At 37.1% G+C, this 144,179-nt stretch overlaps 2 protein-coding genes across 2 annotated transcripts in view; one reads left to right on the top strand and one right to left on the bottom strand.

The window, feature by feature from the left end:
* Window positions 1-14,764: 14,764 nt before the first annotated feature.
* Window positions 14,765-73,604, top strand: LOC111142242 (solute carrier family 5 member 8). The gene is made up of 15 exons (XM_022495284.1): window positions 14,765-15,115; window positions 20,290-20,355; window positions 21,809-21,860; window positions 28,050-28,117; window positions 29,175-29,329; window positions 31,945-32,085; window positions 35,245-35,374; window positions 38,771-38,859; window positions 39,737-39,849; window positions 45,933-46,000; window positions 60,011-60,097; window positions 63,121-63,326; window positions 69,770-69,873; window positions 73,149-73,228; window positions 73,479-73,604. Exons 1-15 carry the CDS (start codon window positions 14,765-14,767, stop codon window positions 73,602-73,604), a joined length of 1,836 nt encoding a protein of 611 aa, XP_022350992.1.
* Window positions 73,605-114,989: 41,385 nt separating this feature from the next.
* Window positions 114,990-144,179, bottom strand: part of LOC111142315 (anoctamin 4) — a 238,137-nt gene continuing 208,947 nt past the window's right edge. The window contains exons 22-27 of the mRNA XM_022495363.1: window positions 134,987-135,139; window positions 133,873-134,020; window positions 129,555-129,674; window positions 119,627-119,732; window positions 117,989-118,184; window positions 114,990-115,097 (exon numbers count right to left, since the gene is read on the bottom strand). Of these exons, the coding sequence (XP_022351071.1) occupies window positions 117,993-118,184; window positions 119,627-119,732; window positions 129,555-129,674; window positions 133,873-134,020; window positions 134,987-135,139 (719 nt within the window). The 3' untranslated portion in view covers window positions 114,990-115,097; window positions 117,989-117,992. The remainder of the gene's footprint in view (window positions 115,098-117,988; window positions 118,185-119,626; window positions 119,733-129,554; window positions 129,675-133,872; window positions 134,021-134,986; window positions 135,140-144,179) is intronic.

A 144,179-nucleotide genomic window follows, 5' to 3' on the forward strand; every position in this document is an offset into this window, starting at 1 on the left:
GGGAGAGAGAGCAAGCACAGGCAGACAGAATGGCAGGCAGAGGCAGAGGGAGAAGCAGGCTCCCTGATGAGCAAGGAGCCCGATGTGGGACTCGATCCCAGGACGCTGGGATCATGACCTGAGCCAAAGGCAGCTGCTTAACCAACTGAGCCACCTAGGCGTCCCCCAAAGCTAACTTTTATTGAGCACTTACTATATGCCAGGAGCTGCTTTAAGTACTTTACACGTGTTAGCTTATTTAATCCTAAAAATGATTCTTCTAATCACAGATGTCTCACATTGTCTTAAGAAACATCCTGTACTAAAAAACTGGGTTATTTCCTGACTTTACGCAAGCAGACTGGCATACTTTATAATCTTAGTCATCGTGGTACAGTAATACCTGTACCTGTATTAATTTGAAAGACTTCAGGGAAATCATCAATATATTGGCATAAATGTGTGCCTTCACTCCATTGTGAAATTGGGACTTGTACATGTCACAAGTATAAATGCAAACTAACTAAAGAAATTATTTCTAATCATTGGATATTTTGAAACTGATAGTCTACTGGGTCCCTTATCACTGCCTCATGGCATAACAAGAACTTGCTCACTAGATGGCAGTTCTCCAAGTATCACTATGCTTAACTAATTCATCTTAAGGAGCATGGAGTGACCACATGTGCACTTAAAACTATTCTATTTAAAGTGAAGTATAGCCTGTAACATACAGTTTTTGAGGTTGGCCTTCTAGCTGAGGATTCCCCCATCTGATAGTCAGTGGATGCTCCCCGAGATACGCTAATGTTTTGAGAGAAGCAAAAGTCATATGTAATGAAAGTAGAGAAGTTGGTGCTAACCCAAGGACAACACATCACCCTGCCCAAACCAGAAAAGCAGGAGTTTGATGCCATGGAATGTGCTAATACCTCCTGCCAACCACCAGCTGGACTCAGAGCTTCCTGAGGTAGTTCCTGGAACTTTGGGCAAACAAGTCACACCACCACTGTCAGACACTGGAGTAGTCATGGCAAATATAACAGAATCTATCACTTTAAAGGAAATAATAATCATAAAGATTATTAGCAATGAAAACAATCCTGCCTGTTTAGATTGGCCTACTGACATTCTAAAACATTTCTCCACTTTGGCCCAGAGTCAAGAATAGATACTACAGAGGGAAAAAGTAGGAGGAGCTATTGTTGGCAGAAAGGACAATCAGAATTTTAAAGCTGGGAAGTCCCAAGACCTTCCATTTCCCAAAGAGGAAACAAAGGCATAGAGAGATTCAGAGACTTACTTAATATCACACAGCACAGTCAGTACTGGAATCCAGATTTCTGGACTTCCAGTTCAATGTGCTTTATTATTTATTACCTTTTTAAAAAATAAAACAATGTAACATTTCAGAAAATGGAAAGTTTAGCAAAAAAAAAAATACTCATAATCACAACTTTCCAGTAACTATTTCCAGTAACTATTGTCATTTTTATTTTCTTCTAACATGTCATTATTTTTGTCTTTAACATAACTATAATCATTAATCATATTTCTCATTTTTAAAACCAAAAAATACTTTTCTCCCTTAAAATTTAAGTGAATCTTATATGTTCATTCCTGTTTATTTTTTGTTTACTTAAGTTTTTATTTAAATTCCAGTTACCACATAGTGTAATATTAATTTCGAGTGTAGGGTTTAGTAGTTCAACACTTATATACAACCCCCAGTGCTCATCACAAGTGCCATCTTTAATTCCCATCACCCATTTAACAATCCCTGTCTCCCCAGTGGACCTCCCCTCCCGTAATCCTCAGTGTATTCTCTATAGTTAAGAGTCTGTTTTATGGTCTGCCTCTCTTTTTTTCCCTCTATGTTCATCTATTTCGTTTCTTAAATTCCACATATGAGTGAAATCATGTATCTATTATTGAATGCTTACATGCACTAGTGTACTGTTGTTCTAAATAACACAATCCCTGTCCCACAGAACTAACATTCTAGTGTGGTAGACATAGAATACATAAATGAAAAAGTAATGAACAATATTCTCCAACCAATGAGGATAATTTGTTTCTGAATAAAGGCCCTTGTGGGGGAAAATATAGCTCATTCTCCCATAGCTGAAATTGTAACTAGCATTAATTTCAATTGGAAAAAGATTTTTCTCTAAAACCCCTAAATTAATTCCCAGTTATGCTAAAAGCAGAGCCAATCCCATTAACACAGACCCAATTCTATCATAGGAAAATAATTGTCAGAAGACTGTGCTCACAAATCAACTATATGCTACCCAGTGTTTATGTAATTAAATGTTTAAGAAGAAAAGAGCAATAAAGAATAAAGACATGAATGAAGATGATGTACAGGAGGAATATTTCCATGAGTACTTTAAAGGGAGAAACTTAGAGCAATCCACATAATTTTCAAGACTGCAAGGATGACACATAGGTGCTTATGCCAGTGGCTTCCTAGCTGAAGAAGTCCAAATCCATCTTCCTGAGGGTGAAAAATGACTCATAAGCTGAAATGAAGGTATTACTAATTGTAACACCCCCCACCCCCACTGCAAACACAGTTCTATCCAGGACAGTAGGACTGAGTAGAATAATGGCAGGTAGTGATAAATGGCAGGAAACAAAAATAAAAATATAGTTTAATACATTTATATATATATCATACATATAAAATATAAATATATAAATATATACTCATATATTTATATATATCTATCATATATATTTATATATATTTCAATTTATGTGTATATTTTATATATATCTTATATATTTATATATATAAAATAGTTTAATACATTTTTATATATATCATTATATGCATAATGATATATAATGATTATATATAATCAATAGATATATTTAATATGTATATACTATTTTATATATATCATTTATATGTATTTTATGTCATATATATCATGTATATTTTAATATTTATATATATTACATTTATATCTAAATATGTATATATTTAATACATTTATATATCATTATATATATTCATACATATCATAAATATATAATTTATATATATTATATATACGTTTATATATATATATATATATATATATATATCATACATATGACTAAAGTGTCATTCAGGAAGCTACTGAGTGGTGTATGCAGCCAAGACAAAGGAGTGTACCAAAGAAGACACATGAGATTCAGGTAAAGAGAGATCAACTGGAAAAAGACTGGGAAAATCCCTGGAGTATGATAAACTGAGATCTCAGGGCAACAACTCCGTATCAGTTCTAGAGAACAAACAGTTCAGTGAGGACCTGATGTAGTGAGTGGAGATTTACAGTCTTGGGGAAGAGTTTGGGAAAGAGATGACTGGGGGAAAGATGCCAGGGGTCTTCTTTTTTTTTTTTTTTGCATATGTAGATATTCCTTAGTCCCCCAGTTTTCAGTATAACAGCTAGGCTACAGTTGTATCCACTGTGCTCTTTTCTCTGATTTAACCTCTTCTGGAAGTGAAATGAAGTCTTCTGCTGGGGTAGGGAAGGGGCTGTTGCCCAGCTGACCAGGGTAGGTATAAAATTTCCTCATATATAGATTTTCAACCAATTCTATTTTCAGCCACCCCTCCCCAGCACCCTGTCCCCTTCAAGAATTTTTGTTATCTCCAATTCCTGATCTTATTGGGCTTCTGAGGCACAGCTAAGCCTGTTTCCAAGCTTCCTATTCTTTTGGCTTGAATTTCAGCTTCCTCTGGTTTTCTAAGGAAGCTTCTATGTATTCATCTGCTTTTTGGATTCCAAAGTTTTATTCCTCTTCTTTTGTCTTTCACTCTGTTTATATTTTATAGTTTATGCTATTTTTGTTCCACTGCAGTCATGTCAGTGAGGTCAGAGAGGGAGCAAAAAGTGAATATGTGTTCAATCTGTCATGCTGTTTAAAACCTAGCTTTCTTTTAAATTGTAAAATATTTGCATACAGTTTAATGAATAATTATAAAGTGAACAATCATTGACCAATACTAAAATCAAGAGATAAAACATTGCCAGCACGCTGAAAGCTCTCTATGTATCCCTTCCTGGTGGAAACTTGCTACCTCTCCCCAGAGATAACACTGTTCTGCCTTTTATGATTACAGCTTCCTTCTTTTTCCTTATGGTTTTACCACTGTTTACAGTCATTGTGAAACAACATAGTATAGTTTCGTCTGTTTTGGAATTTTATATAAGTAGAGTCATACAGTACATGTCCTTTTGTGTCTGACTTCTTTTAGTTAACTCTATAAAATTGTACCATGTCTTTGCACATATCCATTTTGATTGTGTGAGGATACCACAGAGTATTAATCCATGTTCTTGTGGATGTACTTGTTTCCAGTTTGAACTAAGTCTTATAGCTACAGACATTCTTGTGCATACTCCTTGGTGCACAGACACATAAATTTCATTTGTTACACAATAGGATGTGAAAATTTGGTGTCACAGTGCATGAATAACTTCATCCCTAGATTACCGAAAGCATTTATATCAACATTATATGCATGTTCCCACTGTTCCACATTCCCAGCAACACTTGGTATTAGCTGACTTTAGTTTTTACCAATTTGGTAGCTGTACAACCTAACATACTTAGCAGGAAATACAGTTGACCCTTGAACAACATGGCTTTGAACTGTGCATGTCCACTTACATACATATTTTTTCAATGAATACAGAACAGTGCTGTAAATGTATTTTCTCTTCCTCATGATTTTCTTTTTTAAATTTATTTATTATTATTATTTTTTAGATTTTATTTATTTGACAGACAGAGACCACTAGTAGGCAGAGAGGAAGGCAGATAGAGAGAGAGGAGAAAGCAGGCTCCCCGCCGAGCAGAGAGCCCGATGTGGGACTCGATCCCAGGACTCTGGGATCATGACCTGAGCCAAAGGCAGGGGCTTTAACCCACTGAGCCACCCAGGCGCCCCCTTCATGATTTTCTTAATAACATTTTCTTTTCTCTAGTTTATTGTACAAATACAGTATATAATACATACACCATACAAAATATGTGTTAATCGACTGTTTTTTTTTAATGTTATGTTAGTCACCATACAGTACATCATTAGTTTTTGATGTAGTGTTCCATGATTCACTGTTTGCATATAACACTCAGTGCTCCATGCAATTCGTGCCTTCCTTAATACCCATCACCAGGCTACAGACAAAGGGTTGATATCTAAGACCTATAAAGAACCTCTCAAACTCAACACCCAAAAAACAAATAACCAAGTCAAAAAATGGGCAGAAGACATGAGCATACACTTCTCCAAAGAAGGCATACAAATGGCTAACAGACACATGAAAAAGTGTTCATCATCATTAGCCATCAGGGAAATTCAAATCAAAACCACATTGAGATACCACCTTATACCAGTTAGGATGGCAAAAATTGACAAGGCAAGAAACAACAAATGTTGGAGAAGTTGTGGAGAAAGGGGAACCCTCTTACACTATTAGTAGGAATGTAAGTTGGTGCAGCCACTTTGGAAAACAGTGTAGAGATTCCTCAAAAAATTAAAAATAGAGCTACCCTATGACCCAGCAATTACACTACTGGGTATTTACCCCAAGGATACAGATGTAGTGAAAAGAAGGGCCATTATTGCACCCCAATGTTCATAGCAGCAATGTCCACAATAGCCAAACTCTGGAAAGAACCAAGATGCCCTCACAGATGAATGGATAATTGACTGTTTATATTATTGGTAAGGCTTCATGTCAACAGTAGGCTACTATTCAGGGAGTCAAAAGTTATCTGTGGATTTCCACCGTGCAGTTAGGGTCAGTGCCCCTAACTCCTATATTATTCAAGAGTCAACTGTATTTTGCTTGGTTTTCCATGTACCTGCCATCACTATATCACCCCACTTTTTGAAAGAATTTTTATTTTTATTTTTATTAAGATTTTATTTATTTGACACACACAGAGAGAAATCACAAGTAGGCAGAGAGGCATGTAGATAGAGAGGGGGAAGCAGGCTCTCCACTGAGGAGAGAGCCCAACGTGGGGCTCAATCCCAGGATCCTGAGATCATGACCTGAGCTGAAGGCAGAGGCTTAACCCACTGAGCCACCCAGGCGCCCCCTGAATTTTTAAAATTCCTCTCTCATAAAGGTCAAACTGTAAGGCAATCCATATATCTCATTGTTTTTTGTTTGTTTTGGGGGAGTATGTTCCACATGGAGATTCCTAGTTTCCCCAGATCCCCTGTTTCCTTACTCCCTTGTCTTTCCCTTTCTGTATTTTCTCCCAGTTTTTATGGAGCACTTCTCCAGAAGCTTTATAAGAAATGGTATGTAGAGTACAATTTGGGAGATCTTGCAAATTTGAAAACATCTTTATTTATTCTCCTCTCACATATGCTTGATAGTTTGATTGGGTTAGAATTTTAGGTTGGAAATAATTTTCCAAGATTTTATTTATTTATGTGACAGAGAGAGACACAGTGAGAGAGGGAACACAACAGGGAGAGTGGGAGAGGGAGAGGCAGGCTTCCCGTGGAGCAGGGAGCCCAATGCGGGGTTCGGTCCCAGGACCCTGGGATCATGACCTGAGCCAAAGGCAGACACTTAATGACTGAGCCACCCAGGCACCCCTGGAAATAATTTTCTAAGGAATTTTGAAGGTACTTTATTATCCTCTAGCTTTCAATGTTGCCGTTGGAAAGTCTGATGCCATTCTGATTTCTGATCTTTGTATGTAACGACTTTTTTTAAATTAATTAATTAATTAATTTATTTATTTTTATTTTTTATAAACATATAATGTATTTTTATCCCCAGGGGTACAGGTTTACACACTTCACTCCGCCAGGTTTACACACTTCACAGCACTCACCATAGCACACACCCTCCCCAATGTCCATAACCCCAACCCCCTCTTCCAACCCCCCTTCCCCCAGCAGCACGACTTTTTTTTTTTTTTTTTTAATCTCTGGAAGCATTTAGAATTGTTTATGTATGGGGTTCTGACATTTCAGAATGTTGGGTTTTGATGTGGGTCTTTTCTTTTAAAAGATTGTATTTTTTCATTTGAGAGACAGCAAGCATGCATGTGTCAGCAGGGAGAGGAAGAGGAAGAGAGAGAATCCCAAGCAAAGTTTGAGTTGAGCATGGAGCCCAATGTGGGGCTCAATCCCAGGAGCCTGAGATCATGACCTGAGCTGAAATCAGGAGTCAGTCACTAATCCACTTAGCCACCCAGGAACTCCTTAATGTGGGTCTTTTAAAATTCACTGTCTATACACTTGGTGAACACTTTCAATCTGAAGAATTTACCATAGAACATGCATGAAAGAAATTGAGGAAGACAGAGAAATGGAAAAACATGTCCATGCTCATGGATTGGAAAAAACATTGTTAAAACATCTATGCTACCTAGAGCAATCTATATGTTCAGTGCAATCCCTATTAGAATACCATCAGCTTTTGTCACAGAGCTGGAACAAATAATCCTGAAATTTGTATGGAACCAGAAAAGACCTGAATAGCCAGAGGAATGTTGAAAAAGAAAAGCAAATCTGGTGGCATCACAATTCCGGACTTGAAGCTCTCTTACAAAGCTGTGATCATCAAGACAGTATGGTACTGGCACAAAAACACACATAGATCAGTGGAACAGAACAGAGAGAACACAGAAATGGATCCTCGACTCTATGGTCAACTAAGCTTTGACAAAGCGGGAAAGCATATCCAGTGGAAAACACAGCATCTTCAACAAATGGTGTTGGGAAAATTGGACAACCACATGCAGAAGAATGAAACTAGACCTTTTCTTACACTATACAGAAAGATAAACTAAAAATGGATGAAAGACCTAAATATGAGATGGGAATCCATCAAAATCCTAGAGGAGAACACAGGCAGCAACCTCTGTGCCTCAGCCACAGAGGGCACATCTTCCTGGACACATCTCCGAAGGCAAGGGAAACAAAGGCAAAAATGAACTATTGGGGGGCGCCTGGGTGGCTCAGTGGCTTAAGTCTCTGCCTTCAGCTCAGGTCATGATCTCAGGGTCCTGGGATCGAGTCCCGCATCGGGCTCTCTGCTCAGCAGGGAGCCTGCTTCCCCCTCTCTCTCTGCCTGCCTCCCTGCCTACTTGTGATCTCTCTCTCTCTCTCAAATAAATAAATTAAAAAAAAATGAACTATTGGGACTTCATCAAGATAAAAAGCTTTAGCAGGGCAAAGGAAACAGTTGACAAAACCAAAGATAATTGACAGACTGGGAGGAGATATTTGCAAATGAAATACCAGATCAAAGGCTAGTATCCAAAATCTATAAAGAACTTAACAAACTCAATGCCCAAAGAACAAATAATCCAATTAAGAAAACACTGGTTAGAATGGCCAAAATTAACAAGACAGGAAACAACAAGTTCTGGAGAGGATGTGGAGAAAGGGAAACCTCTTACACTGTTGGTGGGAATGCAAGTTGGTGCAGCCACTTTGGAAAACAGTGTGGAGATTCCTCAAAAAATTAAAAACAAAAAATTAAAAACTGCCCTCTGACCCTGCATTTGCACTGCTGGGTATTTACCCAAAAGATACAGATGTAGGGAAAAGAAGGGCCATCTGTACCCGACTGTTCGTAGCAGCAATGGCCACAATCGCCAAACTGAGGAAAGAGCCAAGATGCCCTCCAACAGACAAATGAATAAAGAAGATATGGCACATATACACAATGGAATATTACACAGCCATCATAAAGGATGAATACCCAACTTTTGTATCAACATGGATGGGACTGGAGGAGATTATGCTGAGTGAAATAAGTCAAGCAGAGAAAGTCAGTTATCGTATGGTTTCACTTACTTGTGGAGCATAGGGAATAACATGGAGGACATTAGAAGAAGAAAAGGAAAAGTAAATTGGGAGAAATTGGGAGAAAAGTGAATTGGGAGGAGATGAAGCATGAGAGACTGTGGACTCTGAGAAGCAAACTGAGCATTTTGGAGGGGAGGGGAGTTGGGGGATAGGTGAGCCTGGTGGTGGGTATTAAGGAGGACATGTATTTCATGGAGCACTGAGTGTGGTACATGAACAATGAATCTTGCAACACTGGAAAAATAAAAAAATAAAAAAAAATGGGCAGAAGATACAAACAAACATTGCTCTAAAGAAGATATACAAATGGCCAACAGACACATGAAAAAATGTTCCACATCACTCAGTATCAAGGAAATACAAGTCAAAACCACAATGAGATACAACCTCATACCAGTCAGAATGGCTAAAATTAACAAGTCAGGAAATGGCAGATGTTGGCAAGGATGCAGAGAAAGGGGAACCCTCCTACACTGTTGGTGGGAATGCAGGCTGGTGCAGCCACTCTGGAAAACAGTATGGAGGTTCCTCAAGAAGTTGTAAATAGAGCTACCCTATGACCCAGCAATTGCACCACTAGATACTTACCCCAAAGAAACAAATGTAATGATCCAAAAGAACACCTGTACCCCAATGTTCATAGCAGCCATGTCCACAATAGCCAAACTATGGAAAGAGCCCAGATGTCCTTTGGCAGAGGAATGGATAAAGAAGATGTGGTATATATACACAATGGAATGCTACTCAGCCATCAAAAAAATGAAATCTTGCCATTTACAACAACGTGGATGGAAGTAGAGGGTATTATGGTAAGTGAAATAATTCAATCAGAGAAAGACAATTACCATATGATCTCCACTCATGTGTGGAATTTAAGAAACAAAACAGGGGATCATAGGGGAAGAGAGGAAAAAATAAAACAAGACAAAATCAGAGAGGGAGACAAACCATAAGACACTCTTAATTACAGAAAACAAACTGAGGGTTACTGGAGGGGAAGGAGGTGGAGGGGGATGGGGTAACTGGGTGATGGACATTAAGGAGGGCATGTGATATTATGAGCACTGGATATTATACAAGAATGATGAATCACTGACCTCTGCCTCGGAAACTAATAATACATTATATGTTAATTAATTGAATTTAAATTTTTAAAAAAGAATCATGTTCTTAAGATGTGGGGAAATTTTCTTGAAATTTCCTTTGATAATTTCCTTTCCTCCATTCTCTCTCTAGAATTCCTTTAGTCATGTTATAGACTCCCAACATTGAACTTCTAAATTTTTCTTTTAGCTCCCATTTTTCATCTCTTTATACTTTTGTTCTGCTTTATAGAGTGTTTCTTCAACTTTATCTTCTGACTTTCTACTAATTCTCAATTCCTGCTTCTATATATTTTGATTTCCAAAAGCACATTTTTATCCTCCATGAAATTAATAACAAACTCTTTGCATTTCACAGCATGAAGAATTTTCCTTGTTTTCTCAGAAAAACTGGATTTTTCTTTGTATTCTCAGAGTAACTCTGGATTTTTAGGGTTTCCCTTTGCTTCCTTCATTGACTCTTTTTTCTAATGTTTCTTTTTTATTTAGAAGATTTTATTTATTTGGGAGAGAGAGAACAATGGAGAGGAGCAGAAGGAGAGGGAGAAGCAGACTTACTGCTGAGCAGGGAGCCTGATTCGGGGCTCCATCCCCAGACTCTGGGATCATGACATAAGCCAAAGGCAGACACTTAACTGACTGAACCACCCAGGCGCCGTGTAATTTTTTTTTTAATGGTTTGTTTTTGTCTCTGTCTTTCCTGCAAAAAGTTATTCCGTGGGGGCACCTGGGTGTCTCAGTCATTAAGCGTCTGCCTTCATCTCAGGTCATGATCCCAGTGTCCTGGGATCAAGCCCTATATCAGGCTCCCTGCTCAGTGGGAAGCCTGCTTCTCCCTCTTCCTCTCCCCTTGCTTGTGTTCCCTCTCTCTGTCAAATAAATAAATAAAATCTCTAAAAAATTTTAAAAAAAAGTTTTTCTGTAAGGGATAGTGATCCCTGACTATCCATTCATATTAAGGAGAGAGACAGTAGAAGCCAGCAGGAAAGTGTGTGTGGAGGTTGAACTCATAGATGGGAGGGCCTCACTTTAGGATGGTCAGGTGGGGCCCTGCTTTTTTATAAAACCCTTAAATGCCAACATTCTCTTGGGCTGCTTGGTTTCTTCAGAAAGAAATCCTCTCCAGTCCTGCTTAAGAACATATACAAAGTCCTCATGCTGGGAGCCTCGTAGGAAAAGGATGGGGAGGGTGTCTTGCCATTCAGTAGACACTTTCTCTAATCCCTGTCTTCTAGGAAAATGCCTCACTCTAGTGGTTAGCTGTGACAGGTGTCCTGAGCCAGAGTTTTTTTGCTTTTACCTCTTCAGAAGGTGTCTGTAGTTTTCCACCAAGGAAGAAGGAGAGGTACTTACTTGACTGCCAGTCCCAAAGCACTCCTTATATGAGTCTTCTGGTTTTCATTTTACCTCATACTTCACCTTTAGAAGTATATGGCCCCTCTGATTTCTGACTTTTCCCAGGAGTATTATTGTACAAATTGCTTTGTCAGCTTCCTCTCCTTCAGGTATTTCACAAGGGGGGAAAACTGAAACCTGTGTCACTTTCCACTTGTCTCTCTGCATTCATTCTTCCCAAATTGTGGCAAACTTTTTATTGGCAATCATCTCATATTGCTTTCTCTCTGTCCTTATGGGCTGACATCTTTTTTACTCCTTTGATGCCATGTTAGTGGTGATTTAGGAGGTACTGCGGTATGCACAAGGAATATATTTTGGTACCTGGTTTTCCTTCTTTGTGTATAACTTTCCATATCCAAAAGAATATTTGAGATTACGTGCAATAAAAGATACATATGCAGGGAATGTTGAGACTTGGTGAAGACAACAAAAATTAAGTAACAAAAGGAGGGAAATATCTGTGCCAGAAAACCAGGCTAAGGGTCTGGGCTATGATAGTAGAAAAGTTGGCCTTACTGAGCTGCTATGGCAGTTTTGCTAGAAGGAGAAATATGATACGTTTCACAGCCCTTATTATTTAGCTGGAAGCATACCAGGACATTAGATAAAACTTCTCCTACTAAATCTATTAGGTTGCTTGTTCCCATTACTTAATAAAAGTACCTAGTACTACAACTCAGCATTGATGACACTGAGTTGGTTAGAGTGGGACCCAGATAAGAAAGAAACAAAAGAAGATATGTGTGTGGGGGTATAGATGCTAGGTACTGATTCATAGACATCTTTCCCAACTTAAGCCAGATGATGACATTTGCCATTGTACTAACCTGAAATTTCCAACTTAACGCAATGTTCCTAGGTGGAAGGATGTTAAGAAAGTACTCTGTAGAGGAAGGCTCCTTGTGCTCTTATCTTCCTTTGCCAATTCAGAAGGATATTCTCTAGTAACTGTGGTTGTGATTTCAAGGTAAAGAATAGGCAGACAGCAGAGAATTATGTTGGTAGTACATTCCTTGACTTTTCCTCTCAAAAACATAAGTAAGCATATGAGTGATCTAGATTCAGGATTCAATAGGATCACTATCAGATTTCCAAATTTCACTTTTAGAAGTTTAGGGGGAAATTCTAGATTCCAATAAGCATTGTAAGGTAGGATCAATACAGTAGGTTTAGCATATTTTTTTAGGCAACAAACTAGGTTCTGGGGGTTTACACAAATAGGCAAGCTCAGTCCCTTTTCCCAAGGAGCTTATCTTCTACCCACAGAAGATAATAAAATGACACGGACATTTAATAGAGGAGACACTTTGCAGACATTACCACCCTCCTATGTGGAGAACTATTCCCCTTTCCCTACTGTCAGGGTGAATCTGTGCAGCCTGCAATGAGAACCCTGCCCTTCTGGCCAGGGATGATTGGATTAGAGGTCTGGGGATGTGTGACCAAAGCTACCCCAGAAGGATTTCTTCTCCCAGGGATTTAGAATTAGAATTCAAAGACGCTAATTGGTCTCTGCATTCCACTGAATTAAGGGCATTTTTGACCATGCGCCTGTGGCAATGCAGAGAACATGTCTGGAGAAACAGGGAAAAAAATGAAGCAGTATGTAGAATGGCTTTCCAGTTCCTGCTTTTGGACTCATGGAATCCATAAAATACTCCTACATTAAGAGCCTTGATCAAAACAACTGCACTACTATACCACCAGGAAGGCCAACAAATGAGTATAAACATACTAAGAGGACTATGGTAGGTGAAAGAGCATAGCTGGTTGTAAAGCAGGTGGGATTAGGAGATGATGTTTCCTGGTGAGTTTGAGTGCCAGGCAGTAAGAACAGGAGAAAATGCTGTCTTTGTCCAAGAGAGTCGTAAGTGCAAAGATAGCAAATTTTACACAGTTGGGACATAATTCCACACCACATATTTGTTTAAATGATTGCATTGCTTGGATTTAGCTTCTGTTTCCTTCTTTAGTTCCCTTTGAAAATGTTATACAAATAATGCCAGCTCACAAAACATAAAATCTGAAATAGCTTTCTTCCTTCACATAGTGGGTTGGGCTAAACGCATTCTGTGGATTGTTTACCAAGAATCACCTGGTAAATTATGCAGATGTATGACAATGAACAAGGTGGCCTGAAATAGACCTATGCCAGGGTGCTTTTGACTGGAGGGTCTATTTTACAGGAAAAACCTGGAGTCATATTGCTTTACAGTCTGACTCATGTATTGTTTGTAATATTTCAAGGCAAGCCAGTTAAAATATGACCCAAGGACTGATACTGGAAATGATCTTGTTTTCCATATGCTTTCAAGTGTCTTCACTTAAATGTACATATTTATATCTACATTTAACATCTACATGAACTGTACAAAATATAGTACTGCGATTTGAAGAACAAATTCTGAGATCAAAACCTTAACTGCCACCATTTCCTTGGGCAAGTGTTTTCATCTTCCTATGCCAGTTCCCTCATTTGAAAAGTGGAGATTATTCCTACCTCAAGGGTAATTGAAAGAATTACACTAGTTAATGTATAAGGTGCCAAGCATGTTCTGTGTCACATAGAACTTCTTAAATAGTAGGTATTATTTTTAAGGTATTATTATTAAAGAGTAAGTCTCCTTAAATAGTAGGTATTATTAATATTATAGAAACTGTCATGTTTAGGAGAGACTACCGGGGATCAGAAATGTTTATTGAATGAAAAAGCAGGCACCAATAGCACAGATTTCTTCCTGTCCTTTGTAAATGCTTACCTGTCTAGGAACTGGACGCTCAACTCACTGTGCACTGTCACCAGAATCGCCCATTAATTTATCAAGTAAGGCAATCTAGTAACTCTAGGTGTATCTTCTCCTAAGGACCCGGACTGTTGAACTGGAAAGCTGAAAGTGCGGACATGACAAATACCTTTCGACCCACACCCCCCATAGGTCGCCAGCTTATTTAAAAGGTGCGTTCCCGCAGGTGCCAGTTGGTAACCTTTAGGCGGTCTCTAGAGACCCCCTGTCAGTTCGCGGCGGAACGCAGCTGAAGACTCAGGTTCTCCCAGGTGTCCGCGGCCACCCCGAGCCCTGCACCAGGTGAGGGTTTAGTGTGGCGGAGGTGCCCCCCCCGCCCCGCCGTCCCACTTGGGGGCCCCCCCCCCCCCCGCCCCGAAGTCCCACTTAGAGTAGCTCCGCTGGCTCCCCTGGGCGCAGAGGCCACTGACAGCGCCTTCCCACCTTCTCCGGGCCGCTCGCGGCCAACTGGTGGACGGATACCTGGAGGACGCCTCCAATCTCCGCGGGCGCCACGCCCGCCGCGCTGGCGGCGGCGCGGGGAATAAGTAGAGAGCGCCGGGCCGCAGAGGTAAAGCGCGGGCCCGGGCAGCGCGTCGCAGGGTCACAGTTTGTACGCAGGGCCTGGGCAGCCTCACGACCGAGCTACCATGGACCCGCCGCGGGGCATCGGCACCTTCGTGGTGTGGGACTACGTGGTGTTCGCCGGGATGCTGCTCATCTCGGCTGCCATTGGCATCTACTACGCCTTCGCCGGGGGTGGCCAGCAGACCTCCAAGGACTTCTTGATGGGCGGCCGCAGAATGACTGCCGTGCCGGTGGCGCTGTCCCTCACCGCCAGCTTCATGTCGGCAGTCACCGTCCTGGGCACCCCCACGGAGGTGTACCGTTTTGGGGCCATATTCAGCATCTTTGCCATCACTTACTTCTTTGTGGTGGCCATCAGCGCGGAGGTTTTCCTGCCGGTGTTCTACAAACTGGGAATTACCAGCACCTACGAGGTAAAAAAGAGGAAGGGGACGCTGGGGAGAAAAAGGGGCAGGGCTTTTCAGGGTCTTGGAGGGATTTTCCTGATGGCCAACTCTGCACCATGTCCAAATCCCTCCCTGTCCAGGTCCGTGACCTCCCCTGAGGTCCCCTTTTGGGGAGAGTTGTCCAGTGAAGGCGACAAAATCTTTGGGGTTACTTGCATGACCTCAGTGAAAAAGAGAAATTTCCAAAGTAAACGGGATGATTTGGACTAGGGCTCACAAAGGCCCTTTCTGCTTTTAGTATCTTTGATTCGGAGTCAAGAGGAAAGATTTTAATACTTTTTATCCTGGGGAGGGCAAGTGTTCAAGTCTCAGCCCCTCCTCCTTGAAAGGAATGGCCTTGTCCCAGGTTCCCAGACACCATTCACTTTTCCAGGAAAGTTGGAGAATTTGCGCTCTCCCCTCCTTGCTTCCGCACAGGCATGTTCCCTGGAGAGACAGATTCCCCAATGGTTAAGGTGCTGTAACTAGTCTCAGTACCTGCATTTGAGACCAGATTCTACATTTACTAGCTGGGTACACTTGGGTGATTTATTTAACCTTTGTGCCCTATTTTATTTTTTCATCTTAAAATGAAAACGATACCAACTATCTTATCCAGTTGTTGGAAGGATTAAATGAGATGATTCAAATATAGCATTCAGAATAGTGTCTGGAGCAGGGTGAGTGCTGGACGAACACTGACCATAAGTATTTGTGGTGGTAGGGGCAGAGGTGGTTGTTTTGGGGTCACTAGGAAGACTTGGCTGCAAGGTTATCAAACAGGCCTACCTTCTCTGTATCTGGAAAGATGATTAAGGAAAACGATCTTTCCTGGTGCACAGCTCCGCTGGTTATAGGTGTTCTTCAGTTGTCTGCAGGAAAGGGCTTTGCAAAAATGGGGAATGTTTGGTTTAGTTTAAAGAGCTGTTGAATGGGAGTGCGGGATTGGGGGTGGGGCATAAAAGCTCTGGGGTGTGGAGGGGACTGTTCAGTGCCCTCACTGGTCTCCTTTTCCCAGGTACTATCCCATGAGCAACATGGATAAACAGGGCAGAGTTTCCTCTTTCATAGGTCATGATCCAAAGGGTGATTACACTCATTCCTCAGTGCTTGAGTTTAGGTACAGAGTGCTCTAATCCAGAGCTACTGGAAAGGTGGTTTCCTAGTGAGGCTGGTTCAACTGGTGCTGGCTAAAGGGCCTCAATGGCACAAGTGTTGGTGACAAACGCCTGGGCTATAGTGACGCCATCCAGGGCGAGGCACCCCTGGGGCAGCATGCCTTCCTCTCACTGGCCATTGTGTTTGGGAGAGTTCAGTCATCATCCCAGAAGTGAGCAGGATAGAATTTCTCTGTTTTGCTCAAAGGTAACAAAGCTGGCTTTCCCAGACCAAACTGTTTTCTTTTTCTTTTCTTTTCTTTTTTTTTTTTTTTGACCCTTATGGTGTTTTGAAAGAAAATTAATTTAGCATTTCTGATGTTGAGAAGTCAAATAAAATTCCAGATTCTAGTTTCTTTTGAAAATTTAGAAGCCTGGGAGTGCCTGGGTGGCTCAGTTGGCTAAGCAGTTAAGTGTCTGCCTTTGGCTTAGGTCATGAACCCAGGGTCCTGGGATTGAGCCCCACATCAGGTTCCCTGCTCAGCAGGGAGCCTGTTTCTCCCTCTCCCTCTGATGTTCCCTCTGCTTATGTGCTCTCACTCTCTCTCTGTCAAAAAAATAAATAAAATCTTTTAAAAAATTTAGAAGAGTGGTGACACTGGGCTCACATTCCCTGTGATGCAGGAACTCGTTTTAAGGCCATTGCTTTCACCTCCTGTCAGTTTCTGTATTGAGGCCTCATTATTGTAGGTGCATGGTTACTTTCTTATGATAGAGAAATCTTTATCTGCATTTTTGTCTTCCTCAAAAATGTGAAAGAGAAAAGGGACAGGGGTGAAGGGAGTACTTGGTTTTGAGAGAGAGATGAGATGACATATTTCTTAGTGGATATGAGGACTATTTCAACATTTTAATATATGAACACCTGGCTGATCCACTGGTGTATGTTACCTGATGAGCCCTTAGGCATTTTGTATCCATGAGCTCTGATGTGTAGTTAACCAACTCTAGAACTCAGAAGGGTTTTCAAGAACCTTGCAAGAGGACTTCAGTCCCCAGAGAGGAATGCTCCTCTAATAAGCACTGACCCATGCCTCCTCAGGGGCAGCAACATTAACTCAACCAGAAACAGATTTCCAACACATTTCCCGTGGTGGATGCTGTTAGCAGGGTTCCAGCCAAAAATGGCAAAAAGTTAACGTTTACCAAATGTTTAATACATGTGTGGCACTGGGCTGCATGTTTTATACACATACATTATCTGAATCAATACTCTAAACAATCCTTATGAGGGGGGTACTATGAGAGCCCCATGTTGGCAGACAAAATTAAGCTACATAAGAGAGTGTGAGGCAAAGTAGACACATGCCTGGGACTATGTAGTGGTGCCTACTGTCTGCTTCTGAAAGCTCTGGTAAGTCTGCTTCTGAAAGCACTGGTAACCCAGGCAGGGCTTAAAAGAGTGCATAGAGAACAAGAGAAGTAGAACCAAACACCAAGGGTTTGGGCATGCTGGGGGTGTTCATGACTCACGGGTGCCCAGCAGTAGGGGTCAGGGAGGTTAGATAACATGCTTTGTCCCTGACAGTTGGCCATAGCAAACACTTTCTTGTATTTTTTGCATGTTTTGTGCTGAGAGGTGGAACCACCTATACAGAATAAGAAGTCCAGCATCGAGGGATACCTTGGCATTCTAGCTCAAATGTGAAATCTCTTCCTGCTTACATTTCTCTACTAGAAAGCATTTTTGTTATCTATTTATCCCTGCCTTCAAAGTATAGGCCTGATAGGTGTTTCACCAATTCCAAACCCACAGACAAGAAGTAAAATGCAGGAATCCAGTTTCATTCCCCACTTTTTCAGGATCTTTCTGGATCCATGTAATCTGTGTGTTGGATCTGAGTTATCCAGAATATGTGTGTGTATGTGTGTATCTGTGTGTGTACATGTGTGTGTGTGTGTGTGTGTGTGTGTAAAATATGTATTTTTGGATTATATTTGTCTTTATTATTCATATATATTTATTTGTGAATAGGTATGTATGCTTATAATTGTGAATTATATTAATCTGTGGATTTAGATCCAACTTCTTAATGTCTTAGTTTTGAATTACAGTTTATAATATTTCCCCATCCATTTATATCATTCAATAGTCTCCAAACTCCTGCAAAGTAAGAGGGAAAAGAATTAATACTGTGATCCTCAATTTCAAGAAGAGGAGCCTAAGATCTCCAGTGACTGCCCCAAGCTTGTGCAGTCACAAGTAGAACTGGGTTGAGGGCTCGAACTCCTCCCTAAAACTATAATATGCTGCATATTTTTTTACCTGTCAGTTGTTTTGGAAGGTTCTACTATGTGTCAGTGCCACCTACTCAAAGCTATGGTCGGTTTCCTTACTTACTTATTTGGAATAATATAGTTGTTCCCTGTCTAGATTTAGGCATTAAATAGTCCTAGACTTGCATTGCGGCTTTGAGAGCTATAAGGTTGCAACTCTGGTATCTCTTAGCACCAGTGCCCTCCCCTCTAATAGGTAGTTCTGGCCTCAGGGAGTTGTTGGGAGGACAGTGTACATAGCAAGTACTCTATAACTGTTACCTGTGATTATGGAGCAAAAATATATGGTGTCATTTCTCCAGACTATTACTTAATGTCAGTTTTTCCTTCCTCCTTTTTTTCTGGTATGAAGACTGTTTTCAGCTTTAAAATTCCCTCTACGTGAGTAATAGTATTCAAGTTAAAGAATGTTTGAGACCCCAGCTTCTTTCCAGCTTTAAAATTCTATGATTCTATCTCTATATTATGACATATAATATAGGAGATGAGCTGACTATATTTCAAGATATAGCAGATACCAAGGAGAGTATGAAAAATTGGCAGGGTTGTTGGCTCTGAACAGAAACTGACTTAGGCCAATTTAAGTAAAAAATAATTTATTTGGGAGGATATAGGGGTAGCCCATAGAACAGAGTGAAAAGCTGGATGAATAAGCTGTGAAAAGGACAGAAGCCAGTGAAGCATCTTCAGGCCACTGTTAGATCAGTCTGCTTCTGCTTCAGTCATTTTCTGTCTTTATGTTATACGTCCAAGAGCCAAATACCCATTGGAGAGAGGAGCTGATTGGCTGAGCTTGGGTCATGTGACCATCCCTTAGTCAAAAGAGGCAGGACACCTTCACGGACAAGTCCATCACAATTGCCTGCAGTGGGAAAGGGCTGATTCCCAAGTGAATCAGGGAAATATCTGAAGTAGATAGCAAGAGAAAGGGGAGAAGAGCACTTCGCTCATTTTGAAGTTGCAGAATATAATCCACTTAGGTGAGATTCTGGGAAAGCCAAAACTAGGGATGGAGAACAGATCAGTGATTGCCAAGGTTTGGGGTTTAGGGAACAGTTTGACCGTAAAGAAACAACATAACAAAGTTCTCTGAGGGTGATGGAACTATCCTGTATATGTGAAAATCCAATGAACTGTACTTTAAAGCAAGAGCCAATTTTGGTATATGTAAAGAAAAATAATAGTAATATAGGAATACAGAATACAAATCACTTATGAAGTTGCTTTAAATTTTTTTAAATTTCAATTTAGTTAACATATAGTGAGTATATTATTAATCGCAGAGGTAGAATTTGGTGATTCATCAGCTGCATATAACACCCAGTGCCCATTACTTCACGTCCCCTCCTTAATGCCCATCATCCAGTTAGCCCATCTCCCCATCAACCTCCCTTCTAGCAACCCTCAGTTTGTTTCCTATAGTTAAAAGTCTCTTACGGTTTGCCTCCCTTTATGTTTTTATCTTATTTTTTCTTCCCTTCCCCTATGTTCATCTGTTTTGTTTCTTAAATTCCACATGAGTGAAATCATGTATTTGTCTTTCTCTGACTGACTTCTTTCACTTTACCCTCTAGTTCCATCCACATTGTTGCAAATGGCAAGATTTCATTCTTTTTGATGACTGAAGTTGTTTTGAATTTCTAACCCCTTTACTTCTTAAGCAGATCATTTTTTTAAAGGAATATAAAGTTTTCACATATTAACCATTTCTTCCTTTTTTGGAAACAGTATTTAGAGCTCCGGTTTAACAAATGTGTCCGTCTCTGTGGAACAGTCCTCTTCATTGTTCAAACAGTAAGTCACTCTCCCTTAGTTTGCTTTACCTTCTGTTGTCTAAAATATTTTCAACCAAGGCACCTGGGCTAAACTTATTTGGTAAGCACATGAAAGATAAAAAAGGTGTTGAAAAGAAGAGTAAACTAAAAAGGGAAAACATTTGTCATTACTTTCCATTCTTCATCCAAGTTGCTGGAGGCTTGTCATGATTATAGTCTCTTCATTTATACCCATCTTCCTCTTGGCAGCTGAGTGCTGTAGGGATGGGTTTGATCATGGAAGTCCAGGAAGGACTTTTCATTTTCATCCTTATTTGTAATTCACTTCTCCAATCACAAGCTACCAAAGCATTTGCAACAGCGTCACAGAGTGCCTTTGTAAATTGTTTAACTTGACTCCATTTTATGTTTCTGTAAATTGCATAACTTAGATTGGTCATTGGTAAAAGAAAGGAGCCCTTTGGGGTCTGGCAGAGATCCTGACAAAGAAAGAACTGAAGCTGGTAGCTTGCATTTGCCAACTGTTCAGACCCTCTTTGTATAATTTTTAGAAATGCCTACAGAAATGAAAAGTGGGGAACGGGTGTTAGGAAGATGGTCCATGGCCTTGTTTTCAAATCTTTAACTTGGTCAGGATAATGACTGTGGAAGTCTGGTTCCTTCTTGCAAAAAAGAGGAAAGCTTTAGCATCTCCCACTTGAAGGACTTATTTCCGTTGATCTACCCATGTAATATAATCAATCATTCAAATACTGTAATATGGCTTCTTTCATAGTATGTTTTTATAGAGTAAACATGGACTCATAGAGGATCCTAGAACCATAATACATTTTTATAGAACAAAATCACATAGAATATATATGATATATTTGAAAGATCAAATGCAGTGGAAATGATGTTCTGAGAAAAAAGACCATATTTATCATACCCTGGATTAATAAATATTTGTTAGGTGTATGAGTGAAAAATAATATATAGAAAAGATGGAATATGATTTTTGTTGGCTTTCAAGATTTTTTTAGTGTAAATATATACTTTTGCTTAATTAGTGAGCATGAAAACTTTTTAAAACCAGTTTACAAAATTTTCACTGTTTTCCCAGTTAATTATGCAGTGATTAATAATAGTTTGAAATCATGTGAATGGGGAACCATCTCCTTTTAAACTTGAGTTTTTTCTTCCTAATTGTTTAGATTGAGGAGAGTTGATTTCAAGCTTGAGGGGATGGATCAGTGACTATCTGCACTAAGCACCATGTGAAAAGTCCATAATTTTAACAAAATGGGTCATATAAGATTTTTGTAAACTATGACCACACCACAAACAGGAGAATCAACTCCACTTAAATAACATTTTCAAGTTACAAACATATTTTATTAAGTATATTGAAACTACTGTTTTAATTCATTGTTGAGGTTATAGAAAAATTGACTATTTATTTTATAATTCATACAGTTTCTTTTTTCTTGTAGATTTTGTATACTGGAATTGTTATTTATGCCCCTGCCCTGGCTTTGAATCAAGGTATATTTTAGAGTTACCAGTTATGTCACTCACATTTTGGGGGTCATTTTTAATAGAACTTATTCTCTCTTTGAGGAGTTGTGGAGTTGGAGGGATGTTTCCAGTAACCTGCATCAGCTTGAGGGGAGCAAGATGGGCTTAGTGTTTAGCAGCTTCTTTGCATTTCTGGATCGATAGCTCCAAAAGATCTATGATTAATAGAAGTGCCAACCCACCATGCTCCACTCCCTCAGAATGAACGCCCCCTATGGTCTAAATCATGAATGGCTGCACTTTCTTCCTTGGTGGAAGCCCATAGTCAAGAGGCTTCTGTGTTACTCAGCTCAGCTCCATCATAAAATGTGGCAGGGAGAGAGCTTTCCTTATTTCCATTTCTATTGTTGTCCAAAATGCAAGAGAAGGAGATCTGTGTGATTTGAAATGTCAGCTCACTCCTAGTGACAAAATGAAAGTGGCTATGGTGTCCTTTTAAACAAATATATGAAGATGGTGCTGATTGACATACTCCTGTACTCTCTGGTTTTGGGCGGATAAAAGCCATGGAACTGGAATAGTTTCCTGAGGCAAAGATGCCTGTTAGTCATATCCTTAAAAGGCTTTGGGAAAACCCCATATCCTTTGGATTCTTATCAATCAGATGTTTGTTTATCTTTTAGGCTTCCTTATGAAATGTACAGGTGTACTCTGATGGGGAAAATGTGATGCAATTCCTGGAGTTAATATAAAATGGAAAGCCTTTCTAAACCCACACTCTAATTTCTGCTTTCATGGCAGATAGATAATAATTATTACCTAAGTTTATAAAGTACAACAGTATCATTATAAAATATTCCATTATATAACATGCTCTTGAATTCTGAATGTCAGGCATGTTCCAAGTCAATATTACCAACATCATGATCGAGTCATTTCATGTGTAAAGAGCTAACTTATAAACTTCATAAGTTACCTATTGGCAGTAAGTATAATTAAAGATGTGGCCTTGGGGTTTTAAAGTGCAGTTCTGGCAGTAAGAGAGTACTGTCTTCCATCTATGAAGAAATCAAGGACTCTGATCTTATCAGTTTATTGGGCTATTCCATAGGAGTTAGGGCCCAAGAAGCTGCTGAATTTTGACCACTTGAATATCAATTGCATATATTACTGTGACCAAAGATAAATATAGAACTTGGTATGCAATAGATGTGCCATAGAAACTTGTTTAACTGAAATGAATCTTAACACTCTCTACATCCAATCGTTTTCATTTTACCTTTTAAAAAATATATATAGAAAACTTTAAATAAGTATATGCTAGAAAAAAGAAAATAGTATATTGAACTCTAATGTATACTTTACACTAAAAATTATCAACTCTTGTTTCAGTTCACTCTGTTTCCCTCGCTAGAGTATTTTGCTGTACATCTGAAGTATTTCATCATTTCATCTGAATTCAGTATCTTTTAAAAATAATGATGTGCTAATTTTTTCACTGGGGTATAATTATAACATTGTATTATATTATAATGATTTAAGATTTGTATATATTGCAAAATGACTATTAAATGTCTAGTTAACATCTGTCTCCATACAAAATTACAAAAGCTCTTTTTCTTGTGATGAGAGCTTTTAATATTTACTCTGTTGGCAACTTTTAAATATGTAATAGAGGATTATTAATTATAGTCATGTACCTTACATCTCTGTGACTTAGGTATTTTATAACTGGAAGTTCATACCAGGATGTGTTTTGTACATACAATTATACCATATTCATATCTAAAATATTAACATTATTTTTGGGATGCCTGTGTGGTTCAGTTGATTAAGTGTCTGCCTTTGGCTCAGGTCATGATCCCAATAGTCCTGGGATTGAATCCCGTATTGGGCTCCCAGCTTAGCGGGGAGCCTGCTTCTCCCTCTGCCTGCCGTTCCCGCTGATTGTACTCTCTCTCTCTCTGACAAATAAATAATCTTGAAAAAATAAATAAATAAAATATTAACATTATTTAAAAAAATCAATATGAAGTCAATGTTCAGCTTTCCTTGATTTTTTTTTCAGTGTTTGTTAGAATCAGGACTCAAATAAGTTTATGCAGTTGCAATTAGTTGATTCGATAAATTTCTCTTTCTCGCTTTTAAAATCTTTTTCTTTATAAATAGGCTCCACACCTAGCATGGAGCCCAGTGCAGGGCTTAAAATCACAACCCTGAGATCGAGACCTGAGCTGAGGTCAAGAGTCAGATGCTTAACTAACTGAGCCATCCAGACGCCCCTCTTGCTTCTTATTTTCTTATTATTTATTTATTTATTTACTTATTTATTTGACAGACAGAGATCACAAGTAGGCAGAGACGCAAGCAGAGAGAGAGAGAGGGGGAAACAGGCTCCCCGCTGAGCAGAGAGCCCGATGTGGGACTTGATCCCAGGACCCTGGTATCATGACCTGAGCCGAAGGCAGAGGCTTTAACCCACTGAGCCACCTAGGTGCCCCCTAAATTTTGCTTCTTAAAATTAAAAACCATTTTTTGTTGAAATATAACTTATACACAATAAATGTACAGAAATTAAGTGTACAGTTGAACTAGTTTTAACAATTGTACATAGTTATGTGACCACCACCCAACTGGATACAGACTATTTTCACCATTTAATCCTAGGAGATTTTCTTGTGCTTCTTTCTAATAAATTCCCCTGCCAACCCAAGCTGCCACTTTCTGATTTTTTTGTCAATCATGAATTAGTTTTCCCTTTTCTTAGATTTTATATAAATGGAATCATGTAGTACCTCTTTTGTAATGGTTTATTTTGCTCAACAAAATATTTCTGAGATTCATTCATGTTGCTACATGTTTCAGGAGTTCATTCCTGTTTATTGCTAATATTTTATCATCTGTATCTCTACAGTCTGTTTATCCATCAACAACGTTGGGCACTTTTAGGCCATTATGAATTAAGACTACTAAGATCATTCTTGTACAGGTTTTGTTTTGTCTCGCTTTGCTTTTTTTAAGTTCATTTGCATTTGTTACAAACTTTTAAAGCAGAATGTGACTTGAACACTGCATTTCCACTCACAGAACTTGCTGAGTTACTTTTTTGAGCAGCTTTACAACACACCTAAATAGGCTTATAATTTTGCTAAACAACGCTCTTCTTTGGAAAACATGCCATATAGATAGTTATTCCCATCAAGTTGGTTCAGTTTCACATATGAGTTTCTAGGTGCCTGGTACATGCAGTTGATAATTATAGGGGATAGAAGATTTAAAAAATAGATCCTAGAAGGTGAAAGTTATTTTAACCAATATTTTTCTTTTAAACATCAAGGTATAGCTCAGAACACTTTAGTGACAAAAAATTTGGTCCTTACTAAGGAATCTGCTTGATTGCTAAATACTTTATTTTTTTTTTTACGATTTTATTTATTTATTTGACAGACAGAGATCACAAGTAGGCAGAGAGACAGGCAGAGAAAGAGGAGGAAGCAGGCTCCCTGCTGAGCAGAGAGCCTGAGAAGGGGCTTGATCCCAGGACCTGGGATTATGACCCGAGCTGAGGGCAGAGGCTTTAACCCACTGAGCCACCCAGGGGCCCCGATTGCTAAACACTTTAGACCACACAGTCAATATTAGTTTGCATACATCTTACAACAAATGTTACCTTGTTCCATTAAAATAAGCCAGTGTGGAACGAGGAATGAAAAAGGAGCTGGGCTTTAGTTCCTAAATATCACAGCATCTCACTCACAAAGAAATCTTATCTTCCCCTTAAATAGTTCTTGCTATGTCATAGAGATTTTTAAAATATTAACAAAAATAAAGAAAAACATCCTTGAAATATATTATCCCCCCCAAAAAAGAAAATATATTACTGGAGGGAATAAAGATAAAGTATTGAATACATGTACAAATAATTCGTGGGGCAGCACTTGGTCTGTTTCTTCCATACATGATATGTTGTCATCTCCTTTGAGGGGCAACATCTCTTTGGTTATGACAACATTGCCAGCATCAGTAGTAGCATCATCTTCATCAATACCAAAACCAGATTTGGTCATCCTGTAGATCCTGGTAGCATGTGTCTGAGGAGTTGCTTTTGACACATGTTTTTATCTCTATTGGTTGAATGCCTGGAAGCAGTGTAGTTAAACATAAACCCATGATAACCTAGTACAGGGCAGGTGCATGTACAAAATTTAAGAGAAACTGGAAAACATTTTTTCTGAATGGTTGTATCATTTTACATGCCCACTCCACAATGTGTGCATGTCCAAGTTACTCCAGTTGTGCTTCTGCCCTGGCTTTGAATCAAGGTACATCTTGTCTTTTTTTTTTTTTTTTTTTTTTTGAAATTAACATATAATGTATTATTTGTTTCAGGGGTACAGGTCTGTGATTCATTAGTCTTACATAATTCACAGCATTCACTATAGCACATATCCTCCCCAATGTCCATCACCCAGTCACCCCATCCCTCTCCAGCAACCCTCAGTTTGTTTCCTGAAATTAAGAGTCTCTTATGGTTTGTCTCCCTCTCTGATTTCATCTTGTTTCACTTTTCCCTTCCCTTCCCCGATGATCCTCTGTCTCATTTCTCAAATTCCTCATATCAGTGAGATCATATGATAATTATCTTTCTCTGAGTGACTTATTTCACTTATCACAATACCCTTTAGTTCCATCCATGTCATTGCAAATTAATCAAGGTACATCTTAACGTTATCAATTATGTCACTCACATTTGAGGGCAATTTATTATATAGGAAAACAATTGACTTTTGTATATTACAACTTTGCTGTAATCACTTACTACTTTCAGTTTTTGTTACATCAATGATCATGTCATCTGTGAAAAAAGAAGAGTTTTATTTCTTCTTTCCCAATATGTATACCTTTTATTGCCTTTCTTGCCTTATTGCACTAGCAAGGACTTCCAGTAACTTCCAGTTAAAAAGGAGCAATGAGAGGGAACATCCTTTCCTTGGACCTGATCTTAGTGGGAAAGCTTTGACTCTCTCAGTCTTAAGTAGGATGTTAGCTGTAGGATTTTTGTACACAGTCTATCAAGTTGAGAAATTTCCCCTCTATTCCTAGTTTACTGAGTTTTTATAATAAATGGATGTTGCATTTTGTCAGATGATTTTTCTGCATCTTTTGATATGATCATGTGATATTTCTTTTTTAGTGTGTTAAGATGATAGATTCCATTAATTGATTTTTAAATTTTGAACCAGCCTTGCATACCTGGAATAAATCCCTCTCAGTCATGGTATATAATTCTTTTTATACTCTTTTGGATTCCACTTGTTAATTTTCAATTTGCTGAAGATTTTTGCTTCTGTGTTCATGAGAAATATTGGTTTGTAGTTTTCTTGTAATGTCTTTATCTGGTTTTGGTATTAGAGCAATCCTGGCTTCTTAGAATGAGTTAGGAAGTATTCCCTCTTCTTCTATTCTGTGAAAGATATAGCAGAGAATTGGTATAATTTCTTCCTTTATAAATTAGTAGAAATTACCAGTTAACCCATCTGGGCCTAGCTTTCTGTTTTGGAAGGTTTTTAATTATTGATTCAATTTCTTTAATAGCTATTGACCTATTTAGATAATGTATTTCTTCTTGCATGAGTGTTTTAGCCTATTGTGTCTTTCAAGGAATTGGCCCATTTTATATAGGTTATCACAGATATGGGCAGAGTTGTTATTCTTCCATTTAGAAAGAATATGCCCCTCCACTTAGATAAATGGTAGCAAATTATATGACTTTTGTCTTTCTTGGTCTCATCTTAGTAACATGCACAACTTGTCTTTCAAGGACTGGTAGAATAGTGTGTTTATTTGAACTATGAAGACACATACTATCTGACCCCATTCAGTCTGGGTAACTACCTCACAGAATCAAGTTGTTTCTTAGCTTCATTACAATATAAATGCTTTTTCATGTGTTTAATTTAGGCAGTGGTGGATCCAGGTATGCTCTCTAAGGGCAGAAACTAGTTCCATTTACTTACCAAGTAAAATTTTACTTCATTTGTTTAGGGGCATTTTATGAGATTTGGATCTAGTTTTAGGCAGGAGTAGAGAAGTAGGTAGAAAGATAGGTGCCCCATAAATAATATCACTACCTATTGATGATTTTTTGAGAAATATTTTTATTATACATGTTTCACAGTTATACATGCATTTTCTTTTCTTTTTTTCTTTTTACAGTCACGGGATTTGATCTGTGGGGTGCAGTAGTGGCAACAGGGGTGGTCTGTACATTCTACTGCACACTGGTATGTCAAGAACCTTATTTCTTCTTTCACTCTACCAACTGTTTTGCAAAGTTGAAAATTCCAATAGTTGTGTTCTGCAGACTAGATTGTTTGTATGTCCGCTCCTACTCCTACCACCCACAGTGTAACTTTTTTATAAGAAAGAGTCCAGCTGGGGAAAAATTTGATTCTTTATAGAGCATTGATTATAACTAAAACTTTTTTCTTTTACCTGATCCATTGCGGTGGTCCTGAGTCTTGTCTCCTACTTCACCCTTACTATTGCTAAATTATTATATTTGTGCTCATACTATCTCAGCTTAGAAACCTAAGATATATTGCATGGAGCACTGGGTATGGTGCATAAACAATGAATCTTGGAACACTGAAAAAATAAATTTAGATTAAAAAAAAAAAAGAAAAGAAACGTAAGATAGTTTCCCATTGCCTAAAGGCGGGAATCGCAGTCAAAATATGTAACAACCAGATAGTATGGACACTGGTATTATAATGGATGCTAGTTTCTAGAAGTGGTGCAACTCTTGTGGTATATCTGACATAATAGGTCTTAAGACTTTAGTGGATTTTTTTAGAAGATGGGGATCTCAGGGAGGGGATAGTTCAGCCAAGGACACAGGGACTGGAGAGAGACACTGGGAAGTTTGTGTCAGTGGCTAGTACAAAACAATTTTAGTATGTCAACAACTGGCATGACATTCTGTGTGCATACTTGATTGAATATCAGCCCTGCTTATAGGATAAAATCTATGACATTGCCTTTTGCAGTTTCACTCTGGCCGCATTCACCATGTCATGTACTTTGAATTCTTTGTGCTTTTGTCCACGCTGTTTTCTCTTCTGGGATGACCTTCCATCTTCACCTCTGCTTCTGTCTGAAAGGTTGGCTTAAATCACACCCTCTTTTGAAGGTTCTCCCAACCTTACTGTCTATTACCTTAAGTGTATTCCTTGGCCAAGATCTGTGTTTTCATTATTCTTGTCCAGCATGATATATAAGCATGTAGATGATAATAATGTCTGATAAGAGCATTAATCCTAATATTTTTTTCCCTCAAAGGGTGGTCTTAAAGCAGTTATCTGGACAGATGTTTTTCAAATTGGGATCATGGTGGCTGGATTTGCATCTGTGATTATACAAGCTGTAGTGATTCAAGGTGGAATCAGCACTATTCTAAATGATAGCTATAATGGTGGAAGATTAAACTTCTGGAAGTAAGTTGCTATTTATCTCCTGGTCAATAGAACACTCCTTTTGTTTTTTTCTTTCCTATAAAAATAATTTCATCATTGAAGTAGTAGATTTACATCAGAAAACAAATAGATGGCTAAGAATGTGGTATGAAAAATTGAGCTGGTATGTTAATATGTGAGGGGTTTCTACCAGGTCTTTAAGGGGTTAAAGCAGTCAGATGGTTGCTTAGTTACATAGAATGTAACTTCCTTCTGAGAAAGGATTGATAGCAAAAGAGCATTTTTCTTCCAGATATTAAAATCTGGAATTGGTCAAAGGGTGGGTTAGTGTAATTAGGGAAGAGGGAGTGGAGAAATAGGAAAAGGAAACCTCTTAAGAGAAAAACACTAAAGGATCATGCTGTCATTCTGACAGTTCTTTGTTTCAAGCAGCCTAGAGAATTTTTCTATTGATATTGCCCTGGCAATATATATTATTATTATATTTCGTAATTATATATGTACAAATATTTTATAATATTATATATTATTTCTAGAGTATTGACTAGAAAATTATTACTAATGCCTCAAGTGTCAGTATATTGTACAATATAGCATATCCTCAACAGCTATTTAGTTTTCCTAGATTGAAAGACCAGTGGAGAAACTAGATATTTCATCACAGATATACCACACAGCTTAGAGGAATATTTAAAACACCTTTTGGTGTGGATCAGTAGTGTCATTCTTGTTATGTTCAATGTGGGGAGGGGCTCATTTTCATATGGACTGGCTTATTTCCTCTTCAAGCAGCCCTACTTTGAGAGAGGCAAGCTGAAATCACTGGCAAGAAGAAAGAAAAAACATTTCTTTCTTGGTGACTCTTTTCTAGTTTTCTGAAAATGGTGCTAATGTTTGAGAAGAGCCTTTTCAGAAACTGGTCAAGGACATTGTGTTAATTGCAGAGATAAGTTGAATTATGATGAGTCAACTTCCACTATTTTCAATAATTGCTTTTTAACCTCAAGACTGAGATTCCAAGGAAGAGCACCTCCAGTTGTCCTAGCCTGGGCATTATTCCATCCCTTAGCTGTGGCAGAACAGGACATATTATTGACAACCATTTAGACTACTTTATGGTAAAATGGTCATTTCCCCAAAGCAGATTGGGTTGCCATTACTAGAGGACAAGAGAATAGATACAGAGAAGCAGAAACAACTAATGGACACTCAGAAGATCTTGCTTACTCCTAAATTTCCTAGTAGGCGAGGCTGAGGGGAGAGGTAGAATCATTAATTTTTCTGCAAGATAACTCTCACTTTGTACAAAGGCAGCCCATATTGCTTCATTGAAGTGACAACTTATACACCAATAAGAGATTATTAAAAGTAAAAGATTAGACACTTTTATGACCTTTACTATGGAGGATGCCAACTATTAAATAATAATGAAAAGCTTTATTGTGTATCTCTTGTGTGTCTGATATGTTTGAGAATATTGGTGGGCAAAATACCTGCTCTGGTGGTGATAAAGCAAGAGAAGGATTTTGTGTTGGTATTGTCTGTATGGTTATAGTTGTCATACTTATTTTGTATGGCCTAAAACCACTAAATTGGGTATTCTAAATCTTGTCTTACTTCCTTCAAGTAGATTCCTGAAACCTTTTGGCTCTTGACTTCCATTAGCTAATATAGTAGCTGTTTTCTCTATGGGTTAAAGGGTCAACACCCTTGAAACACAACTTTGATATGAAGTGTTAGAGAATGGAGTAGAGGCTCTTATATTTCCATAGGAATGCTGGGATATACATGAAATCTGAAAACTCATCTTAAATATAAGATTGAAATGGATTTGCAGAATTTCATAATTTTTAGAAAGTTTCTATGAAAGCCAATTTTGCAGAAATTTGTCAAACTTATATTGTGTTTCATGGATGAACAGAATCATTCCTTCCAAGATAATGCATTAAGAAGAATTAAAACACATATTCAATACAGAAGTTGAGCTTTCTTTGTGACAATATTTTGGACTTAAGTACATGTCGTTTAGTGACTTTTCACTATTAACATTTAGCTTGTGCACACAGCATTTAAGAAAGTATGATTATAATGACATGGTAATTTTAGAAGATGAAAGCCTTTAAACTGCATTAATTGAGTTCTTGAGCTTGAATATAAATTAGAAATATGACTATACATGTGTTAGGAGAGAAATTATATATGCAAAATGTGTCAATTTTGTGTTCATTTTAGTACCCTATCTATTGCTATGGTGCACTTAGGAACCTAACTCTCTTTATTGCTCTCTCTCTTTTTAGTTTCATGCTTTTCTCTGATTATAGCACAGCAGACTTATTTAAATAACAATTTCCTAAGGCCACTGGAGAACAATTTTTATGAAAGCTCAGAATAATTAGAACATTTGTTTTCCTTCAGTCCCATCCAGAATTTCCAATTCTCTGAAAGTATCCATTTTTATTTCATTGAACTTAAGTTAGGAATTTTTTGCCTTTTTTATTATTTAATAAATTTGTATGTGTTTATATCTGTGTGCATATTTATATAGATACACATTGCTTGCTTCCAAAAAATATTCTAGGATTTTCTGTAGTTTTTTGCTTACAGTTAAAATTTGTTTTCTGTTTCTTTTCATTTAGTTTTGATCCCAATCCTTTGCAAAGACATACATTCTGGACAATTATTATAGGAGGGACCTTCACATGGACCAGCATCTATGGTGTCAACCAATCCCAAGTACAGAGATATATTTCCTGTAAAAGCAGGTTCCAGGCAAAAATGTAAGCCAAACTCTGGTATGGAAATCATTAATAACCACCAGTGTCTTTATTGAAACTTGTTAATTAGTCAAGCTTTGCTCAGGTTTAAGCCTTTTGTATCATGAAATTCCAAGAAATAAATTATATACTTAGTTATAAAAGAATCAAGTGTATTTTAAATCAGATATTTAAAATATTTATATGAATTATTAAGTAAAATAAATCCTATTAACTAAGTAGGCATTTATTGTGTATCTATTTGTATAAGGAGTTATGGAGGATAAAAATTAGAATTATATGGCTCTTCTAATAAAGGAACTTAACATCTAGTTATGAAAACATATACAAGTATGCAAAAAGCGAAATAACCCTAGAAAAGTATCACAGTTCTTTGGAACAATATAATGATAGAAGAAATGGTAAAGGCATTATATTGCCAGATATGCTGGTATATTTTATTTTCAGACATAGTCATGGGTTTATAACTCTGCTCTAATACTTGCTATTTGAGTGGCCAGTTACTTAGTCTCCCTGAGTCTCAGTTTCCAAATTTACAAAATGAGCATAAGAAATATTATACAGCTCAGGAGAGGTATTGTAAAATGTGCCTGGCACACACTTGGTAGTCGTCCAGTAAATGTGACCTCAAATCATAGGATATGAAGGCAGAGATTGGTTGAGAGATTCCTGTCAACCAAGCAGATCCTGAATAATGACCATATATGGGCAGGTAGAGACTAGCGGGAGAGCATTCCATATAGACATTTATTTGGACACAGCCCAGAGGTCAGAAGGATGACGTGATCAGGGAATTCTCAGTCCAGTCTTGGTGAGCAAAGAATATAAATGGTGGCTGGTTCTTTCTCAGCAGGTCTCGGATCAGTACGGTGACCCCTGCTCCCCATGCTGATAGATAAAGCTGACTGGCCCACATGCATTTAAGACCTTAAAAGTTATAAATAGATTAAGAGTAACTGGGTGGTTGGAGTAGGACAAGGAATGGCAATTAAATTTCTATTCAAAGAACATGAAAATATTGTGATGTCACATGTCATAACCCAATATATTGAGAGTAAATAGGTTTAGACATTATCTGTGTTTGGAAAATTCAATAGTAAAAGATCTACACAAATATCAGCACAATAACTGGATATAGAATCCCCCAAAAGTGAGCTTAAGTGTTCTGGTATTTTAAGGAACTTTGAAGGAATGTAATTTATACATCCAGTGATCCACTGGACATTAAATCTACACTAGAGCTAATGTGTCTCCAAAATTAATTATGCATATGCTCTTCTGTTTCTTTGGGAACATGAAACTCAAAGGCCTAATTTTATAACTAAGAGACCAGCATTAGAGCTTAGAGCTTTCTTTCTTTTTTTTTTTTTTAAAGATTTTATTTATTTATTTGACAGACAGAGATCACAAGTAGGCAGAGAGGCAGGCAGAGAGAGAGGTGGAGGCAGGCTCCCTGCGGAGCAGAGAGCCGGATGTGGGGCTCGATCCCAGGACCCTGGGATCATGACCTGAGCTGAAGGCAGAGGCTCAACCCACTGAGCCACCCACGCGCCCCGAGCTTAGAGCTTTCTTAATAAGAAAGAATTTCCTTTGGAATGGCCCTCAGCCGACTCCCTGAGCTGATAGGAACCATTTTCTCCTACTTTTTAACTGTGGCTCCATGAGAAGAATGAATCCCAGTCAAAAAGTTAAGTAAGACCTATTGACATTGATCAACTGCGGAGAGTATCAGATATTATTGATAAGTGATCTATTTGAGTGGTATTAAAGTCAAATAAAACTATATAGTAAAGTATTAGACTCCTTTGTGAACAAGGGTATGTGAGCAGGAAAGTGTCTGGATATATTTTCTGGTGATTTGGAGATGAGCTGTAGTTACTTAGGCTATTTTTAGCTAATAGCAAAACATAGAGTAAATTTAGTCAATCAAGGGAAAAGGTTAGCAATCTGTTGTTTGGTACCTGTTGAAGGTGCATTCTCCTGAAACAGACTCTGAAATGGAGGTTGGCATGCCAGAGACTGTGGGGGAATCACCACCTGTAGAAGAAAGAGAAGAGAAGGAAGCAGAATTGGCCAAAGAGAGAAGTTGGATTGTAATGCTGTTTCTCAGCCAAGCCTTAGGGGGAGCCCTAATGCTGAACTGACTCCAGATTTGTCCTAGGTTAGGGTAAGGAGACTGATCCTTTAAAATTCTGAATCTAGTAGTCACTGGACATAGGTACCCCAAGGAAGGAGGCATGACTTTGAGGACAGTACCTCTCTTCCACCTAGGGCAACATTTTGCAGTATTCACTACAGCACTACTGGGGAAAAGAGATGAGGACACCATAGTGAGAACAATGTTTACTATTCACTTGATTATTAAGGCATAGAATTCGGTGCCATTAGCACTCAATGTCAATAATTACTATTTAACAAATGTCGTTCCATGCCAAGCACTGTGCTATGGAATACGTACTATTTCATCTAATGTTAAAACTCTGCAAGGTAGGCATCATTATCTGTAGTTATAAAGGAAGAAGCTGAAGATCAGAGAAGCTAAATGACTTGCCCAGGGTCATATATGGTAGATGGAACCAAGATTTATGTTCAGGTCTGACTCCAGTACTGTTCTCCTGGAGCACGCACCATGTATTATGATGCTGAATGTTGTTGGAGAAGATACCTGTTCAAGGAATGCAGGTTTGCCTCTCATACTTACTAGGTGATATTACAAACCACATTTAAACAAGTTCAATGAGTTTCTATGTAGATGCTAACAGTGGTTAGCAGTTTTAAACTCCATTACTTTAAAAAGGAAAAATGAGTAATAGTTACTGCTCTGTTGACCATTAAAAATCTTTACTTCATGACAGGAAGCCCTGAAATAGTATAACTGGATATCATTATAAAGCTGATAATGCCCGTGGAACTCTGACCAGGATATACACATCTATTCAGTAGAGAAGCCCCCATCTATTCCAAGTATTTTGAAATACATTGTTGATTGACAGCACAAGCAGAAGGTTAGGCTAGAATAAAATAGATAGCATTTTTGATAACCGAAAGATTCTGTGCATTTATTGAGTAATCACGAAGGTCTCTTCTGTGTATGTAACAAGTTTCCTATCTTTGGGATGGAAATTACAAATATCATTTGCTGGTTTGTTTTCATTTCCTTAGGTCTCTCTACATCAATCTTCTGGGACTCTGGGCAATCCTTGTCTGCTCAGTGTTATGTGGGCTTGCCCTATATTCCAGGTACCATGACTGTGATCCTTGGACAGCCAAGAAAGTATCTGCACCAGACCAGGTTTAGTACCATGTCTTTCTTACATGTGTATTAATGTTATCCAGAAAGCTTATTAGTTTGGGAGGAAAGAGTATTCATGTTTTTATAGCGAAAGAGCAAATGAGTACAATATAATCATCTTTAATTTCTAGAAAGCATTTGGCAAAAATTTATTTTAGCATATATAGCAAGAAGGAAGAATGCTGTATCCAAGATTAAAATATTGAAATACCTAGAAAATTCCAAGCCAAGTGTTAAAGAGAACTAGGTCAACACTGGGAATAGAAATGTAAATACAGTTAAAGAAGAAAAACTATATACAAACCATGGTGGTGTAAAACATTTTGTGAATATTCTTAGATCACTTTTATATCAACAGCTTACCTTCCAGTTCTTAAATGATAGAGAAACAGATCTAATGAGTGAACATTTATAGAGTACCAACCAAGCAGTGAGAGAATGTGCCTAGAGCTTTGCGTGCTTTATCTCTTTTAATTCTCATAACCCAGTAATTATAAATCTAGAGATGAGGAAATGAGTGATTCACAGAGAGGTTATATTACTTGCTCAAGGTCATAGGGCTGATAAATAAGTATAGCCTCAAGAATTCATCATCCTGTCATAAGTGCTTTCTATAAACTTCAACTTTGAATCCTTAAAGCTACACACTGAGATAGGTGCTCTCATTATATCCCTTTCAAAGATGAGGAAACTGAGGCACAGACAAGCTATGTAATAGCTAGTAAACCTGGAACCAGAATTCAAGTACAGGCAGGCTGCCACCAGAGTTCTAACTTTGAACGCCGATGCTGTATACCACCTTTCAGAAAGTGTAGCTAGAATTCAAACCCAGGACCGCTAGACTCCGAAGCTTGGGTTCTTGCCAAAATTATGTTCTAAGACTTGCTTGTAAATCAAGTGCCCAGAAGACTCATTAGATTGAAGATAGACTGAATTTTGTCTTGACATAAATGCATCACATACTCCTAGAAAAATAATGCAGTTTTGTGGGACTAGAAAATGAGAACCTCCTTGAGCTGTGCGTCTCAACCCTATGTTCACATGTATCCTCCTGTGAATAAATAGATCTTTCCTATTTGCTCAGAGAATCTAAGAATCATGTTTACTTTGAAGGTAGATGCACTCTTCCCTCATATGCTCTCTAGTGAAGAATGTTTTGTCTGTAGTTTATATCATGACGATAATAGGGATGTTAAAAATGTTTCTCATCTATCTTCCCCTAACCCTAGATGACAACAACAAAAAGTATCTATACCTTCCTACCCTTGAGACTTCTTGCCTTAGAATGCATTCAGGGGTGTCTTGCATGCATCCACTTTTAAAGAGCCTGTACTGAATTTTTTTTTTTAAGATTTTATTTATTTACTCGACAGAGATCACAAGTAGGCAGAGAGGCAGGCAGAGAGAGAGAGGAGGAAGCAGGCTCCCTGATGAGCAGAGAGCCCGATGCGATGCGGGGCTCAATCCCAGGACCCTGGGATCATGACCTGAGCCAAAGGCAGAGGCTTTAACCCACTGAGCCATCCAGGTGCCCCTGTACTGAATTTTTTAAAAAGAAAGAGGTTTCGGGGCACGTGAGTGGCTCAGTTGTCAAGCTTCTGCTTTTGACTCAGGTCATGATCCCAGCGTCCTGGGATCAAGCCCCGCATAGGCAGGGTTCCCTGCTCAGCTGGAAACCTACTTCTCCTTCTCCACCCCTTGCTTGTGTTTCCTCTCTAGCTGTTTCTGTCAAATAAATAAATAAAATCTTAAAAGAAAAAAAAAAAAGAAAAAGAAAGTTTCCTCCTGATTGGATGATTCAGGTATTGTATTGATTATTGAGGAGTTAATGCAATTAACATTTCCCTAGGGATACAATGCACATAAGGCCCAGTAGTAGAAAGTCAGGTCAAAAAATTAACCCAAGGAGAGCAAAGATGTATTTCTGCGACACTCTGCTGGAGCTTACCCCGAGGAAGAAAGATTAGTGTCTAGATAGAGTTTTACTATTTTTCTATCTGTCAGTCTTACCTTGTTGGACCTATACCTGAGGGGGCCAGTTGGAATATGAAATATCACCCCCAAGGACTTTTGAGAAAATTGATATTAGGTCTTGTTATCCCAGTAACAATGGAAATTTGATGTTTAAGTATGGAATACTGCTTGAAGTTACACTTTTAAGATATCTTGGGAACACTGGGTCTTGATTTCATATAGAGATAAGTTCTGTTCTCTCTGAGACTAAAAAATTAGTAAGCTTTGGATGAAGTGGAAACATTCTTAAAATGACTGAACACTGACCCTTGTAACATTGGAGCTTGTTTGTCCACATACTGTAACAACCTTTGTCAAATGAAATCAGAAAAGGCTGATGAGATAGGACATGACATCCACTCTTTACTATTGGAGAAGGACTTGAGAATGATTCAGTGCAAGTGAGAGGAATTTTCCTAGAATATTTTCCTCCTAGGATCCTTTTAATTTAAAAATCAGTTTTGCCAGAAGACTGTCATGTGACATAGTACTGAAGTAATAAACCTTCCCATCCTTATTTAATATTATCTTTTTAAAAAGTAACTTATCAGAAAGTAAGTTGGTATCAGGAACTTTTTTTTATTGAAATAGGGCTAATAGTTTTGTTTTATTGTATTGTATTGTACTGTATTGTATTGTATTCTTTCAGTGTTCCAAGATTCATTGTTTATGCACCACACACAGTGCTCCATGCAATACGTGCCCTCCTTAAAACCCACCACCAAGTTCACCTAACCTCCCACCTCCCTCCCCTTTCAAACCCTCACCATGAGAGACTGTGGTATCAGGACCTTTATAAAAAGCACATTTCAGGAACTTCCCGAGGTTACTCTCTACTTGTCACTATGTCTCATACTGTATGCAGCTATAATTACACTTTCAGTCCTGGGCAGTGATTAAAGTTCACAAAGATCTTTGAGTCATCTGTAAAGTTAAGTGAATGCTGCTTATTACTTAAGCATAGAGGTATGTAAAATATTTCCTTTAAATTGATTTTTTATTCCAAAGAATGAGAACAGCTACCTTTTATCAAGCATTTACTGTATTCCATGTACTATGCTAAGAGCTTTACATAGATGATATAATTTAACTTTTATAATAAGTCTGTGAGGTTAGTTTTAGTACCCCTGCTTTACAGATGAAGAGACTAAGTCTTAGAGAAGTAACAAAGACCACTTCTGTCTGAATCCAGACCCTGTGTTCTTAACTACTCTGCTATTATTTTAAGTATTAGCAATAAACGAGTTTAATTTTTCATATTTAGAAATTTCAACTATATGGAATAGGTTCCTTTAATTCTTGAAGAACACAAGATAAATGAGGCATTAATTAATTTTATTTGATAGCAAATAACACTCAGAAGTAAATTTTGGAATTTTTCAGCTCATGCCTTATTTGGTACTGGACATTCTGCAAGATTTTCCGGGACTTCCTGGACTTTTTGTGGCCTGTGCTTATAGTGGAACATTAAGGTATAAACTATGACTCTAATAATACATGGTTTTCCTGTTGGGATCTTTCTTTCGTTATTGGATATTTTGGGGGATAAAGCTGAATTTTGTATATGAGCACCAGTGTCCCAAAGTGGGTAATTTACTCCATGTATCTTCTCTGTTGGTCTCACTCTTACCCATGTGAACTATCAGTCTATTAACCTCAGTCTCCACTTTTAACTTGGGCTCTACTGTAATACATCATCACATACTATGTAAGGTCATCATAAAAATGATCAATTGATTGTAGTTTTCACTGATTATCAAAAAGGGATGCCTACAGTCTTAGTTTAAACTGTATGTATATCTAAACATGGTCAAATGGAAAATTAGAATTAAATCTCCTATTACATGCTGAATAATATACACTGTCCAAAGAATCTTGTTCTGCCTTTCAACTTACTCATTGTACTTTTTTCCAGTGTTTGTGCCAGGGAATGAATTCTTATTATTAACATGTACAGTGTTAGTGAGGATCCAGGAAATTAATAGTATTGATATTTATGGCATATGTTTCTAAGGATTTATGACAGTCCTTTCTATGCACAAAAAGGAATATATTTTAAAGTCATTACATAGTAGTACTATGTAGTCTGTGTAAATTCTCTCCATAGACACTAAGGATTTATTGCAAAGTGGAAGCAACATAAAATTCTTCTCCTCACTATCAACCCTTTGGATGTTGCCTGAATCATTCTTGGATGATAGCAGCTTCCAGAAAGAGGGTGTTGTAATCATTAAAAATATAGTAGAAATCTGGTTATATTGACAGTTTGGTTCCCCCTTTCTTATTCCTACTTAAAGTACTATCAAAGTTAAAATATTATAAATCAAAAGATTGATTTTTCTCTTACAGCACAGTGTCCTCCAGTATTAATGCTTTAGCAGCAGTAACTGTGGAAGATCTAATTAAACCTCACTTCAGATCGCTCTCAGAAAGGTCTCTCTCTTGGATTTCCCAAGGAATGAGTGAGTTTCCATTTTCACGATCCCATTTTACCTTGAAGAGATGATTTTTAGAAATACCAGAAATCTTGGGTACCTGGGCAGCTCAGTTGGTTAAGCAACTGCCTTCTGCTTGGGTTGTGATCCTGGAGTTCTGGGATTGAGTTCTGCATCGGGCTCCCAACTCCCTGGGGAGTCTGCTTCTCCCTCTGATCTTCTCCCCTCTCATGCTAGTTCTCTCTCTCTTAAATAAATAAATAAATAAATAAATAAATAAATAAATAAAATATTTAGAAAGAAAAAAAAGAAATACCAGAAATCTTTTCCATGGAAGATATAGGGTAAGAACCTATGAGTGTTAATGTATATATACATATGCATGCCTATGACTAAATGTAGTCATGCTGTATTTGCAATCAAGATTTGAGAGACACTTCAAGCAATTAATTGTCAGGGGACCACGAAGAACAATATCCAGGGGTCCTTATTTTTTTTTTAAGTTTTAACTTAAATTCCAGTTAATTAACATACACTGTAATATTAGTTTCAGTGATTCAACACTTCCATACAACACCCAGTGCTCATCATGACAAGCGCAGTCCTTAATCCCCATCACCTATTTCATGCATCCCTCTACCCACCTCCCTTCTGGTAACCGTCAGCTTGTTCTCTGTGTTAAGAGTCTGTTTCTTGATTTGCCTCCCTCTTTTTCCCCCTCTGTGCTTGTTTGTTGTGTTGTTAAATTCCACATATGAGTGAAGTCATACAGTATTTGTCTTTCTCTGACTGACTTATTTCACCTGTCATTATATACTCTAGCTCCATCTATGTCATTATAAATGGCAAGATTTCATTCTTTATGGCTAATATTGTGTATGTATACCACATTGTCGTTATCCATTCATCAGCTAATGACACTTAAGCTGTTTCCATAATTTAGCTATTATAGACAATGGTGCTATAAACATTGGGGTGCATGTATCCCTTCAAATCAGCATTTTTCTATTTTTCGGGTAAAAACCTAGTACTGCAATTGCTGGATCATAGGGTAGTTCTATTTTTAACCTTTTGAGGAATCTCCATACTCTTACATACATACAGCGACTGCACCAGTTTGCTTTCCCACCACAAGTGCAGGAGGGTTTGCCTTTCTCCATATCTTTGCCAACACCTGTTGTTTCTTTTGTTGTTGATTTTAGCCATTCTGACAGGTGTGAGGTAATATCTCATTGTGGTTTTGATTTGTTTACCTGATGATGAGTGATGTTGAGCATCTTTTCAGGGTCCTTATTTGGCTATCCTTCTTTTTTCACTTCTTCATATCCCAAATCTATGTTAAAATTCTTAGCCACATTGGATATTCTTTCCTGCTTTGTCGAAGATTAGTTGACCATAGAGTTGAGGGTCTATTTCTGGGCTCTCTATTCTGTTCCATTGATCTATGTGTCTGTTTTTGTGCCAGTACCATGCTGTCTTGATGATGACAGCTTTGTAATAGAGCTTGAAGTCCGGAATTGTGATGCCACCAACTTTGGCTTTCTTTTTCAATATTGCTTTGGCTATTCGAGGTCTTTTCTGGTTCCATATAAATTTTAGGATTATTTGTTCCATTTCTTTGAAAAAAATGGATGGTACTTTGATAGGAATTGCATTAAATGTGTAGATTGCTTTAGGTAGCATAGACATTTTCACAACTTCAACAAATGGAGTTGGGAAAATTGGACAGCCACATGCAGAAAAATGAAACTGGACCATTTCCTTACACCACACACGAAAATAGACTCAAAATGGATGAAGGATCTCAATGTGAGAAAGGAATCCATCAAAATCCTTGAGGAGAACACAGGCAGCAACCTCTTCGACCTCAACCGCAGCAACATCTTCCTAGGAACATCGCCAAAGGCAAGGGAAGCAAGGGCAAAAATGAACTCTTGGGATTTTATCAAGATCAAAAGCTTTTGCACAGCAAAGGAAACAGTTAACAAAACCAAAAGACAACTGACAGAATGGGAGAAGATATTTGCAAATGACATATCGGATAAAGGGCTAGTGTCCAAAATCTATAAAGAACTTAGCAAACTCAACACGCAAAGAACAAATAATCCAATCAAGAAATGGGCAGAGGACATGAACAGACATTTCTGCAAAGAAGACATCCAGATGGCCAACAGACACATGAAAAAGTGCTCCACATCACTCGGCATCAGGGAAATACAAATCAAAACCACAATGAGATACCACCTCACACCAGTCAGAATGGCTAAAATTAACAAGTCAGGAAATGACAGATGCTGGCGAGGATGCGGAGAAAGGGGAACCCTCCTACACTGTTGGTGGGAATGCAAGCTGGTGCAACCACTCTGGAAAACAGCATGGAGGTTCCTCAAAATGTTGAAAATAGAACTACCCTATGACCCAGCAATTGCACTGCTGGGTATTTACCCTAAAGATACAAACGTAGTGATCCGAAGGGGCACGTGCACCCGAATGTTTATAGCAGCAATGTCTACAATAGCCAAAGTATGGAAAGAACCTAGATGTCCATCAACAGACGAATGGATAAAGAAGATGTGGTATATATACACAATGGAATACTATGCAGCCATCAAAAGAAATGAAGTCTTGCCATTTGCGACGACGTGGATGGAACTAGAGGGTATTATGCTTAGCGAAGTGAGTCAATCGGAGAAAGACAACTATCATATGATCTCCCTGATATGAGGGAGAGGAGATGCAACATGGGGGCTTAAGGGGGTAGGAGAAGAGTAAATGAAACAAGATGGGATTGGGAGGGAGACAAACCATAAGTGACTCTTAATCTCACAAAACAAACTGAGGGTTAATGGGGGGAGGGGGGTTGGGGGGGTGGGATTATGGACATTGGGGAGGGTATGTGCTATGATGAGTGCTGTGAAGTGTGTAGACCTGGCGATTCACAGACCTGTACCCCTGGGGATAAAAATATATGTTTATAAAAAATAAAATTTAAAAAATCATAAAAAAAAAAAAAATACTTAGCCACAGAAAAAATTCAACCCTCTTCCTTTCCAAACTTTAGTCAACAGTTTTAAGAAATACCCTTAGTTTGGAGCCAAGAACCACATTTTTCTTCTTTATTACATAAGAGGGCACCGTCAGCTTAAAGTACAGAACACTGGTGTACGCAACTGGTAAATTATCGAACACTACATCTGAAATTAATGAGGTACTATATGTTAGCTAATGGATTTTAAATAAAAAAAGAAAACCTGACCCCCCCAAAATAGAGTAAATAGTCTGTGTGTATGAATTGAAGATAAAGAAACAAACTATTAGGATTTTTGACCCATCTTGGTTGTCTATCCTATCTGTACATGCAGACTGCCCTGGAGATAGTCAATTATATTGTACAAGGAATGTTCAACTTCTATTGATAGATTATAGGACCTTATTAGGGGTTAAATATCAGTTGCATGGAAAGGTTTAAAGACCCCAGTTCCCAGATGTCCCAAATGGACCAATTGGACTCAAAGGAATCTGGTTACTGTACTTCATTCTTTGTGTTTGACATCTTAGTTATATGTATTCTAGGATGAATGAGTAACAAACTTGTTTTTAAAAAGAATATTTAACTTCAACTGAGTAACACTAATAGGCTGTCAAAGAAATAGTAAATAATATTCTATTTTGAACCATAATTCTATATGTAATCATCTTGACTATAGCCTGGAATAAATACTTAATTTTTATTCTTTGGTGTCCCTTAAATTTAAATAACATTGCATCATCTTATTATGTGCCTAATTTTCATCCTGGAGCATAATTTCAGAATGATACAATGCTTCCTAAAGAGTATTTAGATTGGTTCATTATAGGATTATTGAAGCTAGATGCTTTTAAATAGAAACTTTTGAAGCCAGACAGACCCAGTCTTGCTTTACCAATTTGTTAGCCTCAAGCAAACCCAATAACTCAATACAGCTTGAATTTTTTTGTATGAAAAATGTTGCAAAAGTATTAATCTTGCAGGTTCCATGAGGTTTAGAGATAATGGGCATAAAATAAGAAGCACTAGCTGGTGCTCAAGGAAGGATGTTGATGGTAATTAATAACAAATCAACTCTGCTAGTGTAGATGAGGTTTTCATTGACTTTGAAGAATTATATAAAGTCATTATCTTGAGGTATGAACAGTAAGGACATCATAGAGAAGAACATGGAAAGTAATTTGTATGTATTTCCATTAACTTTGAATACCAAAACTCCATAGTGGTGACCATTCATGAGCTATCAGATATAGAAAAATCAAACTAAATATATTGGAAATACTATTTACACTAGGATTTGGAGGCTTAAAAGATCACTGTGACATGAACTCTATGTAAAAAATTAATATAAGTTTTCCATTCAGGTGCAATAAGGTTATTTACCCAATATACTTAACAAAGATGTGACTTCTAGTGTAAATTAGATGTAATGAATGCACTGATTTTATAATGAGCAAAGTTATTCTTTTTGTGTTTTGATTTTTTATGTGGGAAATTATATTGACTGAATACAGGTGATTTGTGCTAAATGAAAATATTCAAAAATAAAAATCTGGGGGGCATGTGTGTAAATTTTCCTATAATTTAAAAAGTAGGGGCGCCTGGGTGGCTCAGTGGGTTAAAGCCTCTGCCTTCGGCTCAGGTCATGATCCCAGAGTCTGGGACTGGGCCCCACATCGGGCTCTCTGCTCTGCGGGGAGCCTGCTTCCTCCTCTCTCTCTCTGCTTGCCTCTCTGCCTACTTGTGATCTCTGTCTGATAAATAAAATCTTTTTAAAAATTTTTAAAATTAATTTAAAAAAATTTTTATAAACATATAATGTATTATTAGCCCCAGGGGTACAGGTCTGTGAATCGCCAGGTTTACACACTTCACAGCACTCATAAATAAAATCTTAAAAAAAAAAACCCAGTAAAACATGTATTTGGAGAAAATCTGGAACGTATAAAAACCAAAGGAAAAAAAAACCCTATAATTATAATCTGACCAACAGTGGTGGCTTGAGAATTCATATAAAGTTTGGGAAAACAAGTTGGTAGAATGGGTAACATCAGACTTGATACTATCTTCCTTTGCTAGTTTAACAGGAAAGGCTTAGTGATGTTGTTGGAGATTACAAGAGGGCTAAAGGTCCTAAACCATCCCTTGGTGTGGATTGTCACTTCCCAGAAGAAATGAACACTTCAGATCAGACAACTCTAATTTCTCATGTTTATTACTCCCCTCCCCCATCATGTCATACAGATTGTGTCCTGTTTCCGGCAAACTGGAAACAGAGACCTGAGCCTTCCTTTATAAAATAAATGTTTATGGAGGATTAGATTAATAACACAATAGTTCTTAGCTTAAAAGTCTCTATGGTTAATGCTAGGGATTTTTTTACTTATATAATCTAATGTTGTCACTAATCCCGGTACACAATATCAGAGTTTTCTTTCCCCTTTGCACACTGCTGATCCTGTAGGAAAACACCCCTTCCCTTTTTTTGGCTGGCTCTGATGTATGTGGCCAATTTTCACCACAATCATACCAATTACTTTGAATCAAAGACAAGGTAGCTTGTTCTATTGAGAATTCTAATCCTCTCGGTCTGAATTTTACCCTGGCTTTTTTTTTTTTTTTTTGATTTTTTTTTTTAATTTTTAAATTTTTTTATAAACATATAATGTACTTTTATCCCCAGGGGTACAGGTCTGTGAATCGCCAGGTTTACACACTTCACAGCACTCACCATAGCACATACCTTCCCCAATGTCCGTAACTCCACCACCCTCTCCCTCCCTCTTCCCCCCAGCAACCCTCAGTTTGTTTTGTGAGATTAAGGCTCACTTATGGTTTGTCTCCCTCCCAATCCCATCTTGTTTCATTTATTCTTCTCCTACCCCCTTAACCCCCCATGTTGCATCTCCACTTCCTCATATCAGGGAGATCATATGATAGTTGTCTTTCTCTGATTGACTTATTTCGCTAAGCATGATACCCTCTAGTTCCATCCATGTCGTCGCAAATGGCAAGATTTCATTCCTTTTGATGGCTGCATAGTATTCCATTGTTTACACTGGCTTTTATGTCATCCATCTAGGTGTGCTGTTTGGAGTTCTCTGCATCGGAATGGCTGCATTGGCATCACTAATGGGAGCTTTGCTGCAGGTAAGAGCTGATTCTGCAAGGTTTGAATCATAAACACTGAATTCTTCCTTTTTTTAAATGTTGATGTGACTATCCTTCCAGACTTCTCTAGTCATCTATACAAAGCAATCGCAAGGAACTGAATTGCCTAAATTCTTTAAAATTTTTTTAAATTAAACTTTCTATTATGATATAGTTGAGATTTATGTGCAATTTTAAGAAATAAGAGAGAAAGATCCCATAAATCCTTTACCTAGTTTTCCTCAATGGTGTGAGACTTAGATTGATGTTCCTTCCCCCACTTCTCTATAGATGTACAGTTGTAAAGGCTGTGTTTCTTCCACTGAATTGCACCTATATCAAAAATCAGTTAGGGAGGGTGCCTGAGTGGCTCAGTCAGTTGGGTGTGTGACTATTTCAGCTCAGGTCTTGATCTTGGGGTCATGGGACTGAGCCCCTTGTCAGACTCTTCACTGAGTGCAGAGTCCGCTTGCCCCTCTCTCTGCACCTTTCCCAGCTTGCATACACATGCTCCCTCTCTGTCTCAAATAAATAAAATATTTAAAAAAATCAGCTAGGCATATTTGTGTGGGCTTATTTCTGGTTTCTCTTTTCTGTCCTATTAATCTGGTGTGTCTGTCCCTCTGCCAGTAGTATACAGTCTTGATTTTTGTAGCTTTATAATAAGTCTAGAATCAGGTAAACTAATTCCTTCCACTTTATTCTTTTTTTTAATTTTTAAAAATTTTTTTAAAGATTTATTTTTATATATTTGACAGACAGAAATCACAAGTAGGCAGAGGCAGGCAGAGAGAGAGGGGGGAAGCAGGCTCCCCGCCGAGCAGAGAGCCCGATGTGGGGCTCGATCTCAGGACCCTGAGATCATGACCTGAGCTGAAGGCAGAGGCATCAACCCACTGAGCCACCCAGGCGCCCCCTTCCACTTTATTCTTATCTTTCAAAAATGTGTTAACTATTCTCATTCCTTTGCCTTTCCATATAAAGTTTAGAATAATCTTCTGTATACCTAAAAAAAATGTCACTTAGATTTTGATAAAATTGCACTAAACCTATATATCAATTTGGGGAAACTTGACATCTTTACTATATTGAACCTTTGAATCCATGAATATAGTATATCTCTTCATTTATTTAGATCTCTGATTTTTCTTATAACCATTGTTTAATTTTCAGTATATAAGTTCTGTGTATATTTAGTAATATTTACACCTTACAATTAATAAATTGTTTTAAGTTTTTTAAAAAGACATTTATTTGAGAGTGAGTGTGGGCATGAGTGGGTAGAGGGGCAGAGGGAGAGAATCTCAAGCAGATTCCCCACTGACCACAGGTCTCAAAGTGGAACTCAGTCCCACTATTCATCAGATCATGACCTGAGCCAAAATCATGAGTTGGATACTTAACCAACTGAGCCACCCAGGTGCCCCATAGTTTTTTAAAGTATTAATTTTAATTCCAGTTAGTTAACATACAGTGGTCTATTAGTTTCAAGTATACAATATAGTGATAGTGATTCAATGATGCCATACATTTCCTGGTGCTCATCATGACAAGTGTGCTCCTTAATCCCCATCACCTATTAATCCATCCCACCATCCACCTCTCCACTAGGAACCATCAGTTTGTTCTCTATATAGTTAAGGGTCTGTTTCTATTAAGGAGGGCACATATTGCATGGAGCACTGGGTGTGGTACATAAACAATGAATTTTAGAACCTTGAAAAAATAAACTTTTTTTTAAAAAGAGTGTTTCTTGGTTCATATCTCTCTCTCTACTTTTTTTCCCTTGCTCCTTTGTTTTGTTTCTTAAATTCCATATGAGTGAAATCATATGATATTTGTCTTTCTCTGACTGATTTATTTTGCATAGAATTATACTCTGTAGCTCTAGCCCTGTCATTATAAATGGCAAGATATCATTCTTTTTTATGGCTGGCTAGTATTCTCATATATATGAGCTTTTTTCTGCGTCTATTGAAATGATCATATAGTTCTTATCTTTTCTCTTATTGCTGTGATGCATCACATTGATTTGCAAATATTGAACCACCCTTGCAACCCAATAATAAATCCCACTTGATTGTGGTAAATGATTTTTTTAATGTATTGTTGGATTCAGTTTGCTGGTATTTTTTTTGAATATTTTTGCACCTTTGTTTATCAAAGATATTGGCCTGTACTCTTTTTTTTGTGGTGTCTTTATTTGATTTTGATATCAGGGTATGCTGGCCTCATAGTGTGAATTTGGAAGTTTTCCTTCCTTTTCTATTTTCTGGAATAATTTGGGAAGAGTAGGTATTAGTTCTTCTTTAAATGTTTGATAAAATTCACCTGTGAAGCCATCTGGACTTCTGTTTTTTGGGAGTTTTTTGATTAATGATTCAGTTTCTTTGCTGGTAATTGGTCTGTTCAAATATTGTATTTCTTCCTGTTTCAGTTTTCATAGACTACATGTTTTTAGGAATTTATTTCTTCTAGATTATCCAATTTGTTGTTTTTCATAATATTCTTTTATAATTATTTGTATTTCTGTGGTGTTGGTTGTTATTTTTCCCTCTCTCATTTGTAATTTTATTTATTTGAGTCCTTCCTCTTTTTTCTTCCTAAGTCTGGCTAGAGGCTTATCAATTTTATTACTTTTTTCAAAGAACCAACTCCTGGTTTTTTGATCTGTTCTACTATATTTTTAAGTTTCTGTATCATTTATTTCTGTTCTGATCCTCATTATTTCCTTCCTTTTGCTAGTTTTAGGCTTTGTTTTTCTTTTTTCTAGCTCCTTTAGGTGTAAGGTTAGGTTGTTTTTTTGAGACTTTTCTTGCTTCTTGAAGTAGGCCTGTGTTACTATAAGCTTCCCTCTTAGAACCACTTTTTCTGCATCCCAAAGGCTCAAAACCATTGTGTTTTCATTTTCATTTGTTTCTGTGTACTTTTTAATTTCTTATTTTGCTTCCTAGTTAACTAGTTGACCCATTCATTGTTTAGTAGCATGTTCTTTTTAATTTAATTTATTTTTCAGTGTTCCAAGATTCATTCTTATGTACCATACCCAGTGCTCCATGCAATACACGCCCTCCTTAAATACCCACCACCAGGCTCACCCAACCCCCTACTCTCCTCCCCTCCAAAACCCTCACTTTGTTTCTCAGAGTCCACAGTCTCTTATGGTTCATCTCCCCCTCCAGTATCCCCCAACTCACTACTGCTCTCCTTCACCCAATGTCCTCCATGTTATTCCTTATGCTCCACAAGTAAGTGAAACCATATGATAATTGACTCTCTCTGCTTGACTTATTTCACTCAGCATAATCTCCTCCAGTCTAATTCATATTGATACAAAAGTTGGGTATTCATCCTTTCTGATGGAGGCATAATATTCCATTGGATATATGTATCATATCTTCTTTATCCTTTCGTCTGTTGAAGGGCATCTTGGCTCTTTCCACACTTTGGCCACTGTGGCCATTGCTGCTATTCAGGTACAGATGGCCCTTCTTTTCACCACATCTGTATCCTTGGGGCAAATACCGAGTAGTGCAATTGCAGCATCATAGGGTAGCTCTATTTTTAATTTTTTAAGGAGTCTCCACACTGTTTTCCAAAGTGGCTACACCAACTTGCATTCCCACCAAGAGTGTAGGAGGATTCTCCTTTCTCCACATCCTCTCCAACACTTGTTGTTTACCATTCTAAGTGTAAGGTGGTATCTCAATGCGGTTCTGATTTGAATCTCCCTGATGGCTAAGGATGATGAACATTTTTTCATGTGTCTGTTAGCCATTTGTAGGTCTTCTTTGGAGAAGTGTCTGTTCATGTCTTCTGCCCATTTTTTTGACATGATTATCTGTTTTTTGTGTGTTGAGTTTGAGGAGTTCTTTATAGATCTTGGATGTCAGCCCTTTGTCTGTAGTGTCATTTGCAAATATCTTCTCCCATTCCATGGGTGGCCTCTTTGTTTTGCTGACTCTTTCCTTTACTGTGCAGAAGCTTTTGATCTTGATGAAGTCCCCAAAGTTCATTTTTGCTTTTGTTTCCTTTGCCTTTGGAGACATGTCTTGAAGAAGTTGCTGTGGCTGATGTCGAAGAGGTTACTGCCTATGTTTTCCTCTAGGATTTTGATAGATTCCTGCCTCATGTTGAGGTCTTTTATCCATATTGAGTTTATTTTTGTGTATGGTGTAAGAGAATGGTCAAGTTTCATTCTTCTATACATAGCTGTCCAATTTTCCCATCACCATTTATTGAAGAGACTGTCTTTTTTCCACTGTATATTTTTTCCTGCTTTGTTGAAGATTAGTTGACCATAGAGTTGTGGGTCCATGTTATTTAACCTCCATGTATTTGTGGTCTTTCAGATTTTTTTCTTGGGTTGACTTCTGATTTCATAGTGTCGTGGTCAGAAAAGATGCATGGTATAATTTCGATCTTTTTTAATTTGTTGAGGTTTCTTTTGTGGCTTAATATGTGAGCTATTCTGAGGAATGTTCCCTGTGCACTTAAAAGAATGTGTATCCTGCTGTTTGATGATGGAATGATTTAAATATATCTGTTATATCCATCTGGTAGTATGTCATTCAAAACCATTGTTTACTTGTTGATTTTCTATTTAGATGATCTGTCCATTGATTTAAGTGGGGTGTTAACATCCCCTAATATTACTGTATTACTATCAATTAGTACCTTTATGTTTGTTATTGTTTAATGTATTTGGGCACTTCCATGTTAGATGCATAAATATTTACAATTGTTATATCTTCTTGTTGGATTATCCCTGTTATTATTATATAGTGTCCTTCTTTGTCTCTTGTTAGGATCTTTTTTTATTTTTATTTTTAAAGATTTAATTTATTTATTTAGGAAGGGAGAGGGAGAGAATCTCAAGCAGACTGTGCTAAACATGAAGCCTGACATGGGGCTCAATCTCACAAATCTGAGAACATGAGCTGGAATCAAGTGTCGGACACTTAAACTACTGAGCCACCCAGGTGTCCTAGGATCTTTATTTTAAGTCTAATTTGTCTGATACAAGTATTGCCTCTCCAGCTTTCTTTTGATGTCCTTTTGCATGATAAATGCTTCTCCACCTTCTCACTTTTAATTTGCAGGTGTGTTTATGTCTAAACTGAGTCTCTTGTAGGAAGCATAGAAATGAATCTTGTTTTTTTATCCATTATGTCACCCTGTATTTTGATTGTAGTGTTTTGTCCATTTATAGTCAAAGGAATTATTTTTTTTTAAGATTTCATTTGTTTATTTGAGAGAAAGAGAACACAAGTAGGGAGGAGGGGCAGAAGGCAAGGGAGAAGCAAACCCCACCACTGAGCAGAGAGCCCAACACAGGGCTCTTTTCCAGGACCTTGGAATTATGACCTGAGCTGAAGGCAGAGGTTTAATTTATTGAACCATCCAGGCACCCCTCACAGTAATTATTGATAGATATGTACTTACTGCTATTTTATTACTTGTTTTCTGATTGTTTCTGAAGATTTTCTCTGATCCTTTCTTGTCTTTCTTTCATGATTTGTTGGTTTTCTTTAGTGAAAAATTTGGATTTTTTCCTCTTTATTCTTTGCATATCTATTACCGGTTTTTGATTTGTGGTTACCATTAGGTTTGTATATAACATCTTCTGCATATAGCAGTCTATATTAAGTTGATGGTGTTTAAGTTTGAACCTATTCTTTACTCCTCTCCTCCCCAAGTTTTAGGTGTATGTTGTCATATTTTACATCCTTTATTTTGTGAGTTCTTTCACTGATATTTTATAGAAATATTCATTTTTACTGTTTTTGTGTTTCCTACCTTTATACCATTACTTTTAGTCTTTCCTTTCTACTCATAGAGTCCCCTTTAGTATTTCTTGCAGGGCTGGTTTAGTGGTCGTGAACTCCATTCATTTTTGTTTCTCTGAGATACTCTTTATCTCTCCTATTCTGAATGATATCCTCGCTGGATAGAATGTTCTTGACTTCACATTTTTCCCATTCAGCATTTTAAATATATATCATGCCCATTCTTTTATTTATTTATTTAGGTGGGTCAGTGGACATGACAGTCCTTTCTGACATGGAAAGTTTCTGCTGAGAATTCTGCTGATAGCCTTATGGGGTTTCCCTTGTATGTAACTATTGTCTTTTGTCTTGTTGATTTTAAGATTTTTTTCTTTATATTTTGCCATTTTAATTACAATCTGTCTTGATGTGGATCTGCTTTTGTTGATTTTGTTGGGGGTTCTCTGTGCCTCTTGGATCTGGATATCTGTTTCAAACCTTCCCCAGATTAGGAGTTTTCAGCTATTATTTCTTCAAATAAATTCTCTGCCCTCTTTTCTTTCTCTTCTTCTGGGATTCCTATAATATGAATGTAACTCTGTTTGATGGAGTCACTGAGTTCTCTAAGTCTATTATCATTTTTCCTCATTCTTTTTTCTCTCTTTTGTTCAGCTTGATTACTTTCCATTACTCTGTCGTCTAGGTATTGATTTATTTCTGTGTTTCTTCCAGTCTGCTGTTCATTCCATAGAGCATGTTCTTGATTTTGTTTATTGGGCCCTTTATTTCTCCTGTGTTATTCCTTATCTCCATGTTAATGGTCTCACTGAGGACTTCCACTCTTTTCTCAAGTCTAGCAAGTATTTTTATGATCATTACTTTAAATTCTTTATCAGGTGTGTTACTTGTATCTGTTTCATTTAAATCTCTAACTGTGGGCTTGTCTTGTTCTTTCATTTGGGACAAATTCCTCTATCCTCTCTTTTGTCTAAGTCTCTGGGCTAGCTTCTCTGTGTTAGAAAAGTCAGCTACATTTCCTCCCCTTGAAGGTAATGGCCTTATGAAGAAGAGGTTATATACTGCCCGGCAGTATAAGGTCACCTGCTCTCCAGGGCCTGGCACTCCAGAGAGTGTTTCCACGGTGTGATGCATGTACTTTACTTACTTTGCTGTTGGGTCCTGGCCACTTTATCCTTCAGATCAATTGTCTACAGATGCTTTCTTTGCCTATTTTGAGTAGTATTTGTTCCCTGACCTGAATGTAGGGAATTTTAACTACTGGTACTCTACTCTGCTTATGAAATGAGTCCTGTTGTCACAGCTGAGGGGCAGTGGAGGCCAGTTATCTTTGTTCCTGGAGGGATCTCTCCATGAATGCTGCCAAGAAGAGTAAATAACCTCCCTATTATGTACCCTAGGCACTCTTCAGATTGCTGTTTCCATGCTGTATGTTTGTAGGCTATTTTCCCTGCCTTCTCTCCAAGAGTAGCCCCGATTCCCCTGGGTTCACCTCAAGCCAAACGCACTAGTCTTTAAAACTCTAGGTTTTAAGCCCTGCTGGTTGCAAGAACTCATGAAACTCAGCCCCTTCACTTTCCAAACCAATCGCTGTAGGGAATCATCTTCCCTGTGCACTCCCCTGTGTGCTTGTCTGTCTCTTGCCCTTCTCTGGGACCACAGCTCTCTCTCTACCACAGTGGCCAAGATCTATCTCTCCCAAACCATGTCTCCACACTTCCTACTTTCTGCCATGTGGCCTCATCTCTACTTTTAGCTGTGGAATTTGTTGTTCTGCCAGTCTTCAAGTCAATTTCTGGGGTATGTAGGATGATTTGATAGTTATCTAGTTGTATTTGTGGAACAAGGGGAGCCTAGAGTCCTCCTACTCAGCTACTGTCTCCCTCCTTATCCCAATATTTAATTTTTTTAAAGTGATTATAAATGATATTGTACTTTTAATGTTGGTGTCCATGTGTTTGTTAATATGTAGAAATACAATTGATATTTGTATATTTGTGCTGTATCCTGAGACCCTGCTGAATTTATTTATTAGTTCTTGGGATTTTCTACACAGATAGTTATGTCATCTTCAAAAAACGACAGCTTTATTTCTTCCTTTATAATCTGTATGTATAGCTTTTGTTTCTTTATTGCACTGGCTTTAACTTCCACATCAGGTTGAATAAGAGTAATAAGAGTAGACACCCCTTCCTTGTTTCCCACTCTGGATGAGGAAAATATTTAGTCTTTCACTCCTAGATATAATGCTAGCTGTAAGATTTTAGTAGATGCCCTTTACAAAGTTGAGGAAATTCCCTATTTCAGTCTTTCTGAGAGTTTTTATTATGGATGAATGTTGAATTTTGTCAAGTGCTTTTTCTGCCTTGATTGATGTGGTAATACGATAGTCTTCTTTAGTCCTTTGACATGATGAGTTACATTGATTGATTTTCAAATGCTTAACCAGCCTTGCATTCCTGGAATGGTGTATAGTTATTTTTATATATTTCTGATTCTATTTGTTAATATTTTGTTAAGGATTTTTGCATCATGAGAAATGTTGATCTGTAATTCTTTTTTTGTAATGGCTTTGTCTGGTTTTGGTATCATAGACACTCTAGCTTCATAAAATAAAGTGAGAATAATTAATCTCTATTTTCTTAGAAGATTGTATAAAATTGGTGTTAATGATTTAAATGTTTGGTAGTATACTCTAGTGAAACCATCTGGCCCTGGGTATTCCTTTTTTGGATGTTTTAAAATTATGAATTAAATATCCATAAGTTGTAGGGCTATTCAAATTATCTATTTCATATTGGGTGAATTATGGTAGCTGTATTTTTAAAAAAATTGGTCCATTTCATCTAAGTTGTAAAATTTGTGTATGGGGAGTTGTTCATAGTATTCCCTTATTCTATGTTTGGTGTCTGCAGGGTCTGCAGTGTTATTGCCGGTTTTATTCCTAATATTGGTAATTTTGTCTTTTTTTTTTTCAGTGTTGCTAGAGGTTTGTCAACTTCATAAAAATTTCAAAAATCTACCTTCTTATTTATTTATTTATTTCAGATTTTATTTATTTATTTGACACAGAGAAAGACCACGAGAGAGGGAACAGAAGTGGGGGCAGTGGGGGGGGGAGAAGCAGGCTTCCCTCTGAGCAGGGAGCTCCATGCGGGGCTTGATCCTGGGACTCCAAGATCATGATCCAAGCCAAAGGCAGATGCCCAACGACTGAGCTGCCCAGGCACCCCCTACCTTTTTATTTCACTGATTTACTCTATTGTTTTTCTATTTACAATTATTGCCTTTTGTTCTTTTCTTTAGTCTTTTCTTCTGTTTGCTTTGGGTTTATTTTGCTGTTCTTGAGATAGGACCTTAGATTATTGATTTGAGACTTTTCCTCTTCTATAGTGTTTGCACTAATTGCAAAAAATTTCCTGTCAGTATTAGTTTAGTTGTGTCCCACGACTTTTCATATTTTGTATTTTTAAGTTTCCTTTGGGACATCCTTTTGACCTATGAATTATTTAGAAGTATGTTACTTAGTTTCCAAGTGTTTAGAGATTTTCCTATTATTTTTCTGCGATTGATTTCTAGTTTCATTCCAATGTGATCAAAGAGTACATTCTGTATGGTTTTAATTATTTTAAATCTGTTGAGGTCTATGTTATAGCTCAGGATATGGCATTTTGGTATATGTTCCATTGGCACTTAAAAAGAATGTGTACTCTGCTGTTAGGTGCAGTGTTCTATGAGTATCAATTAGATCCTGCTCATTGATGGTGTCATTGAGTTCTTCAACATCTTCTGATTTTCTGTTTAACTAAAACAACTTTTTTATCAATTGGTGACAGTGGAATGGTGAATTCTAAACTATAATTGTGTATTTGTCTATTTTCCTTTTAGTTCTATCAGTTTTTAAAAAAATTTTTTTTTAATTTCTTTTCCGTGTATGTTTCATGTATTTTGAAGTTCTCAGTTGGTGCATGTATATTTAAGATTTCTGTGTCTTGGTGAACTAATTATTTTATTATTTATGATGTTTCTCTCTGATAATTATTTTATTTTTTTTAAATCTTTTTTTTTATTTATTTTCAGCATAACAGTATTCATTGTTTTTGTAACACACCCAGTGTTCCACGCAGTCCGTGCCCTCTCTAATACCCACACCTGGTTCCCCCAACCTCCCACCCCCCCCACCTCTTCAAACCCTTCAGATTGTTTTTCAGAGTCCATAGTCTCTCATTGTTCACCTCCCCTTCCAATTTCCCCCAAATCCCTTCTCCTAACTCCCCAGTCCTCCATATGGCCATACCATCCTGAATGCGCCCGATCTCGTCTGATAATTTTATTTATCTAAAATGTAATTTATATGATATTAATGTAGTTACTCCTACTTGCTTTTGATTAATGGTTGCATGATACACCTTTTTTTCATCCTTTTACTTTGAGCTTGCTTATATTAAATTTTAAGTAAGTTTTTTGGAATCAGCATATAATTGGGCCATGTTTTTAAATATATCCTGCCAATTTCTGTCTTTTAATTGGTATATTAGACCATCTTCTACACTTAATGTAATTATTGGTATGTTAGGGTGTATGTATGCCATTTTTTGTTTTATGTTTGTTCTTTCTCTTTTCTTTCCTTCCTATCTTTCTATAAGATACTTGAACATTTTTTAGAATCCATTTTTTTTCCAATTTTTTATTTTTTCAGCGTAACAGTAGTCATTGTTTTTGCACCACACCCAGTGCTCCATGCAATCCGTGCCCTCTCCAATACCCACCACCTGGATCCCCCAACCTCCCACCCCCCGCCCCTTCAAAACCCTCAGGTTCTTTTTCAGAGTCCATAGTCTCTCATGGTTCACCTCCCCTTCCAATTTCCCTCAACTCCCTTCTTCTCTCCATCTCCCCTTGTCCTCCATTCTATTTGTTATGCTCCACAAATAAGTGAAACCATATGATAATTGACTCTCTCTGCTTGACTTATTTCACTCAGCGTAATCTATACCAGTCCTGTCCACGTTGCTACAAAAGTTGGGTATTCATCGTTTCTGATGGAGGCATAATACTCCATAGTGTATATGGACCACATCTTCCTTATCCATTTGTCTGTTGAAGGGCATCTTAGTTCTTTCCATGGTTTGCGACCGTGGCCATTGCTGCTATAAACATTGGGGTACAGATGGCCCTTCTTTTCACCACATCTGTATCTTTGGGGTAAATACCCAGTAGTGCAATTGCAGGGTCATAGGGAAGCTCTATTTTTAATTTCTTGAGGAATCTCCACACTGTTCTCCAAAGTGGCTGTACCAACTTGCATTCCCACCAACAGTGGAAGAGGGTTCCCCTTTCTCCACATCCTCTCCAACACATGTTGTTTCCTGTCTTGCTAATTTTGGCCATTCTAACTGGTGTAAGGTGGTATCTCAATGTGGTTTTAATTTGAATCTCCCTGATGGCTAGTGATGATGAACATTATTTCATGTGTCTGATAGCCATTTGTATGTCTTCATTGGAGAATTGTCTGTTCATATCTTCTGCCCATTTAGAATCCTAGAATCCATTTTTATTTATCTGTATTGTTTTGAGTTTGCCTCTTAGAATAGCATTTTCAATTGTTGCTTTAGGTATTACATAAACATAATACAATCTACTTGTTTTGTCATTTTACCAATTTGAGGAGAGTGTAGAACCTTTAACTCCCTTTATGTCTGTTTACCCAGTTTTTAATACAGTTATCAAATATTTACTCTACATGCATTTTGAATAACGTTAAAGTATTATAAATTTTGTTTAAACAATCAAATATAGCTCAGGAAACTCAAGAGGAGAAGGAATGCCTATTATATTTAGCCATATCTTTGCTTATTGTATTCTTTCTTCCTTCCTGATGTTCCAAGGTTCCTTCTTTTAATAATTTCTGTTCTGTTTAGAAAACTTTCATTAGCCATTCTTTTAGGATATGTCTGCTGGAAAAAATTCTTTGTTTCCTTTCATCTGAGAATGTATTGATTTCCCTTTATTCCCAGAAGATGTTTTTGCTGGATATAGGATTCTGTGTCAGCAGTTCTTTTTATCCAGCACTTGAAAAACATGTGCCACTTTCTTCTGGTCCAGTATTTCTGATGAAATATTTGCTGCCACTCTAATTATTTCCCCCTACAGGAAAGGTATCATTTTTCTCTGATCACTTTTAGAACTTTCTCTTTGTTGTTTTCAGAAATTTATTTCAGTGTGTCTTGGCATCTATTTCTTTGTGTTTGTCCTGTTTGGAGTTTTTGCAGCTTTTGAATCTGTAGATTTATATCTCTTGTAAAATTTGGGAAATTCATACATTATTTCTTTGAATGCTTTTTATCCTCACTCTTTTCTCCTCTAGGACCCTCATTACCTGTGTTAGATTTTTTGGTATACTTGCACAGATCCTGGAAACTCATTTCATTTTTTTAAAGTCCATATTCTCTCTGTTGTTCTGATTAGGTAATTTCTATTGGCCTATCTTCCAGCTCACTAATTCTTTCTTCTGTCTCCTCCATTCTGCTGTTGAACCCATCTACTAAGATTTCACCTAGTATTTTTCGATTCTAATAATTTCCATTTAGTCCTTTATATCTACTGTGTTTTTGTTGAGACATTTTATTTATTTTTTCTCTAAGACTTTCTATTTTTTAATTTATCTCAAGCATGTGTTAATTACTGAAGCAGTTTTATCATGACTCTCTGACACACCTGGTCCTCCCCATGATCCAGAAAGTTGAAGGTCACTGTTGAGCAAAGCATGTCCTCCAAACTCCTGCTTTAGACCTAAGGCTTGGGTCCATTCTGGTTTGTTTGCTTGTGGCATACCAGTTGTTAAAATAGTTTGATCTCATCCTGAGTATATGGATGAATGAATGAATGAATGATAGATATCCAGAAGCTCCAAGCTTATCTAACATATCTAAGCCATAACCAATAAAACTCCTCTGAATATGCTTTTCTCCATAGTCTGCATTATTGCTTCTTCCTCCATAGTCTGCATTATTGCTTATAACTCTTATTGTGATTGATTCCCTTCTGTTTTGTATATCAGTTCTGGCTGAGTATCTGTAGTGAGGTGTCCTAATAGTGTCATCATAACTCCAAGCCAGTTCTTCCTTGCTTCATCTCTAACCAAGGTATTATTTCTTGAAACAGGCTTTTTTTTTTTTGGTATATTCCTTATACCTCTAAAACTGGCTCACAGGTCATACTGTCACAGCCTGCCTCATGGGCCATGTGACTTATTTCACATATTTCAGTGAAGGCTGTCTTCCTTCCTACTGGGCTTTGGTCAAGAGAAGTTGTGAAATCACTCCCTAGGATTATATTCTGAGCCCATATCCTCCTCAAACACTAGTTCTTTGTCAACTCTATCCACACCACTACCACAAGGTAGACTTCTTAATTTTTTTTAACCTATAACTGCCATCTATATCCTATAAAATTTTCTTGACTTGATATTTTTTCTTTGATTTACTGATTCTGTTATCAAGCCCCTTTACTCTGTAGACAATGTGTCCTCTAATCCTTCTTTTATGCGTCTGTCCACTCTTAAAAATTAACCATTGGCTTACTGGGAACTCACATCTTTTGGAATTTTCAGGTTTTGCATTTCTCCATTATTCACATTGTAACTTTTTTTTCACTAGCATGATTTTGGCATCTATACATCAAAGCAAAGGTTTCAGTTAGCCAATTAGATTTTAAATCAACATGATTTGAGCAATCTTTTTTTTAAATAATCATATTTTTCATTCTAGTTCCATTCCTAGGGAATCAAGGATGGCATTGTGTTTCATTGCCATCTCTGCTCACTTAGCAGTACTTATCCACAGTTTTGTTTTACAGAAGATTTTGAGACTGTCAAAGCACAAAGGAGTGGTGTGATTGATTATTATCACTTGCAGGAACAGTTGGGAGAAAGAGTGTCCCTCTGGGCTTATGAATTCATATAGGTGTTCCTGCTGTCTTGTCGTGACTCTACCTTCTTTATATTCTGCTTCCTTTATTGAGGATACCTGAATGAACAAATGAATAGTTGAGACTGAGACGCGGAAGCATTCAAGTTCTGATTACCTATTTGTCAATGACAAGGCTGCCATGATTTTTGGGAGGATATTGATAACTTTAAATCCTCATTCTGATGAAATTACTTTGAAACACTTTAACTTGGTATTTGAGATCGCTAGTTACTGACTTTTTATTATTTTTGTAGGCAGCACTCAGCATATTTGGCATGATTGGTGGACCACTTCTGGGCTTGTTTGCTTTGGGCATTTTGGTTCCCTTTGCCAACTCAATTGTAAGTATAAAGAGTGAATATGTGTAAAGCTTACTTTCCCAACTATAGTAGCAGCTCTTTAATTTTTTCTTAATTTGAAAGATATAGTTCCTTTGATATCTGTCATTAGTGACTTGATGGCTTAAATTACTCATATTGACTTTGCTGGAATATAAAATAAAGTGCTATGCACTGGGATCCTGCATATGTGAAACTAAATGGAAACTGCAAAAATAATATATATTATGAATATTATATAGCTAAATCATATAATATTACAATATAACTGTATAACTAAGCATATAATATTATAGAATATATAATGTAAATAAAGGATATACATTATGAAATAATACATATTATGTTGTACATTGTATGTAATATATATTATGAATATTACATAACTAAAGGAACATTTTTTGTGGATTTATCTCTTTTGCCCTTCCTGAAAGTCATTAGGATTTCTATAAATATTTTTAAAATTTAAAATAAGTTAATTAACATATAGTATATTATTAGCCTCAGAGGTCACTAAACTCTACCTCTAAAAATCACTAGGATTTAAAGAAAGGAGATCAACAGGCTCAGATGTGAAAGAGTTAAGAGCAGTAGAACTGAGGATACCTGTGAATAGTCAGAGTACAGCAAAGGGAAGTAATAAGATAAGCTCCTCACCATCTTGACCAGAGAGTTTATATTCCTGATATTTAAAGCAATAGTTCCAATATCATGGTTCTGGCCCCAAAGAGGTGATCATAATTGGAATAGTATCCAGAATGAGGTAATACCTCTCTTCTACACAGACATTTTTGTGCTTTAAAGTGCTAAATTTTGTTTGGAATAAATGAAATTGAAATTGTTTCTCTGAAAGCCAGGAGAAACTCCACTGGGTAGTCCTGCTATAAGCTGAAGTTCAGGAAAAACTGATAATGTATGTATGGTTGTTTCATACAGTCATAGAATAACTGCAGAACTATGACTTTGAATTTAGAATTCCATTTTCTTCATCATTATGGATTGGTAAGATGGCTACTCATAAAGGCCATTACCATTATTATTAATAAGCACTGGATGTTATACACAAGCAATGAATCATGGAACAAAAACTGATGATATACTGTATGGTAACTAACATAACAAACATAAAATAAATAAAAAAATAAAAAATAATTCTTAAGGAAAAGAATTCTTAACAGATGGTAACTACACTTGTGGTAAACATAGCATAGTATATAGAGATGTTGACTCACTGTGTTGTATCCTGAAACTAATGTAACATTGTGTATCAACTGTACTCAAATAAAAAATTTTTAAAAATAATTATCTCAAATAATTGTCAATGAAGTATCATATGAAAAGCTAGTTTGGTAAAAATTAATCACAATGAAAGAATAGTTTGTATCTACCTCAGAATGTTGAAGCTTTGATTAGACTCTGCATTATTAAATGCACAGTGGTTTACTGAGTGTCTGAAACACTAAGAAAGACTGATTTGGTTTTTGACATTTACTGCCACCATGGGTTGCCTCCAGAATAGCTATAGCAGACTTGGTTCCATATAACATTTTCTGGGAAGTATGATATTATTATTCCTGTCATAGGAGGTACCTCTTTTTACTATACTCACATTTTTCATCAGCAGAGTATCTACCCTTGCTTTGGAATGGACTTCCTGCCTTCCTCTCTCCCTCCATCCTTCCCTCCCTTCCTCTCCTTCCCCTTTTCTCCTTCCCTTCCTTTGCTTTTCCTCCTCCTTTCTTTTCCCCCTTCTTCCCTCCCTTCCTGTCATTCATTCATTGAATATTTATGAGCTAAGCACTGTTCTGGGAATAGAGAACACTGAATATTTTTGTACTCGTGGGCTTTATAATTTTGTGGATCTTTGATCAAGCCATGTACAATGCTGAGAAGCAAGTCTGGCTTGTCAACGGCTGGCCACACTACTATTCCAATCTCACATTATTGAAAACATATTTATTGCATGCTTGCTATATGTGCAGCACTCTAGTAAGTGCTGGGATACCAAAACCAAAAAAATCTAATTCTGCTTTCAAGGTTCACTACTTAGTGAAAGAGCTCATAGTGTTTGTCCCCAACATAAATCTTCTGATCTTGTCATCAGCCTTCATCTTATCCCATCAATACACCATTCTTTTTTCCTACCCTATGATTTTGCTCGTGTTCTTTCCCTTACTTCAAATATTCTCCCCTGTCTTCTCTATGGGGAACCCAAGGCACAGGCTGCCCTGCCTGGTCAGTATTCTTGAAAAAAGGGGGAAATTTTCACCACAGAGGAAGAGGCCCACCAGCTCAAGGTTTGCTTTTGTCCCCATCATTTGGAACTAGGGTTTAAATAATTCAAGGTCCAGCAGAACATCTGGACTACTGGTGAAAAGCAGAAGTGGGGAACCCATTTTCCAAAGATTGAGAAACCAAATGTCTTCAGAGGGGACATCTTTTTTTGTCTTTAGAAATACTTGGTGTGGTTGTATGCACCATTGCAGTCATTTGTGAAAACTGCTTCCTATTTTCCTCCTAGCTACCCTGAAGCACAATTACAATCATGCATGTTGTTAAATATGGGAATAAACTCTGTGTCTGCTTTCCCCTTCATAGTCTTTTGTGCATTTGGCATACTGTTTGTTCACAGGTTAAGCAAAAATAAAGGGGACAGTTGGCCTGGGGTCAACCATGTGATTGTTGTAGTTCTTGGGTGTGAAGAGAGGAGGACGCCAGAAAAGACTGCTAGCCATGGAAACAGAGTAGAAGGAATAGAATTATGAGATTAGCAAAAAGAAAAATGAGCAGGTTGAGATAAGGATATGGAAAAGGAATGGAGTTACTAGATCCCCAGGGCTCTGAGATGAGGGACCACTAACTCATGCTGCCCTTGACAAGAAGCAAGGATCTTGGGGGAGAAAATGATTTTAGGAGAGAAGCTGGTAAATCTGGCTTGGACCATGCTAAGCTTAATCTTCTGACATTAATTTCTGTCTCAAAGAAAACGACATTATTTTTCTTTTAAAAACATTCTTGTTTTACAGGGAGCAATCGTTGGTTTGATGGCTGGATTTGCTGTTTCTCTGTGGGTTGGGATTGGAGCTCAACTTTATCCTCCACTGCCTGAGAGAACTATGCCACTAATCCTTGAAACCTATGGCTGTAACAGCACACACAATGTGACAGATTGGGTAACAACCACAGAAATGCCATTTTCTACTAGTACTTTTCAAGTACACAGTGTGGAAAGGTATTGAATTAAGCTTTATAATGTGATATTTTAAAGAAATGCATGTGACAGGTAGAGAACCCCAGTTGCCCAGTTGCTGTAATTTTCCCTAATTCTGAAATGGGTAGAGCCCTTGTGGCTTTCTGGCTATAGTATTTTGTTTGGTAACAGCAAAAATTGATGTATGTTCTTAATTTTAATAAAAACCTCTGCCTCACTTACAGATCTGAAGAAAAATTGAATAATAACCAAAAAATTCTGTTATGGTTAAGTGCTACCAAATATCAGCTCTAGTTGAATGAAAAATCATCTTGGTGAACTAAACTGTTTTAAAATGAAAAGCAAAATTATAAAAGAAACACTGCTTATATAGGCTTTAAGTATAGCCTTTATAGTCTAAAGCTACAATCATCTAAATATGTTAGATCATTGCTGTTTGTTTAGATTTAAAGATTCCTGATCTTTAGAGCACTGGCAATGAGTTGCAGCTGTGATCAACTCACTTGCTGGAGTTTTCTGTATGAGGTATACTTTTGGGCTCTGGGTCCTTATTTCATCTGATTTAATGAAATGATGTAGATCTATAGGTAGGTGAGTGTTTTATAATACAGTAGATATAAGAGCAAGATTTCTTTAGTGGACAATTAAATGTCTAGCCTTAAAACCTAAACCCTTTGAAGATATGCAAGGAATACAAAAATGAGGCTGCTGCCCCCAAATTATTGCCCCCAGTTTCAGCTTTCCTGGAATGAAATCATTAAAGACTCATTCCCTTTGGGTCAAGACGTGCTGTCTCCCTTTTAAACTGGAAGCACTCCTGAGAGAAGGAATGTGATTTATTATTAGTGATTCATGTTCAAATCATGAGTTCCTAACTACGAGAATGCTTGCCAATGGAAGTTCAAGGCTGATAAATGCTGCGTGGGTAGAGAGAAAAGGTAGTTCCAGAACCTGAGACATTATGGAGGGAGTTTTGACTAGGTGGGGTGCCATGGGGTGAGGGGCAGTGAAATGCCAAAAGCAGTTTGGACAAGCATGAAAACACTAATGTTTGTGTGTGAAGGGGGTAGTTGTTAGAGTCAGAAAGGGAGAAAAAAAATAATTGAAGGGTACGTGGGAGGACATTCAGGATATACTTCTTGTTTCACATTTTGCTTCGCATTTGTCCTGATTATGTAAATATCTCTCTTAATTTAAGAGTCTGAGACAAAATAGTTATTTGGATTCTGAAACAAATAAATTAGCTGAAGTTTAGTATGTACCTGGTACCATAATGATTACTTTTATATGTTAGCTTGTTTATAAAATAACAGGTAATAAATAAGAATTTCTAAGAATAAATGATATACTTAGATCTGGGCTGGCCGTTTATGTAGTATCACAAGAAAGTCGTCCCCTCTTATTCACTGTGATTCCTGCCCTCCAGGAAGTTATAGTCTAGCTGGAGAGAGTGTGCTAATATACACAAAACAATTAATTCAGTAAGCACAGTACGTATAAAACTAGCACATGGTAAATAGTAATAAATACTTGATGAAGATCTGTTAAAAGAATGAATATAAACAAAGTTGGAGTGATTAGCATCAAGACTTTAGAGAGGTAGTACTACTTGAAGGATACAGAGGTTGGCTGGAAGGAGAGGGTCTGGAAAGTCACAGAAAATGACCAAAAGGGAAGTTGGACAAGAAAATAAACACTTAAACAATACCCTCTGGTAAGTGGTATTCATAGGTGATCAAGAGGCACCGTTCCTGGTAGAGTCAAAGAAACCTTCTTAGAGGAAGATTAATCAGGTGACCAGGGTTGGACAGAAGGGACAGACAGAAGTGGTGCATAGTGCACCAGTGGGGAAATGGTATATCCAAAAGCATGAAGGTCTGAAGCCACATGGTATCTTAGGAAATCATACATAGTTCAGTGTCCCTAGAGTACAAGGGGAATAAACTACACAGCTAAGGATGAAACAAAATACTCTTTGGTTTCCTAGATAACATGTTTCCATTACCTAGATACAGTTTTTATTCTTTAAATTCCTTAATGCTTGATGGGTATATATTGGTAGCCCATCATAGTTTTAATTTGCATTTCCTTTATGATCAACTACATTCAATACCTTTTTTTTTTTAAGATTTTATTTATTTGACAGAGAGAGATCACAAGTAGGTAAAGAGGCAGGCAGAGAGTAGGGGTGGGGAAGCAGGCTCCTTGCTGAGCAGAGAGCCTGATGCGGGCCTGGATCCCAGGACCCTGAGATCATGCCACCCAGGCGCCCCCATTCAATACCTTTTTATTACATGGGGTTGTTTGTTTGTTTGTTGGCCATTTCCATTTGGATATGTACTTTTGTGACTTGGTTGTTGAATTCTTTAATCCAGCTTTAAATGGATTCTCATTTATTTTCTTATTTATTTGAGAATTTGTGATATATTCTAGATAAAATACATATTTTGAAATATTTTTCTCCTGCTTTGTGGGTTGCCTTTTTACTCTTGTAATGATACTATTTTGGTGGTCAGAATTTCTCCATTTTAAGTCTTTTTTTTTTTCCCCCTTTCAAGTTTTTATTTAAATTCCAGTTAGTTAACACATTGTGTAATATTAGTTTCAGGAGTAGAATTTATTGATTCATCACTTACATAGAACACCCATTGCTCATCACAAGTACTCTCCTTGATGCAATCACCCATTAAACCCATCCCTCCACCCACCTACCTTCTAGCAACCTTCAGTGTTCTATATAGTTAAGAGTCTGTTTTATGGTTTGCTTCTATCTTTTCCCCCTCCATGTTCATCTGTTTTCTTTCTTAAATTCCACATATGACTGAATACGGTATTTGTCTTTCTCTGGCTGACTTATTTTGCTTCACATAATGTACTCTAGCTCCATCTCTATTATTGCAAATGACAAGATTTCGTTCTTTTTTGTGGCTAATATTCCGTTGTGTATATGTACCACATCTTCTTTAACTATTCATCAGTCAATTGACTTTTGAGCTCTTTCCATAATTTGGCTATTTAGTCGAAAATGCTGCTATAGGGGCACCTGGGTGGCTCAGTGGGTTAAGCCTCTGCCTTTAGCTCAAGTCATGATCTCAGGGTCCTGGGATGAAGCCCCATGTTGGGCTCTCTGCTCAGTGGGGAGCCTGTTTTTTCCCTTCTCTCTCTGCCTGCTACTCTGCCTACTTCTGATCTCTCTTGGTCAAATAAATAAATAAAATGAAAAAAAAAAGAAAATACTGCTATAAACATTGAGGGGGACATGTATCTCTTCACATCCATATTTTTGTATCCTTTGGGTAAATACCTACTAGTGCAATTGCTAGATCATAGCTTTATTTTTAAGTTTTTGAGGAATCTCCATTCTGTTTTCCAGAGTGCCTACATCAGTTTGCTTTCCCACCAACAGTGTAATAAGGTTCTCCTTTCTCCACATCCTCACCAATATTTGTTGTTTGCTTTGTTAATTTTAGCCATTCTGACAGATGTGAGGTGATATCTCATTGTAGTTTTGATTTGTATTCCTCTGATGATGAGTGATGTTGAACATCTTTTCATGTCTGTTAGTTATCTGTATGTCTTCTTTGGAGAAATATCTATTCATGTCTTCTGCCCATTTCTTAATTGGATTGTTTTTTGGGGGTGTTGAGTTTGATAAATTCTGTATAGCTTTTGGATACCAGTCCTTTATCAGATATGTCATTTGCAAATATCTTCACCCATTCTGAAGGCTGCTTTTTAGTTTTGTCAATTGTTTCTTCATTGTGCAGAAGCTTTTTTATCTTGATGAAGTCCTAGTAGTTAATTTTGCTTTTGTTTCCCTTGCCTCTAGTAAGAAGTTGCTACGGCTGATGTCAAAGAGGTTGCTCCTGTGTTCTCCTCTAGGATTTTGATGGTTTCCTGTCTCACGTTTATGTCTTTCATCCATTTTGAATTTATTTTTGTGTGTGGTGTAAGAAAGTGGTCCAGTTTCATTCTTTTGCAAGTTGCTATCCAGTTTTCCCAACACAATTTGTTGAAGAGACAGTCTTTTTTCCATTGGATTCTTTCCTGCTTTGTCAAAGATTAGTTGGCCATATAGTTGTGGGTCCATTTCTGGGTTTTCTACTCTTTTCCACTGATCTATATGTCATTTTATATCAGTACCATACTGTTTTAGTCATTACAGCTTTGTAATATAACTTGAAGTCCAGAATTGTGATACCTCCAGCTTTGCTTTTATTTTTGAAGTTTGTTTTGGCTATTTGGGGTCTTTTGTGGTTCCATACAAATTTTAGGATTGTTTGTTCTAGCTCTGTAAAAAAAATGCTGGTGATATTTTGATAGGGATTGCATTAAATGTGAGATTACTTTGGGAAGTATAGACATTTTAAGAATATTTGTTCTTCCTATCCATGAGCATGGAATATTTTTCCATTTATTTGTGTCATCTTCAGTTTCTTTCAAAAGTGTTTTGTAGTTTTCAGAGCGTACCTCTTTCACTTCCTTGTTTAGGTTTATTCCTAGATAGCTTATGGTTTTTGGTGCAATTTAAATGGAATCAGGTCCTTGATTTCCCTTTCTGCTGCTTCATTATTGCAACTGATTTCTGTACATTGATTTTGTATCCTGTTACTTTACTGAATATATGTATTAGTTCTATCAATTTCTGGTGGAGTATTTCAGGTTTTCTACTTAGAGTATCATGTCATTTGAGAATTAAACCAAAAACTGTAACAAGAGATAAAAAAGGACAGTATATCATAATAAAGGGGTCTATCCAGAAAGAAGATCTAACAATTATAAGTACTTATGCTCTCAACTCAGGAGTACCCAAATATATAAAACAACTGATAACAAATTAAAGGAGATCATTGATAATAATACAATAACAGGAGGGGACTTTAACACCCCACTTATACCAATGACAGATCATCTAAACAGAAAATCAACAAAGAAACAATGGCTTTGAATGACACACTGGATTAGATGGACTTAACAGATATATTCAGAACATTTCATCCTAAAGTAGTAGAATACACATTCTTTTTGGGTGTATATGGGACATTTTCCAGAACAGATCACATACCAGGTCACAAATCAAGCCTCAATAAGTATAGAAAGATTGAGATCATACCATGCATATTTTCTGATCACAATGCTATGAAACTTAAAGTCAACCATAAGAAAAATTTGAAAAGACCACAAATACATAGAGGTTAAAGAATATCCTACTAAAGAATAAATTATCAGTCTTTTCCTATATTGTTAGTCCTTTGAGTGTTCCAATTAAGAAATCCTTGCCTATCCTAAGGTCATAAAGAGATTCCTCTAATTTTTCATTTAAAAGCTTTATTGTTAACTATTTCCATTAATGAAATGTAATCTACTTTGGAATTGATTTCTGTAGGTGCTGTAATCAAGACTCATTTTTTTCTCATATGGATATTCAGTTAACTAAATACCACTTATTGGAAAGACCTTCCCTTTGCCCCATTGCAAATGAGTATCAAATTTAACTAAACCAGATACTATCTTCTTGGTCTGTTTCTTGATTCTCTATTCTGTTCTATTTTGTCTGTTTTTCCACCAGTAATACTGCATGATCTTAATTTCAATAGCTTACCCCAATGTGTTTCCCTTCTTTCTGGGATCTTGGCCTCTCAATTTCTAATTGCCTGCCTGCCCCATTCCTCCACTTTTTATCCATTGTTCTTAGCCAGATGTGTTCTAAATCAAGCTACTCTATTAAAGCTAAAAGTGGGATTCTAGAACAATCATTTTAGAAACATCAGGTCATGTTACTCCTCCATTTAAAATACTGCCACAAGTGCCATTGCCCAGAGTAAAACCCAAACTTCATACAAATCTAACTACAACAACAAAAAAGACCTGTGCCTTCCTCTCGTCTTGTATTTCTCTTATGTTGCTAATTATGATATAGTCAGCTGGTGTTTACCTCTGTCTAGGACACTTTCCTCAAAAACTTCTTGTTATTCATATCTCAGTTCAAATGTCACTTCACAAATGCTTTCTCTGACATTAGGGTATAGTTCGTTCTTTCCACTCTGTTTCACATTACCTTGTTTTATTTTCCTTATAGTGCTTTTCACCAGTGGAAATGATTGTATTTATTAGCTTACTTATTTACTGTATTTCTCTCCCCATTAGAATGCAAATTTTATGAGGGCAGGAGCCTTATTAACTTTTTTTATGGTAGACTTTCCAAATGACAAGAACAGTGCCTGGGACATAAAGCAGAGTTGAATGAATACAGATGGACATTTAGTATTATAGCGTATGGTCAAGATTAAGTCAGGCTTTTAATTCTTGATCCAATAAGATAAAGATGGAACAGTAGTTTATGACATTAAAAACATTGTTAAAAATTTTATTTTGACTTTGCCATTCATGAAAATTATCGACACTGCTGTAGTTGCTAGGAGCATTACATAAAATCTTACAGTTATGCTTTTGTTCTTTCTTAGGACTCCGCTGATGGATAACTGGTATTCTTTATCATATCTATACTTCAGCACTTTGGGAACTTTGGTAACGGTATTCATGGGAATGCTAATCAGTTTACCAACAGGTAGATATCTAAACATTAGTATTGCTGTATTTACCTAGATATCAGTTTTTACTATATCTCTTTTATAGCTATTTATGTTATTTTTCTATAGTCCTGTTAACAACTAGGTTAATTACTTGTTCCATTTTCCTCATGGGAAATTTGAATGCCTGTACTTGAAAGCAGAAGACCCTATTAGAACCTTTGTTCTGCCACTGACTAGCTGCATAAACTTAGGGAAGTCCGTATAGCTACTCTGAGGCTTAGCTATCTTATGTGTAAATGAGGATAATGGCAATTGACTTGCCTTTCTCACTGGTTGCTGTAAGAAAAAATAAAATGCTTGACAAAATTGTATGTAGCTACTGCAATGCTAGGATTCTACATGTATTATTACAACACTCCTGTGTCATAATATTTTCATTGTCCTATGCTGGCTTTTTGTAAACTGTAAAGAAGTATACAATAGGAATGATCATTGCAATCTTTACATCTGAACATAGTGTGAGGCTTTTTTCACATGTCCATAAATTTTAAAATGTTGTTTAAAAAAACATATTGATAATACACATCTTATACACTGCTCTCTGGGATTGCTATAGAGCTGTTACCCTGGGACTTCATTTTGTCCTCATTTTGTGAATTCCCTTGGTCTCCCTGCTGTGTTGGATTCCCTATTGCCAGTATTCCATTATTTATAATTCTTGTTTATCCCCTTAATTGAAGAGAGCACATCCTTTAGCATGTTCTTGAGAAAGGGTAGACAAGAGATTTAGAGGTGTGGTGTCTTTTGAAAAAATGTCTTTAATTCTCCCTTATACTTGATTGATTGTTTGAGTAGAGAATCCTAAAAAAAATAGCTTTCTTATTTCTGAAAGGATATCTTAATTTCTCCTAGATGATTATGTTTTTACTGAGAATGCCAGTGCCATGCTACCTGTTGGCACTTTGCATGTCACTCATTTCACAATGATTGCTTTTCCCTAAGCCCTTGTTATGGCGTTTTCAATCTGGAGACCTATGTCCTTCAGTTTGTGGACATTTTCCTATATTATTATTTTTGTAATTTCCTGTGATTTTCTGTTTTCACTTTCTGGAAACTCTTGTTAGTCAAATGTTTTAGTCTCAGACAGTTATTCTAATTTTCTTCTCTTTTCTCTTGTATTTTCCATCACTGTGTCTTTTAGGTCTACTACATGGGATACTTTTCCAATTACTTTTCCAATAATTCTCAAAGGAGCACTCTGATCCAGTTTTGAGAATAGTCTATAAGGGAAGGAGGGCAGGTAGGAGGCTATTGCAGTAATCCAGGTGAGCGACTGTGGTAGCTCAAAGCCAGGTAGCCGTATAGAGCTAGTGAGAAGTGCCAGACTTCCTGATTTCCTGCATTCCCTCACCCATGCACATCCGTAGTAACCAGAGGAGGGGAAGGCAGCCCCACTGCCCTCTTCATCAAAGGTGCAGTCACTAGTCAAAAATCCTATACTTTGTCCTAGTATGTCTGATGTCTTTGTTTGCTTTATGCTAAGTGGCACTGTGCCACTTGAAGGAATTCTGTCAGTCATTGTTTTGTGGCTCCTGAATAGCACTGCCTTTCACAATTCTGTGATACTTGTATTTACAATTAACAAATTATATTAATAATTAGTAGTGATATTAATATGACATCAATTATATAAATTATAATTATTATATATTCAATGCATAATTACACATTTATAATAAAGTTTGTAGTTATTTATTACCTCTTAAACACGTTTTAAACTATTCTCTTTCGTTTCAAAAATGACTGTGCCTTTCTTCATAAATAAAATTACCAACACAGTAGATTTATTCTTCTGTCTGTTTTGATATATTTTAAGATGGATTTTAAAGTTTCTTACCAGTAACCCAATTATTCAGGTCAGGAATACACCTAAACAGTCTCCTTGTACTATTTGACCTCAGATCCTTATTCAACACATTCCTTTTTCTTTAAGAAAATGGAGTATCGGAGCATTCCCTTTGAGAACTCCCCTTTTTTTCCCTTAAAATTTTTATTCTGATAACCATATGTGCCTGCTTCTTTTGTTTTATAAAGTCATGCTTTACCTAGGTGAGCAGGCATCCAGTGATAAAAAAAACAATTCAACTTCATTAATTTCATAAATGACTTATTTCCACTTCACAGCAGCAATGAGCATCTCGAGAAAATAATCTAGAAACATGAAATCCTAACACTATTTGAGAAATAAATAGGAAGATTCAGTAAGAATTCCGGCCATACAGACTGGGTTGGCATTTCAGTTTCACCCTACCATGTACTGTGTACTGTGAGTGAGTCTGTCTCGTCATCAGTAAAATGGGGTAAAGAAGGCCCTAAATAAACCATAAGCTATGAGTACAGTAATTGTTTTACTCATGTCTGTCTCTCCAGCACCTAGTAGAATCTCTAGCAGATGGTAGGCACTCAACAATGTCGAATGAATTAATTTTAAATTGATTTCATCTCCAGAAGAGCAGAGGCTCCCATAATTAAAAGCCTAATATTTGTACTGAAGTAGTGGTTCCCAAATATTAGAGAGCATGAAGATCACTTTGGAAATTTAGTTAAAATCAGGGTTCAGTGGCCCCGCTCCAGAGTTTCGAACTGGGTTGGTCCAGGTTGAAGTCTAGGAATCTGCATTTGATGTATGTCTGCTAGATGATTTGTATAAAAGTAGTTTGAGAACCACACAATTTTAAAAAGCTTTGTCTTTGATCTACAAATAAAATACCAAAACAAAGAATAATTTTTTATGAAACAGAATGTTAGGGAAGAAGAGTTGAATCAAATACCAATCATTATATTGATTTTAACTTAACTAATGTATTCAGCATTTCATAATTTCCTGCATTTCCTCATGCACCTCTACATTCATAGCCATTAAACTGGGGAAAGGCAACTCCTCTGTCTGCAGCAGAGGCAGATGGCTTGATATTTTATTGGTAGATCACAGAGGTTGCTTTTATTTCCTTATGAGTCTTGGGCTCTTAGGTTAAGTACCATACGAGGTAGGTGGCTTGCATTTAAGAACCATCTCATTCATCTTCAAACACTAGACTCATTTGTCACAGTTAGAGGCTTGCAGAATCTAAGACCAAGAGAAGGGAAATGGTGAGCCAAGTCTTCAGCACTATGTAAAAGATTCTCTTTCTCTGCGTGTTTTATGAGTGTGTAGAGTTGAATGTGCACAAGGTAAATGCTTGTATGATGGGCCGTCACTGGGTAGTTACAGATACCTTTTAACATTGTAAATGATGTAAATGTTTTTCAGGAGGAAGGAAACAAAACTTAGACCGCAGATTCCTATTAACCAAAGAGGACTTTTTATCCAATTTTGACATTTTTAAGAAAGTAAGTTGCTTTCTTTCTCCTTACATTAATAAGACCGTGCTTTTATTACCAGGATAGCATACTAGATAGTCCTTGGACTCTCTTTTGAACTCTGATGGGCAAGGAAAATATTTGCCCTATTCTTTGATTTCTATTGTATATCTTGTCTTCAGTAGATGGCAAAGCTGATGTAGAGGGAAAAAAGCAGTAACAATTATTTAGAATTGAATAGTTCCTTTTTTTGCTAATCACTGTTAACATTTTCTTTTAGAAGGAGCATATTTTAAGCTATAAATCTCACCCGGTAGAAGATGGTGGAACTGATAATCCTGCCTTCAACCATATTGAATTGAACTTCCCAGATCAAAGTGGCAAGATGAGTGGGACTTATTTGTGAAGCATCTGTGATACTAGATGATCTTAAACAGTGACTCAGTTACATATGTTTCCTAAGATAATTGGACCAGATTTGGATTTCTTTTTGGGGGCAGGGTTCGATAATGAGTGAAGTTTTGGGGGAGCCTTTTGGGGGTAAAATTTTATTGAAACAAAGTGCTGACTCTTCACTTACTATATTCATTAACTGATGCTACTCTGGAGTTAAGAATTTCAGCATCAGCATTTTCCTTTATTTCTCTTTTATTTTCATGAAGATATCATTGTGAAAGTTATGACCACATATTGCTAAAGGATTAATATACACATATACACACCTACTTGATGGTCAAAAAAGAGTATTTTAAATTTGGGCATTATTAAAAATATTTTCCATGCATTTGTTGCTAGCATATAAGTTTTGGGGTTTCCCAAAATCAGATATAATACTGAAAAGACCTTTTGTCTTTCTACAACATATTGTATTTTTAGGAAACAGTGAGGTGACAAATCCATGTTGTCTAGATCTTTGCTTCTCACTGATCCATATCAGTCCTATCAGGGAGCTTATTAACTCTGGAACCAATTCTGGCTCAGGAAGGTGGTAATCAAGAAGCATCCTGTTTGGGAGAGAACATGGGCCCAGTGATCAAGGTCTTTTTGGTTCTACTTATCTATTCTTGTGCCTTTTTGCTAATTATCTACAACTCCTGGCCATTGGCTGTTTATATTGCCTTACACCCCAGTTCTTATATGCAATCTCAATTTCTGACCCATTAGCTCAGATTTTGTTGTACACTTTACTGTTCTTGTCTTCCTAGTTTTCTATTTACTATGTTACCTTGGACTTGTATATGTCTCGAAATACCCAGTGTGAATCATGCTACCCCTGATCCTGGTTTACGAAGTCACGGACTATAAATTAGAAATCCTATGAGCCTGATACTGACTGAAGTATTTACAACATAAGTACTTACGGATTTGGTCACCCAAGAACATTTACATGATTAAAATGGTTAAGTTCCATGGAATTGCATGATTATGTTGAATGATACTAATTTGAATGTCAACTAATTTGCAGTCAGTTGAATTTAAGGGTACATACATATGCTTAGAAGTCTTGAATTCTAGTGTATTCACCCATTTAAAGACCTACATTACATAGGTAAACACACTACTTTTTTTTTAATGTTCTGAATTACCAACTATCTGCTTTGTTTCATGCTTTAAAATTTCAAGTAGAAATCTCAAAGTTTATTTTGTTTATCTTGCTACATTTCCAGCTAAGGGTTTGGTCACAGACTTTTATCAATAACATTTTTTTTCTACAGTTCTTGCATTAGATACTGTTTAGAAATGTGTTTCTTTGTTTGTTTGCCTTACAATATTTTAAAATAATATGAGGAACATTTAGGTACATTAAATAGGTTTTAGAATTAAATACTTTTTTGCTTATTTTCTGATATTTAGGTAAGTATGCTCTGTACTTTTAATGGTTGCCAACTGAAAACATGAAGCAATAAAAAAAAATAGGAAGTAGCATTTATCTAAAGAAAGATTTATGTAACATTTAAATTAATGATGTGTTAATATATTTCATATGTGTATAGATGTTATTTTTTAATCAATATGTTTGTAAGCATATATCAAACTTTGTAAATCTTTCTACAATTTTTAATAAGTAGGGAGATATCACTTATTTGTTTAATGCAAGTGTGATTTGAACTATTGTTATTTATTTAGTAAGTGTAAATGCACATGTGTGTAGAATGCTTCAGTTTTGGAAATCAAAGTCCAGTTATACAAATTTTTCCTTATCTACAAAGATTATGCCACATGTTCTTAATGATATGATACTTCTATTCTTGTGCACTTTATTTAACCAAATACATCTTTGTGACTTTGGGAACTGTTTGGTATTTTACCTTTATGAACACATAAGAGTGCCAGACCACATTCTTAAGAAATCAAATTACTGTTATTAATTATGAAAAAATCATTTATCTTATCTGAATCTTTGGATAAAACCACAAAGAAGTAAAACATTAATATATCATAGTGTGAATGAAATAATCTAATGTTCTTAATTACTTCTGAATCACAACAGTCCCAACAGGAGGGAAAAGCCACATAAGTAGTCTATTTTCATTTTGTCATTGACAGATTATATGACCTTGAATTTATCCTTAATCTCCTCTAATGATGGAACTCTAAACACTTAACTACCTCACAGAAATAATGTGAGTATAAAAGATTAGATAGCACTTTATTAGCTCAAATAGTATTACTTAAAATTTTAATATGCTTGGAAATAAAAATTTGAGACAAAGGTTACTTGTTTAAAAAAAAAGACAAATTGTTAAGAATTTGCAATGTAATGATGTGGATATAGTTCCATCTCTAAAAAATATGTGCTGTAGAAAAACTGAACTATATTTAGGAATCAGCAGGATTATTCAGAGAGAATGGAAACTTTACTTTAAAAAAAAGCAACCAATATATTCACTCCATAGAGAAATGGCCAATCATATTCACTCCATAGAGAAATGAAACTTTTATATGTAGGATATAAATGGTATAAATGTATATTCATCTATTTGATTGCTTATGTATTAATTTTTTCTCTAGACCAGTGGTTCTAATGGGGCAGTTTTACACCTGCATTTGGACATTTGGAAATATCTGGACATTTTTGGTGGTCACAGTGGTGATGAGGTGCTACTGGCATCTAGTGGATAGAATTTAGAGTTACTACTAAATATCCTGTGATACATAGGACAACCCCTCTTCACAACAAAAAATGATCCTACCCCAAGTATCAATAGTGTTGAGTTTAAGAAATCCTGCCCTAGAGGTTAGGGTTGCAATCTTGATTTTCCTGAAGTCACACATGCTGGTTTTATTCCTTTAGAGAAATTGCCTTGACTCTTCTATCTGATCATTCTCATCTACAGGGGAGGATTAAAGTGTCACTGGAATACACAATGTTAGGATACAGGATAATAACCATATATTTTCTTAGTATTTTGAAAATATTAAGGAATATAAAATGTGAATAATTATGAAAACAACTTTTATGAAGGTTTCATTTTGCAACATGATTTCCAACATTAACATATATTAGGATGAAGGAAATATTAAATACATGAATATGAAGATTTCATAATTTTGCTTTACCTATGAATATCCCAGAAAGTAGTTTATTTGTTAACAACCTATCCATGATATACACACAAGGGACAGGGATAGGGTTAAGATCAGGAGAATGACTCACTGTGTCAATTCTTATAGGAAATTCTTAGTTTTTCCCAATAATAGTTGTTGATACAGAGTCAACTGAGTGCATGCAGTTACTGAAAATTCACCACATAATTTAGTTACTGTAAAATTTACTTTTATATTTAAGTTATGTGCCCATTGTGAAAAATCTTGAGGGAATTGAACATTATAATGTAAAACAAGTTTGCATTTCTGATTTTTCAGCTTGCTGATTAAACTCTCCACAAGTGTCTTTGCAGTTGTCTGTTCTTGGAGAAGAAAATGTCAAAATGAATATAATTAAGTTCATCAGCTTTTACAGAGAATTATTTCCACTCTACCACAAAAGGACTCTTTCTGTATACTACATTCAGATTATAAAAGAATAAGCAAATAAACATGCAGAACTTTTGTTGAAGAATATTTTATGCGTTGAGTGATTAACATTGTATTTGAAAATAATAAATCACATCTTCAGTCGTGAAAATTTCTTAGCCATTATTTCTTTGAATATTCTCCCCCTCCCATTTTCTCTGTCCTGTAACTCTTTAACTCCTATTAGAGGAACAGCATACCTCTTTATCCTATCCTCCATGTCTCCTAATCTGGTTCATATTTTCTATATAAAATTTAAAAATTTCAGGATACATCACATACATATATATGAAAGGTCACTTTCTTTCTGGCTTTCCCTACTCTGCTACTTAATTTGTCCATTGAATTTTCCATTTCAATGACTTTATTTTCTTCATTTTCAAAGTTGGATGTGCTTTTTCAAAATTTTCAGTTTCCTATTCTTTCCTAACTGGATTCTTTCATTGTGATTCCAAACTATTCTTTTTTTTTTTTTTTAAAGATTTTATTTATTTATTTGACAGAGAGAGAGGGAGATCACAAGAAGGTGGGGGTGGGTGGGGGGGATGGGAAGCAGGCTCCCTGCTGAGCAGAGAGCCCAATGTAGGGCTCCATTCCAGGACCCTGAGATCATGACCTGAGCTGAAGGCAGAGGCTTAACCCACTGAGCCACTCAGGTGCCCCCCAAACTATTCTTTTATCGCTAATAATTTTAACCATATTTATTTCTCTTATGCTATTTGAAATTCTTGATGTGCTAATTCTTCTACTTGTTCCTTTGCTTACTTTTCACCATGGTGGTTTCTTTCCTTATATAGTTGAACATTTAACTGAAAGTTTATCTTCAGTAGGGGTTGTACTTTTTCTAGTGAGCGTTCCTTGGGCTCCAGTTAGTGAAAGTCTTTACAGAGAAGTTTTAGATCAGCTTTGGCTGTGCCCATGTTTTAATTGCCTTCTACCAATCTTACTTCATTATCTCAGGTTAGGACTTCTGTCTTAGGTTCACAGTATCAGTTTTCATCCTCTATCCATAGATGGCACAGGGTTTAGGGTTGGAGCCTCAAGTAATTTGTTCTCCATCAAAGACTTGGAGAGAGGCAAACTTTCTTTAAAATTCCCTTTTAAATAATGGGGCAGTTCTTCAAGGCTTCAGGCTTTTGGTGATATTTGCAATAGAGTTCTCACTCTCACATTCTGGAAGCAGAAACCTCATCTTAGTCCACACGAGGGCCCATAAACTCATTAGGAACTATACCTTCATAGGTTATTCAACACCTGTTTGACTTTTTTTTTAATTGAGGTAAAACTGATTTATAATTAGTTTTAGGTGTACCACATAATTTGGCATTTGCCTATACTGCAAAGCGATCACCAGAATTACTCTCCGTCACCATACAGTTGCCCCGACACCCTTTTTGCCCACCTCCCAACCCCCTTCCTCTCTAACAACCGTCAATCATTTTTCTTTTCAATATTGGGACCTGGTGTTTCCCTTTTCATCCTTTTTAAAAAAAATATGTATTTGTTTATTTGACAGAGAGAGAGAGAGAGAGAGAGATAACAAGTAGGCAGAGAGGCAGGCAGAGAGATAGGGAGAAGCAGGTTCCCCGCTGAGCAGAAAGCCTGATGTGGGGCTCGATCCCAGGACCCTGAGATCATGATCTGAGCTGAAGGCAGAGGCTTAACCCACGGAGCCACCCAGGCGCCCCTCCTTTTCCATTCTTACAAGTTTGATTATGTATTAAAGTTTTTATTTTGTGACATTTTATCCAGAGTTTCTGTATGTTTCTAGCAGGAAGGGGCCCCATCTGTATGAGTACAGACCACAATTTTTTGAAGGTTCTGTTATTATTATTATTTTCATTTGCTTAATCCTGGGCTGTGGAGGCATGAGGAGATGTTCATCACGCATAGCAGTGCCAAAACAATCTGAAAAATGTGATAATCTGTTATAAACTGAACATGTGAATCCTGAAGTATGTGGAGAGTCTTTTGTTTTTATATAAAAGCTTTATGGAGATATAATTCACACATCATACCATTTGATGGTATGGTATTCAATCCATTTGAAACATACAATTTAGAGACCACTATATTCCCAGAATTATACAGCCATTGTCACAATCATAGAACATTTTCATCACCCACAAAAGAAACCCCATATCCATTGTAATCACTCCCCATTTTCTCCCAGTCCCCTTAGCCCAAGTGGCCACTAATCTAATTTCTGCCTCTACAGATTTGTCTATTCTGGACATTTCATATATATGAAATCACAGAATATGTGGTCTTATGTGACTGGCTTCTTCCACATAGAATGTTTTCAATGTTTACCCATGTAGCATATATCAATACTTCATTCATTTTTGTGGCCTTATAATATACCATTGTATGGCTATACCACATTTTATTTATCCATTTCTCAGTTGAAATACATGTTGTTTCAATATGTTTCTATTACCAATGGTGCTGCTCTGAACACTGTGTGCAAGTCTTTGTGTGGACATATGTTTTCACTTCTCTTGAGAATGTATCTAGTGTGGAATTGCTGGGTCATATAGTAACTCTACGCTTGACCATTTGAGAAACTGACAGACTGTTTTCCAAAATGGCTGCACCATTTTACATTTTTATCAGCACTATCTGAGGGTTCCAACTTCTCCACATCTTGACGAGTGCTTATTATTAACTATATTTTTTATTATAGACATTCTGGTGGGTGTGGAGTGGTATCTCATTGTGGTTTTGATTTACATTTCCTTGATAGTGATGTTGAACATCTTTTTATGTTTATTGGTCATCTGTACGTCTTCTTTGGAGACATGTCTATTTAGACCATTTGACCATTTTTTTAGTGGCTTGTCTTTTTATGATTGAGTTGTAAGAGTTTTTTGCATATTCAAGATTTGTCTCTTATCAGATAAATTATTTGCAAACATTTCTTCCATTCCAAGGGTTGGAGAAATTTTAAAAAAATTTTTTTTATTATAAACATATAATGTATTATTAGCCCCAGGGGTACAGGTCTGTGAATCACCAGGTTTACACACTTCACAGCACTCACCATAGCACATACCCTCCCCAATGTCCATAACCCCACCACCCTCTCCCTCCCCCTCTCCCCCCAGCAACCCTCAGTTTGTTTTGTGAGATTAAGAGTCTCTTATGGTTTGTCTCCCTCCCGATTCCATCTTGTTTCATTTAGGAGAATTTTATTTTAATTGAAAGTGAGTTACAGAGAAAAGTAATTTGCAAGCTAAAAAGAAGTAAATATAATATGATTTTAGAAAAACATAAAGCCTCCTATTCATATACTTAAGGCAGAGTAGGAAAACATGATGTTTCAATAAGTAAGGCATGTAGAGTACAATGCAATTTATTGTCACGGCCAGCACGACAAATCGACCAGGAACGTGAGGGTAAGAGGATGGTGAAAAGAAATTAAGAGACAGATGGTGGCAGGAGGAGCACTGAGGAGGATGTCCAACAGTGCCGATTTTATTCCACATCTTATAATCATTTATAAGGCAGACCACAATAGGAGGAGTAATACATCGGTATCTAGTCAGATAACCGCAAGTTCCTATAACAAGTTTACATTAACTACAAACAAATCTCGTGATGCCAGGTAGTCACGGCTAATGCCATTAGCTACTATTGATGCAAGACAATCGACCAGGGAGTGGGTTATGGGAAGTACAGGAACAACAAGGACCAACTAAGAATATATGACCCTGACCACATTGTTCCCTTCTGTAGGGAGAATGGGTGGGAAGTCACATAGGCGAGCACACGACACGTAGCACAGACCCTTTCTCAGTGTTACTCAACTTTCCTGTCCTTAACCCCTTATCAAGGCGTCCGGACTTTAAAGGAGACATAAGTCAGGGCCTAGTTTGAGCCACGACTCCAACCATGCCGTAGCCTCCAACAATTTATAATAGAACCAGTAGTGAAGACAGATGGCGGGGGCGGAGGAGAAAAGAGGTAGAGAGACATGGCATCACTGTGTAACACTGGGTAGAAGCTGGGATACCTAGGCAAAGGCAAGACTGCAAAAAAGTGGTAAGAATCAAGGAGTTCCTTGGTTTCAATGTTGGATAGTTGGGATGCCTGGGTGTTTCAGTTAAGTGTCTACCTTCAGCTCAGGTCATGATCTCTGGGTCCTGGGATTCAGCCCCCCATCAGGCTCCCTGCTCAGTGGGGAGTCTGCTTTTCCCTCTGCCCCTCACCCTGCTCATGCTCTCTTTCTCTTTTTCTTTTTCTCTCTCTTTAAATAAATAAATAAATAAACATCTTAAAAAAAACAAAACAAAACAATGTTGGAGAGGCAAGGGTCTGGCTCAAGGAGGCCATCTACAGGGGAAGTAATCAAAGAAGAAAGGTATATGAGGAGGTTCTGAGGGAAGTATAGTGGTGAGTTATTCAGAAAATTAACCAATGACCTCCCCTACTCCCTGGAGCATTCTGTTGCCTCCTTGGCTCTTCTTCCCATTCAAATAATCAGGTCTTTGCTATTTATAAATCAGGGAAGGGAGGCTTCAGGAAATACCAGAGAAAAGAGATATTTCTTCTTGGCTTCTGAGTGTCAGAAGTCTAGCCTCTTAGGTTGATAAGGATAAAATATCTTAGAAGGTAAGAGCTTGGTTCTGGAACTCCTAGAGTACAAATTGACCCCCTAAGCTGCAACAGTCAGAAGGAAGCAGTGAGAATTAATATATTGATGAGCCAGGGAGGAAGGGTTTCTCTGTTCTACTCTCTGTGCTGAGCCAGGGATGGCAGCAGCAAACCACCATAGGCTTATGTAGTTTGAAAACCAATACAACCCATGCTCCAGCTCCTGGTTAGAGCTTAAAGCCATAAGACCCCACTACATACTTAGCTAAGTGGTATGTCTGGGCAGGCATGAGGCCTTGGAGTGTTAAAAAAAACTTTACCATGTTTCTTAAGCACTGAAGCAGGAATTACTGTATGAGTTGTCCAGATGAATAGGACTTTAAATAGTGTCCCAATTTCCTACAATCTAGTGTAGTAGAAAAGCAACATAATGATTTCTAAGCTCCCAAGGGCAACAAGGAGGTAAGGAAGGAAACCCTTTTGGGAATTAGGCTCAAATAGGCTAAGACCTACTTAGACTAGCAATAAAGGATTTTATGGTTTCTGAACAGAACACGAATATTATAAGCTTAGACAATTAAAAAAAAAACGACTAAGCAGGTGAAGAAGTGGTGACGGTAGGCAGAAATACCTTTCTCTTTTTATAGCAAGTAGTCAACACTGTTGTTAAAAATTGATTTCAGTCTCTTAATGCTTTTCATGATCTCTTTTCTTAAATTTAGTCATCTGTGTTCACTGCTGTATCTTAGCATCCAGAACAGTCTGGCCCAATAAATTCTTATTGAATGAATGAATCTATACAATTCCTACTTCTTAAAACTTTCATCCACCTTTTGGTTTGTTTTTAAGTGAACATCACTTATTTCATTCCTTGAGAAGTAGAGTCTGAGATCGAGTTTACTGTGTTTAATGTTTATTAAGGAGAGCCTCTAGGATTAACACCTATGTAAGGAAGACTGAAAATGCAGATTTGGACAGAGGTGGAGTTTAAACTGCAGCATTGATCCAAAGACAGTTCCCCCAAGAGATTCTGAAGTGAGGAGAAGTTACCCCACATTGGGCCAAGACAGCCAGCAGCCAGACTTTCATATTCACTCAGTTAGTCACTGAGTGGGGCTGTCACGGGAAGGAGTGTGGTCATGGAGCAGGTGATCCTCTGCAATGAGGCAATTATGAAGGGGCCAAGTTATAAAGGTTGTCTGGCTTTACCACTTCCAATGCAATGGCAAGAAGTCCTTCCCTGAAGGAGGAGCTCAGCAGTGTACTACAGTGTGAAATTCATGAGGTAACTTTGTCTTAGAGAAGTTAAATCAGTAACCCAAGTTCATACACCTTGGATCTGAACTTAGTTTTGTCTGACTCCAGAGCCTATAATCTTAATATTTTTGCTCATTGTGCATATTAATGTAAGCTCATTCCTAAATTTGTGAGGGTGAGGGGTTGGAGTTGGGAGAACTTATTCTCAGGCTCCTGGGTTGATACAAAGTGCAGGTCAAGGTGAAAGACCTTTTGTGGCACTGATCAATCCTTCAAGAAATGCCCAGTGCTCTGCTTAGCTAGGAAGCTGTAGTAGAGGTGCTTTGTATTGAATGATACAATTAACTGGTAACTGCTAGGGTACTAAGACCCGAGTTTAAAATTGCTACCCACCGAACTTTCCACCAGAGTGATGTTCTCTAAAATGTTACACAGAGAAAACTGATTAAATTCAGCTTGAATTGTAGAGCATATTAAAGGAATTCAAATTTTAGCAAAATATTCACCAGATCAGTAGTTTTCAAAGAGTGGTCCCTAACTAACAGTATTACTACCACCTGGGTACTTGTAATAATTAAAATTCTCTGGCTCACCTAAATCAGAAATGGTGGTGGTAGGGTCCGGGTGATTCTGATGCATACTAGAATTAGTTTGAGAACTACTGAACTAGATGATAATGATAATTAGGAAAACAAACTGGGTTTATGACTAGTAAACAAACTGTGTATGAATGATACCTTTGAAAATTGTTCAAATATTTATTTTGTTCACAGTAATTTCTTGGCATATTTGACTTCAGCCCTTCCATATCATCACAATTTCCTAATTAGTGAGGTCTGAATTAACAAAAGTTAAAGATTACCTCGTTGGGGGCTAGGCAAGCTGTAGTGCAGCTCTACAGAGTAACCATTAATAATGGCTTTGGTATTTACCCTTCTCTAGTAGAGGATTGAGTATATCAAGTATTCAAAACCACTCATATAATGAAAGTGTTGTTAAGCAAGCCTTCTTAAATTTTTTTGTTAAATATTATAAAACTGGTATAAAATTTGGACAATCAATGGGAAATCTGGAGAAGTTACTCAGTATCTGTTGGAAAATCAGTAGCTGTCATTTAAATGTCGGTGACTTTAACTTCTTCGCTAGAGTATTAAAGGTAAAGTCTTACACTTGTCCCCTTCATGATGAAATGTGTTTACAGGAAGTGAGTTTAAATTGATTGCGTGTCATAATAACAATGGCTCCCTTTTAGTTTCATTTATTTTAAGAAGCACTGATCACTTGACTGTCGGCATCACACTCTGTTAGGCTTTTAGAAAGGTGAAGGTATGGTTCTTTACCTCTTTACTTAGATGCTATGTGAGGACATAAGATAGACATGCATATACTAGCTGAGGAAAAAGTCTGAGTGAATGGGGCAGATTGTTTGATAGGAGACTTTGGTAAAGATGGATAGGACTTGTTGAGAGACGTATCTGTGGAACAGTTGGAATTTGAGCTAGACCTTGAAGCTAGAGATTATTTGAATATGCAAAGAAGAGAGGAAATATGTTTCATCAGGGAGTGTGGTATACAGACAAAGAGTATAAGGAAAGCTTTGGAAAGAGTGAAGGCACTTCCTCTTCTTGAGGATATGAGGAGGTGGACCTGGCTAGCATGGAGATTGGACTAAAGTGAAGAAAGTTGTGTAAGTAGGGTGGCCAGCTCTGAAGGCCAAGATGAAACATTAGGTTTTTTTACTAGCACTTTCCTGAGAATCATTTGAGGTTCTGGAGTGTTGAATCTAGAAGGGTCTGCTGTCTGCCAGGGGCATGTCACTACATTCTTAATCTGTCCCTGCTGTACATTTGAATAATATATTTAGAATGCTGACACTGAATCAAAAAGGGAAGGATAAATGGGTTTCGATTTCCTTTAAGGACCTCTACAAAGTGTATGGTCCATTTGTAGAAAGATTTCCATTTAAAAAATCAGCTAAAAATAACATTTTGTGAGTTCCAAGATGGACCATCTTTGCTAACTATTTGGATAACTTTATATCTAGAATCACTACTTTCTTGAAGGATCCAGATGGCTTGAAGTTTTAATGAAGATTACAGTGTTGAAATAGGATATTTCTAATATTCTAGTTTTAGGAAGACTTATAAGATTCAGTAGATTAGAAAATCCTCTTAAATTATGGCATATTCATTATGCTTTATATATAAAATATTCCACCATCAAGACTGGGAAAGAAAGTTCATCATAAATATTTGCTAATATTTTGATGGTTATATTACTTGTTTTTGCATGCATTCATCCAATAGGCATCTGACTTCTTTTTTTTATTTTTCTAGTTTATTGAGATACAATTGGCATACAGTGCTATATAAATTTAATGTGTACAGCATAATGATTTGACTTACATATATTGGAATTATTTAAGTTTAGTTAACATCTGTCATCTCATATAGAAACAAAAAAATTTTTAAATGTTGTTTTCCTTATAACTTTTAAGATCTACTCTATTAAAAACTGTCAAATATCCCATAAAACAGACTGTCAAATGTCCCATAAAACAGTATTAACCAAAGTCTTCTTATTGTACCTTATATCCCTAGTACTTATTTATCTTTTAAAAGATGAGATATAATTGATACATTTTATTGGTTTTGTATGCTACATAATCCAGTATTTATATATATTGTAAAGTGATCACAGTAACTCTAGGAGTAACTCTAACTCCACATCTACTTATAATTTTAAGATGAATTTAAGATTTATTTAGCAACTTTCAAATATGCAATATAGTATTATTAACTATAATCACCATGATATCTATATATAATATCCCCAGGACTTACTTATTTTATAAATTTGTTTATAAAATATTAAAAAGTTATTTTATAAATAAATTTGTACTTTGTGACCACTTCACTCATCACCATCCCCCTCCTCTGACTACCATCAATCTGTTCTCCTTATCTATGAGTTCAGTTGTTGGGGTTTTCAGGGGTTTGTTTTTTAGATTCCACATTTAAGTGAGATTATATAGTATGTCCATCTTTTTCTGACTTATTTTGCTTAGCCTAATGTCCTCAAGGTCCACACATGTTGTTGTTGCAAATAGTAACATATAAATATATATATATATATATATACACACACACACATACACACATATATATACATAGCTATATATGTGTATATAGATATCTCATATTTTCTTTACCATTCATTCATCAATAGACATTAAGGTGGCTTCCATGTCATTGCTATTATAAATAATTCCATAATAAACATGAGTGTGCAGATCTTTTTGACTTAGTGTTTTTGTTTTCTTTGGATAAAATCCCAGCAGTAGAATTGTTAGATCATAATAGTAATCATATAGTAGTTCCATTTTCAAGTTTTTGAGAAACCTCCATACTGTTTTCCATAGTGACTATACCAATTTTATTCCCACCAACAGTACACAAATGTATTTTCTCTATATCCTCACAACACTTGTTTCTCTTCTATGTGATAATAGCCATTCTAACGGGTGTGAGGTGATATCTTCTTGTGGTTTTGATTTGCATTTCCCTGATGACAGTGATGTTGAATACTTTTTCATGTATCTGTTGGCCATCTGCATGTCTTTGAAAAAATGTCTATTCAGATCCTTGGCTGATCTTAATTAGATTTTTTATGATTATTGTATTAGTTATTTTTTAATGGAAGTATAAATAGCATACAATATTATATTAGTTTCAGGTGTAAAACATATTGTTTTAACAAGTCTATATATTATTCAATACCATGATAATTGTAGTCACCATCTGTCACCATACAATGTTATTACACTATTATTGACTATATTCCCAGTGGAGTACTGTATTTTTTATCTTCATGACTAATTTTATAACTGGAAGTTTGTACCTCTTAAGCTCTTTTATATATTTTACCCATATTTCTACCCACCTCCTCTCTGGCAACCACTAATTTGTTCTCTGTGTTTAAGGGTCTGCTTTCTTGTTTGTTTGTTTCCTTGTTTTATTTTTTAGATTCTACATACAAGTGAAATCATATGATATTTGTCTTTCTCTGACTTTTTCCACTTAGCATAATAACCTCTAGGTCCATTCATGTTATCACAAATGGCAAGATCTCATCCTTTTTATGGCTGAATAATATTCTATCATATATACACTATGCCTTTATCCATTCATCTATCAATGAACACTTGAGTTGTTTCCATATCTTGGCTATTGTAAATAATCCTGCAATATACATAGGAATGTCCATATTTTTCAAATTGGTGTTTTTGCTTTCTTCAGTAAACATTCAGTAGTGGACATATTTGATCACATTATATTTCTATTTTTAATTTTTAAAAGAACTTCCATATTGTTTTCCATAGTGGTTACACCAGTTTACACTCTCACTAACAGGGCACAAGAGTTCCTTGTTCTCCACATCCTTGCCTACATTTGTTATTCATTGTCATTTTGATTCTAGTTGTTTTGACAGGTATAGAGTGGTATCTCAATGTGGTTTCAATTTGCATTTCTGATATTTAGTAATTGTAGTCTAATAGTTAATTTTTGTCCTTACTTCCCATGCCTTAGGATACATGTGGAAGAATGTTGCTAATGCCCATGTCTAAGATATGGAGTTTTATGGTCTCATATTTAGGTCTCACATTTAAGTCTTTAATCCATTTTGAGCTTATTTTTGTGTATGGTGTTAGGGAGTGATCCAGTTTCAGTTTTCTGCATGTAGCTGCTCAGTTTCCCAGCACCATTTATGGGAGAGATAATCTTTCCCTCATTGTATATTCTTGCCTCTTTTGCTATAGATTAATAGACTATATAAGCATGAATTTATTTCTGGGATCTCTATTCTGTTCCATGGATCTATGTGTTTATTTTTGTGCCTGTATCATACTGTTTTGATTATCATATCTGGGTAGTATATGTTGAAGTCTGAGATTATGATAGCTTCAGCTTTGCTCTTTTTTTCTCAAGATTGCTTTGGCTATTCAGGGTCTTTTTGTTCCATACAAATTTTAGTATTATTTGTTCTAGTTCTGTGAAAAATGTTATTGATATTTTGATAGGGATTGCATCTAATCTGTAGCTTGCTTGGGTAATATGAACAGTTGAACAATATTAATTCTTTCATCTATGAGCATAAGATACCTTTCTATTTATGTATGTTATCTTTAGTTTCCTTCATCGGTGTTTCATAGTTGTCAGAGTACAGATCTTTCACCTAGGTATTTCATTGTTTTTGATATGTAATTTTAAATGGGATTTTTTTCTTAATTTCTCTTACTGTTACTTTATTATTAGTTTATAGAAACACAGCAGATTTTTGTATATTAGTTCTGTATCCTGCAACTTTACTGAATTCATTTATTAGTTCTAATAGTTTTTTGGTGTAGTCTTTAGGGTTTTATATATATAGTATCATGTCATCTGCAAATAGTGACAGGCATTTAGATGCCTTTTTTTAAAAAAAATCAGTTTTATTTTTTCAGGGTTCCAAGAGTCATTGTTTATGCACCACACCCAGTGTTCCATGTAATACATGCCCTCCTTAATACCTATCACCAGGATCTCCCAATCCCCTGCCCCCCTCCCCTCCAAAACCCTCAGTTTGTTTCTCAGAGTCTACAGTCTCTCGTGGTTCATCTCCCCCTCTGATTTCTTCCAACTCATTTCTCATCTCCTTCATCCAATGTCCTCTGTGTTATTCTTCATGCTCCACAAGTAAGTGAAACCATATGATAATTAGCTTTCTCTGCTTGACTTATTTCACTCAGCATAATCTCTTCCAGTCCTGTCCATGTTGATACAAAAGTTGGGTATTCATCCTTTCTGATGGAGGCATAATACTCCATTGTATATATGTATCATATCTTCTTTTTCCATTTGTCTATTGGAGGACATCTTGGCTCTTTCCACAGTTTGGCGACTGTGGTCATTGCTGCTATGAACATTGGGGTACAGATGGCCCTTCTTTTCACTACCTCTGTATCTTTGGGGTAAATACCCAGTACTGCATTGCATGGTTGTGGGGTAGCTCTATTTTTAATTTCTAAGGAATCTCCACACTGTTTTCCAAAGTGGCTGCACCAACTTGCATTCCCACCAACAGTGTAAGAGGGTTCCCCTTTCTCCACATCCTCTCCAACACTTGTTGTTTACTGTCTTGTTGATTTGGGGCATTCTAACTAGTGTAAGGTGGTATCTCAATGTGGTTTTGATTTGAATCTCCCTGATGGCTAAGGATGATGAACATTTTTTCATGTGTCTGTCAGCCATTTGTATGTCTCCTTTGGAGAAGTATCTGTTCATGTCTTCTGCCCATTTTTTGATTTGATTATCTGTTTTTTGGGTGTTGAGTTTAAGATTTCTTTATAGATCCTGGATATCAGCCCTTTGTCTGTAGTGTCATTTGCGAATATCTTCTCCCATTCCATGGGTGGGTCTTTGTTTTGTTGACTCTTTCCTTTGCTGTGCAGAAGCTTTTGATCTTGATGAAGTCCCCAAAGTTCATTTTTGCTTTTGTTTCCTTTGCCTTTGGAGACATGTCTTGAAAGAAGTTGCTGTGGCCGATGTTGAAGGGGTTGCTGCCTATGTTCTCCTCTAGGATTTTGATAGGTCCCTGCCTCACATTGAGGTCTTTAATCCATTTTGAGTTTATCTTTGTGTATGGTGTAAGAGAATGGTCAAGTTTCATTCTTCTATACATAGCTGTCCAATTTTCCCATCACCATTTATAGAAGAGACTGTCTTTTTCCCACTGTGTATTTTTTCCTGCTTTGTCAAAGATTATTTGACCATAGAGTTGCGGGTCCATATCTGGGCTCTCTACTCTGTTTCCCTGGTCTATGTGTGCTTTTGTGCCAATACCATGCTGTCTCTGTGATCACAGGTTTGTAATAAAGCTTCAAATCCGGCAACGTGGTGCCCCCAGTTTTGTTTTTCTTTTTCAACATATCCTTAACAATTTAGTGTCTCTTCCAGATGCCTTTTATTTCTTGCCTTATTGTTGCTACTAAGACTTCCAGTACTATGTTGAATGAAAGTGGTGAGAGATAACATTCTGGTCTTGTTCCTAATCTTAGAGGAAAAGCTTTCAGTTTTTTATCAATGAGTCTGAGGTTTGCTGTGGCTTTTTCCATATAGGGCCTTTATTATGTTGAGGTGTATTTTCTCTAAACCCACTTTGAGAGTTTTTATCATGAATGTATGTTGTATTTTGTCAAATGCTTTCTTTGCATCTATTGAGATGATCATATGCTTTTTATCTTTTCTCTGGTGAATGTGATGTATCACATTGGTTGATTTGTGAATATTGAACCACCGTTGTATCCCTGGGACAAATACTGCTTGAAAAACCTTGAAAGTTTTTTTTTATTGTATTGTTGAATTCAGTTTGCTAATATTTTGTTGAGGGTTTTTGCATCTATATTCATTGGAATATTGACCTATAATTTTATTTTTTTGAAGGGTTTTCTCTTTTTGTTTAATTCCAGTATAGTTAACATACAATGTTATTATTAGTTTCAGGTATACAATATAGTGATTCAACAATTCTATACATTACTTAGTGCTTATCATAAAAAGTGTACTTTTCAGTTCCCATCACCCATTTCACTCATTCCCTCACCCACCTTCCTTCTGGTAATGAGCAGTTTGTTCTTTATAATTAAGAGTGTGGTTCTTGGGATGCCTGGGTGGTACAGTTGGTTAAGTGTCTGCCTTTGGCTTGAGTTATGATCCCAGGGTCCTTGGATCGAGTCCCACCTCAGGTTCCTTGCTCAGCGAGGAGACTGTTTCTCCCTCTGCCTCCTCTGCCTGCCACTTCCCCTGCTTGTGTGTGCCACTTTCTCTATCTCTGACAAATAAATAAATAAAATCTTAAAAAAAAATTAAGAATGGGGGCGTCTGGGTGGCTCAGTGGGTTAAAGCCTCTGCCTTCGGCTCAGGTCATGATCCTAGGGTCCTGGGATGGAGCCCCACATCGGGCTCTCTGCTCAGCAGGGAGACTGCTCCCTCCTCTCTCTTTCTCTGCCTACCTCTCTGCCTACTTGTGATCTCTGTCTGTCAAATAAATAAATTAAAAATAATTTTAAAATTTAAAATTTAAAAAAATTTAAGAATATAATAATAATAATAATAATAATAATAATTAAGAATGTGATCCTTGGGGGCACCTGGGTGGCTCAGTGGGTTAAGCCTCTGCCTTCGGCTCAGGTCCTGATCCTAGGGTCCTGGGATCGAGCCCCGCGTCGGGCTGTCTGCTCAGCAGGGAGCCTGCTTCCTCCTCTCTCTCTGTCTGCCTCTCTGCCTACTTGTGATCTATCAAATAAATAAATAAAATCTTAAAAAAAAAAAAAGAATGTGATCCTTGGTTTGCCTCTCTCTTTTTAAAAATTATTTTCCCTTTGCTCATTTGTTTCTTAAATTCTACATATGAATGAAATCATATGATATTTGTTTTCTCTGACTGACTTATTTCACTTAGCATTATACTCTCTAGCTCCATCAATGACATTGCAAGTGGCAAGATTTCATTCCTTTTAATGGCTGAATAATATTCTCTTATATATTTATATATACACATACCATATCTTCTTTATTCCTCTATCAATGAACACTTGGACTGCTTTCATAATTTGGCTATTGTAAATAATACTGCAATAAACACAGGAGTGCATGTATCCTCTTTAATTAGTGTTCTTGTATTTTGGGGGTAAATATTCAGTAGTGTGATTACTGGATCCTAGGGTAATTCTATTTTTAACTTTTTGAGGAATATCCCTACTGTTTTCCACAGTGGCTATACCAGTTTGCATTCATACCAACAGTACAAGAGCGTTACTTTTACTCTACATCCTTACCAACACCTTTTGTTTCTTGTATTTAGTTTAGCCATTTTGACAGATGTGGGGTGATATTTCATTGTATTTTTGACTTGTCTTTCCCTGGTGATTACTGACATTGAGCATCTTTTCATGAGTCTTTTGACCATCAATATGTCCTCTTTGGAGAAATGTCTATTCATGTCTTCTACCCACTTTTTAATTTGAATATTTGTTTTTTTGAGTAGTGAGTTATATCAGTTTTTTATTTACTTTGGATACTAACCCTTTAATGGGTATATCATTTGCAAATATCTTCTCCCATTCTATAGGTTGTCTTTTAGTTTGTTAATTGTTTCCTTTACTGTGCAGAGACCTTTTGTTTTGGTAGTACCAATTGCTTATTTTTGCTTTTATTTCCCTTTCTTCAGAAGACCTATCTAGAAAAATGTTGGTACTGCCAATGTCATATAAATTACTGCCTGTGCTCTCTTCTAGGATTTTTTTGGTTTGACATTTCATATTTAGTCCATATTTAGGACTTAATCCATTTTGAATTTATTTTTGTGTATGGTGTAAGAAAGTGGTCCAGTTTCATTCTTTTGCATGTTGCTATCTGGCTTTCCCAACACCATTTGTTGAAGAGACTGTCTTTATGCCCATTGCATATTCTTTCCTGCTTATTGATTAATTGACCACAAAATTGTGGGTTTATTTCTGGATTTTCTATGCTGTTCTATTGATCTATGTTTTTTTTTTTTCCAGTACCATAATGTTTTGATTACTACAACTTTGTAATGTAACTTAAAGTCTGGAATTGTGATACCACCAGCTTTGCTTTCCTTTTTCAAGCTTGCTTTGGCTATTTGGTGTCTTTTGTGGTTCCATTTGAATTTTAGGATTGTTTGTTCTAGTTCTATGAAAAATGCTGGTGGTGTTTCAATAGGACTTAAATGTGTAGATTACGTTTTTAATATAGACATTTTAAGAATATTTGTTCTTCCAATCCATGAGTGTGGAATATCTTTCCATTTCTTTGTGTCATCTTCAATTTCTTTCATCAGTGTTTTATAGAGTATAGGTCTTTTATCTCTTTGATTAGGTTTATTATATCTATTATATCTAATAGTGGTTTTTGATTTATGGTTACCATTCAGTTTATATAGAACATCTTCTATATATAGCAGACCATGTTAAGCTTATGGTTGCTAATTTTTTTCCCCTCCACATTTTAGATGTTTGGTATCATCTTTTATACAGTTTTGTGCTTCTCTTGACTGATTTTTTTTACATATTTACATATTTTTTTGTTTTGTGTTTTTTATTTTTCTTAGTCTTATATATGAGTTTTGTTTTCCACTCACAGAGTCACCCTTAACATTTCTTATAGGGCTGGTGTAGTGGTCATGAATTCTTTTCTCTCTTGTTTGGGAAACTCTTTATCTCTCATATAGTGAATGATAGCCTTGCTGAATAAAGTGTTCTTGGTTGCAGCTTTTTCCTTTTAGCATTTTGAATAAATCATGCCACTTTCTTCTGGCCTGCAAAATTTCTGCTGAAAAAGTGGCTGATAGACTTAAGGGGCTTTGCTTGTATGTAACTGTCTCCTTCTCCCTTGCAACATTTAAAATTATTTCTTTAATACATTTATTTTTGCCATTTTAATTACTATGTATCTTGGTGTGGGCTGCTTGGGTTGAATTTGTTGGGGGATCTCTGTGTCTCCTGAATCTGGATCTCTCCCTCCTCAAATTTAGGAAGTTTTCAGCTATTATTTCTTCAAGTACATTCTCTTCTCCCCTTTCCTCTTCTCCTCCTGGAATCCCTATGATGCAAATATTTTTATGCTTGAAGGAGTCACAGAGTTCTCTAAGTCTATTCTTATTATGCAGTATTTGTCTCTCCCCTGTTCAGCTTCATAGGTTTCCACTAATTTATTTTCCAGGTCACTGATACATTCCTTTGCTTCCTGAAACCTACAATTTATTCTATCTATAGTATTTTTTTTAGTTCATTTATTGAGTTCTTCATCTCAGATATATTATTTTTTATCTTTTTAAATTTTTAAAAAAACTTTTATTAACATATAATGTATTATTAGCCCCAGGGGTACAGGTCAGTGAATTGCCAGGTTTACACACTTCACAGCACTCACCATAGCACTTACCTTCCCCAATGTCCATAACCCAACCACCCTCTCCCTACCCCCCTTCCCCCAGCAAGCCTTGGTTTGTTTTGTGACATTAACAGTCTCTTATGGTTTGTCTCCCTCCCGATCCCATCTTGTTTCATTTTTTCCTTCCCTACCCCCCAAATTCCACACTCTGCCTCTCAAATTACTAATATCAGTGAGATCATATGATAATTGTCTTTCTCTGATTGACTTATTTCACTCAGCATAATACCCTCTAGTTCCATCTACATTGTTGCAAATGGCAATATTTTATTTCTTTTGATGGCTGCATATTATTCCATTGTATATATATACCACATCTTCTTTATCCATTCATCTGCTGATGAACATCTAGGTTCTTTTCATAGTTTGGCAATTATGGACATTGCTACTATAAACATTCGGGTGCACATGCCCCTTCGGATCACTACAGTTGTGTCTTTAGGGTAAATACCCAGTAGTGTGATTGCTGGGTCATCATGTAGCTCTATTTTCAACTTTTTGAGGAACCTCCATTCTGTTACCCACAGTAGCTACACGAGCTTGCATTCCCACCAACAGTGTAGGAGGGTTCCCCTTTCTCTGCATCCTCGCCAGCATCTGTCATTTCCTGACTTGTAATTTTAGCCATTCTGACTGCTGTGAGGTGGTATCTCATTTTGGTTTTGATTTGTATTTCCCTGACGCCAAGTGATATCGAGCACTTTTTCATGTGTCTGTTGGCCATCTGGATGTCTTCTTTGCTGAAATGTCTGTTCATGTCTTCTGCCCATTTCTTGATTGGATTATTTGTTCTTTGGGTGTTGAGTTTGTAAATTCTTTATAGATTTTGGATACTAGCCCTTTATCTGATACATTGTTTGCAAATATCTTCTCCCGTTCTATCAGTTGTCTTTTGGTTTTGTTAACTGTTTCCTTTGCTGTGCAAAAGTTTTTGATCTTGATGAAGTCCCAATAATTCATTTTTGCCCTTGTTTCCCTTGCTTTTGGTGATTTTTCTAGGAAGAAGTTGCTGCAGCTGAGGTCAAAGAGGTTGCTGCCTGTGTTCTCCTCAAGGATTTTGATGGATTCCTGTCTCACATTGAGGTCTTTCATCCATTTTTTGTGTGGTGTAAGGAAATGATCCAATTTCATTTTTCTGCATGTGGCTGTCCCATTTCCCCAATACCATTTGTTGAAGAGACTGTCTTTTTTCCACTGGACATTCTTTCCTGCTTTGTTGAAGATTAGTTGACCATAGAGTTGAGGGTCTATTTCTGGGCTCTCTCTTCTGTTCCATTGATCTTTGTGTCTGTTTTTGTGCCAATACCATACTGTCTTGATGATGACAACTTTGTAATAGAGCTTGAAGTCTGGTATTGTGATGTCACCAACTTTGGCTTTCTTTTTCAACATTCCTCTGGCTATTCAAGGTCTTTACTGGTTTCATATAAATTTTAGGATTATTTATTCCATTTCTTTGAAAAATATGAATGGCATATTGATAGGGATTTCATTAAACGTGTAGATTGCTTTAGGTAGCATAGACATTTTCACAATATTTTTTCTTCCAATTCATGAGCATGGAACATTTTTCCATTTCTTTGTGTCTTCCTCAATTTCTTTCATGAGTACTTTATAGTTTTCTGAGTACAAATTCTTTGCTTCTTTGGTTAGGTTTATTCCTAGGTATCTTATTGTTTTGGGAGCAATTGTAAATGGGTTGACTCCTTAATTTCTCTTTCTTCTGTCTTGTTGTTAGTGTATAGAAAAGCAACTGACTTCTGTGCATTGATTTTATATCTTGACACTTTACTGAATTCCTGTACAAGTTCTAGCAGATTTGGAGTGGAGTCTTTTGGGTTTTCCACATAAAGTATCATATCATCTGCAAAGAGTAATAGTTTGACTTCTTTGCCGATTTGGATACCTTTAATTTCTTTTTGTTGTCTGATTGCTGAGGCTAGGACTTCTAGTACTGTGTTGAATCACAGCAGTGATAGTGGACATCCCTGCCGTGTTCCTGACCTTAGTGGAAAAGCTCTGTTTTTCTCCATTGAGAATGATATTCACTGTGGGTTTTCATAGATGGCTTTGATGATATTGAGGTATGTACCTTCTATCCCTACACTTTGAAGAGTTTTGATCAAGAAAGGATGCTGTACTTTGTTAAATGCTTTTTCAGCATCTACTGAGAGTATCATATGGTTCTTGTTCTTTCTTTTATCAATGTATTGTATCACCTTGATTGATTTGTAGATGATGAACCAACCTTGCATCCCAGGAATAAATCCCACTTGGTTGTGGTGAATAATCTTTTAATGCACTGTTGGAGCCTATTGGCTAGTATTTTGGTGAGAATTTTCACATCTGTGTTCATCAAGGATATTGGACTGTAATTCTCTTTTTTGATGGGATCTTTGGTTTTGGGATCAAGGTAATGCTGGCCTCATAAAATGAGTTTGAACATTTTCCTTCCATTTCTATTTTTTGGAACAGTTTCAGGAGAATAGGAATTAATTCCTCTGGGAAGCCATCTGGCCCTGGGCTCTTGTTTCTTGGGAGATTTTTGATGAGTGCTTCAATCTCCTTACTGGTTATTGGTCTGTTCAGGTTTTCTGTTTCTTCCTGGTTCAGTTGTGGTAGTTTACATATCACTTGGAATACATCCTTTTTTTCCACATTGTCAAATTTGCTGGCGTATAGTTGCTCATAATATGTTCTTATAATTGTTTGTATTTCTTCAGCTTTGGTTGTGATCTCTCCTCATTCATTCACGATTTTATTAATCTGGGTCCTTTCTCTCTTCTTTTTGATGGGTCTGGTCAGGGATTTATCAATCTTATGAGTTCTTTCAAAGAAGCAGCTCCTACTTTTGTTGATTTGTTCTATTGTTTTTTTGTTTGTTTCTATTTCCTTGATTTCTGCTTTGATCTTTATGATTTCTCTTCTCCTGCTGGGTTTAGGCTTTCTTTGCTGTTCTTTCTCCAGCTCCTTTAGGTGTAGGGTTAGGTTGTGTTTTTGAGACCTTTCTTGTTTCTTGAGAAAGGCTTGTATCACTATATATTTTCCTCTCAGGACTGCCTTTGCTGTGTCCCACAGATTTTGAACAGTTGTGTTTTCATTTTCATTTGTTTCTATGAATTTTTTAATTCTTCTTTAATTTTCCGGTTGACCCATTCATTCTTTAGTAGGATGTTCTTTAGCCTCCATGTATTTGGGTTCTTTCCAAATTTCCTCTTGTGATTGAGTTCTAGCTTCAGAGCATTGTCATCTGAAAATATGCAGGGAATGTTCCCAGTCTTTTGGTACTTGTTGAGACCTGATTTGTGACCCAGGATGTGATCTATTCTGGAGAATGTTCTATGTGCACTAGAGAAGAATGTGTATTCTGTTGCTTTGGGATGGAATGTTCTGAATATATCTGTGATGTCCATCTTTCCAGTGTGTCATTTAAGGCTTTCATTTCCTAGTTGATCTTTTGCTTGGATGATCTGTCCATTTCAGTGAATGGGGTGTTAAAGTCTCTTACTATTATTCTATCATTGTCAATATGTTTCTTTGATTTTTTAAAAAATATTTTATTTATTTATTTGGCAGAGAGAGATCACAACTAGGCAGACAGGCAGGCAGAGAGAGAGGAGAAGCAGGCTCCTTGCTGAGCAGAGAGCCCAATATGGGGCTTGATCCCAGGACCCTGAGATCATGACCTAAGCCGAAAGCAAAGGCTTTAACACACTGAGCCACCAAAGTCCCCCTGATTTTGTTATTAATTGGTTTATATAGTTGGCTGCTCCCATGTTAGGGGCAAAGATATTTAAAATTGTTAGATCTTCTTGTTGGACAGACCCTTTGAGTATGATATAGTGTCCTTCTTCATCTCTTATTATAGTCTTTGGCTTAAAATCTAATTGATCTATTCTAAGGATTGCCACCCCAGCTCTCTTTTGATGTCCATTAGCATGGTAAATTGTTTTCCACCCCCTCACTTTAAATGGGGAGGTGACTTTGTGTCTAAAATGAGTTTCTTGTTGACAGCACATTGATGGGTTTTGTTTTTTTATCCATTCTGATACCCTGTGTCTTTTAATTGGGGCATTTAGCCCATTTACATTCAGGGTAACTATTGAGAGATATGAATTTAGTGCCATTGTATTGCTTGTAAGGTGACTGTTACTGTATATTGTCTCTGTTCCTTTCTGGTCTACTACTTTTAGGCTCTCTCTTTGCTTAGAGGACCCCTTTCAATATTTCCTGTAGGGCTGGCTTGATGTTTACAAATTCTTTTAGTTTTTGTTTGTCCTGGAAGCTTTTTATCTCTCCTTCAATTTTCAATGATATTCTAGCTGGATATAGTATTATTGGCTGCATGTTTTTCTCATTTAGTGCTCTGAATATATCCTGCCAGTTCTTTCTGGCCTGCCAGCTCTCTGTGGATAAGTCTGCTGCCAATCTTTTTACCATTGTATGTTATAGACTTCTTGTCCTGGGCTGCTTTCAGGATTTTCTCTTTGTCACTAAGAATTGCAAGTTTTACTATTAGAATATGTGGTGTGGACCTATTCTTATTGATTTTGAGGGAGGTTCTCCATGGCTTCTGGATTTTGATGCTTGTTCCCTTTGCCATATTAAGGAAATTCTCTACAATAATTCACTCCAATATACCTTCTGCTCTCCTCTCTCTCTTCTTCTTCTGGAATCTCAATTATTTTAATACGGTCCCATCTTATGGTATCACTTATCTCTTGAATTCTCCCCTCGTGGTCCAGTAGTTGTTTATCTCTCTTTTGCTCAGTCCTTTATTCTCCATCATTCAGTCTTCTATATCACTAATTCTCTCTTCTGCCTCATTTATCCTAGCAGTAAGAGCCTCCATTTTTTTATTGTACCTCATTAGTAACTTTTTTTATTTCATCTTGGTTAGATTTTAGTTCTTTTATTTCTCCAGAAAGGGCTTTTATTTCTTCAGACAGGGTTTCTCTAATAATTTCCATGCCTTTTTCGAACCCAGCTAGCACTTTGAGAATCATTCTGGACTCTAGATATGACATATTACCAATGTCCATAATGATTAGGTCCCTAGCCTTCAGTACTGCCTCTTGTTCCTTTTTTTTTTTTTGTGGTGAGTTTTTCTGCCTTGTTATTTTACCTAGAATAGAATATATGAATGAGAGAATAAAATACTAAAAGGATGGCAAAAACTCCATAAAAATGTGTATTATCCAAATCAGCAGAGACCCCAAATCATGGGGAAAAGAAAGGGAGTAAAAAGAAGGTCAAAAACAATTTTAAAAAAAGAAAAAAGAAAAAATATATATTACACTGGTGAATAGAACAGAGCCACCCACTTGATTCTGGGAGTATTTTGGTCTCTTAGAAGAAACTACCTCCCAAAATTTTAAAGAAAGAAAAAAAAAATATATATATATATACACACACACACACACACACACACACACACACACAAATAAGGGTAAACATGATGAAGGAAAGGAATATGACTATAAAGATGAAAATTTTAAAAAAATTCTAAAAAAGTAGTTGAAAAGTAAGTTGGTTGGGAAAAGAAAGAAAAAGAAAGTGGAGAGAATTTGCTTATGCTGGAGACTAGAAGAAACCCTGTGCTAGAGTTAGGGTATATTTTGATCTATTAGGAGTTGTATCCCAAAATTTTTTAGAAGAAAAAACCCTATGTGTATACAAAAAATAAAGTTAGATACAATGAAGGATAAAATATGACTATAATAATGAAAGTTCAAAAAGATTTTTTTAAAGAAATGAATTATTAAGATAACTAGTTAAAAAAACAAAAGAGGAAAGAGCAAAAGTTAAAAAATTAGAATAAGAAAAAAATTAAAAAATTTAATTAACTTTGCAAGACTAAAGAATCATGGGGAGAAAGCCATGAATTCCATGCTTTGCATTCCTCTGGAATTTTGCTGTTCTCCTTGATCAGTGAGCGTGGTCTTGGCTGTATGTTCTTGCTGACCTTCTGGGGGAAGAGCCTGTTGTAGTAATTCTCAAATGTCTTGGCCTGAGTTGGAATTGCACTGCCCTTACCAGGGGCCAGGCTAACTAATCTGCTCAGGTTCACTCTCCGGAGCTTTTGTTCCCTGAACACTTTCCCTAGAGCTCTGGAGGATGGGAATGAAAATGGCTGCCTCCCAATCTCCAGCCTGGAGGAGCTGAGAGCTCAGGACCCCACTCCATGCGCCTTCAGAGAAAATCACTCAATCATTCCTGTTTCCCTGGTCTCCTCCTGTGCTCTGAGCTCACCTGATCTGTGACCAAGCATTTCTGTTCCTGGTACGCAGCCCCATTTGGAGTCTCCAAACCCAGCAGATCCCTGCCGCTCTTCCGGGGGGATCTCCTCAGATCTGCCACTTGTGGGGTCCCTGCTCAAAAAGCAGTGGTCTGGGGACGCCTGGGTGGCTCAGTTGGTTGGACGACTGCCTTTGGCTCAGGTCATGATCCCGGAGTCCCGGGATCGAGTCCTGCATCGGGCTCCCAGCTCCATGGAGAGTCTGCTTCTCCCTCTGACCTTCTCCTTGCTCATGCTCTCTCTCACTGTCTCTCTCTCAAATAAATAAATAAAATCTTAAAAAAAAAAAAAAAAAAAGCAGTGGTCTGACTGTGCCATAGATCACAGTTTAACCCTGAGCTGAGAGCTCACTCCTCCGCTCTGTCTCTGTTGCCAACTTCACCACTCTAATACCTGCAAGCTCTGTGACACTCAGATACCCCTGATCCTTCAGTGACCCCGCAGGACCTGAGACCACGCTTTCCCTGTGAGGGCTTCACCCCCACTTAGCCTCTGGAGCAATGTCCCTCAGTGGAGCAGACTTTTAAAAGTTCTGATATTGTGCTCCATTGCTCTGCCACTTGCTGGGAGCTGGTCCCTTCCCCCGTGGTCTATCTTCCCATCACTATGGATTCATTCCTCTGTAGGTCCTACCTTTTAGAAAGTGGTCGATTTTCTGTTTCAAGAATTCCTGCTCTTCTTCTCTTCAATCTTCTGTTGGATTTGTAGGTGTTTGGAATGGTTTGATAACCATCTAACTGATCTGCTACCTGATGTCATCTCAGCCTGCTACTCCTCTGCCATCTTGACTCCTCCTTACTTTTTATCTTTTTGTCAAAGGTCTCCCTGATGTTCTCCACCCTTTCCTGAAGTCCTATGAGTATCTTTATGGTCATTACTTTAAATTCTGTAACAGGCATACTACTTATTTCTCTTTCACTTATGTCTCCTGTTGTGATTTTTGTCCTGTTCTTTCATTTGGGATATATTTCTCTGTCTCTTCCTTTTGTCTACCACTGTGTGTCTGATTCTGTGTTAGGAAAGTCTTCTCTTGAAAGTAGAAGATACATGAACAAGAGGTCCTGTAGTGGCTTCTAATGTAGTATCCCCTGTTTACCAGAACTAACTCTTCAGGGTAGTCTCCTGTTTGTGCTTGCATCCTACTATTCTGTCTGAGTTGCTTTACCTTTCAGTCCAGACATCTGGACTGATCTTTGCCTTTTATGGGCTTTGCTTGCTCTCTGTGATGTTAGTGAGACCCAGTCACGCTGGCTCTTAGGGTCTACAATAGTAGAAGGACTTTTGCTCGGTGGTGGTGGTAGCAAAATTTGCACTAAGCCACTAGTCCTGGCCCTATCCCCCACAGCCCAGTGACTGGGAGTGCAACATGCAACAACTGAAGTGCCCCGGGCACTATAACATCTGTCCATGCAGTGGCTGGTTGTGGTATCTGTGCTCCTGTTATCTATGTGAGCAATGGCTGGGTCAGAAGACTGCAGCTGGGGTATGCAAAATCTGTGCATTTAATGGATATATAGGGTGTGTGAGCTTTAACAAAATTTTTGCTGAGCTGCTAGTCCTAGGCCAGACTTCCTGAAGTATGGTGGCCATAGGGCTATGGTACACATATGCAGTGGTTAGGTGAGGCACATGTGGCATTAACAAAATTTGTGCTGAACCCAGGGCCAAGGCCAACAGGTTTGGGATCCTCAGGAGAACTCATGGGCTCACTGCTAACAGGTTTGGTAACAAGTGTCTGTGCAGTGCTTCTTCCCACACATGGTTCTGTGTTTATGCTGGTGGAGGGGGTAGGTAAATGTCAGCTGCCATGTCCTTTGTTCCCAGGAAGCCCATCAATATGCTCCAAAACCAGTATAAATAGATTTCTCTGCCACTGTATAAGCTGTTGCATCTATGCTGCCTTTGCTTAGGCTGTTGTTTCTTTAAGCCAGGAGACTGGCTATCACTCACCCTCCCATTGCTGAGTCAGTTGACTTTTAAAGCTCTGGGCTCCAAGTTTCAGAGGTTATACAAACTCATAGCCAGAGGTTATACAAACTCATAGAATTTAGCGCCTTCTAGTTTTTAAGGCCAGACATTATGGGGATTCATTTTCTCCATGTGGGCTTCCTGGTGCTTTCCCTTCTCCAAGAACTGTAGTGCCCTCTTTCCTGCAGGCAGCTCCTGACCATTGTTTTTGCCCTTCCTAAACTCCGCAGTGTAGCAGCTTCTATACATTTAGTTGTAGAGTTTGTTCTGCCAGTTTTGGATCACTCTCCATTTTATTTAGTGGATGTGAGTAAAACCTAGCTGTAAATGTGGGATGAGGTAAACTTAGGGTTCTCCTACTTTACCATCTTCCCAAGGCTCTCCAGTGTGATACCTCTAGGCTTTGTGTGTGTGTGTGTGTTTTCCCCAAGATTGCATTGGGTATTCAGTGCCTTTGTGGTTACCCACAAATTTTAGGACTGTTTGTTTTGGTACTGTGAAAAAATGCTGTTAGTATTTTGATAGGGATTGTGTTAAATCTGTAGATTGCTTTGGGTAGTATGAAAATTTTAATATTTGTTCTTCTAACCCATGAGAAATGCTATGGATTTTTTATTTACTTTTATTTCCTACAACTTTACTTAAATCATTGGTTAGGTCTAACAATTTTTTAGAAATTGTAGTCAGTCTATATATTTTCTTTATATAAAATCTGCAAATAGAGACAATTTTACTTCTTTGCATTTCTGATGTTGTTTATATCTTGTCTGATTCCTCTGGATAGAGCTTCAAATACTATGTTAAATGGGAATGATGAGAGTAGGCATTTTTTTTTCTTGCTCTTAGAGGAAAGCTTTCAGCTTTTCATTATTGAGTATGTTAGCTGTGGGATAGCCATATATGACCTTTATTATGTTGAAGTATGTTCCTTCTATATATAATTTTTTAGGAGTTATTATTATGAACAAATGTTGAATTTTTTCAAAAAACTTTATGTGCATCTATTGAAATAATCATATGATATTTTTTCTTTCATTCTATTGATGAGATGTATCACTTTATTGATTTGTGTATGTTGAACCATCATTGCACCCAAGGATAAATCCCACTTGATCATGATGAATGACCCTTCTTTTTTTTTTAAGATTTTTTTAAAGATTTTATAGATTTGACAGAAATCACAAGTAGGCAGAGAGACAGGCAGAGAGAGAGAGAGAGAAAGCAGGCTCCCTGCTGAGAAGAGAGCCTGCTGCGGGGCTCAATCCCAAGACCCTGGGACCATGACCCAAGTTGAAGGCAGAGGCTTTAATCCACTGGCCACCTAGGCGCCCCCCACCCTTTTTAAAGATTTTATTTATTTGAGAGAGAGAGAGTATGAGCAGTGGGAAGGGGCAAAGGGAGTGGGACAAGCAGACTCTGTACGGAGCACAAAGCCCAACACAGGACTTGATCCCAGGACTCTGGGATCATAAGCTGATACAAATGCAGATGTTTAACTTATTGAGCCACCTAGGTGCCCCTGTGAATAACTCTCTTAATGTGCTGCTCAGTTTGCTAGTTACTTATTGAGAATTTTTTCATCTTATTCATTAGGGACACTGGGCTGTCGTTTTCTTTGATAGTGTCCTTTTCTGATTTTGGCATTAGAGTAATCCTGACCTCGCAAAATGAATTTTGAAGCCTTCCATCTTCTTTAATTTTTTTTTTTTTTTAGATTTGAGAAGTATTGGCATTAATTCTTAAATTGTTGGCAAAATGTACCATTGAAGCCATCTGGACTAAAGATTTTCTTCATTGGGAGATTTTTCATTACCAATTTGATTACCTTACTAGAAATTGCTCTGTTCAGATTTTCTATTTCTTCCTGATTTAGTCTTAGTGGTTGCATGTTTCTAGAAATTTTTTCATTTCTTCTAGGTATTCCAGCTTGTTGGCATGTAGTTGTTCTTAGTTGTCTCTTATGATCATTTTATTTCTATGGATTCAGTTATAATGTCTCTTTTCTTTTTTTTTTTTTTTTTTCATTTACAGTTTTGTTTATTTAGGTCCTCTTTTCTCCTTGGTTAGTCTTGCTAAAGGTTGTCAGTTTGTTTAACAAAACTAACAGCTGTTTTTTTTAAATTAACATATAATAATTGACTCTCTCTGCTTGACTTATTTCACTCAGCATAATCTCTTCCAGTCCCGTTCATGTTGATACAAAAGTTGGGTATTCATCTTTTCTGATGGAGGTATAATACTCCACAATGTATATGTACCACATCTTCCTTATAAGTCAAGCAGAAGAGGGTCAATTATCATATGGTTTCACTTATTTGTGGAGCATAACAAATAGCATGGAGGACATGAGGAGTTAGGAGAAGGGATTTGGGGGAAATTGGAAGGGGAGGTGAACAATGAGAGACTATGGACTCTGAAAAACAATCTGAAGGGTTTGAAGAGGTGGGGGGGTGGGAGGTTGGGGGAACCAGGTGGTGGGTATTAGAGAGGGCACGGATTGCATGGAGCACTGGATGTGGTACAAAAACAATGAATACTGTTATGCTGAAAATAAATTAAAAAATGATTTAAAAATTTTTTAAAAAAATTAACATATATTATTTGTTTCAGGGGTACATGTCTGTGATTCATCAGTCTTACACAATTCACAGCATTCACTATGGCACATACCCTCCCCAAAGACCATCACCCAGCCACCCCATCACTCCCACCCCCTCCTCTCCAGCAGCTCTCAGTTTGTTGACCAAGATTAAGAGTCTCTTATGGTTTGTCTCTCTCTCTGGTTTCATCTTGTTTCATTTTCCCCTCCCTTCCCCTATGATCCTCAATAGTCTTCTTTCTCAAATTCTTCATATCAATGAGGTCATATGATAATTGTCTTTCTCTGATTGACTTATTTCACTTTGCATACTACCCTCTAGTTCCATCCACGTCATTGCAAATGGTAAGATTTTGGGTTTTTTGATGGCTGCATAGTATTCCATTGTATATACATACCATATCTTCTTTATCCATACATCTGTTGATGGACATCTAGGCTCTTTCCATAGTTTGGCTATTGTGGACATTGCTGCTATAAACATTCGGGTGCTCATGCCCCTTCAGATCACTACATTTGTATCTTTGGGGTAAATACCCAGTAGTGCAATTGCTGGGTCATAGGGTAACTCTATTTTCAACTTTCTGAGAAACCTCCATACTGTTTCCCAGAGTGGCTGCACTAGCTTGCATTCCCATCAACAGTGTAGGAGGGTTCCCCTTTCTCTGCATCCTCGCCAGCATCTGTCATTTCCTGACTTAACTTAATTTTAACATTCTGATTGGTGTGAGGTGGTATCTCACTGTTGTTTTGATTTGTATTTCCCTGATGCCGAGTGATATGGAGCACTTTTTCATGTGTCTGTTGGTCATTTGGATGTGTTATTTGCAGAAATGTCTGCTCATGTCTTCTGTGCATTTCCTGATTGGATTATTTGTTCTTTGGGTGTTGAATTTGATATGTTCTTTATAGATATTTGGATACTAGCCCTTTATCTGTCAGTCATTTGCCAATATCTTCTCTCATTCTGTCTGTTGTCTTTTGGTTTTGCTGACTGTTTTCTTTGCTGTCAAAAGCTTTTGATCTTGATGAAGTCCCAATAGTTCATGTTTGCCTTTTTGCCTCCCTTGCCTTTGGTGATGTTTCTAGGAAGAAGTTGCTGCAGCTGAGGTCAAAGAGGTTGCTGCCTGTGTTCTCCTCAAGGATTTTTATGCATTCCTGTCTCACATTGAGGTCTTTCATCCATTTGGAGTCTATTTTTGTGTATGGTGTAAGGAAGTGGTTCAGTTTCATTCTTCTGCACGTGGCTGTCCAATTTTCCCAACACCATTTGTTGAAAATGTTGACTTTTTTCCATTGGACATTCATGCCTGCTTTGTCAAAGATTAGTTGACCTTAGAGTTGAGGGTCCATCTGTGGGCTCTCTATTCTGTTCCATTTATCTATGTGTCTGTTTTTGCACTAGTACCATGCTGTCTTGATGATGACAGCTTTGTAATAAAGCTTGAAGTCTGGAATTATGATGCCACCAACTTTGGCTTTCTTTTTCAACATTACTCTGGCTATTTGGGGTCTTTCTCAGTTCTATATAAGTTTTAGAATTACTTGTTCCATTTATTTGAAAAAAGTTGATGCCCATTGCTGCTATGAACATTGGGGTACATACGGAACTTCTTTTCACTGCATCTGTATCTTTGGAGTAAATACCAAATAGTGTAACTGCAGGGTCATAAGGGAGCTTTAGTTTTAATTTTTTAAGGAAACTCTACACTATTTCCCAAAGTGGCTGTACCAACTTGCATTACCACCAACAGTGTAAGAGGGTTCTCCTTTCTCCACATCCTCTCCAACACTTGTTTCTTGTCTTCTTTTTTTTTTCTTTGTTTTGTTTTGTTTTGTTTTGTTTTTTGCCCATTCTAACTGGTGTAAGGTGGTATCTCAGAGCCTAGTGGTGGGTGTCATGGAGCACTGGGTGTTCCATAAACAATCTCAGAACATTGAAAAAATTAAATTTTAAAAAGTTGATTGTATTTTGATAGAGATTGCATTAAATGTGTAGATTGCTCTAGGTAGCATGGACATTTTCACAATATTTGTTCTTCTAATTCATGATCATGGAATGTTTTTCCATTTCTTTGTGTCTTCCTCAATTTCTTTCATAAGTAGTCTCGTTTTCTGAGTACAGATTCTTTGTCTCTTTGGTTAGATTTTTCCTAGGTATATTATGGTTTTGGGTGAAATTATTATTGGGATCGACTTCTTAATTTCTCTTTCTTCTGTCTTGCTGTTGGTGCATAGAAATGCAGCTGATTTCTGTGCACTGATTTTATATCCTGACACTTTACTGAATTCCTGTATGAGTTCTAGCAGTTTTGGAGTGGAGTCTTTTTGGTTTTTCACGTAACGTATCATATCATCTGCAGAGAGTGAGAGTTTGACTTTCAGATGCCTTTTATTTCTTTTTGTTGACTGATTGGAATTTCTAGTACTACGCTGAATAGCAGTGGTGATAATGGACAGTTGTGTTGTGTTTCTGACCTTAGGGGAAAAGATCTCAGTTTTTCCCCAATGAGAATGATATTTGCTGTGGGTTTTTAAAGATTTTTATTTATTTGACAGACAGATCACAAGTAGGCAGAGAGGCAGGCAGAGAGAGAGAAGAGGAGGAGGCAGGCTCCCTGCTGAGCAGAGAGCCCGATGTGAGGCTCGATCCCAGGACCCTGGGATCATGACCTGAGCCTAGGTTAAAGGCAGAGGCTTTAACCACTGAGCCACCCAGGCGCCCCTGCTGTGGGTTTTTAATAGATGGTTTTGATGATACTCAGGTATGTACGCTGTATCCCTACACTGTATTAAGAGTTTTGATCAAGAAAGGATGCTGTACTTTGTCAAATGCTTTTTCAGCATCTGTTGAGAATACCATGTGGTTCATGTTCTTTTATTAATGTATTGCATCACATTGATTGATTTGTGGATATTGAACCAAACTTGCAGCCCAGGAATAAATCCCACTTGGTCGTGGTGAATAATCTTTTTAATGTACTGTTTGATCCTATTGGCTAGTAATTTGGTGAGAATTTTTGCATCCATGTTCATCAAGGATATTCATCTGTAATTCTCCTTTTTGATGGGGTCTTTGTCTGGTTTGGAGATCAAGGTAATGCTGTTTGGAAGTTTTCCTTCCATTTCTGTTTTTTTGGAAAAGTTTCAGGAGAATAAGTATTAATTCTTCTTTAAATGTTTGGTAGAATTCCCCCAGGAAGCTGTCTATCCTAGGGCTCATGTTTGTTGGGAGGTTTTTGATGACTGCTTCAATCTCCTGGTTTTGGGTCTGTTCAGGTTTTCTATTTCTTCCTGGTTCAGTTGTGGTAGTTTATATGTCTCTAGGAATGCATCCATTTCTTCGAGATTCTCAAATTTGCTGGTGTATAGTTGCTCATAACATGTTCTTATAATTGTATTTCTTTGGTGTTGGTTGTGATCTCTCCTCTTTCATTTATGATTTTATTAATTTTGGTACTTTCTCTTTTCTTTTTGATAGGTTTGGTCAGGGGTTTATCAATTTTATTAATTCTTTCAAAGAACTAGCTCCTAGTTTCGTTGATCTGTTCTATTGTTTTTTTGGTTTCTATTTCATTGATTTCTGCTCTGATCTTTATGATTTCTATTCTCCTGCTGGGTTTAGGCTTTCTTTGCTGTTCTTTCTCCAGCTCCATTAGGTGTAGGGTTAGGTTGTGTTTTTGAGACCTTTCTTGTTTCTTGAGAAATGCTCATATTGCTATATACTTTCCTCTCAGGACTGCCTTTGCTGTGTCCCACAGATTTTGAACAGTTGAGTTTTCATTTTCACTTGTTTCCATGAGTTTCTTTTTTTTAATTCTTTTTTTTAAAGATTTTATTTATTTATTTGCAGAGAGAGAGATCACAAGTAGGCAGAGCGGCAGGCAGAGAGAGGGAAGCAGGCTCCCTGCTGAGCAGAGAGCCTGATGTGCAGCTCAGTCCGAGACCCTGAGATCATGACCTGAGCCAAAGGCAGAGGGGTAACCCACTGAGCCACCCAAGGGCCCCATCTTTTTTTAGTTCTTAATTTCCTGGTTGACTCATTCATTCTTTAATAAGATGCTCTTTAGCCTCCATGTTTTTGAGTTCTTTCCAACTTTCCTCATGTGGTTGAGTTCTAGTTTCAAAGCATTGTATTCTGAAAATATGCAGGAATGATCCCAATCCTATGCTTTTTTCCAGACCTCTAACATCTTTTATAATTGTCATTTTGAACTCTAGTTCTGATACCTTACTAATGTCCGTATTGATTAAGGTTCTAGCAGTCAGTACTGCCTCTTATTCTTTTTTTTTTTTTTTGAGTTGAGTTTCCCACCTTGTCATTTCATCCAGAGAAGAATAGATGAGTGAGAGAACAAAATGCTAAAAGGATAATAACAACCCCAGAAAAATATACACTAAGCCAATCAGAAGAGACCCAAAACCATACAAATTGCACAGATTGCATGGAGCACTGGGTGTGGTGCAAAAAGAAGGAATACTGTTATGCTGAAAATTAAAAAAAAAAAAAAAAGAAGAGACCCAAAACCAGGGGGAGAAGAAAGGAAAAAAATTATGATTAGGCTGGTGAATAGCCACAAACTTGATTTTGGGTATATTTTGGTCTGTTAGAAGAAACTACCTCCCAAAATTTTAGAGAAAGAAAAAAAAGTGTGTGTGTGTGTGTGTGTGTGTGTGTGTGTGTATAAACACAATGAAAGGTTAGAATATGACTGTAAAGATGAAGATTAAAAAAGAGATTTTAAAAAAGGAATTGATAAGATAAGCAGTTGGTTGAAAAAAGAAAAAAAGAGAGAATGTGATCAGGCTGGAGATTAGGACAAAGGCATATGCTAGATTTAGGGTATATTTTGGTCTTTTAGAAGAAACTGTATCCCCAAATTTTAAAGAAATAAAAAATTATACAAAAAATAAGATTAAATACAATGAAGAGATAGAATATAAGAGTTAAAATTATAAAAGGTTTTTAAAAAGGTATTGAGGGGTGCCTGGGTGGCTCAGTGGGTTAAAGCCTCTGCCTTCAGCTTAGGTTATGATCCCAGGGTCCTGGGATCGAGCCCCACATTGGGTTCTGTGCTCAGCAGGGAGGCTGCTTCCCCCTCTCTCTCTGCCTGCCTCTGTGCCTACTTGTGATTTCTGTCTGTGAAATAAATAAATAAAATCTTAAAAAAAAAACACCTCTTTCAGAGTTTAAGTAAATAAATAAATAAATAAAAAGACATTGGGAAGAAAAAATAGTTGAAATAGGTTTAAATAGAAAAGAGGAAAAATTTTAAAAAATAGAAAAAAAATAACAAATTTAAAAAATTTAACTTTGAAAGGCAAAAGAATCATGGGGAAAATTCCCATAAATTTTATATGCTATTTTCCCCTAGCACGGTTGTTTTGCAGTTCTCATTGATCAGTAAACTTGGTCTTGGTTGGATTGTCTTGATGATCTTCTGGGGGAAGGGCCTCTTGCAGTGATTCTCAAATGTCTTTTCCCAATGTGGAATTGTACCACCCTTGCCAGCGGCCAGGCTAAGTTATCTACTTGGTTCTGCTCTCGTTATCTTTTGTTCCCTGAAAGCTTTCCATATAGCTTTGGAGGATGGGAATGAAGATAGTTGCCTCCCAATTTCCAGCCCCACAGGAATGGAGCTTGGACCACCCCCCCTTCAGTGCCTTCTCGAGAAAAGCAGTCAATCATGCCTCTCTCCCTAGTCTCCAGCTGCACTCCAAGTTCCTCCAGCCTGTGACTGAGCTTTCTTTCTCTGGCTCACAGCCCTGTTTGGAGTCTCCAAACCCAGCAGATTCCTATAGCAAGCTCCTGTGCTGCTCCTCCTGGTGGAGAAGGTGGGGGGGGGGTGTCTCCTTGGATCTGCCACTTGTGGGGTCCCTGCTTGAAGATCAATGGCCACACTTTGCTTTGGATCATGGTTTATGGTAATCCTGAGCTGGGAGTGCACTCCTTACACCCGTCTCTGCAGCTGGCTTCCTTGCAAGTACCCTTCCCTGCTGGTTCCCTTCCAATACTTGGGAGCTCTGCCACACTCAAACACCCCTGGTCTTTCTGTGACCTGGTGGGTCCTGAGACCACACTGTCCCAGTGAGGGCTCCACCCTGGCTTAGCCTCTGGAGCCACATCCTTCAGTGGAGCAGACTTCTAAATTTTCTAATTTTGTGTTCTGCTGCTCTACTGCTTGCTGGGAGCTGGCCCCATCTCCCCATGCAGTCTATATTCCCATATCTTGCCTTGGATTCACTTCTCTGCACACCCTACCTTCCAGAAAGTTGTCGCTTTTCTGTTCATAGAATTGCTGCTATTCTTCTCTTCAGTCTCCTGTTTAATTTGTAGCTGTTAACAGTGGTTTGATAACTATTTAGCTGAATACCTGGGACCAGATGAAATTTAGGTCTCCTTTCCTCTACCATCTTGCTCCCCCCACCAACAACAGTTGGTTTTATGAAAAGATAATCTTTTGAATTTTTTTGTTCCTTATTTCTGCTCTAATATTTATTTCCTTCCTCTGCTACCTTTGGGCTCAGTTTTTCTTCTGTTTCTAGTTCATTATGGTGTAGAGTTAGGTTGTTTGAATTATGTCTTATTTATTAATGTAGGCATTTGCTGTTATGAGCTTCCCTCTGAGAACTGCTTTGCTACATCCCATAAGTTCTAGTGTTTTGTGTTTCCATTTTCATTTGTCCCAAGATATTTTTAATTTCTTCTTTGACCCATTGGTCGTTCAGGAGAGTATTTAATTTCCATTCATTCATGAACTTTCCAGTTTCCCTCCTTTTATTGATGTCTAGTTTCATACCATTATGGGCAGAGAAGATACTTGGTATGGTTTCAGGCTTTCTGAATTTGCTAACATATAGTCTATCCTAGAAAATGTTCCATGTGCATTTGAGAAGAATGTGTATTCTGGTGTTGTCAGATAGAATGTTCTCTATAGGTCTGTTAGCTCCATTAGGTTTATAGTGTTATTCATATCTGCCATTTCCTTATTGATTTTCTGTCTGGATGATCTGTCTGTTGACAGTGGGTGCTAAGGTACCCAACTAGTATTGTATTGCTGTTCATTTCTCCTTTTAGCTCCATTACTTTTGCTTTATATATTTATGTGCTCCGATGTTGGGTGCAAATATTCACAATTGCTGCATTTTATAGATAGATTAACCCCTTTATCATTGTATAATGACCTTATTTGCCTCTTTTTACCATTTTAGCTTAACACCTATTTTGTCTGCTAGAACTAGAGCTACGCTTGGGTTTTGTTTGGTTGGCTACCTTTATTTGAAATATCTTTTTTCATCTCTTCACCCAGTCTATGTGTGTCTTTTAGGCAGCATATCATTGGATTTTGTGGGTTTTTTTGGGTGCATTCAGCCATTTTGTGTGTTTTAAGGACCTGAATCAGGCGGATCTACATCCAAGTTTCCTGGTCATGGCTATGCAGATAAAGCCACTGGCTGGGAGTACTTCTTTGGCATTATAGCTAAGAACTCAGTTTTCCAAGATCTGACTTTTGGTTGTTGCAAGCACTTTCTCTCTTCTCCATCATAATCAGAATCCCAGTAGCCAAGTCCTGCAGATTTTCCTGTAATTTCTGTGGGGGAAAATTAGGAGGGGAACTGCTAAAAAGTGACCCACAATGCTAGAGATGCTGAATGTCCACACAGCACTCTCCATCTCTTCCCTGGAGGAACTGAGGCTCAGGAAAGACCTTGGCATAGCACTGTATCAGCCTGGAGGAGGGACAATGCCATCAGCCTGTAGCTGTTCCTCTTGCTCTTCTAATGTGATCTTTTTTGGTCTCCATTGTATGGGGGTGCTTCAGCATCACTCCTGCATTCTAAATTTTCTCAGTGGTCTTATCCATGAATAGTTGTTAGGTTCCTGACTTTGCTCTTCCTCACAAAATGGAAACTATGTCTCTGTCTTGGTGATGTTACTCCTTACACTTGATTTCTTATAAACTACATCAGAAATTCTCTTCTATAACCTTCTTTGCCTTTCTCCCTACAACAAACCTAAAAACACCTTAAGATATTCACCACATTTTCTTTGTACCCCAAACGGGGAAGGTGAATAAGTATACTCACTGCATTGGTAGAAAGAAAGAGAAGAAGAGTGGGCAAGCAGAATGGTGGGAGGAAAGAGGAAGTGAGGGAGAGAGTATAAGAGGAAGAAAGGAAGAAAAGAATTGTATGCCAGAAACATATCAGGAATTGTGATTGTCTGAAGCACTTGGAATAGCAAAGGCAGAATTCCACAGGCAGAAAAAAATTCTGGCTATAGAGCTGTCTTAAGTTCAGTTTATGCTCAGACCAGTAGAAAGTGGTACTTAAATGTTTTACTTCTTGGTCCTGACAAGTGTGTTTGGTAGTCCTCTACCTAGCTTTTAATGTTCATGGTCCATTCCAAACCCAAAGAAGGACTTGCAATTCTTTCTTTTGCCCTTGCTGCTCTCCCTGCCTCAAGGATTTATTGGGCCATGATGTTTGGAGCTTGGAGAGGCATAGCAAACAGAAGTTACAAGCTAAGTCAGTAGAGCAAGTTTTGTTTTATTGGAATGTCTCTTTGCATTTCATCTCTTAAGACTTTTCATAGAAGTTCCTCTCCCAGGGGCTGCTGTGAAGTATTTCACAGACTTCTTAGCCAAAGATTGAAAAGAAAACTCTTTCAATGGCCTTTTGTCTTCAGTTTCCATAAAGTACTTCTCTATAGTTTAGGCCCTGGTGGGGTTAGAATTTCACTCCTATGAACATCAGGTCATGGAAAAACAAAACTAAGAAATGGTTGAAGTTCTGGCCTGCCCAAAGCCACTCTGACTGCCTGCTTCTATAAAAGCTAAGAAAACATCTATGGTCTTTGGGAATCAATCGGCTTAAGAGAGCACATATCTGAATGAGGACAGTGTTCATTAGACATAGTAATGGGAGCACTCTCATCTCCCTGACATAGACAAGATGATAACATAGTTCAAGGGCAAGTTCTGCTATCTCTAGAAAAAGAGTTACCACAACAGGCATACTTAGAAACTTTTTTTTCCCCCCAGATAGAATGGCTTCTTCCTATCAGTAGCAGACCAGACTAGTAAGCAAGGTAATCAAAACAGCATTAATTATCATTGGCTATATTTCATATTTCTTTAACAAAGTATATCAATGGCATTTTCCATATTTTTCTATGAAATTTCTAATTAGGTGGCTTCATACTCTGAAAAGGTAGTACAGAAACAAGATGGAAAAAATGGATTTAGAAAAAATAGCCTCTCTGAAGGGTGAAGTGATTTCTCAGGAGTATGTGGGAGTAATAAACATTTCTTTAAAGATCCCACTCTGATTTCTCTTGTTCTATGAGAACAAAATACAACAGAATTTCAGAAGACCCAACTGAAAATATTCCATGTGCATAAATTTATTTTAAATTTTATTGCATCACATTATACAAGCATTAAACATGGCTTCATGTTGATGACTATTTAAATGTGAAAATTTATCATTCATGTCAGTAACCTTTGGCTATTTACAAATAAGGAATTTCTATGTACTTTATATATCTCTGTATTTGTATGTACATATGTAAGAATACATGACTATACATATGTACACAGAGAAATACATCTATGGCCATACACATAGCTATAGATATGTCATATATAATAATCTCCTCAGAAAGATCTGAAATTAAAAAAAAAAAGAAAAAGTTGTAAACAGGGTCTTGTCTCTATTGTTTGGTGACATGGAATTAGGACCATATGATGACATTCTAAGAATGTGTGTCCAGGTGTTTGAATACTCTTATTAGCCCAGTGTCTGTAAAATTCACATGGGGTAGAATGCAAAAAAGGTAGCAAACAGGCTGAAAAACAGGCCCAGTATACAAGTTCCCCTTGGTTTTAAAAACTTGAGAATGTAACTGCCCATGACGTGCATGCTTGCTTGGTCAAGAATGGTCTATGGATAGATAGCAATTGTGTGCTGCAATGTGATTTCACAGCAGCATGATTTTCCAGTAGTCCTTTAGGGTGCTGACCCCCCTGCTGCTGCCAATGTCTGCGACATGCACTGCGGCTGCGTTTTAGTCATTCACTTGAATGTGCTTTTGCACAGCTGGGAGAAGTAAACAGAATTCAGGTCCTTGGTTTGGAAATAAACTATTACCTAGAAAGAGAAAAGAAGGCATTAAAACCCTATGTACACATGATGGCTTAAGAACACAATGTGTAATGGTTGTTTTGTACTGACTATGCATCAAAAGCATTTAAAAAATTTGTAACCTCAAACCGAGTCAGGTAGGGTACAAACATTACTATGTCTGCTTTACAGATGAACAGACTGAGTCAGAAAGGCAGTCTGAAGCAAAGTGACATCCTGCCAACTGTTGCAGGCATAGAGTCAGACAGATAAACACTATGCTTTCAAGCAAAAATTAGAAATGGCCTCTGGGGAGAGAGCAGCCCATTGTGATGAGGCTAGAAGAAGCTCCCAGTTGGTTACCAGCCCTACAGACCAGTGCAGCCCCTGGGTGTAGGTAATGTCATTGCTTCACCCTGGTCTCTAGCCACTGGAGCTCCTAGGAGCAATGTTCTTCACTAATGTCTGCCTCTTACCCCCAAACAAAGCCATCTGGATAGTCAGTCTTTCTCCTCTGATGGCTGACCAGAGCCACAGAAGAGGTGATCTGAATGGGTATCAGGACAAGGGGCTTGGAACAAATTCTAGGATTCAGAATATTAAAGCTGGATAGGCTATTAAAGTATTGTTCAGTCCAACTACTTTACTTTTACAAATGTGGAAATCAAATCCACATGAATATTCCATTCCAGGTCCTACAGATAGAGAATGGGAAAAACCAGATCTAGAATCTGGCAGACTACAACAAAATGTTTAACTATACAAATTCCCTACAGTATTCTATAGCACTTTATTGCTTAATATGTGTCTCACATACATTGCCTTATTTGAACTGCATATCAGCTCTGCCAAACAAGAAGTCTCAGAAAAATTAAGCAATTTTCCCAAAATCACAGAGCCAAATGGCAAATTTGGGAAATAGCAAAATTATTATGTTGTAAAAAATGTCTTGATTTTAAGTGAAACCAAGGCCTACTTTGGAATTGAGGGTTAGAGCATTGTTCAATATCTGTATACCACTATAATACCTGTGGGTCCGGGATTTGGGTGATTTCCTCCAAGTCTACCTTCATATCCAACTCATAATAGCCTTCTGGACTTCTTTTTTTTTTTTCTTTTTTTTTTTTTTTTTTTAGATTATTTATTTATTTATTTGACAGCCAGAGAGCACAAGTAGGTAGAGAGGCAGACAGAGAGAGAGGCGGAGGCAGGCTCCCTGCTGAGCAGAGAGCCCGATGTGGGGCTTGATCCCAGGACCCTGGGATCGCGACCCGAGCTGAAGGCAGAGGCTTTAACCCACTGAGCCACCCAGGTGCCCCTAGCCTTCTGGACTTCTTAACACAGATCTGGTGTGACACAAATTCACTAACATCTCTGCAGATATCTGCTACATCTTAACCAATACAAAAAGTGAAAAACATAACTTTCCCCGCCTTGTATACCTCATTTTTCTTTTGGAGGTCAAATTTTGAACAATGATTTCAAAGTTAGTCTTCAAACGAGTGGAGACAGAGGAATGATGGGTGAGGAAGGCAAAAGAAATGCTATTGTATTAGATGTGCAGAATACCAAAAGAGAGAGTTCATCTAATCATTTCATCACTGAAGAAACAGAAGCCCAGAGGTTAACTGACTTGCCCAAGGACACATAGCTAATAGAATTGTCAGAGAGAAGGTTTCAGAAAAATTTTCTGATAAGATATGTGGGAACATTATGAAACTTTCTTACAATGTTTTTAGCCTTAATCCACCTAACCTTTATCAACTGAATTGTGTTCAAAGGGTGCCATGTATTTAACACTATGCTAACTAGTTGAAAGAATAAAATTACCATCCATAAGGACTTTCCTAAAGGTGCTTAAAATTGGGCCGGGGAAGCCTGATAACTATTTGAAAATCATAAATTAACAATACAGATCCATATATGTGTCAATACATGTAACACTGATGAAATAACCAGGGAAGTTTATAAGAAGTGAGACTCAGTAGGCTGATGAGTCTGGGGAAAACTTAAGAGGGTATGGTGTGACATGGACCAGCCTGGTAGGAAACAATAAATGGGTGATGAAGGGAAGGCTCTCTTGGGTCAGATAAAAAGGTGACTTTCAAACTGTGGAAAGAACCAAGATGCCCTTCAATGGACGAATGGATAAGGAAGATGTGGTCCATATACACTATGGAGTATTATGCCTCCATCAGAAACGATGAATACCCAACTTTTGTAACAACATGGATGGGACTGGAAGAGATTCTGCTGAGTGAAATAAGTTAAGCAGAGAGAGTCAATTATCATATGGTTTCACTTATTTGTGGAGCATAACAAATAACATGGAGAACATGGGGAGATGGAGAGGAGAAGAGAGTTGAGGGAAATTGGAAGGGGAGGTGAACCATGAGAGACTATGGACTCTGAAAAAGAACTTGAGGGTTTTGAAGGGGTGGGGGGGTGGGAGGTTGGGGGAACCAGGTGATGGGTATTAGGGAGGGCATGGATTGCATGGAGCACTGGGTGTGGTGCAAAAGCAATGAAAACTGTTACGCTGAAAAGAAATAAAAAAATTAAAAAAAAAAAGGTGACTTTCCATCCCCAAGGCACATGACTCTTCTTTCTGTTTAAAGATAATATCCAGACTAGAGTGGAAGGGTGAGAGGGAGGTTTATTTCAGAAACACTGAGGCCAACTCCTAAAGACCTTGATTGCCAGACCAAGAGTGGCATGGAGGTGGAGAAGAGTTGCAGGAATTATGTGCAAAGGGAAGATAAAGTTAAATTGTGCAATTTAGAAACAGGCTGGTTTGGGAAACTTCTAAGGAGTTTGATTTCTATCAGTAGGACATGACAAGCTTTGACTCAGGAAGTTTAAAGCACCTCCTTCAGCCCAAGGAGAGGTTTTAGACCATGAGCACACTTCTCACCTACCTGGTCATGGCCACTCATTGTGGTGTGCTTTACCATTTTTCTTCCTCTCCTTTCGTTCCTTTTGGAGACGTTCCAGCTCTGCTTCATACATCATCTCCTGAATCAAGTACTTCTCTCTTCTCATTCGATCCCTTAGATCTTTCGGGAGGTCTGGGATCAAATATGAAATGAGGTGCTTTATACAAAACACGAGGTGCTAAAAACATAAAGGAGAATACAATAAGTTAGCTCTATTTACCATCCTTAGCTGGAAAGAGCCCTGGAACTTGGTGCAAGAACTCCTCTCAGTCCAGCGATGTGGAGCTTCTTGTGTGTCTGGAGAGTGGAAGGAGGCCAGGGGAAGTATGTGAGCAAAGATGGTCACAGGGATAGGTGAGGACTAAACTTGGTCTGATGACAATTCACAGGGAATGAGAAAAGTAATCAGGAAAGAATGCGGAGAAGGAGTGGCCAGAGAATGTAAAGGTGAGCCAGAAGTACCTATACCATGGAGTCAGGAAACCCAGGGTTGAATCCTGGCTCCGTAGCTTTTATTACTGAAGAGGTGTCTGCTTACCTGGGAATAAGTCACTCTGAGCTTCAATTTGCTCATGTATAAAATGGGCATCATCGTGGAAGATTATAAGAAAACATTTCAAAATTTGCAGATTACCAAATTTGCTTTGCAAATTTTGATTACGAAAATGACCAGTAGGCCTAAAGGAAGTGATCATTTCAAGAAGAAACTTTTTTTCTGGTAAACTGCCACAAATTCTTTACCTGACTTACTTAAAGCTGAAACTCTAGAAACACTGTCATTTCTGTTTGTCTATATGATGACCAGTAAAGTATTAGATGATAATTTAAAGGCTCTCATTATTCTAGAGTATTAAATAACTGAATTCCCAGGGAAGAACAGCTTGTCTTTTCTTGGTTACCTGGAATGAAGGAAAAAATGATGGAAGAAGAGGTACAGGAAATGTCCAGTCCAAGCCAAGAAGTAGTTCTGGTTTGCATTAATCTGACTTTAATATATATGACAGGAGATGGAATTTCCATATATAAGTACAGTCATAGAAATGCAAATGATTTCTAGTAGCAATTTTCTTAAAGACCAAAAATAGATGATGTATTTTTACTGACATGTAATATAGGTAATTGCTAGGTAGATTAAAAGTCAATTTTGAGTCTAAGATAATACTTATTTATGTCCTGAGTGTGAGTAATGTTGTGATGACACACAACCAGAGGCTACCACTTATACAAGAGCCAGTTCAATGTTTTCCAAACTATAGTCCTTGAACATCTACATAAGAAAGAATCACCTTGGAGGGCTTGTGAAAAGCAAATTACAGACATGATGTATCTGAGTCTCCAGAAGTAGTGATGGAAAAAGCTGCAGTTTTCCTAAAGTAGAAGAACAATGGCCCTAGAACATTAGGACTGATGATTTGTGACCTATCCATAAACAATCAATAACAGACTTTCAGTTGTTTCTTGGACAACTCAAGGGGAAGAAAAAGACTTTTTAAAGAGGCTATATAAAATCACTGTAATAATTCTGGACATACATAATCACATTGAAAGTTCTCACACTTACATTTATGCATTACTCTTAGTTACTTAATTATGGCAAAGGAATTGGTTAAGAGAACATACCTCAAACACAATGATAAAAGCCAATCGAGCTGCAAGGACATGCCAAAACTGCAGTGTGTAGCCATAGGGCACCAGTGAATGAGGAGGGTCACGGTAGTCTCGGTATCTATAAATATACAGGAGAATGAATGTTATATTCCGAACTTATTTTCCTGACTCCCAAATCTCCTCAATTCCCACTATGTAGTTCTCATTCATCATAGATAGTTCAAAAAGTTTCTCTATCCCAGACTATCTATCTCTATCCCTATCTGTCACTTGTCCATCTTTTCTTCTTCTGGTAAAAGAATATCTCTTCTCTGGGGAATTATCCATATGGGTTAGGCAGGGTTCACCCCTGACCGCTGACCCCAGTTCAAAAGATGAGTCAGACCTGATCAGCGAGAATCCTCACCAGGACTTCTGCTAGAATGACCATTTAGTAAATTATAACAAGTCCACAGAAGGTAAAATCCTGGAGCTGCTGCTGGTTCTCACAGACTGTGTGGAGAGAGCTTGCTTGTGAAGGAAGTCATTTCAACAACACAGAGCTAGCAAAGAGGCACTGTCTTGCTGACACAGCTGGAGGCTTGAGATCTAGCCATTACTAGTGTAGTTTTCATCCTGCCAACTTCCCAGTTACCTGAACCAATGAATTTCTTTCTAAGTCCATTTATATTGGATTTCTGCCACTTGCCACTGAGGAGGCCTTCCTAATGTATGCTCCAACTATAACTTTTGGGTCAGCATCAAATTCCATAAACATTTGTGAAATACCTGGTTCCTATTAGGAACCAGGCACCTGTCTGAGGAACTTAAATTCATTTGACTCCATTTTATCTTTGCCACTATCATTACTATTATCACAGGTAGGAAAACTGAAAATGACTCTCAATATTGTAGAGTTTTCACATGTCTTAAACCCAGTGTTCTTTTTCATTAGCCCCAGAAATGTGGAAAGGTCTGGAGATGCTAATTCTTCTAACAGTTCTGTGTGTAAACATACCAAATTCCCTTCTCTGAGGAAAAGTTATGATTATCCAGGCTCTCATGTAAGATAGTACCTAACATCAGGATTGGCACTAATTTGTATACGAGGATACAAGACAATTCCTATGTGGAGTATCTTTTTTTTAAATTATGTATAATTGACATATGATGTTATATTGGTTTTGGGTATAGAACTCATTGCTTTGACAAAATTTAAACATTAGTATTCATCACCATAAGTATAGCCTCCATCTGTCATCATACAACATTATTACAGTATTGACTATATTCCTTATACTGTACTTTTCATCCTGGGACTTATTATATAACTGGAGGTCTGCAATCTCCATTATCTATTTAGCCTATTCCCCTACCTACCTCCACTCTGACAATCACCACTTTGTTCTCTGTGTTTAAGAGTTCACTTGATTTGTTTTTTAGATTCCACACATAAGTGAAATCATATAGTATTTGTTTTTCTCTGACTTATTCACTTAGCATAATACTCTCTAGGTCCATCCATATTGTCACAAATGCCAAGATCTCATTCTTTTTAATGGCTGAGTAATATTTCATTGCAAGCATATAAACTACCACTTCTTTATCTATTCATCTATCAGCAGACACTTAGGTTGCTTCCATAACTTAGCTATTATACATAATGCTTCAATAAACATAAGGGCGCATGTATCTTTTTGAATTTTCATTCTCATTTTCTTTGGGCAAATACTCAGTAGTAGAATTATTGGATTGTATGGTATTTCTAATGTTTTGAGGAACCTCCATAATGTCTTCCACAGTGGTTACACCAGTTTACATTCCCACTAATAGTGCACAAGGATTCCCTTCTCTCCACATCCTCGCCAACTCTTATTTCTTGTCTCTTTGATACTAGCCATTCTGGCTGGTGTGAGGTGATATCTCTTTGTGGTTTTGATTTGCATTTCCCTGATAGTGATGTTGAGCAACTTTTTATGTGTCTGTTAGCCATCTGTATGTTTTCTTTGGGAAGATGTCTATTCACTCTATTTTTTAATCTGGTAATTTTTTTGGTGTTAAGTTCTTTATATATTTTGGATATAAACCCCTTATCAGATCTATTGCAAATATCTACTCCCATTTACTAGGATACCATTTTGTTTTATTGATGATTTCTTTTGCTGTGCCAAAGCTTTTTATTTCAATGTAGTCCTAGTAGTTTATTTTTGGTTTTGTTTCCCTTGCTTGAGAACACATATCCATAAATATTTTGCTGTGGCTGATGTCCAAGAGATTACTGCCCATGTTTTCTTCTAAGAGTTACATGGTTTCAGGATTCACATTTAGGTCTTTAATCCATTCTGACTTTATTTTCTTATATGGTTATAAGAAAGTGGTCCAGTTTCATTCTTTTGCATGTAGCTGTCCAGTTTTATAACTGGAGGTTTCCCAATACCATCTGTTTAAAAGACTGTCTTTTCTCGATTGCCTCCTTTTTTCACAGATTAATTGACCATGTAGGTGTGCATTTATTTCTGGGCTGTCTATCCTAGTCCATTGGCCAATATGTCAATTTTTGTCCTATGCAGAGCATCTTTGGAAAGTACCAAGGACTATAGAAATGAGCTGTCACTATTATCTTCACAATCATCATCTTAATTACCATTAATGCTTATGGTATATAATAATTATCTATTTTGTCAGTAAAATTATATTTATAGTGCATATCTGCTGAAATTAAGAATTAATCTATTAGTGCCTTCAAGCCATTGGTTCCCTCTATAGTGAGGAGGATTAGGTAATTGTCTAGAACATTTTTATTCTAATATATGGTTATGTAAATTGTTCCTGTCAAAGGTCCAAACTATTCAGGACTAAAAGTCTGCATGAACTATTTTTTTTAAACCTTTTGCAGAGCAGAAGAATCAGGAACTGTGCTTTCTGCAATTAAGATAACAAATGTGATTTCTGTGTTTCTTTAGCTACCTATATTTCAAATGTAGTCTGAGTAAACATTCTAGAAGAAAAATGACTATGCTTTTATTATATTATTATTTATTGTATTTATAAAAAAATTTATAAAAATTGTTTCAACAGTTACTCTCATTAACTCCTTAAACTTTTTTTTTTTACATGACAGCATTTATTAAAACAAGATTACTTTTGGAACATGCTGCTCCTTTCCTATTAATGCCTCAACTCTGCTCTTTTGCCCTTCATTGTGATTGCCCCATCTCTTCACTTCTTAGACCTTGTTCAGCTTTTCATTTGAAGAATATTAGTAAATCTCCTCCTCCCCAGATCCCTCCTAAATTCACTGGGTGAAAAATCATGGTTTTCCCTTGATTGTTTCCAAAGACACAATATGGACATATCATTCTTAAATTTCTGCTACAAATTTGTAGCAAATAAATGAATTCATTTATATCAAATATAAATACTCATTAAATAAAAGTATGAAGACTAAAAAGATTGAAATACTTTTTATGACCCAATGATGACAGAGAGTACCAAACATGACTCTCTTTATAAAACTGTACATATATGCAAGTAATAGTTTGCCCCCCCCCATTCTGCTGTTTGGTTTTATGTGGTTTCAGTTACCACACCCTCCCTACCACAGTCAGGAGGTAGATGGTCCTCTTTCTGTCTATTGTCACGGTGCCAATAGTAGCCTAATGCTAGGTCACAATGTCTATGTCATTCCCCTTGCTTCATTTCTTCATGTAGGAATTATATCATCTTATATCATCAAAAGAAGGGTGAGTACAGTACTAGAAGATATTTTGAGAGAGATACTACATAACTTTTCTTATAGTATTTTGTTATAATTGTTATATTATTGTTGCTAATTTATTATGACTAATTTATAAATTAAATTTTATTATGTAAGTATGTATAGGAAAAACATAACATATACAGGGTTTGGTACCACCCACAGTTTCAAGCGTCCACTTGGGGTCTTGGAGTGTATCTCCCACAGATAAGCAAGGACTACTGAAATATGCAAAAATGAAGAAAACACTTGTTTTTAGGTGGTGATCTTACATTTTAATTAATGGATTTTTAAATATTTTAAAAATTAACATTCTTTTTTTTGAAGGTAAAACATATTTTTGAGTTTTTAACTACAGATTGCATGAAATGTACATTGTCTTTTTTTATTTTGTATTTTTTTAAATTAGTTTTCAGTGTACTAGAATTCATTGTTTATGCACCACACCTAATGCTCCATGCAATACACACTATTAATATTTAGAAAGCACTTACATTGGTGGCTACAGTGAGATGGCAATATCAGATAATTTCTATACAGAGATCCAATGGTTGAGAATTTGCATCTATTGGCTCAACCTCTGTGTAGTATACAACCATTTGTGGATCTGTCACAGAGCTCTGCTAATTTGTGCACAAAGGATGCAATGTGCCTACACTGGCACTTCTGAGTCTTGTTCTCAGAATCTATGAAATTTTTAAGAAGTTTCAGTTTTCAGAAGCAGCAGGTTTCTGGCCTTCCTACTCTCTTAAGCCATTGTATCAAAAAGTCAAGTTTCTCTTTAGAAGACTCCTCACTGCTACCCTAAGACAATTAAATTGTAGTGTGCTAATGAGTTTGGCTGTCATCTGCTTCACTGTCCTCAGTTCTCTACAGACTATGCACTGGAAAGCACACTGGAACTGTATTTGGGGTCTGCCTCATTTTATGATCTTAGGTAATTCATGAAGTTTCTCTGGACATTGGTTTTCCCTAGTAACACAATTATGTTCTCCATCTCACCAGGTGCTAAAATTTTGAACTCTCCTATCTCTTCTCTGAGTTTGCAGATGAATGCTTCAGGTAGAGCTCTCAGCTGATGTGCCAGCCTACTCCTGATCCCACTGGCCTTTCCAATGAGGCAGAGGTCTGAGAGGTGCTCAGATGTCTTTGTGCTCATCTCTGTTTTTGATGCAGTGCTATTTATTTGCCAAATGTCAAATATTTATTTTGATGCAGTGCTATTTATTTATTTATTTATGCAAAGAAAACACTACCCTGGTCTGCTGTAGAAACAGACAGAAAGCTAAGTTTCAAAGCTAAGTGAATCAATGTGCTACTTCTCTAATCTTCATTTAATACCTTCAAAGAAACTAAGTGGTCCAGTGGAATTAATGTTTGGAGAATTTTTTTTTTCAAGAAAGTCAGATTTGTTTTCACAAAGTAACACTTGTAATTTCTTGACTTCAATTTTACATGTGGGAAAGTCAGGGTGTTCCCATTAGTGCATTCTCTAAAGCAGCTTTTGTTTCTCAGGAAATGGATTATTGGTTTGCAAATATATATATTTTTTCCAGTGCCAGGTATAGTTAATCTACTCCCATTTTTAAAAGTGAGAGAGTATATATACATTTGAAAGAATGATAGTGAACTTCACATAACCGCCATCCAAGTTAAGACACAGAACATGTGTCTTAACCATATTAACAGGAGACAATAACTTAGAAATGCCTCACTAGCAATCCCAGACACTCGAAAGTTAACTGCTATTTAATTTTCTGCTTTTCTCTATAGTTACACTACTTACACAAGTGTTCCTTAATAAAACAGTGCTTAGTTTTGTCTGCTTTGAACTCTATATAAATGAAATCATATTGTATGTGTTATTTTGTGATTATATCTTTAATGTGAAATTTTTAAGTTCTCAAAACTATTCCATTTTCTATTTGTTTGATCCAGTGATACCACTATAGTGATTATTATAATTTTATACTAATTCTAATGTAAGGTAAATCTCCACTTTATTTTCCAAAAGCATTGTGACTATTCTTCATCCTTTGCATTTCCATATAACATTATTTTCAACCTCAGGTACACAGAATTGGCCTAATCATATTTAATTTTTTTAAACAAATCTCATTGATCCATTCATGTTCTTTTCTCTAACCTTTATATTTATTTAATACTTAATATGATGAACTCTCATATATCTACCATGTAACACAAGAATTAAAACCTTATCAGGAATTTATACCTTACCCCCATTCTCCTCCTTCTCCTCATCCCCTTGCTTTCCTTATTCTGAATTTCATTGTTATTATTAACAAAAGTTTGTATCAATATTCATTTGTCTGAATATTATACTGTTTAGTTTTGGTTTTGAACTTTCTAGAAAGGATATTATACTGTACATAGTCTTCTGAGGATTGGTTTTTTTTTTTTTTCTTTTACAAGCACGCTACTAAGATTCATCCTTACTCTTGTAAGTAACATCACCAAGGATATTAGGCTGTGATTTTTTTTTTCTTGTGGTGTCTTTGTCTGGTTTTGGAGTTAGGATAATGTAAAATGAGTTTGGAGGTATTCACTCTTCTATTATTTGGAAGATTCTGAGGAAAATTGGTATCAATTCTTTGAATGTGTGGTAGTAGAACCCACCAGTGAAGCTGTCTGGTCCTGGACTTTGGTTTCTTGGGAGTTTTTGTTTGTTCGTTTAGAAAGGGAGAGGCAGAGGGAGAGAGAAAATCTTAAGCAAATTCCATGCCCAGTTCGGAGGCCCACTTGGGATTCCTCTCTGAGATCATGCCCTGAGCGGAAATCAAGAGTCAGAGGTTTAACCGACTAAGCACCAGGAGCCCCTGTTGGGAGGTTTTTGATTGCCGATTCAATCTCTTTACTAGTAATTGGTGTGTTCCAATTTCCTGTTTCTTCCTGATTTGGTCCTGGTAATTTGTATGTTTCAAGGAATTTATCCATTCTTCTAGGTTGGTATATAATTGTTCAATAGTCTTTTACAATCCTTTGTTCTTCTGTGGTGTCAGTTATAAAGCATCTTCTTTCATTTCTCATTCATTTGAATCTTTTTTCTTGGAGAGTCTAGCTAAAGGTTTGTCAATTTATCTTTTCAAACAACCACCTCCTAGTTTCATTGATCTTTTCTATTTGTTTTTAGTCTTATTTCTGCTCTGATATTTGTTACTTTTTTCCTTCTACTAACTTCATTTGTTCTTTTTGTTTATTTTTGTTCTTTGAGCTATAAAGTTAGGTTGAGATTTTTCTTGTTTCTTGAGATAGACGCTTATTGCTATGAACTTCCCTCTTAGGACTGCTTTATCCCATATGTTTTGTTATGCTGTATTTCTATTTCCAAATGTCTCAAGCTATGTCTTATTTCCCTTTTGACCCACTAGATGTTCAGTAATATGTTTAGTCTCCACATACTTGTGAATCTTTCCAGTTTTCTTTTTGTAATTTCTCATTTTATACCACCAGAGTCAGAAAAGATGCTTCATGTGATTTCAATCTTAAATTTATTAAGATTTGTTTTAATGATCTATCCTGGAGAATGTTTCTCTTTTTAATTTAAATTCAATATAGTTAACAATGTATTTTAGCTTCAGAGTCAGAGTTTAGTGATTAATCAGTTGCATATAACACCCAGTGGTCATTATATCAAGTGCCCTCCTTAATGCCTATCACCCAGTTACCCCATCCCCCGCCTCCTCCCCTCCACCAGCAACCCTCAGTTTGTTTCCCATAGTTAGGATTCTCTTATAGTTTGTCTCCCTCTCTGATTTCATCTTATTTTACTCCCCCCCTTCTCTAATGATACCCTTTTGTTTCTTAAATTCCACATATGAGATCATATAGTTGTCTTTCTGATTCATCTATTTTAGTTAGCATAATACCCTCTAGTTCCATCCACATTGCTGCAAATGGTAAGATTTCATTTTTTGATGGCTGAGAAAAATTCCATTGTGTATGTATGTATGTATGTGTGTGTGTGTGTGTGTGGATGTGTGTGTGTGTGTGTATATATATATACACACACACACACACACACACACACACACACACATCTTCTTTATCCATTCATCTGTTGGTGGACATCTGGGCTTTTTCCATAGTTTGGCTATTGTGGACATTGAGGCTATAAACACTGGGGTGCAGGTTCTCCTCAAATTACTATGTTTGTATCCTTTGGGTAAATACTTAGTAGTGCAATTGCTGGATTGTAGGGTAGCTATATTTCTTACTTTTTGAGGAGCCTTCATATGGTTTTTCAGAGTGGCTGCACCAACTTGCCTTCCCACCAATAGTGTAAGAAGGTTTCCCTTTCTCCACATCCTTGCTAACATTTGTTGTTTCCTGACTTGTTGATTTTGGCGTTTCTGACTGGTGTGAAGTGTTATCTTATGTGGTTTTGATTTGTATTCTGGAGAATGTTTTATGTGCACTTGAGAAGTATGTATTCTGTTGCTTTTGGATGAAATGTTCTGTATAAATCTATAACATGCTGTATAGGCCAATATTATTTTATTGAATTTCTGTCTGGGTGATTTATTCATTGATGTAAGTGGGGTATTAAAGTTCTCTACTATTAGTGTATTGCTATCTATTTCTCCCTTAGGTCTATTAATATTTGTTTTATATACCAGGTGCCCCTGTGTTGGGTATGTTGAGAAATCTTGTTGGATTGACTGACCTCTTTATCATTATATAATGATCTTGTCTATTATATTCTTTTCTTAAAAAAGTCTATATTTAAAGGAGACATATAGGTATCCCAGCTTTCCTAGGTTTTTATTTGCATGGAATATCTTTTTCAATCCCTTAACTTTCAGTCTATTTATATCCTTACATCAGAAGTGAGTCTCATAGGTAGCAAATAGATCAGTCTTGATTTTTTATACATTCAGCCACTCTATGTCTTTTGACTGAAAAATTTATTTTGTTTATATTCAAAGTAGTTACTGACATGTATTACTTACTGCCATTTTAAAATTATTTTCTGGCTGTTTTGTAGTTCCGGTTTTTTTTCTTCCTCTCTTCCTTTATGATTTGATGGCTTTCTTTAGTGGTGGGCTTAGATTCCTTTCTCTTTTGTATCTCTACTGTAGGTTTTTTGCTTTGTGGTTAATCTAACCTATAACAACTAATAATCTAAGTTGATAATTATTTAAGTTTCATCACATTCCGAAGCTCTATATCTTTATTCTCTATATCTTTACTCTCCCTCCATTTTAAAAAAGATTTTATTTGTATTTATTTGACAGAGAGAGAGAGATCACAAGTAGGCAGAGAGGCAGGCAGAGACAGAGGGGGAAGCAGGATCCCCTCTGAGTAGAGAGCCCAATGTGGGGCTCGATTTCAGGACCCTGAGATCATGACCTGAGGCAAAGGCAAAGGCTTAACCCACTGAGCCACCCAGGTGCCCCTACTCTCCCTCCATTTTGTTTTTATGTCACAATGTCCATATTTTGTGTGTCCCTCAAATAATTATTGTGGTTATAATGATTTTTTCTACTTTTGTTTTTTAATCTCATACTAACTTTGTAAGTGATCATTCCCACTTCTTTTCTATATACATACCAGTGCAATTTATACTTTCATCTGTTTTCTTGTTACTAATTAGTGCCTCCTTCATTTTAACTTAAAGAAGTCCCTTTAACATTTCTTGTTAGGCTGGTCAAATAGTGATGAACTCCTTTAGCTTTTGCTTGTCTGGAAAACTCTTCAACTCTCCTTCAATTTTGAAGGACATTGTTCCTGGGCAGAATATTCTTGGTTGGCAGGTTGCTGTTTTGTTGTTTTTTTTTTTCCTTTTAGCACTTTGAATAGTTCATGCCACTTCCTCTGGCCTATAAAACTTCTACTGAGAAATCTGGTAGTTTTATTGAGGGGAGGGTTCCCCTTGTATATAACAAGTTGTTTTTCTCTTATTGCTTTTAATATTCTTTTTATAAAGTCTCGGTATAGGTCTCTTTGGTTTACTCTTATATGGCTCTCTGGATCTGGATGTCTGCCTTCTATCCCAGAGATTCTGTTTTAATTTTTTAGGTCACAGCCTGGTCAAGAGGAGATTTTAAAATTCTCCAGTGGATTTTAATGCATGATCAAGGTTGAGAACCACTGCTTTAAACCCACTCAGTCAGAAAGAGCTGTCTGAGCAAAACCTCCCCATGGCAGAGCCAGCCCAGGTTTGGCTAAGAGTGCCATACTCACCTGCAATACTTGAGAGGAGTCCCCGAAAACTCACTGCCATCAGACTCAGGCTCAGATCGGTTCTCAAAGTCAGAAATTCGAAACACAGATAAGCTGGCATTTACATAGCCAACCATGCACCTAAAAGAGAAAGAGACTTCTATAATTAGTTCTCTGATCACCTCTGCATCCAATTCCTAGAAGCTCTTCCTAGAAGCTCTTGCACTTGTAAATGCCTTTAGCTTTACCATAAGCACTCAAGTTAGGATATACTGAAAAACTCTGGGTATGTGGAATCAGGAACAAGTCATTCTTTTATTCCATTCTTCTTGTTCAGAATCATCATCCAGAACATCACTACCCCAATCAATACTTCAGTGAAATAGGTGAAAGACAGCATTGCATGATTAATAGGCAAATCACTGTTTCTTTCCTTGATGATGTAAACACACATACACACACAAACACATTCCTTTATTAATGAATATCTATACTCTGTCATAATCCCTCAAGTGTGACTGGTGTTTCTATGACCCTCCCCCTCCAAATCACATCCCTTGCTACAGTCATGCTAAGCTACATTCCCTGCATATACCATGCTTTCATGCCTCTGTTCAGGTTATCTTTTCTATTTTCTCTTCATTTCTTTCTAAGTGGAAATAGTGCTCATTTTTCAATGAGCAACTAAAATGGCACTCCTTCTGGGGAGATGTCCTAATCCCACCAGAAAAAGACTCATTCCCTCTTCTGTATGGTGCTGCTGTACCTAACTGCACCATTACTATACAGCTTGTGCTTGAGGTGCCTGCATGGTTGGAGGTCTTCTCCTTTAGTTTTTAGAGCTGAACAGGTGTCATAAGTATTTTTATGTTTTGTGTAGTGTAGGAATCCACTAAATATCAAATTCAACTGATTTCAGTTGAGGAAAACTAAAGTATCAGAGATTCTATCATGGCCTTAAGAATGGACCAGGAATAAAATTATTACCTACATATCCCACAGCTAATAAGCTTCTTGAGGACACATCTTCTATTCTGTATGAGGAGTCAGTATATTACGATACTAAAAACTTGGGTTTGAGGGTCAAACTGTATGTCTTCTACTTTCTAGCCATGCAAATTTGGCAAGTTATGTAACTTCATTAAACAACAGACGTGCCTAACTCATAGGGTCATTGTGGGGATTAAATGAAAGGATACATGTAAAGTGAGTGATAGAGTGTCTAGCATATAGCAAGATCTTAATTAAAGGTGAGTGGCTACTATTAATTTTATTTCTTGTACCTTGCAGAAGGTCAATAAATAATTATTGATTTAATGAATAAATCATAGCTTTTAAATTCTCTTCATTAACTTGTCTGGCATGATTATTCCAAGCTGCTGAACACCAAACCAAAACGATGACACACAGGTAGTTCTGAGAGGACATAAGTTCTGTGTGTTGTCTTGATCAAGACAAATCACTGAGGTTTTATCAGGGCCTTAAAAAAATGAACCAAGCAGAAGGACCCATTTGTCAAGTCACTCATGGGTGAAACACATGGTCAGTGGGTGTGTAATATGCTTTAATCCAACTGGCCGTAGGTCTCCCCTACCACTCCTTAGAAGGGTAATTTGGAATAATGTCTTCCTCATCTTTGAACTGCCTAGAACATGACATGAAAGCAAATGAGTGCTTTGATGATTATTAGCTGTCATAGAGAGGAAGACAGTTTTTGTGAACTATAGAATATAGCAGAGTCTTCTCAGGAGCCAAACAGTGAGAGATGAAAGGTGCTCTGGAAACTTGCAGAAAACAGGCCCAACATTGAAATGAAATATTCACAAGCCTCCTGCACTCTTTCTTACTACCCAAAGCAGCCCTGCAGTTTTATTGAGATTAAAACTGTGGCTTAGTGGCTGCTCTGTCCAAAAACTCAATTGAGGAAAAATCTAAATTTAAGTAAAATATCAGTCTCATGGACAACACTCTCCTTTCGAAATAAAGAGGATGTATCTTTGAACTATTTCTTAAGCATATTCATGTAATGTCAGTTATAAATCCAGCTTGAAAATGTGTGTTTGGTTCTGTGCTCCTGTGTACAAAGCATCACACATGGACGTAGGACATATATACACAGTTATTCACTGCATAAGTCTTCCTTCCATATCCTTTCCATAATCAGGGAAGAAGAGGGACTGCTAATACTGAACTGCCTGGGCATTTCTCAAAGTCTTTTCACTGTGGTAGAATCTTAGCTATTGCCCACAATAAATAGTTAAGGAGTTTTGGAGGTTGGTTTGGTTGGAGCACTTTTGATTTAGAGTCAGCCTCAATTGAAATAGGGCATTTCTATGGGTGAATTAAATAATAATAAGTATAATTTCACTATGCACATGCTATCTCAAAAGCCTGTAACATTCTAAAATTTGACAATGCTGCTCCTATATGAGTTAATTTCTAAAGCATTTCCGAATTGGAAAAACAACAACAACAACAACAACAACAAACAAACCTTAAAAAGGATAATAAAGTAGTTGGTGGGGCAGAACATAAGATTCATGAAGAAACTTATACCAAAGCAACTATTTGCAAACAATAAAAATGACCAATGGATTAGAAGATAGAAGGTAGACCTATAAATATTCAAAGTGGCAGAAGGCTCTTATGTGAAAGATGATATATAAAAAATAGCCCAGGGGAGCCCAATAAACCTAAGTCAAGAAGACTCTTAGGTCTCCATGAACATTGTCTTAAATCTAATAAGCTGTCAACATTCTAAAGCTTTGATTCACTATCAACTGCACGTAAATGTTCCCATATTATTTTCGGGTTTTGGGTTTTCCCCACAAACCAAAACAGGTTTCATTACATTTGTGGTCCAGGAAGAATTTAAATAACACTGGGACTTAAACCCCCAGGGAATTTTCTCCTGTTGGATAAGCTAGATAAACATTATGTAGCAATGGCCCCCAGGGCTGTGTGGTTCAGGATGGCAAGAACTGTATGAGTCTAGGCTTTGCCTTCATGTGGCTTCCATCAGTTATTCCACCTTGTGATTCTGGATTTAACCTCTCAGTCTCTTTCTGCTCCTCAAAGTGAGGGTAATACTGCACGTCCCAGTCCTGGGTTGTTTTGAGAATCAAATGCAAAACAAAAGGGAAAGTGGTTTAAACAAAGGCAAGCTTTTCTAGGCTCAAACAGAGGATGTTGGCAACAGTTAAAATTAGAAAGACTACATGAGTAATATAGTATGTCTTTAAGTCTCTTAAAATGGGATGGTTCACTTGAAGTTGCTAGATAATTAGTGTCTAATGGCCACATGGTTATTACAGTAAAGAACTTTATAGAAGCCTCTTCAAATAGCTGGATTGTAAGCTTTACTGCTTTCAACCATCCATGCCTTAGAGCAAAGTAAGATTAATAATGAAATTGGACCTAGGCCAGGGGTACATGAATTTGGTTGACTTGATTTGGTAGCACTTTATTCCTTGGGGCTAACCTAACTACAGTAGTTATATGGATTAGTTTCGTCCTGACTGGTAAACCAGGAAGCAGGGCTGCCTGTGCGAGTAGTCATAGCCCATGTGGGATGATTTCTGGGACATTGAAAAGTCTCCCAAAACATACTCTACTCTAACTTACAGACATCTAAATTCCACAATTAGAACTGGATTATTTTTACTTTAGCCAAGGAAGATTTTTTTCTCCTATTAAAAAGGATATAGAAACGAAATCTAGGGGATGTGTTATAATTTTGCTTGGACTTTACCTGACCAGAAATACCCAGAAAGTCATGACTTTTGGGGATCACTTAGGTGATGCCACAGAATTGAATTTGCCTGAGGTAATATGTACCTTGGTCAGGTCAATAGCCAGGAAAGAATCATTCAGTTACTTATTCCACAAATATTTATTGAGTACCTACAGGATACTTATCACATGGTTGCACATTTCTGGTGCAGAATTTGTAGAGTCTCCATATGATGTCACAGGAGGAATCAGATTGTAACTGTCCTCTTACAAACTTATAAAAATGGCATAACTGTATACTATATCATGCACTACTTGTTTTGGCTTACACATATTAGCATACTGTACATTTCTGAATTCATAGTGGGCAGGTTTAGGGGTAGGGGAAATGATTAATTTCACCCAAAGTTTACCTGTATTGAGCCCCAACTCTTTAGTCAATCAAGATGTGTTTTCCTTGGCTGCAAGTTTCCTCATAACTTTACCTCCCCCACCACTGTCCTTCTCATCCTGGGTTGCTCCAATGCAGAAGCTTTTGACTGAGTGTACCAGCATCACACAGTGCATAGGAAATGGAGATTTCATGATAGTTTTATGACAAACTTACTTTTGTCCAGCTTCTCCTTGGCCTGCACAAGGTCCATACTTATAAGCATACACCAAGCGAGGGATAAAGTCAGATGTTATCGCTATGACAAATGCGTTTGTAATAACCGAGAGAATTCCAATGCCTTCAAGAATTCCATACCAAATTCCTATTCAAAGAGAAGTGTTATATTAGTTCCAGACACAACAGCAGGAATAACAGTATGAAAACAACTGGGGTAACTCATTTCAATAGTCCTTTCCATGGGTCCATTCAAATTCCTAAATACACTTGTCACCAAGAGTAAGAATTTGTACTTGCAAACACCTTGGCATTGAAGGAGTTTCTGGGAAAGTGTCAATGCTCATGACTTAATGAGTCAGTCAGGATCAGACTTAAGTCAGAGAGTTCTAGTCAGTGATAAGGCACCAATACATTATCCAATAAGACGAGCACTTCCACTGTCAAGCCACTACAAAAATGGGAGTTCCTGAAGGGTGCTGACACCTGGGTGGGCCCAGTGCCTGTTGCACTGACCTGGGATAGGTGCTCACTGAATGTGGTTTCTTTCATATGGAGGTTAGAGACTACTGTGAGCCATGTACATCTATATTCAATTCTCTTCCATATACACTGAGTGCCTGCTGGTTCTGTTCTAAGCATTTGATGCAGAAGTAAATAAAAGATCATCTCTGATCTCAGGCAGTGCTCAAGAGGCTGCATTTGATTAGACTCAGCCTCTCCTGTCAAAGACTGAAGGCCATCTCTGTCTTTAGAAAAACTGGATTATGCTTTATCTGACTCAGGGAAACATTTGGGCAAAATAAAGCAAATGGAAGATTACTTTAAAAAGTAAATAAGTGATAATAAATCAAAATTCTAGATTCCAAGTTCAAATAACAAAATTGAAAAATCTATTTAAGCACAAATTCTCTAGTATTAGAAATTATAAATTTCCAAATAGGCACCTTTACTTCTTGTCTCATATTATTTAAAGCTAACATAATTATTCTTTTGCAAGAATAAGTTAAGTCATCTTACATGGAAACCATAAGTAAAAATCTAGAGTTGGTGTTTGTTTTTACTTTATCCACCATACAGTTAATATCTTTAAAACATTTCAAATCCAACTTACCTATGTCTTTGGCCCTTGAAGCTAAAGGTCGCCTCCACTGTGTGACAAATTTGTAGGCATCAAGTCGAATTTCAATTATGTTATTCAGTAAGGCCAGAAGTGGTGCTAGGGGAAAAGCTGCCACAAAGATAGTTGTGAATCCAAATTGAAGAACTAGAGAAGAAAAAAGGAAAAAGAACAGAGTCTTGGTTTTCCATTACTATTTTCAAAAAGAAAATAATCTGAAAGTGTCCTTGTCTTCACCCATATTTTTTCCAATATAGAAGCCCAGGAAACATCTCTTTCACAAAGATGGCCAGGATGCTGGAAAAAGAGGCATTACCTGGACCTGGAAGGAATGACATCCTAGGAGCAATGATCATACCTAGGATCCAGATCTTGTTTTCTAAGTACCATTGTTTAATAAAAGGTACACAGCTCCTTGAAAAAAATGTTTGATTCTAGAGCCATGGCAGGAAAATACAAGGGAAGGCTGGAATATCTCATAATGCCAGAAAGTTAGGAAGTCCTTGAAATTGAATGGGGAGCATATCAGTAGGACACAGGACAAACCCGAAGGAGCTACCAATGGCAAAAGTGGGAACAATATATACAACAAAATAAATGATAGTATTGCGTTAAATCTAAAGACTAAATATCTAATATACTAATATAATGCTGATATAAATAACTGAATAAATGGGGGAGAAGGGATAGCTCCTCCCTATGGTAGAATTTTAATTAATAAATTAGAAAATAAGTGCATAAAAATAAATATAAAAGAAATGATAAAGATACAAAATCACTGTTGGTCAAAAACATCACAGTAATTATTACAGGCAAGAACCACCAAAGAATGCTAAAGTTAATAGAGGGAATTATAGTTAAAAAAATAGGACATTTGTATATTCTCAAAGTATCTCCCTATGTGAGAGTAATTACAGAGAGAAAAACACATTTTTGGGGGTGGGGCAACCATTATCTTCACAGTGGAAAAGCTGGTAGTCAATATTACTTGTAATAAGACATATTGACATCTCATGCCCCTGTTATGATAATACTGAGCATACACCATTTCTGTGGTGATCTTGTCAAAAAGGCATAACCTCAACCTAATCATGAGAAAACATTAGATAAACCCAAATTGAAGGACTTTCTACTGAACTCTTAGCCAGTACTCTTCAAGTGTATTAAGATCATGAAAAACAAAGAACTGTCCTAGATTAGAAGAAACTAAGGAGATACAACATTAAATGCAATGTTGGATCCAGGATGGGTCATGGACAAGAAAAAGTTAAAAAAAAAAAAAACCCTGGTAATATTAATACAAGGTTTGTGATTAGTTAATAGTGTATTAATGGTTATTTTCTGGTTTCAATAAATATATAACATATTAGGGGAAATAAGGTGACGAGTATAGGGGAACTCTATTATTTTTGCAACTTTGCAAAATAAAATGTTAAAAACAAACTCAAACAAACAAACAAAAAGGCAGTCCTGATGCAAAGCAACCAGAGAACATAAATGAAAATTTAAAAATACAATTTATTGGGTATTGTGGACTGCAAAAAAGTACTTGGCTAAATGAATGACTGTATAGTTTGTTTTTGCTTTTTTAGAGTATTTTAGAAACTAATAATGACTAACACTTATATACCATTTCTCTGTAACAGCCACTGTTCTAATTACTTCACATATATTAGCTCATTTAGTTTTCATAATAACCCTATCGTATTGGCATTATTATTACCCTTACTTTACGGGTGAGGAAATGGAGGCACTAAGAGGTCAAATGACTTACTTGACACACAACTAAGAAGCAATTCCAACGTGGGTAATGTGGTTCCAGAGTCCTGAAGAGTCAGTCCATTTACCTCATCTCTGTGGCACTGCCACCTCCAGGGTGTCACCTGTCTTGGGTCATATTCATACTCCATGCCTATGCTTCACTCACTGATAGACACAGCCATCTCCCTTAGTTTTCCCCTTAGTGTTATCTTTTTGTTCACTTCTTTCCTTGGGTCAGTACATCTACTTTCATGACTTCATTATTATCTCTCTGGTAAGGATTCTCAATTCTCTATCTCGCACCTTGAATCTTATCAAGGAGTTTCCAGTTGTCTGCTATTATGCTATATAGAAGCAGCACTCTCCAAACCCTGATTCAATCTTAAACCTCAATCCCTCATCCTTGAATATGTTTTTCCCTTCATGTCTTCCTTCCCTTCAGATTTGTCTTGCACAAAAACCAAGTCTCCACTCGCCCTACTGGAGTCCAGGCACTCCTGTTCTGACTTCTCTTTCTCAGATTTTCACCTGCTTCCCCCATCTCACTGCTGTCAATATTGGTTAAAGCCCATAAAGAATCATCAATCTTCTCTCTATTCTGAACATTTCAGAAGGTTCTTATTGCCTATAGACTAAACCCCAAACTTTTCACTGTGCCATTCAAGGATCTTCCAAGCCTCATGTCCAAACATCCCTCATGCCTAGCCAGGTTTCCCAAGCAATCCTCTGCTTTAGCCACATCAAACTTCTGGTTTTATGGAGTCATATACTTAGCATTTTTACTCATACCCTGGTGAAGTTCTATTCTTCTTTCAAGCCTAAACTCAGTGTGGCCTCTGCTAGAACTTCTCATAATTGTAATTAACTATTGCTTCCTTAGTAGCTTCTACAACTCTACTTATATTGGAGAACTTATTTTGTCTTGATTTTATGGCTCTTTCCCTGTATGGTACTGACTCTTATGTTTCAGTCTTTGATCCATTTTGAGTTAATTTTCATGAGTAATGTAAGACGGGTTCAATTTAATTTTTCTGCATGTGTTTATCCAGTTTTTTCTAACACCATTTGTTGAAGAGACTATCCTTTCCCCATTAAGTTATTCTTGGTTCTCTTGTTGAATATTAGTTGACCAAACATGAAGGTATTTAATTCTGGCTTTTCTATTATATTCCATTGTTTATGTGTATTATTTCACTCCAGTAAGATACTGTTTTGGTTAATACAGATTTATAATACAGTTTGAAATCAGAACGTGTGATATTTCCAGCTTTGTTCTTTTTCCTCAGGACTGTGTTGGTTATTTGAATTCTTCTGTGGTTCCATACAGATTTCAGGGCTTTTTTCTTTTCTTTTTTTCTTTTTTTTTTTTTTTTTTTGTTAAAGATTTTATTTCTTTGAGGGGTACAGGGCACAAACAGCAGAAGGTTAGAGGAAGAGAGGGAAGCACACTCCTCGCTGAGTGGGGAACCCAATACAGGGCTTCGTAACAGGCCCAAGATCATGACCTGAGCTGAAGGCAGCTGCTTAACTGAGGAAGGCACCCAGGCTCCCTGGTTTATTGTTTTCTTTTGTTTTGTTTTGTCTGTTTTTTGGTTTTTGTTCTGCTTCTGTGAAGAATGCTATTGGTATTTTAATGGGGATTGCATTGACTCTGCAGATGGCTTAGGGTAGTATGGACATTTTAACATTAATTCTTCCAATCCATGAACAGAGGACGGGTCTCTCCATTTGTGTCTTTTCAGTTTCATTCAGCAAAGTCTTATAGGTTTCACTGTACATATCTTTCACTTTCTTTGTTAATTTTATTCCTAGGTGTAGATTTTGATGCTATTCTAGGTGGGGTAGCTTTCTTTCTCTTTCAGATGTTTCATTCTTAGTGTACAGTATATCCTGCAACTTTACTGAAATTGTTGACTAGTGCTGACATTTTTTTTAGTTGACTCTTTTGAGATTTCCTGTATATAAAATCATCTCATCTCCAAATCGTGACAATTTTACTTCTTTTCTGATTTGGATGCCTTTTCTCTGTTCTGCCTAATTGTTTTAATTGGGAATTCTGGTACTACATTGAATAAGAGTAGGGAGAGTGAGCATCCTTGTCTTTTTCTTGATCTTAGTGGAAAAACTTTTAATTTTTCTCCACTGAGTATAATATTAGCTGTGGGTTTATCATATGTGGGCTTTATCATGTTGAGGTATGTTCCTTCTATTCCCAATCTTTTGAGGAATTTTATAATTAAAAGAAGTCATGTTTTATCAAATGCATTCTCTGAATCTATTGAGATTATCATATGATTTTTATCTCTTTTATCAATACTAATGTATTACATTCGACTTGCCTATTTTCAACCAGCTTATATCCCAGGGATAAATCCCATTTGGGTTACAGTGTTTGAATTCAGGAAGACACTAAAATAATTAGTTTACTCATATTTTATCGAGAATTTTTGCATTTATATTCATCCAGGATATTTGCTTATACTTTTCTTTTAGTATCCTTAACTGGCTTTGGTATCAAGGTAATTCTGGCCTTGTGGTGTTTCCTCTTCTTCTATTTTTTGGAATAGTTTGAGAAGGATTTGTATTAATTCTTCTTTAAATGTTTGGTAGAATTCACAAGTGAAGCCTTATGGTCTCAGGTTCACTGTCATGGGGTATTTTTTATTACTGACTTAATCTCTTTGTGGTCTGTTCAGATTTTCTATTCCTTCCTGATGCACTCTTCTGGGTTGTCTGTTTTTAGAATTTATCCATTTCTTCTAAGTTATCTAATTTGTTGACATGTGATTATTCATTATAGCCTCTTATACCATTTCTGCAATATCCATTGTATTTATCTCCTTTTTTATTTCTACTTTTATCCGAGTCTTTTTTCTTAGTCTAGCTAAAGGTTTGTCAATTTTATTTTTTCAACAAATCATCCCTATTTTGTTGATCTTATCTATTGTTTTTTTCTGGTCTCTATTTCATTTATTTCTGCTCTCATCTTTATTATTTCCTTCCTTCTAGTCACTTTGGGCAGTTTGCTCTTTCTTTTTCCAGTTCCTTGAAGTATAAAGTTAGGGTATTTGAAAACTTCTAAATTTTTTTTTTAAGATTTCATTTACTTATTTGACAGACAGAGATCACAAGTAGGGAGTGAGGCAGGCAGAGAGAGTGAGGGGAAGCAAGCTCCCCACCGAACAGACAGCCTGACGTGGGGCTCAATCCCAGGACCCCAGGATCACAACCTGAGCCGAAGGCAGAGGTTTTAATCCACTGAGCCACTCAGGCACCCCGAAATCTTCTAAATTTCTTAATAATACATTTATTGCTATATACTTCAAACTGTTTTTGTTACTTCTGGGGATGATGGCAGAGTAAGAGCTAAAGCTCACCTGTCCCTAGCTATGTCTAGTCAACACCCACATCAGTGTAAATAACCCAGAAAATGACCCAAAGATGGAAAGAACAGACTCTCCACAGCTAATAATAGAGGAAAGGCTACATCAAAAAATGGTAGGAAGGGTGAAGACTCTATTGGTAGCCAAACTGACCTGTGAGACTGTCTACTAGAGGGAGTAACATTACAGGCACAGAGAAGGGAGAAGAGCAGAACTTACATGAGGCACCCCAAAAATGGTGGACCAGCTTTGGGAAATGAATCCCCATAACATTTGGCTTTCTAAAAATTCATGAAGTTAAATGTCTCTGATTTTCAATCAGTAGAGCTTAACACCTGGAACTTTTAAAAATTAGCAGCTCAGGGGCACCTGGGTGGCTCAGTGAGTTAAAGCCTCTGCCTTCGGCTCGGGTCATGATCCCCGTGTCCTGGGATCGAGCCCCGCATCCGCATCCGGCTCTCCGCTCAGTGGGGAGCCTGCTTCCTCCTCTCTCTCTGCCTGCCTCTCTGCCTACTTGTGATCTGTCTGTCAAAAAAAAAAAAAAATTAGCAGTTCAGATCTGAGAGACTTAGAGGGTGACAGGAAACTGAGTTCTTATCCTTTTTTTTTTTTTTAAGTTATATTTATTTATTTATTTATTTTTATTTCTTTTCAGAGTAACAGTATTCATTGTTTTTGTACCACACCCAGTGCTCCATGCAATCCGTGCCCTTCCAAATACCCACCACCTTGAGTTTTTATCCTTAAAGAGAAAGCACAATAAACAGCCCCACTGAGATATAGCATAGAAACAGCACCTGGGGTATACAGGAAGATTTATTTACTAATCTCAAAATGTGTGCTGGAAGGGCAGGGATCTTTAGAAGACTTCTCTAGAAATGAAAGAACTGGTGGGTACCATTTCTCTCCCTGTCCCCTAGCCTAGATACATGGACAGCTGTGAAAATCATCCTGAACACCTTCCACCTAGCCTGCTAACAACTCACCCTGCCTCCACACTCTCCTACGAACATACCCCATTCAATTCACCCGTGGCAGGAGACCATCAAAAGCAGTGGCATTGTGCAGCAGACCCCACAGTGGCTAGCAACACTTCAAAGTGACTCATGCTCTTATCTGGGAAGGGGGAAGATAAACTACACCTAACAGTCCAACTGCAACCCCAGCAGTGGGCTGGGGCAGACTTCTGGTCTGACTTCAGGCCTTGCCCACCAACAAAACCTTCTTGGGACAAAAGAGGGAGTGTATCCTGCAGTTTGGTGTGACTACAACCTCCATACTCTTTTCCAGAGTGGCTCTGCCAGCTTGCATTCCCATCAACAGTGTAGGAGGATTCCCCTTTGTCTTCATCCTTGCCAACATCTGTTGTTTCCTGTGTTGTTAATTTTAGCCATTCTGACTGGTGTGAGGTGGTATCTTGTTGTGGTTTTGATTTGTATTTCCTTGAAGCCAAGTGATATTGGGAACTTTTTCATGTTTCTGTTGGCCATATGGATGTCTTCTTTGCAGAAATGTCTGTTCATGTCCTCTGCCCATTTCTTGACTGGATTATTTGTTCTTTGGGTGTTGAGTTTGATAAGTTCTTTCTAGATATTGGATACTAGCCCTTTATCTGATATGTCATTTGCAAATATCTTCTCCCATTCTGTCAGTTGTCTTTTGGTTTTGTTGACTGTTTCCTCTGCTGTGCAAAGCTTTTTGTCTTGATGAAGTCCCAATAGTTCATTTTTTCCCTTGCTTCCCTTGCTTTTGGTGATGTTTCTAGGAAGAAGTTGCTGTGGCTGAGGTCAAAGAGGTTGCTGCCTGTGTTCCCCTCAAGGATTTTGTTGGATTCCTGTCTCACATTGAGGTCTTTCACCCATTAGGAGTCTATTTCTGTGTGTGGTGTAAGGAAATGGCCCAGTTTCATTCTTCTGCATGTGGCTGTCCAGTTTTCCCAACATAATTTGTTGAAGATACTGTCTTTTTTCCATTGGACATTCTTTCCTGCTTTGTCAAAGATTAGTTGACCATAGAGTTGAGGGTCCATTTCTGGGTTCTATATTCTGTTCCATTGGTTTATGTGTCTGTTTTTGTGCAAGTACCATACTGTCTTGATGATGACAGCTTTGTAATAGAGCTTGAAGTCTGGAATTGTGATGCCAGCAACTTGGGTTTCTTTTTCAACATTCCTCTGGCTATTCGTGTTCTTTTCTAGTTCCATATAAACTTTAGGATTATTTGTTCAATTTCTTTGGAAAAAGTTGATGGTGTTTGGATAGGGATTGAATTAAACATGTAGATTGCTTTAGGTAGCATAGACATTTTCATAATGTTTGTTCTTCTAATCCATGAGCATGGAACGTTTTTCCATTTCTTTGTGTCTTCCTTAGTTTCTTTCATGAGTACTTTATAGTTTTCTGAGTACATATTCTTTAGCTTTTGGTTAGGTTTATTCCTAGGTATCTTATGGTTTTGGGTGCAAATGTAAATGGGATCGACTCCTTAATTTCTCTTTCTTCTATCTTGCTGTTGGTGTATAAAAATGTAACTGATTTCTGTGCATTGATTTTATATCCTGACACTTTGCTGAATTCCTGTATGAGTTCTAGCAGTTTTGGAGTGGAGTCTTTTGGGTTTTCCACATAAAGTATCATATCATCTGCAAAGAATGAGAGTTTGACTTCTTTGGCAATTTGGATGCCTTTTATTTCTTTTTTGTTGTCTGACTGCTGAGGCTAGGACTTCTAGTACTATGTTGAGCGGCAGTGGTGATAGTGGACATCACTGCCATGTTCCTGGCCTTAGGGGAAAAGCTCTCAGTTTTTCCCTAATAAGAATGATATTTGCTGTGCATTTCTCATAGATGGCTTTGATATTGAGGTATGTATCCTCTATACCTACACTTTGAAGAGTTTTGATCAAGAAAGGATGCTATACTTTCTCAAATGCTTTTTCAGCATCTATTGAGAGTATCATATGGTTCTTGTTCTTTCTTTTATTAATGTTTTGTATCACACTGATTTGCGGATGTTGAACCAAACTTGCAGCCCAGGAATAAATTCCACCTGGTCAAGGTGAAGTATCCTTTTAAGGCTTTGTCTTGTTACCATTTTTTGCCTTGAATTCTATTTGTCTGACCCAAGTATGGCTAATCTCACTTTCTGTTGATTTCTACTTGCATTTCTTTTGGTTTCTTCTTCCATTCCTTTGTGTGTCTTTAGAGCTGAAATGAGTCTCCTACAGGCAGCATATAGTTGGCTCTTGTTTTTTAATCCATCTAGTCACTTTGTACCTTTTAATTACTAAATTGAATTCATTCAAATTTAGAGTGATTATTGATATGTAAGGATTTATTACTGTCATCTTACCATAGGCCTTCTGGTTGTTTTGTATTTATATATTTTTTTCTTTTTCTTTCTGTCTACCTCTAAAGTTGGTGTTTTCCATCACAATATACTCAGTCTTTTTTTGTGTTTCATGAATCTACTGTAGAGTTTTGCTTTGTGTTTTCTTTCTGGCTTACATAAAATATATCATATATAAAACAGTCCATTTTATGCTAATAGCAACTAATCTTTGTCTATAAAGCCTCCACACTTTTACTCTGTTTTTATATTTTTGATGTTAAAATTACCTCTTTTTATGCTGTAAATTCACTAACAAATTATAGTAGCTATAATTATTTTTAATGCTCTTTTCCTTTATCTTTTATACAATAGTTAAGGTGTTAATACACCATCCACCAACCTATTATAAAGTTAGTTTTTCTGTTCTGAATTCATTTTTCACCTCTACCAGAGTTTTGTGTACCTTAGTATGTTTTTGAGTCCTCAATTGGCATTTTTTTTTTCCAGCTTCAAGACTTCTTTTCAGCATTTCTTGCAAGGCAGGTATGGTAGTGATGTACTCCTTTAGTTTTTGTTTGGGAAAGCCTTAATTTCTCCTTCATACCTGGCAGATAACTGCCAGATAAAGTATTCTTAGTGGATAATTTTTATCTTTCAGTGCTTTAAATGTCATTCCTTGCTCTCCTGGCCTGTAGAATTTTTTTTTTTTTTTTT

This window comes from Enhydra lutris, unplaced genomic scaffold (genome assembly GCF_002288905.1).
Source record: "Enhydra lutris kenyoni isolate GAN:26980312 unplaced genomic scaffold, ASM228890v2 scaffoldscaffold7, whole genome shotgun sequence".
Taxonomy (NCBI): Eukaryota; Metazoa; Chordata; class Mammalia; order Carnivora; family Mustelidae; genus Enhydra; species Enhydra lutris.

Bases quoted from the DNA above. Each gene is read 5' to 3' on its own strand.
- LOC111142242 (XM_022495284.1), top strand. From the start codon at position 14,765: ATGGACCCGCCGCGGGGCATCGGCACCTTCGTGGTGTGGGACTACGTG. The intron at 35,375-38,770 runs GTTTAGTACCAT...GGAATTTTTCAG, and splicing joins AAGTATCTGCACCAGACCAG to CTCATGCCTTATTTGGTACT. The intron at 39,850-45,932 runs GTGAGTTTCCAT...TCATCCATCTAG, and splicing joins TTGGATTTCCCAAGGAATGA to GTGTGCTGTTTGGAGTTCTC.